The sequence below is a fragment of the Lepidochelys kempii genome, chromosome 1 (assembly GCF_965140285.1).
Source record: "Lepidochelys kempii isolate rLepKem1 chromosome 1, rLepKem1.hap1, whole genome shotgun sequence".
Classification (NCBI taxonomy): Eukaryota; Metazoa; Chordata; order Testudines; family Cheloniidae; genus Lepidochelys; species Lepidochelys kempii.
Window position 1 is genome coordinate 229,594,472 of NC_136380.1, and position 144,179 is coordinate 229,738,650.

The window sequence follows — 144,179 nt, forward strand, 5'->3', positions numbered from 1 at the left end:
CCACCCAGAATCCTTCTTTTTGTAGTCTTGGTAGGAAGGTCTCTGTGGGTTAGTATGTTGTTCAGAGGTGTGTTGGAAATATTCCTTGAGTCGGAGACATCGAAAATAGGATTCTAGGTCACCACAGAACTGTATCATGTTCGTGGGGGTGGAGGGGCAGAAGGAGAGGCCCCGAGATAGGACAGATTCTTCTGCTGAGCTAAGAGTATAGTTGGATAGATTAACAATATTGCTGGGTGGGTTAAGGGAACCACTGTTGTGGCCCCTGGTGGCATGTAGTAGTTTAGATAGTTTAGTGTCCTTTTTCTTTTGTAGAGAAGCAAAGTGTGTGTTGTAAATGGCTTGTCTAGTTTTTGTAAAGTCCATCCATGAGGAAGTTTGTGTGGAAGGTTGATTTTTTATGAGAATATCCAGTTTTGAGAGCTCATTCTTAATCTTTCTCTGTTTGCTGTAGAGGATGTTGATCCCTGGTCTCTCTGAAGAGGTTATAAAATCTAGTTTACATCAGTTCATTCATTTTCACTCTGCCTCTGTGAGGTACATAGTATCCCCATATTAGAGACGGACAAATCAAGGCAAAGACATGCAGTGATGTGCTCATGGCACAGTAGTACCAGAACTGTACCAGAGCCCGACTTAGAACTTGTGAATACCTTGTTCTTAACCCTGCCTTAATTCTACTAGACCAACGGTTCTCAAACTTTAGCAACCCTAGGACCCCCATTTGGTTTTAAATTTTTTGCGGACCCCCAGCTCCCCCACTCAGCCCCAGGCCCTCCCCCCACTCCAATCCTTCCCCCAAGACCCCACTCCTGCCCCACCTCTTCCCTGCCTCTCCACCCCCTCCCCTAAGCGTCCCCCATCCCCGCTCCCTCCTGTTCCCCAGCATGCAGGAGGCACTGGGAGGGAGGGGGAGGCCTTAATGCTGACTCCGTGGGTGCTGTGGGTGCTGTGGGTGCTCCAGACCCAGAGCATCCACGGGGAAAAATTGGTGGGTGCTCTGCACCCACCGGCAGCTCCCCGCCCCATCCCCCCACCCCAGCTCACCTCCGCTCCGCCTCCCCTGCTGAGCACACCGCATCCCCACTTCTCCCCCTAGCTCCCAGCACTTCCCGCTACGAAACAGCTGATTCGCAGTGGCAAGCGCTGGGAGGGAGCGGGATGAGTGGGAACACGGCACACTCCGGGAAGAGACGGGGCCGGGGCAGGGATTTGGGGAAGGAGTACAATAGGGGCAGAGAGGGGGCGGAATTGGGACAGGGACTTTGGGGAAGAGGTTGGAATGGGGACGAGGCAGGGTGCAGTTGGAGCAGGGCCAGGGGCGGGGGCAGGCACCCACCGGTGCCAGGAAAAATTGGCTCCTATGTGGGGAGGAGTTGACCAGTGGGGCTAATGGCCCCAGACATGAATCCGCCCCCTTCCCTGAGCGCACCCCATCCCTGCTCCTCCTCCTCCTTCTCAGTGTCTCCTGCATGCTGGGAACAGTGGCGTGCAAGAGGTGCTGGGAGGGAGAGGAATTGATCAGCAGGGCCGGCGGACTCCCTGAAGTACCCTCACAGATCCCCAGGGGTCAGCGGACCCCCAGTTTGAGAAATGCTGTACGGGACCACAGTGGTTTTCAAACTGCAAATACTTCTGAAAACAGTTACCAAAAGCTGCTCATTCGTATGATCTCACCAAGAGTGTGACACATGACTGTTCTGAATTTTTTGAGGGCATTTAATAACAAGCTAAACAGAACAGAAGATCATATTGTCTCACTGATGTTCACAAGATGGGTTGACAGATAGTATCAGATGGTAATGAAACCACAGCTGATGACACATGGTCACATGTATCAGGTCCCATCTACATGAGGGCTGTTGAAGACTGGTTGAATGGTTAGGGCACTCACCTAGGACTTGGGAGACCTGGGTTCAGTTTCATGCTCTACCACAGGATACTCCTGTGACCTCTCTGAGGTCCAGATCATTAAAGTGATTTAGGTGCCTAAGTTCCAGTTTTAGGCACCACTACAATTCAGATAACCCCCACTGAGCTGCTGCCTAACTCTGTAAACTCATACACTTACTTTGCAAGTTAATTTTTGCTATAAAAGTCCCATAGAGGTGTAAGTTCCTGCCTCCAGGCATACACACTGCTGCCTCACTGTAGGTGTCCAGACATGCCCAAGTCCCAGCAGGATGCACAAACCACGTGAAAATAGCCACTGCTCTGTATGTCCTGCCTCAAGGGTTGCCAGTTTCGCTTGGATGTATTCCTGGAGTTATCACATGACATAATCATTAATTAAAGATTAATTTTTAATCCCTGGAAACTTGGCTACTTGCCTGCAGTGCCCAGACAGCTAACTCCACACAAAATGGGGCTTGAGCCCTTCCTTATAATCTATAACCCATAATCACCCAGGACATGGGAGACCCAGGTTCAATTCCCCTGAGCAGGAGAAGGGATTTAAACCAGTTCCTACCTCTCAGGAAAGTGCCCTAACCACTGAGCTATGGGATATTCTGATGTAGGGCTCCCTCAGTCTATCCCCTTGAAGCTGTTCCACTTTAAATGTTAATTGGGTCACTCTCCAATCCAGTTCCAAGGCCACTCACCTGACAGGCAGGAAACCCTGAGGCAAGTCCCTTCTCAAGAGGCAAATGAAGCAATTTAAGTTGGGTCTCTCACATCCCAGGCGAGTGCTCTAACCACTTGGCTAAACATCATTCCAGAGGACACCTTTTCCCTCAGCCATTTTGTGTGGAGTTAGGCAAATGCCTAAAATGTTCTCACAAGAAACAGCTTAGCACCTAAGCTGCTTCACTTTAGGTGAGAGGCTCCCTGCTGTGGATCGCTAGCAGAGACAGGTGCCTCTCTGCAGCCCAGACCTAGGAACCTAAGTCTGTGAGAGGGGCAGGGCTTAGCACACACCCCTTTTGTCAGCATCTCTCATTGCCTAGCTTAGGCATCTGCTCCCCCAGAGGGCTAGTGTCTGTTGATGCCATTCTTAGGCACCTAAGACCTAGATCGGGGTGGGCAAACTTTTTGGCCTGAGGGCCACATCTGGGTACGGAAATTGTATGGTGGGCCATGAATGCTCATAAAATTAGGGGTTAGGCTAAGGGGGGGTGAGGTTAGGCTAAGGTGGGGCTGGGGATGAGGGGTTGGGGGTTCAGGAGGGTGCTCCAGGCTGGGACCAAGTGGTTTGGAGGGTGGGAGCGGGATCAGGGCCGGGCAGGAGGTTGGGGCATGGGACGGGGTCAGGGATGCAGGTTCTGCGCAGCTCCCAGAAGCAAAGGCATGTCTCACTTCCGGCTCCGACATGGAGGTGCAGCCAGGCAGCTCTGAGCACTGTCTGCACGGCCAATGGGAGCTGCAGGGGTAGCGCTTGGGGAGGGGGCAGCATGCAGATCCCCCTCGCTGCCCCTACGCATAGGAGCTGGAGCGGGGACATGCCGCTGCTTCCGGGAGCCACACAGAGTGAGGCAAGGCCCAGACCCCGCTTCCTGACTGGAGCAGGGCAAGCCCCAGACCCCACTCATCGGCGGAAGCTTGGGGGCCAGATTAAAACATCTGGGGGGCCAGATGCAGATCTAGATCCACAAAAGTATTTAGGCTCCTATGTTCCATTGCTTTCAGAGGAAAGGATTAATCTAAATACCTTTGTGGATCTGTGCCTAGATGCTTAACTCAGGCTTTGTGGAGCCCACTGTTGTTCCAGTGATTTTCTAGGTAGCTAAAAGATGAGCGTCACAATGCCCGAGTCCCTTTGCGGATCGGAGCCTCAGATCCCCATCTGCAAAAATGGGGATAATAGCACTTCCCTACTTCACAGGATTTATCGGAGGATAAATGCACTAAAGATTGTGAGGCAATCAGATACTATGGTAATGGGGACCATATATAACTACCCGAGATAAAGATTTGCTCATTGTATTTCCTGGTTTTGAGATACTGACAAACCATCTCACACGGTTGAACTCTAGGAGGGAAACATCTCTAAAAGTGAAATTTAGGATGGGTTAATATTAAAATGAGCACGAATGCTTGCAGGCAAAATATAAAGTGATGCAATATCAGGGTGATTCATAGAGGCAGGCGCATAATATAGAATGACTTATTCATGGCTGTGATGTTTACACAGTATGGACAGGCGTTGAAGTCCTAGATGACAGGATAAGTGTGTCAGAATGTGATACATATCTTGAGAATTCCCTGCACTGTTGCTGTCACCTCCCACACAAGTTTGTAATTTTTTAAAGGACTTAAATAATTAGGCATCAACCCAGTATGGTATTTAGGCATGTTTTTAACTTTAAGCATGTGACTAGCCCCATTCACTTCAATGGGACTACTCACATGAGTGAGGTTAAGCCCATGCTTAAGTGCCTGGATCTTAAGACCCAAGTTCGAATTTTGCAGTTAATGTTTAGATCATATTTCTGTTTGACTCAGCTCTCACTACCTGAGTTGATTGCTGGTATTTTGGAGGCAGAAGGCATTAGTTACCAAGTCGCAGAGTCCTACCACAAGCCCTTGTGTGGAATGTAATACCCTACTTCCCTCTTCTAGTGCTGGTCGCTAACAAGTCAGTACTAGATTTACACTGTCCTCCAGACTAATCATCTGTCTAAGTGGCCAGCAGAAAAGGAAGAAACAACAGAACTTACTCCTGGCTCTTTTCTGCTTTGCTCCTAGTTTCTTTGGGGTTGGATGTTGGCTTTTTGAAGATGCAACCAGGCATCTCCCCCAGCAACATAGTAGCTGAATGTTATAACAGACGTATTTACAGCAATATTTTAGTGTTTCTCCATTTTAACTGCCCTAACTGTTCCCTGGCTCTTCATTCTTTCCATAAACTCAGGACCAGAGTCTGACATGAGATTTTACTAATGTAAATCTGGAGTAACTCAAATCAGTGGATTTACACTGGCATAACAAATGAGACTAGAGTCTGGTGCTGTTCTTAACAACTCAACCATCTCTTATGTCTATTCCAAACTGAAGTAATTCTTCATGAAAGATCTATGCCTCTATTTTTACCTCTTCTCTTGTTGTAATCAGACCTTCTCTCTCTATTATCTACTGTCTGCCTCCATCTTTTCTCCCCTAACTACTCTTCACTTCATCTCAGCACCAGCAGTCTGATTTCCCCTAACTCTCATTGTACCAAGAACATTCTCATTCCAGAAGGCTCCTGATTATAGCCTTCCCTCTCAGCTTCCCATCTAATTTTTAAGAGAACCAGAAACATTTTTTCCAGCAGAACAGCCAGTCGAGATAGTCTGGAATGATCTGTGCTTCATAAACCTGTGCAGTTTATTATTTATGGGGTCTAATTCAGATTTCACACACATTAGTTTCAATGGAATTTACAGAGCCAGGGATTACTCATCTTGGGTAAGGGTGGCAGAATTGGGCCCATACAAAAGCACAGTCCCTGATCTAAAGAGCTTACTGTTACACATAGCAATTATCTTTGATTGTCTTCATGCCTGCTTCCATTACCAGCATGTGGCCTTAGTCTTGATCAACAAAGTCATTCATAGAGCAGGTTTTAGCTACATCAGTGATTTCTCTCAAGTCACGACCTGCCAAGAAAGCTGCATTGTTCTGGGACAATACAGTTTATGAAGTACAGGAGAAAGCATGAGACCTGGAGATCAAGCACTTTCAGTCAAAGGAATTCAGCTGTGGAATGAATGAACTTCTAGAGGAGATTACATTCTGAATTAATCTAAGCACCTTTAGGACACAATGCAAGGTCTTCCTCTTTGATAAAGCTTTCCCACCATAATCAGAAAGATTTTTTAAATATCTCTCCCCCACCACAGAGTCTGGGATGGGAGAAGAGCAGAAAATCCATGAAATCCTCTAAACCCTTGCTATGACAATCTAATTTGCTTAAGAAGTGAGGTTTAGCTACTGTGGTAATAAGTGCTATAAAAAAACCCTTAGATAGACACAGATATACCTCTTCCTATAGTATAATTTGCTTTCTTTTCCGTGACTTCATCTTTCCCCTCTCCTGCACACCCCTTTGTTTGTCCAGTCAAATTGTTGCATCTGCCATAATCTAGATTGTAAATTCTTTGAGGCAGTGACTTTCTTTTTACTGTCGGTCAGTATAATGAGTGGCACAAGGGGACCCTTGACTTGTGCCATTAGCTGCTATTGCAGAACAAATTCATCTGTGCAATCCCATTGTCTGCGTATGCTCTTATTTACAACTGGGCAATACCATTATCATCAACGAGGCCACTCTGGCATAGCTACTTAACTTCAGAGTTGTAGCACAGGTATCACTCAAGGTGAAATTTGGAATTGTAGCTTGTTATTTATCCACAGTGCAGCAGCTTTAGCAGGAGATATGGAGGGAGTCCCACGGAATATCGCCTAGCTCAGTGGTCAGAGTACGCTGCTGACAAGTGAGACATCCCTGTTCAAATCCTTTCTCCCCCTCTGGAAGAGAAGGGGAATTCAACCTGGGATCCATGCTCTAGCATTGGACTCAAAATTATAAGGTGGCCTCCTCTGGCCATTTTGTATGGAGTGAGGCCAGCACCTAACTCATTCCGGCAAGCAGCTTAGGCAGCTGGTTCACATTCGTGGATCTCTACCAGAGGTAGGCACTTATCTGAAGTCTGGACTTAGGCACTGAGTTTACTAGTGGCATCACCTAGTGATTAGGTCAATGGGCCTCTGTGATCTTAGGCACCCCTGTAGTCACATCCTACTGCAATCATATGTACAAAATATGCCTTGTGAGGTATCATCTGAAAACCACCACCACACTGGTTATTGATCATTGTAAAATCCATGAGTTAACATTATATGTGAAGTTATGGATTCCTTCTGTAGGGTGGTATTAAAATGTATTTGAACCTGACAAGTCTTGGGAGTGGGTAAACACTTTTTTTTCAGACAAAGGCAAAGCCAATATCTCCATCCAGATGCACTCAGAGACAATTGGCAATCACATGGTTGGTAGGGGAGCCTGGGCCGTCCTACCCAACCAGGCTCCAACCCAGAACCCTGTGAGAGGCAACAGTGTCAAGCACCCTGGAGTGCCTCAAGGCTGCCTCCCTGGCCATTTGCTATCATTTACCTCCCTGTCAAAGTCCTAAATAAGATAGCAAAAAGAGAATAACTAAACTTTCAGACCAGCAGGGCTCAGCCCCTTCCTGGCAGCAAAGACTTCTGTAGGCCCTTGTCCTGGCACTCTCAGGACAGAGCTAATCCTCCTTTTGACCTGTCTGGCTCCCTTTTAAGATTCCCTCCCACTGGAGCAGGCTCTGCAGGTGTGTGTGTGTGTGGGGGGGGGGGCGGGCAGAGTCAGCTGGGCCCAGAACTGTTCCTTAACCCCTTCAGTTCCAATCTGGGATTTATATATCCCATCACAGGCATCTATCTCTGAGAAATGGGTGAGGCTTACCACACACCCCTCTAGTCAGCATCTCCCATTGGCTATTTTAGGCAGCTCCCTGCCTAACATGCTGGGCTTTGTAGATCACATTCTAAGGTGCCCACCTTTCCCCATTCACTGTATAGAGAGTCTAGGCATCTAACTCAGCTTTGTGGATACTAGTGTTGTTTGTGTGGTTTCTTAGGTGCCTAAAAGTCAGGCACTTTATGATGCTCAGCATTGCAACACAACTCCTTTCATCGATCCCACCCCTAATCTCTCTGTGCCTCATTTTCCCATCTATAAAATGGGGATAATAGTGCTGCCCTCACAAGGGTGTTGCAATAATAAATACATTACAGATTGTGAGATGCTTAAACCCTACAATCAGAGGAGCTGTACAAGTTCCTAAGTACAGAATTATAATTATAAAACAATATAAGGTTACAGAGTAACAGCCGTGTTAGTCTGTATCCGCAAAAAGAAAAGGAGGACTTGTGGCACTTTAGCGACTAACCAATTTATTTGAGCATAAGCTTTCCTGAGCTACAGCTCACTTCATCGGATGCATGCACTGGAAAATACAGTAGGAGGATCATGTTAATGCTGTTGAATTAATGCAATCCACTCCAGTGTCTAATGATTGCAAAGTATCTAATAGATTATATTACTCATCTATCTGTGCAAAAGACTAACAATATTTACCATCCAATTTTCATACAGGTTTTTTTAGGGATTTACTTTTTTTAATAGAATAATTTACTGTTCTAGTAACTCCTGAACAGGCCCGTCCCTACCCATATGCAAAGTACGCAGCTGCGTAGGGCACCACGAAATTTGGGGCATCACATTTCCTGGTGCCCTGCGCAGTTGCATGCTGCTCCAGCCCCTGCTCTGCCTCTTCCCCATGGCCCCCGACCCAGCCCCACCTCTTCCCGCCCCTGCTCCACCCCAGCCCTGCCCCTACTCCCATGAGGACTACTGCAGGGGTTGGGCCTGCACTCACCACATGGTAAGTGGAGCAACCCGGCCCCAGCCTGCTCTGCTCCCCTGGCTCCCAACCGCACTGCCAGTGAGTGCTGGGGGACAGTTCTCCCCTGCCCCCCAAGGCTAGAAGCCAGAGGAGTGGAGCGGGCTGGGGCCGGTTTCCCCTCTGCTGCCCAGCCCCCGTCCTGTGGAGTCCTGGGGCCAGCCCCCCACCCTCCCCAGAGGCCTGGGGCCCCACACGGTCCCCCCCCCATGGGGGGGGGCTGCATAGGGCACCAAAATGGCTAGGGACGACCCTGCTCCTGAAGTATGATTTCTCTTAGCTTTGATAAAACTGATAACCACCAAGTGCTATGTCTTCTAAAAGAAACATGACTCACAGCCCATAGATGGCTTAAGGACATTGCAGGCCGGGTAGAGTATATTACTACACTCTGAAGCTTTGAAAGACACCGGGGCTGGAAAAACAGGGTAATTTCTCAATATGTGTTTTGATGATGGCATACCTTATTTATCAACTGGTTATGACTCCTGTTAATCTTTTAGTAACTGTTGAGTTGTGTCATTGTTGTAACTAGAATGAGGGCCTGATCCTGTGGTCTTCATGCAGCCCAAGCCCCCATTAATGTCAATGGGTAGTTTGGCCCGATTAAGTTGGCAGCATGAAGCCCTTTGTGTGATTGTAGTGGTTCAGCGACCGGTTCCTTCCCCTCCAGGTCTGTGGGAGGCCAGTCTGCCTCACTACGTCTCTGGGCATCGCCTGTCGTGGGGAAATAGCAGTGCGACAAGAGTCAGTAGCTCAGGCCTGTGGGCAGGGGCCAAGCAACAAACACAATTAAGCAGTCAGGTAGCCCAGGCCCTCAATCAGGGCAGGGCAATGAGTCTATATCACAGGCCTGGGGTCAGGGCCAAGCAACAAACGTAGTCAGAGAGCCCAAGCAATCAGGCAGGGCAGGGTAATCAGTCTATAGCTTGGGCCTGCTTCAGGGCTGAGCAGCAAACACGGTTAGATGGCCCAGGCCCTCAGGCAGGGCAGGACAGTGAGTCTATAGCTCAGGCCTGTTGTCAGGGCTGAGCAGCAAACCCAGTTAAGGAGCACCGGCCCTCAGTCAGGGCGGTGCAATAGGAGTCGAGGGCTCGGGCCTGTGGTCAGGGCTGAGCAGCAAAGGGTTTGGGCATCCTACCTCTGGCAGATGGCTGACAAACACTGGCTCCTTGGCCTAGAGAGGGGGTGTCAAGGTTCCTTTCCCACTCTGAACTCTAGGGTACAGATGTGGGGACCTGCATGAAAGACCCCCTAAGCTTATTCTTACCAGCTTAGGTTAAAACTTCCTCAAGGCACAAACTTTGCCTTGTCCTTGAACCCTATGCTGCCACCACCAAGCATGTTAAACAAAGAACAGGGAAAGAGCCCACTTGGAGATGTCTTCCCTCCAAAATATCTGCCCAAGCTCTACACCCCCTTTCCTGGGGAAGGCTTGATAAAAATCCTCACCAATTTGTATAGGTGAACACAGATCCAAACCATTGGATCTTAAGAACAATGAAAAAGCAATCAGGTTCTTAAAAGAAGACTTTTAATTAAAGAAAAAGTAAAAGAATCACCTCTGTAAAAATCAGAATGGTAAATACCTTACAGGGTAATCAGATTCAAAACATAGAGAATCCCTCTAGGCAAAACCTTAAGTTACAAAAAGACACAAAAACCGGGATATACATTCCATTTAGCACAGCTTATTTTATCAGCCATTAAACAAAAGGAAATCTAACGCATTTCTAGCTAGATTACTTACTAACTTAAGGAGTTATGTAGAGCATTCCTGATCTGTTCCCGGCAAAAGCATCACACAGACAGACAGACCCTTTGTTTCCCCTCCCCTCCAGCTTTGAAAGTATCTTGTCTCCTCATTAGTCATTTTGGTCAGGTGCCAGCGAGGTTATCTTAGTATCTTAACCCTTAACAGATGAAAGGGTTTTGCCTCTGGTCAGGAGGGATTTTATAGTTCTGTATACAGAAAGGTGGTTACCCTTCCCTTTATATTTATGACAGGGGGAGACTGGCTTGTGGAGGCAGGGGAGGCGCAGACCCTCCCACTTCCACTGCACCCCAGCCCAGGGCCCTAACAGTGGCAGCGAGATTTGCCACTGGGTCAGCGGGGATCCTGACCGCAACATGATCCTAACCCTAACCCTAAGCAGTACTGCAACCAGACTAAGGTCAGCTGCCCCTGGGCCACTTCCTAACTCCACCTAAGGTTGTACCTGGTCCTGTAGAGGGTTGTCCAGATTGTCCAGGTAAAAGGCCTGTGGTAATGCTGGCAGCTCCTCCACGGTTGGCTCAGTGGGCGGCTCTGGCCAGTCCCCAACTCCCCAGGGACCGCAGGGCTGTCCTTAGGATTTATGGGGCCCTACGCAGTATTACTAAACTGGTGCCCCTCTGCCGGACGGCAGCCCGGGCTCGCAGCCCAGGGGGGAGGGACAAGGCAGCAAAGGATACCGAGACACCTGGCTCGCCTCACGGCGGCAGAGTCACAGTTCCCTACAGAGACCCCAGTACCCTCTCTCTCATGGAGAATGCGCGAATACGGCCCCAGCCTAAGGAGACTGCAGTGCACACTGGGTGTGCGGGAGCCGACCTGCTCTTACCTGCTCTCATGGGCAGTGGGTGAAGTGCCTAGCACTTCAGCCTACCTGTGGTCCCGCCCATACTCCACCCGAGCTCTGCCCCAGACCCCGCCCCCACTCTGCCCTGGCCCCGTCCTCTCCCCACTGTCTCCCTCCTCTCTTCCCTCCCCCTCCCTGATCACCCCCTTCCAGCTAAATCCCTGAACTCAAATGAAGCAAATGACATTTGAAAAAACCACTCTTCTGCAATTTCTTTCTAAAGAAAATGGAACATGTTTTCTACTGCATGCCAGAAGGTGAAGACTGAACATGCAGAAGGTACCTAATTAAAAGCACTAAACTTGGGAATCAGTACCTTAGTAAGCACTAAATTAAAAGCACTGAATTTGGCAATAAAAAATGTCAGTCATGGGCTTTTTGATATCCCCGGAAGTTTGTCAGAGATTTATTTGCAAAAACTTTGTAGTAAGGACAAGTCAGCTGTCCTGCTGAATACAACATTAAATATTATGGAATACATGATGCAGCTCTTCTCTGTTTTACATTTTCTTAATCAGTATTTCTTAGCTGTTTTTATATTTTAAATGTACTCTTAAGACTTCATAAAGTAATCATTCCAGATTACTACATATTTAAGAAACAAGAAAAGGAGTACTTGTGGCACCTTAGAGACTAACCAATTTATTTGAGCATAAGCTTTCGTGAGCTCCAGCTCACTTCATCGGATGCATACTGTGAAAAATACAGATGTTTGTTTTTATACACACAAATCATGAAAAAATGGGTGTTTATCACTACAAAAGGTTTTCTCTCCCCCCACCCCACTCTCCTGCTGGTAATAGCTTATCTAAAGACAGGTTTCGGAGTAACAGCCGTGTTAGTCTGTATTCGCAAAAAGAAAAGGAGTACTTGTGGCACCTTAGAGACTAACCAATTTATTTGAGCATAAGCTTTCGTGAGCTACAGCTCACTTGAAGTGAGCTGTAGCTCACGAAAGCTTATGCTCAAATAAATTAGTTAGTCTCTAAGGTGCCACAAGTACTCCTTTTCTTTTAGCTTATCTAAAGTGATCACTCTCCTTACAATGTGTATGATAATCAAGTTGGGCCATTTCCAGCACAAATCCAGGTTTTCTTCCCCCCTGCCCCCCACACAGACCCACTCTTCTGCTGGTAATAGCTTATCTAAAGTGATCACTCTCCTTACAATGTGTATGATAATCAAAGTGGGCCATTTCCAGCACAAATCCAGGGTTTAACAAGAACGTGGGGGGGGGGGGTAGGAAAAAACAAGGGGAAATAGGTTACCTTGCATAATGACTTAGACACTCCCAGTCTCTATTCAAGCCTAAGTTAATTGTATCCAATTTGCAAATGAATTCCAATTAACAATCTCTCCCTGGAGTCTGTTTTTGAAGTTTTTTTGTTGTAATATCACAACTTTCATGTCTGTAATCGCGTGACCAGAAAGATTGAAGTGTTCTCCAACTGGTTTATGAATGTTATAATTCTTGACATCTGATTTGTGTCCATTTATTCTTTTACGTAGAGACTGTCCAGTTTGACCAACGTACATGGCAGAGGGGCATTGCTGGCACATGATGGCATATATCACATTGGTGGATGTGCAGGTGAACGAGCCTCTGATAGTGTGGCTGATGTGATTAGGCCCTATAAGGTGTCCCTTGAATAGATATGTGGACACAGTTGGCAACAGGCTTTGTTGCAAGGATAGGTTCCTGGGTTAGTGGTTGTGTTGTGTGGTATGTGGTTGCTGGTGAGTATTTGCTTCAGGTTGGGGGGCTGTCTGTAGGCAAGGACTGGCCTGTCTCCCAAGATTTGTGAGAGCGTTGGGTCATCCTTCAGGATACGTTGTAAATCCTTGATAATGCGTTGGAGGGGTTTTAGTTGGGGGCTGAAGGTGATGGCTAGTGTTGTTCTGTTATTTATTTTGTTAGGCCTGTCCTGTAGTAGGTGACTTCTGGGAACTCTTCTGGCTCTATCAATCTGTTTCTTCACTTCCGCAGGTGGGTATTGTAGTTGTAAGAATGCTTGATAGAGATCTTGTAGGTGTTTGTTTCTGTCTGAGGGGTTGGAGCAAATGCGGTTGTATCGCAGAGCTTGGCTGTAGACAATGGATCGTGTGGTGTGGTCAGGGTGAAAGCTGGAGGCATGTAGGTAGGAATAGCGGTCAGTAGGTTTCCGGTATAGGGTGGTGTTTATGTGACCATCATTTATTAGCACTGCAGTGTCCAGGAAGTGGATCTCTTGTGTGGACTGGACCAGGCTGAGGTTGATGGTGGGATGGAAATTGTTGAAATCATGGTGGAATTCCTCAAGAGCTTCTTTTCCATAGGTCCAGATGATGAAGGTGTCATCAATATAGCGCAAGTAGAGTAGGGGCATTAGGGGACGAGAGCCAAGGAAGCGTTGTTCTAAGTCAGCCCTAAAAATGTTGGCATACTGTGGGGCCATGCGGGTACCCATAGCAGTGCTGCTGATTTGAAGGTATACATTGTCCCCAAATGTAAAACAGTTATGGGTAAGGACAAAGCCACAAAGTTCAGCCAGCAGGTCAGCCGTGATATTATCGGGGATAGTGTTCTTGATGGCTTGTAGTCCATCTTTGTGAGGAATGTTGGTGTAGAGGGGTTCCATAGTGGCCAAGATGATGTTGTCAGGAAGATCACCGATGGATTGTAGTTTCCTCAGAAAGTCAGTGGTGTCTCGAAAGTAGCTGGGAGTGCTGGTAGCGTAGGGCCTGAGGAGGAAGTCTACATAGCCAGACAATCCTGCTGTCAGGGTGCCAATGCCTGAGATGATGGGGCGTCCAGGATTTCCAGGTTTATGGATCTTGGGTAGTAGATAGAATATCCCAAGTCGGGGTTCCAGGGGTGTGTCTGTGCGGATTTGATCTTGTGCTTTTTCAGGGAGTTTCTTGAGAAAATGCTGTAGTTTCTTTTGGTAACTCTCAGTGGGATCAGAGGGTAATGGCTTGTAGAAAGTGGTGTTGGAGGGCTGCCGAGCAGCCTCTTGTTCATATTCCGACCTATTCATGATGACAACAGCACCTCCTTTGTCAGCCTTTTTGATTATGATGTCAGAGTTGTTTCTGAGGCTGTGGATGGCATTGTGTTCTGCATGGCTGAGGTTGTGGGGCAAGTGATGCTGCTTTTCCACAATTTCAGCCCATGCACGTTGGCGGAAGCACTCTATGTAGAAGTCCACTCTGCTGTCTCGACCTTCAGGAGGAGTCCACCTAGAATCCTTCTTTTTGTAGTGTTGATAGGGAGGTCTCTGTGGATTAGTATGTTATTCAGAGATGTGTTGGAAATATTCCTTGAGTCGGAGACGTCGAAAATAGGATTCTAGGTCACCACAGAACTGTATCATGTTCGTGGGGGTGGAGAGGCAGAAGGAGAGGCCCCGAGATAGGACAGCTGCTTCTACTGGGCTAAGAGTATAGTTGGATAGATTAACAATATTGCAGGGTGGGTTAAGGGAACCATTGCTGTGGCCCCTTGTGGCATGTAGTAGTTTAGAAAGTTTAGTGTCCTTTTCCTTTTGTAGAGAAGCAAAGCGTGTGTTGTAAATGGCTTGTCTAGTTTTAGTAAAGTTCAGCCACGAGGAAGTTTGTGTGGAAGATTGTTTTTTATGAGAGTATTTAAGTTACTGAAACAGAGACATTATTTTAAATTAATCAGTTACAGAGGTTTAGTGTGTTCATAACAATGTTCATTGCTTTTAGAAAAAGGGAACACTAATTTACTTTGTGTGATCTCCATAACAATAGACATGTTTATGAAATTTGACCAACTTTAAAATATATGTTTCCAAAGATTTTAGGCATAACAAAGGATTTTATATCTTACTAAGGTACTGATTTTGCTAGAGGGTTCTCTTAAAACTAGTTCATCAAATAGTCAGAAGTAAAGAAAGGGAAACTCGTTTGTCCAGCTATATGGCAGGAAAGGGGTGTTGTCCCTTTAAGGACTGTCTTCAACACGGGGGTGAAGGAAGAAAGGGATGGACAGAAAAGATAGGAAGACTTTGGAAGCAAGTTTTTTGTACTATAGTAATTAAAATTAAAATGTGTATTTTAGATAAGGCTGGTCCTTTGATCAATTTATTTAAAAAATATGATATGTCTGAAGATCCAAGCATTTAGGGTTAAAGGTGATTGTGCATCTAAAAGTCTATGCAAGGATTTTTTAGAGATGTGATTTTATCATCTTCAGCAACACACTAAGGAAATAACTTTAAAGCAAATTTTAAACTAAGGTCCTGTAGACTTAACATGTTCTGAAAAAAGAAAAGGAGTACTTGTGGCACCTTAGAGACTAACCAATTTATTTGAGCATGAGCTTTCGTGAGCTACAGCTCACTTCATCGGATGCATACCGCAGACTTTATATATACACAGAGAATATGAAACAATACCTCCTCCCACCCCACTGTCCTGCTGGTAACAGCTTATCTAAAGTGATCATCAGGTGGGCCATTTCCAGCACAAATCCAGGTTTTCTCACCCTCCACCCCCCCACACAAATTCACTCTCCTGCTGGTGATAGCCCATCCAAAGTGACAACTCTTTATCACTTTAGATAAGCTATTACCAGCAGGACAGTGGGGTGGGAGGAGGTATTGTTTCATATTCTCTGTGTATATATAAAGTCTGCTGCAGTTTCCACGGTATGCATCCGATGAAGTGAGCTGTAGCTCACGAAAGCTCATGCTCAAATAAATTGGTTAGTCTCTAAGGTGCCACAAGTCCTCCTTTTCTTTTTGCGAATACAGACTAACACGGCTGTTACTCTGAAACATGTTCTGAGTAAATATTACAGTAATGCACAACTGTTTTTGTCAGTAAATTCAGAAACTGACAGTATATACCTGAGGGTTGGCAAATGCCTGTTAAATGGCTTCATTACCACTTGAATGGCTCTTTAACAGTTTCAATGTTGTGCTAATAGGTCTGGCAGGCTTTTTCACTTTTAAGTTAATAGATCCCCTCTGGAGTAGGAGTCACTAGGCTGCAGCAGCTAGCTGTGGGAGCCTGCAGGAAGGGTCAGAACAGGAATAGGAAGATGGTGGACACTAAGACCCAGGTGTGCCCCAAATTTGCCAGTGCCCTATGCAGCCGTGTATGCTGTGTATGCCTAAGGACAGCCGTGAGGGACTGGCAGCAATCTCCCAACTCGGGAGCAAGCAGGAGATGTCTGGTTCCTCTGACAGCCCCAGCCCAACTGACCTTCCAGCCCTGCCTTTATACTTCCTGTCCTGCCTACTGACTTCTGGTGGGAGGGGTGAACATGGCCTGGCTCCGCCCACCAGGGCTCAGTGAGGGGTTCCTCCCCCTCTCGGTCTGTGGGAGGCCACTCAGCCTCACTACAGTGATAGACTAGAAAAATCATACAGCAGAACCTCAATGTTAAGAACACTAATCTTATGAGTTATATAACCCAGTTTTCCAGCAGGAAAAAAGTTGATGCAGAACAAGCTGACATCCCTTCCCATTCCGATGGCTTCAGTGCACTGGAACTAGCTTTTCAGTAGTTTAAAGGACAAGAAGAAAGTGATGCAGTGCACCAGACTGCAAAGTATTCACTGGGTCTACTGTAATTTTGACTTGTTCCATTTTATGAACTTTTCAATTTTACGAACTCCTCAATCTCCCATTAGTTTGTCAAATAGAGGTTCTGCTGTAAAGCCGTGAATAAATATATTAGCTTGTAGCCCATCCTAAGGCAGACACAATCACTACCTGTTTGTTCCTTTCTTTCTTCCTCTCTTTGCTGCTGCTACCTTATGAGTTAATACTGGATGGTGGGATACACACAGCAGAGGGAACCCTCCTTGCACCCTCTTCTTCCCTTCCCTCTCTTGCCCAATGGGATTGTGATTTGAGACTTACCTGTAATTCCCTCCTCTAGGAACTCTGTGGCACAGCATTGGTAAGGGGAAGAACATATGGAGTCAAAGAGTATGTCTGTATTTGAGCTGGGAGGTGTGATTCCCCACTCACAAAGATGTCCTCGTGCTAGCTCTGCTCAAGGAAGCATGCTAAAAATAGCAGTGTAGCAGGGGTAGCCTGGGTGGTGGCTCAGGTCAGCCACCCAAGTATGTACCCTGGGGGTTCAGGTGGGTACATACTTGGGCAGCTAGACCATGTCACTGCCCATGCTAGCCTGGCTATACTGCTCTATTTAACATTGTGGCACTTGCTCGGGGAGCCCAGGACCATTGTTAGCACCTGCCCCTAATGAGAAGGAACTGTTCTTGTGGTAGCTGAATGTCATCTCCCTGACACTGCCAGTCCTTCAATCACTCAAGCTCTATGTTTATGTCAGCCCTAAATTCAACTTGTGGGTTAACATTAAGTGAACCTCTGCCACTTCAGCTCCTCTGAAGCATCACCCTGCAGTATCCAGCCCCTGTCACTGGACATTCAGAGAAATGAATAGGTAAGCTGTTCCCAAAGGAACAATGAACAAACGGCTTGGCTGTTTGAATGAAACAATCATAAGTTTATTATCAAAAGTTATGATTTAAGAGATACTGAGTCAGGATAATAGGAAACAGAAATGGTTACATATAAAACAAAAAGTATAACATGCTTCTTAGAGTCTAAACTTAACTTTAACAGGCCAAAATCCTTGTCTAAAGCAGTTGCTCACCTAAAGCAACCTGCCAGCATCACTAGCCCACATGGCCAGGTTCCAACTTTCAAGAATGCAAAAAGCTGTGTCCTTTTTGTATCCTCAGTGAAGGATAAAATTGTGTCCTTTTTGCCTTCTGCTTATACCCTGAAGTCCATTGATTTTGTCCCCTAAATCAGGATGACCCTGTGGTTTCTTTCCTGAGGAGGCGGGGGGCAGGCTCCCAGCTGTCTTTCCCATACTCCTGTTTGTTCTGTACGCAAATGGACTTCCATAGTGTTGACTAGCAGTGTTTAATTTGCATGTGACAGAAAGAGACACATCTTGTCTCCAATCTGGAAGAAAACTGTTTGTCAGCTCTGCCTGCAACATAGGCTTTAACATGTAAGTTTAATACATATACACAACTTCTTAATATCATCCATATATACGTCTCTCAATAATTAAGACAATCAGTATGATATAAACTTTCATTAGACACCTTAATGACCCTTTCTGGATAAATTCTGTGAAAGCGTGTTGGGTGTAATAAGTTTTCAGGCCTGATAGGAGTTGCTGTTACAGAACAGTGAATCCTTTACCAGAGGGGTCCTTTAGATCACAAGCACATTAGTTTCAGCAAAGCTAGTGCAGAAACATCTACATTAGCTAGGAATCACACCCCCAGCTCAAATGTACATGTACCCAAAGAGTTAGAGTTCCAGAAGGGACCACCAGATCATTAAGTTTGATCTCCCGTATATCACAAGCCACTGTCAACACCCAGCAACTGCGCACTAAACCCAACAACCAAAATTAGATCAAAATATTACAGCACTTAGGAGACTCAACTATTGAGAGCCTTCAAGTAGCTGTGCATGAGGAAATTGCACAAGGTAAGAGGGGGTTACATTGGGCACTCTCCACCCACTTACCTCACCTGTTCAGATTCCCACCAGGTGGACAGACAGATACCCTCCCCCCCAACAATCCAAGCTCCACAACGCCTCCAGATCACCATTGCTATTTGCATGCTTGTAGAGTGATGAGGGAATTAGAGTGATGTCTGCCTGTTTCCTGATTTTTCCCTCTTATCTCTTGCTCCAGCAGGCACATCTGCTCATCAGCCAGCTATCCAGGGACAGAATGTGGATGTTTAAGGCTTCCCTCCATGACATCTGCCTCCAAGTTGACTGCTCTTCCCACACCCACATTGGAGCCCAGAGATGCTGTTCCACGAGGAAGCCATTCACAAAACACCTCCATCCCATATGTGGGCCCTTGCTTTCTGTCAGCTCATCTATGGCCAGCACTAAGTTTCTGCATAACAGGTTTCCCTTTGCACCATCCCTGTCTAGATGTAGCAGAGGATGGAGCAGAAGAAGAAGATAGAGAAAATAGGGCAAGACCTTAACTTCCCTTTTCATCACAACCAGTCAGAGGAAAGTGGGGATGATGTTGAGGGCTCCTGGAGGAGAGAAGACAGTGTCTAGTTGGAGGGCCTGTCTCTTTTGCAGATGTTGAGAGACATGATAGCTAATAGCCAAGATAGCTATTCAGGTTCATAACCCGAACCATTCAGATAGTCTCCTGAGTATGGCTAGAAGCATCTTGACACAAAACGTGTTCCAGCAAGCAACTTCTAGGTTTGTCAATGGGCTTCAGCACTGCAGCCGACACTTCCCTCACTTCCACTTAGAGTCCTTGTCATAATATAATCACTATTATGATAACTGGTCCTAATTGTGAGCTCAATGGTAAAAAGTAAGTGAAAGTTTATAAATGTCACATTAACCTTGGACAACAAATGTTGGTGGGAAAAAGGAAGACAGAAAGACTGAATTAGTCCAAACAAAAAAGCTACTGATATAACTCAAGGACTGTATTAAATAATGCCTGGTAAATAAAAAAAGTATGGGACTGGAAATCAGTGGACCAAAACTGGTGTGTCAGAAATTAGGCCTAACCAGTGGACAAAATAATGAAGCATGGGCTATTCTATCCGTCTCCCCCTTTGAGGGGTTCTTAAAAAGAAAATACTTTTTTGGGGGAAAATACAGATGACTAGAGGTGAAGCGAGTACAAGTGAAAGGAGGATCTAACTTCCCCATCATCGCTGTCACCCCATTATCTCCTAGGATCCACAGGCAGGGCCAGTTCTAGGTTTTTTGCTGCCTCACGGAAAAAATTTGCCACCCCAAGCTCTGAGAGCGCAACTGTCAATAGGGACTCAACCTCAGTTAGAGCTTTAGGTATAATATTAATGATTTGACCACAATTAGGACAGTCTTTGTGGTCTCCAAAACAACAGTATTATTCCCTGTCAAAAGAGTAGTTCTGAAAGAAAAACCATGAGAATTATTAAGTTTGTGTTTATTTTATACATCAGCCAAAGGGAAGAGCATGTGTTACAGAAAAATTTTAAACACAGCAAAGATATCAAAGCTTTTAATATGCAGTTGCTACTGTGCTTTTCAACTGCACCTGATTAGAAGGACTGTCCTTCATTGTTTGACTCAAATTTATTTCTAACCCACATGCATCCGACAAAGTGGGTATTCACCCACAAAAGCTTATGCTCCAATACGTCTGTTAGTCTATAAGGTGCCACAGGACTCTTTGCCGTTTATACATCATAATAATGTCAGCAACAATACAATTAACTAAGCTGATGTTATCACTTCATTATAGTGAATTGCTGACTTTATAAATTCTCAGTTATAAACATGTGGCTGTAGATAAACATATACATTCTCAAGAAATTAATCCCACTCAATTTTAAGCTTCCTCCTCTAAATTTCTATATTCTGGGTCTCTCTTATAGTTGTGTGTGTATTGGTAGAAGGAGAAATATATGTCATTAGCATTGTGAAAGGATAGCCATCTCAAGTCTCTTTTATAGGCTTCTCTCCTTCCTCAGGCTTCTAGACATTTTGCTGCTTAGACCTTTATTCTGTACCTGGCCTTTTGAAGAATTACATGTAGCTATGAGGCTTTTTTGGGAGTCTAATTATAACACCATCTTGCTGTCTTCAGCCCCATTAACACTTTTAGCCTTCACCTCTCAAGAATGAGCCACACACTCTAATTTTGTTAATCTGTATTTTTGGTTTTTGGCGATGCTGGGGCATCCAAGCAGGTGTTATCACTACAGATGTCTCCAGTTTAGACAAGACCTCAGGGAGGTTGCCTTTGGATGCCTCCAGCATTCCAACAATGGGCCTGTTAGCTGGAGTTTTGGCTGTCACCCGTCCATGAGTTGCTCGGGTAGGTTCAGTTTTGATGGGCTAGATCAGGGGTTGGCAACTTATGGCACACGTGCCAAAGACGGCACGTGAGCCAATTTTTAATGGCAGGCTACTGCCTGCCAGGGACAGCAGCATGCCATTAAAAATCGTGCCCGGCCCAGCCTGCTCTTCCCCGCCTCCCGTTCACCGCTCTCTCCTTGCAGGGCAGGCAAGCTTCCCCCTCCCCCTGCCTCTTCCCTCAGCGTGCTGGGTTTCTGCCCCTCCTTCTCTCCCTCCCTGCTGCCAATCAGCTGACAGCCCTTGCTATGGAGGGAGAGAGGGAAAGCGGAGCTGCAGCACGCTCTCTCCTCCGGGGACCTTGAGGAAGGGGGTGGAATCGGCATATCCCCTCCAGCCCCCTGCCGTGAGCCGCTCAGGGCAGGGGGCTGGGAGCACCCCCACGACCCCAGCCCACACCCCCAGCCCTCTGCCCTGACCCCTGCACCCCCCTCAAACACCCTAGCCCTCTGCCCTGACCCCTGAACCTGCCTCACACACACCCAGCCCTCTGCCCTGACCCCTGCACCCCCCACATACCCAGCCCCCCCACACCCCATGCCCTGACTCTTGCACCCCCCATATTCCCACCCCCACCCTGAGCACCAAACGGGAGCTCCTGCACAGACACACCCCCACATTCCCACCTGCACGCCTCGCACCAAATGGGAGCTTCCCAGGTAAGTGCTCCACACCCAAACTTCCTGCCCCAACCCTGAGCCCCCTCCCTCATTCTAGCTCCTGGCCAGATCCTGCACCCCAACCCCCAGCCTGCTCCTTCACCCCCAGTGAAGTGGCGCACTCCCACCCTCATCTCAGTGCAGAGAGAGGACGAGAATGGCTAGAACCAGGGAGAAGGTAGGTACCTACTCTATGTGGAAAGGGCCAGGACTCCAGACCGGCAGCGGGGCCGGCAGCTGGGACCCTGGCTGGCAGGAGCCGGTGGATGGACCCCCAGACCTGCAGCTGGCCCCGCTCAGCCCACTGCCAGTCTGGAGTTCTGGCTGCCGGCCCCTTGCCAGCCGGGGTCCCAGCCGCAGGCCCCGCTCAGCCCGCTGCCAGCCTAGGTGAACGGAACCCCAGGCTGGCAGCGGGCTGAGCGGGCCGGCGGCGTAAGATCAGCATTTTAATTTAATTTTAAATGAAGCTTCTTAAACATTTTGAAAACCTTGTTTACAAACGACAATAGTTTAGTTCTATAATACATAGACTTACAGCGAGAGACCTTCTAAAAAACGTTCAAATGAATTATTGGCACACGAAACCTTACATGAGAGGGAATAAATGAAGACGGGGCACACCACTTCTGAAAGGTGGCCGACCCCTGGGCTAGCTCCTCCCTCCCACAAGCATTGTCTGCCGAGTGGCACCACCCCTGAAGCAACGTTTGTGGCCTGAGAGATATTATAGGGGTCACTGCTGCTGCCTGATAAGTAATTGCTGACTCTGGGCCCTCACTTCATCGCACTCCTTTGCCAAGAGGAGCCCTAGCCATGCTGCGAAGGACCCATTTAGCTCATCCCACAACCCCGCAGAGGTGGCCCCCAATGCCTCGGCGGGTCGCTGGGGAAGCAGCATGAGGGGCTGATTGTGAAGACACCAGGCAACCCCCTCCAACCCCCACCCAAATGATATCTGGGGGTCACCCTCCATTGAAGGGGCTGCTCAGCGGACTTCTCCATGGGGTCGTGTGTAACTGGAGGGGTTGCCGGTGCCCCCTGCTACCCCTGGGCTGAGGTGGGGACCGGAGTGGGGAAGGCAAATCAAACCACGAACCCCTTCTTCCATCCCCCGACTTCCCTTGCAACTCGGGCCCCATGCCGCCCGCCCGTCCGTCCGTCCGTCGGGCCCAGCCCATGGCCCCACCTCCCTGCTGTGGGGCGGGGGAGAGCATGGCTCCACGCGGGAGCGGCGCGGGTTAAGCAGCAGTGGCGAGGAGGTTACCACCGCCGCCGCTCGGAGCCGAGCTGCGGCATCCTCCCGCCGGCCCCGCGCTGCATGACATCACCAGCGCCAGAGCCCATTCGCTGCGGGTCGGACTCCTCTCCCCAGCCCGCCTTGCCCGCGCAGCCAGCCTGCTCCTCCCCCCGCTCCCCCTGCCCCCGCAGCCCACCGCACCCCGGCCGGCACCCGCCGCCTCCTGCTCCGGGGCGTGTGGCCGCGTGGGGGCTGCTGCTGAGCCTGCGTCTCCTCTCTCCAGGCTGAGCCCTCGCCGGGGCCCTTGCCCACCTGGCCCGCCCCTGGCAGGAAGGAGGATGGCGGAGAGTGAAGCCGAGACCCCCAGCACCCCCGGGGAGTTTGAGAGCAAATACTTTGAATACAATGGAGTGCGGCTCCCTCCCTTCTGCCGGGGGAAGATGGAGGAGATCGCCAATTTCCCGGTGAGGGGCAGTGATGTCTGGATTGTCACCTATCCCAAATCAGGTACAGATTCATTCTCTCCGAGCCGGGGGGCCGCGGCCTTTTCCTCCCCGCCCAGGCACCGGCTGCCCCTGGGGTTTGCCTCTTTCCCAGCTGAGCCCCGGGGCTTGGGTTTTGAACAAGTTCCGGGCTCTGTCTCCCTCCCCATGGCTGCTTTCCCTCGGTAACATACGGGGGATAGCGCCGCCGGAGCGGCTGGGCTGAGTGCTGCTGGGCTTGTGTCTGTACAGTCGCAGTCTATGTGGCAATGTCTGCACAGCACTCTGGAAAGCGTACAGAGCAACAGCCGTGCTATTTTATGTCGGGGTCGCCTCTCCTTAGCCGGGTCTGGATCGCAGGACCTAGGCACACATACACATATGGCTTGTATTGAATTTTACATTGTCAAAGTGTTGCCCAAACTTATGCAACAAAACCGAAATGAGATACATGGCCTTATAAACCCAATTGTTTTAACGGTGGCAATGGGGTTCAGTCTCCCTAGTAGATACAAGAATTTGCTTCAGGATAGGACCTTTTGTACTCCGGGATCTGAAAGAGCTTTGGAAAGCAATACATTAGATATGGGGATGATGCATTGCCCTCCATTCAAACGTTCATTGACATCCATCAAAACCCATTGAAGTTAAGGGGGAGTTCTGGGGCCAGGGCACTTTACTACGGGGTTGGGCTGGGTGCGTGGGGAATATAGATCCCTTTCTTAGGGATTTTCGACTGCATAAAAAATAAAGGGCCAGTTGCTGCTGCTGCTACCCTTGTTTTGGAGCACCTTTCTCCCTTGACTCCATCTGGACTGCTGAAGGAGGAAGGTACTAGTCCGTGAGAGTAACTTTGTCATAATCTGGCCCAAGATAAATATATAAAGGCAGGATAGATATATGTTGAAGCAGGTGTAGTGACAGCACTCCACCCCCCCGCCCCCATTACCGTCTCTAAGGAAAAGGAAAGCCAGAGTGTTCAGTGAGGACATGTGCTTGGAACAGTTAAATAGAATAAGAAGAAATGCCCCTATTAATATAAGTATGTGTTTCTGCAGTAAACAGTTTGAGCTGATTAGTGTAGTATCTATGCTTTTAACACCATATTATTTTATTTATTATTCTCTCCATTTTCAAACAAGTGCTTAGACTGAATTAATATGGATACAGTGCTGCCGCCAAAGAGGCAGACAATATGGTAGCTTCATAACCCACCTGATAAAACTGGAAACAAACAGAGATGTATGGACTCTTTCTTTTTAAACACATTGTTGAATGACTTTCCCCCTGGTAATAAGATGATCTCTTTTTGGAAAATTCAAAGTCCATTGTACTGAGATAACAGATGTTAGCTCTCTCAGTACAATGGCAAAATCGAGTTGTTTGACATCATGGGTAAAAAGATTACTTACTGACTCCTTTCATTTGACTGTATATTTTATCAAAGTGTTATATGCTTCTCCAGTTTCTCTTGATGTACCAGTGTGAAAGTGCACAGTCTTCCATGATGAAAGATCCTGTTATTGTCCACTGGAGTTTTAAATACTTATTGCAGCTGCTGTTTCTTTATACTTAACTAATAATGATGATGTTAATGATTCTGGTCAGTGTTTGGCAGTTGTCTGCAGTGTAGATGGACCAGTGGACCAAAAATGCTAGGATTAGAACCTGATAGCTATTGCTTTTTTCAGCTGTCTCTCTAAAAATCTATGACATGCAGAAAGCAGTAAAAGTTCTATTTTATTATTTCAGTGTACTGAGGTTTCAGTTGTGTATTGTGTTACTGTTCTTCAATATAAAGCAGTTTGTTAGAGAACCCCATATTGGTTTATATTGGTGAGCCATAAAATATTCCTTACTACCCTGTGTGTCCTCCATATTGCACATCAGAACAATATGTGTCAAGATGCAACTGCTTAGTTCCCATAACTTTACAACCATTGAATCATAAGTACTTATGAATAGTTACCCAACTCACAATTATCGTTATTGTTGTAGTAGTAGTAACATTATAAATGCACAGAGGCCACAGTGAAATCGGGGCCCCATTTTGTTAAGTACTATATATATACACACATTGTAATAATGGTGCCCTCGTTCTTAGGCAGTGCGTTTCACCTTCAGATCTCAAAGCACTTTACAAAGGAGATCAGTATCATTATCCTCATTTTACAGATTGGGAAGCTGAGGCACGGAGCGGTGAAGGAATTGGAATTGCTCATTTATGAGTATAAATTCGATTTCGTTGATATAACTGAAACCTGGTGGGATGATTCCCATGATTGGAATGTTAAAATCAATGGTTATAACCTATTTAGGAAGCACTTAGTGGGCAAAAGGGGAGGGGGAATGGCATTCTTTGTCAACAGGGCATTACCTGTTTCCGAGTAACCAATAATTCAGAAGAAAATGATCTTGAATGCTTATTGATCAATGTCCTAACAGATAAAGCATAAGAGTATTAACTGGTGTCTGCTACAGACCTCCAAATCACACTAGGGAATACGATGACTGTCTCCTAATGTACCTATCTATAAGATTTAGGGGAAAAAGCTACATGATCGTGGGGGCCTTCCATTTGAATGACATAAACTGGAGATCTCATGCTGCCAGTACTAAAACATCCTTGGAATTTCTAAATATTATAAATGGCAATTTTCTAACTCAAAAAGTGTTTTGTCCAATACAGGGAAATTCTGTATTAGATCTCATCTTGATAGATAAAGAGGAACAGATCACAGAACTAAAAATTAATGATAACTTAGGTACAAGTGATCATGATTTGATCACATTTAAAATGTACAGGCAGAGTAAAGTCCAAACCAGAAATATATATATAGTTGTGGCTTTAACATGGTGAATTTCACAAAGCTGAAAACAATTATGAGCCAAATCAGCTGTGGAGAAGAAATAATCAGAAAAATGTGAATGGTAATTGGAAGTTGTTTAAGAACACTTTATTAGGTGTCCAAAAAGCCACAAACCCACAACTGAGGAAGAAGGCTGTACAGGTTAAAAAATTCACCTGGTTTTGCAAGGGAAGTGAAGGTAGCTAGAAAAAATGATAAACTTTCCCTTTCTTCCATTTGTTGTTGTGTGTGTGTGTGTGTGTGTGTGTATATATATATATAGTAGAAAATTGGTAAGGGATGCAAAGGGACACAGAGAAATTCATGGCCAGCACTGTTAAGGACAATAGGAAGGAGCTTTTAAAGTATATTAGGAACAAAAAGAATCCTAGCTGTGGTATTGGTCCATTACTAGATGGAAACAGTAAAATTTGAGTTATAATGCAGAAAAGGCAGAAGTGTTCAAGAAATATTTCTGTTCTGTATTTGGAAAAAACAGATAATGTAATCATATTGTATGATGAGTACATTCTTTTCATTCTACTGGTATCTCAGGAGCACATTATGCAGCAGCTTCTACAGTTAGGCATTTTTAAATTAGCAGTTCTGGATAACTTGCATCCAAGAGTTTTATAAGAGGTGGCTGAGGAGCTCTTGGCCAAAAGGGCTAATGAAATCCTTGGATGCATAAACAGGGCAATTTTGAGTAGGAGTTGTGAGGTTGTTTTACCTCCTGTAACCACTACAGGAATACTGCGTCTAGTTCTGGTGTCCACAATTCAAGAAGGAAGCAGAAAAATTGGAGAGGGTTCAGAGAAGAGCCACAAGAATGATTAAAGAAATAGAAAACATGCATTATAGTGATAAATGCAAGGAGCTCAATCTATTTAGCTTAACAAAGAGAAGGTTAAAGGGTGACTTGATTAAAGTCTGTAAGAACCTGCATGGGGAACAAATATTTAATTATTGGCTCTTCAGTCTAGCAGAGAAAGGTATAACACAATCCAATGGCTGTACAAATTCAGACTAGAAATAAGGCATACATTTTTAACAGTGAGAGTAATTAATTATATGCTCAATTTACCAAGGGTCATGGTGGATTCTCCATCACTGACAATTTTAAACTGAAGATTGGATGTTTTTCTAAAATATCTGCCTTAGGAATTATTTTGGGGGAAGTTCTCTGGCTTGTGTAATGCAGGAGGTCGGACTAGATGATCACAGTGATCCCTTCTGGCATTGGAATCTATGCATCCATGAAAAAGTGACTTGCTCAAACTTACCCAGAAGCAGAAATGGGGCTAGAACCCAGCTCTTCTGAGTTCCAGTCCACAATATTACCTTCCCTCTTGCAATAAAAAAACATTGATAAGGACCTCACTGGTAACTACAGCTAGTCAGACTTTTTAAGTAAAAAATGTAGCCTTTAAAAATAAAGCAATTTCACACAAAATATTAGTGTCAAAATTTTTCATGAAAAATGTCATTTTCAGTCTTTTTTTCAAAATCTTATTTATTTATCCATTTATTTATTGTGAAAATAGGTTTTTATTGTTTGACCAGGTCTAGTGGTAATCACTCAAAAGAGAAAATAAACAACAACTGAATTAGTCAAGTGACAGAGGTCAGTGCTTCTAGCAGTTATACTTCCACAGTCCCATGCTGCAGTCAAATGACAGAAGGATCTATCCTAGTTATTCCTCGGATGGCTGTTGATTTGGCCAAGAAAAGATACAAATGGCTACAAATCCATATTTCCTATGAGGGCGGTGCTGTGTGACTATGCATAATGGTAGACCAAAAAATTATTTAACTTGTACAGAGACAATTTCACCTCACACAGGCTGGCTAATACAATACTACTGAACCTGTGTTGGTGAGAGTGTTTGGTAGTGGGTACATATATTGGGGGTGACCCAAGATAAAGGATGCTGTAACATAGTGGAAAATTTAATATGTCATTGGTCCTGCTGGGAGTAATGAAATAAACTTAAGAGAAAAAGATCCTACTTTAATGTGATTGCTACTGATAGCAGCCTAAATAAATATACTCATTATATCCCTAATTAATCCTAACATCTGCCTCCAATAAATGACTTAACAAAGTTTGGGAATTCCTGATCTTGGAAAAACTCATGCATGCAACCCAAAAGACATATGCTTCATGTAATTACAAGGAAACTATATGTTATGTCTGCAACGTTAATGCTCGTCAGGCATCTTGCAGTCTGTCTTTCTACCTTTATTAAAGAAACTTCTTCCCTGGTGTAACTCCATTGACTTCAGTGGAGGTACATCAGGGAGGAATGTGACCCATTACCATTATGTTTTGCACTGGTTGTGAATGTAAAATGGAATACCATTCTGTATATGATTAAATAATTGGAACCTGCACAGCAGATTGCTTTACAGATGAGATAAGGTATGTAATACTCTGCAGGAAGGCTATTGTTATACTACAGCCTGTCAAAACTCGTTGTGGTATACTCACTCATACAGCTTACTCTTATGTGCCCATCTAAAAAAAAATAAAATTCCTATATATAAATTTAATAAACTTTATTACAAAATTAGTAATGGGATTCTTGTAAGATACTTCTCCAGGCACTATGCCTAGGGCCACATACATCCCTGTTTAAACTCCATGGACTTCAATGGAGTTAAACCAGGGATGCAACTGGTCCCTGAAGTATGGTGTAGCTCACCGGTTTAGTCATCAAGATGCTATGCCCCTATGATGCTAGTCCGCTATACACCCTAACTATATTAAATCTATATATTTGCCTCACTTTCAAGCTGATATACAATGCCCTTCTTGATGGTTATCGTTACTGCACCTGTTCCGAATGAATGTGTATTTTACAATTTCTTGGGTTAAAGCCTACAAATTAATGCCCTTTATTTTCTTCACTTCGAAAAATTGGTAGCTTGAGAAAGCAGAGTTATTCAAGTGAATAATGAAGCTGTCTTTCCACCTTGGCTATTCTGCCAAATAATTAGCTAGAATTCTATCTGGGAAAATGTCAGCATTGGGCAAATATCAGCATCAAGTTACTGCCCAAATGGTCCATGCAAACTCCTACTTGTCTGCATTGGTATGCTGTGTCAAATGCCAGTGGCAGCTGCTGTCACTATCAGATACTTCCTGCATCATCTTTTACTAGCTGGAGCTGTATTATTACCAAATCTTGAGCTTTTTTAATCCGGCGCTGGAATCCCATAGCCACACAATTAAGTTTATTCCCCAGAAACATGAAGGTTGGCCCTAGGCCCTCTTTTTAAATAAGCACCAACAGGACAGCACGCTTACACATAGCAAAGCCTTCTTGAACTGACCTGTAAGTTCACTATGTTCTCCTCCTTCAAATCCTTTCTCATTGTCTCTGGCATGGTATCTTTAAAAAGAAATCAGCCAGTGAAGGGACAGATGGCTTAGTTACCACTTAGTTTATTTACAAATATAAAAAACCAAAACCCTACAAATGTATACTCGAGGGTCCAAGACTTTGTTGCTTCTCTGGAATGAGCACATCACACAGACCAGGGACTTTTTGGATTTCTCCATTCTTCCCCATAACCTCCAGGTGCTACCCTACCATCACCCTCTATTTCAGGGACTCCCTGCAACCTCCCCACTCCCTCCTCCATACCAAGGACTCTCTGTGTCCCCCATTTCTGCCTCTGCCACATGCCAGGCGCTCTGTGTGCCACCTCATTCCTCCATCTCTCCCTGCCCCTTCCCTACCATGCATGGGCTCTGTGTACCCTCCATTCCCATCTCTGAAATTCTGGGGTTTATCGGATGCAGTATTCAAAAGTGACCGTGTTACAGACAAACACAGAAATGCCATCGAGTTCATTGTAAGACCTTGCTTCACTTGGCCAATAAAAATTGTACGTTTGTGTGTACCCTTCTTCCCCATGTTTCGTGTGTCTTCTCGGATTGTAAGCTCTTTGGGGTAGAGACCAGGTATTCCTGTAGCACTTAATACAATGGCTGTTTCTGTGTGGGGCCTCTGGGTGCTATTATATAAATATTAAATAATAATGATATAACTGCACATGTAACAGTGCACAGTTGCATAGGACCAATCTTCCCGAGGTTCTGTGGTCTATACACATCCTGACTCACCAGCTAAAACACCACCTGGAATTACTCAACTACAGTTTTGTCTGATTAATTGGTTAATGTTTGTGCCGATTTAAAAGGTATTACGTATTATTACTCCAGTATGAGTGGATCATGGTATAGATTCTATTTCTTATGTGCTCATACACATGCTCTTGGTTGCTGCTTGGTAATGCCAGCAGCCTTTGCATGACATGACTGATTGATAAGCATGAACGCAATGGGATGATTCTTTTTTCATGTACATCAGCTTTACACTGGTATAACTCCTACTGACAGCCTTGATTTGCACAGACATAAATGAGAGGAGTCAGGCTGAAAGGCTGCTGAGGCTGCTGGGCAGCATACACAAAGCTGGCTGGTTTGCATGCCAGGAGCAGTGTCAGACAAACAAAGTGGGATGAATCAGCTGAAGGCTGCAGTGGACTGCAGTGTTTGTTCCTGGTGGTGGCAGTAGCGGGCCAAGGTCTGACCACAAATCAGACATGCTGTCAGAAAGACAGACGTGGTGTCCAACTGTCTCACCTGTCTGTTTCCTTTCGACCCTCTTCCTGACTTCCCATTGTCTCTGCAGTGGTGAGAGTGACAGTCGCCTGGTTTTTTTTTTTTCTAACAACTATCTCTTGTGCTGCTCTGGACTCCATTGCCAGATAATTAGCCCATTTTTGCCATGATCTGACTTTTGTAATTCCCCATTCTCTTCTCCAGGAACTTCTATGAAAATAATAAATGTAGGGTTATTTTTATTTGCTTTCTGTTTTTTTGAGGCTTTAGGGTTCATGTTTTTAGGTTTTCCTTCACAAGCACAAGGGCTAGAACTTCAATTTATGGCCCTGCACAGGAACACAGGTTGAGAGACAATCTAGCCCTATTATAGGCAGGGCTGGTAGCACTGCTATTATTAAGGTTCCTTGACACTTCCCATTATAAGACCCTGTTTTGAATTGCTTAATACTTTGCCAGACTTTAACCACCTGAAATTTTCCAAGCTGGGTGTCTGCTTCTGCAGGCTGATTAAATCAATAAATAATAATTTATTATTTATAATAACTAAATCAAAAAATAATTTCAGCCAAAATAATTCAGGTGTTTCTGAGAAGGAAGCTAGGGAAAAATACATTATTTTTTTAATGTTAAAAAAAATCTGGTGACCTTTCCTTTGGAATGCTCCAATCCTCCCAGGTTTTGGAGCTGGGTCTTAAAAATTCAGTTAGGGGCTGGCCTTTATGTTAGAGTTTTTGCTGTTCCATGAAAATATGCCCAGACTTGGCCAAGTCATAAGCCTCTGAAAATGGCATTCCTCATATGCTCAGTGGAGACTTGCTAAAGCAGGGGTTCTCAACCTTTTTCTTTCGGAGGCCCCCCCCAGCATGCTATAAAAACTCCACGGCCCACCTGTGACACAATAACTGGTTTTCTGCATATAAAAGCCAGGGCTGGCGTTAGGGGGGTAGCAAGCAGGGCAGTTGCCTGGGGCCCCAGTGAAGCAACATTGCTCAGGCTTCAGCTTCAGCCCTGGGTGGTGGGACTCAGGGCCCCGGGCTTCAGTCCCATGCGATGGGGCTTCGGCTTTCTGCCCTGGGCCCCAGCAAGTCTCACACTGGCCCTGCTTGGCGGCCCTCCTGAAACCTGCTTGCAGCCCCCCACGCAGCCCCGGACCCCTGGTTGAGAACCACTGTGCTAGAACTTAGCAGCTAAAATCTCCAACAATTGTCCTCACTGAGCTCACTGGAACCTTTCACAGCTCTTGGTGCTGAGCAGCCTGCAATTGCACCATCCCCATGGAGGAACTGAGCATGCTGCATCCCCTCACAGCTCCTACCTTTGCCTGGACTGTGCATGTACCAGTCTCCCATGGAGCCACTGAGCATGCTCCAGCCCAGGGCTACAAGAATGAAACCAGGCTTTCCCTATAGTGGCTGTTTGCATGATGGGCTTGCAGCTAAAAGCTGTTTAGAGCAGGGACCATCTTTTTGGTTTGTTCTAGCACAGTAGGGTCCTGGTGTATGACTGGGGCTCCTAGGCACTACCACAATACCAATAAATAATAAAAACTAATTATAGACATTGGGAATTTTGCCCTTGATTTCCATGGGAGCAGGATCAGACCCTAAGTGGGTTGAGCAGGAAGCATTGCCACCTAGATTAAATGAAGAAGCAATGAACTTGGTCTCAGTGTAGCAGTACCTCTCTTCAGCGCATCTCATCAAAGGAGCAAAGAGATGTGACAAGAGCGGGAGAGAGCAGATAGTCCAAAAGGAGGAAAGACCTACTACTATCTGGAGGTTTCACGTGGGTAACCCAGGAACTATAGAATAATGACTTTCCTATTAAGAAAGATGTAGAGAAAATCCAAGTGATTTATTTTTTGTAAACAGGCTCAGGCAAAATGTTTCCCTCATTAAAAAGGTCATAAGGATTTTTATGGACATCCTGTACAGTACTTGTACAACATTTGGTATTGACCAAACTGAAATGACTCTGAAGACTAAAGAATTTAAAAAAAATGTATTAAGTCTTAAACCAGTCCTAAACCAGTTGCTGATCACTGCTATCTCATTTTGTTGCTCATCTGCCTCATAAAAGATATAAATTAAAGGAGTTCAAGTGCTTTAAAGATGAGCTAAAAGGAATCAAGTAGCCACAACTCAGTATTCTCATTATGCAGTTCTCTGATAAAATGCTCTGTCTCATGGTAATTAATTCAGTACTGCCTCACAGACATGATACATGGAGCAAAACACTACCTCCAGTGTTGTCCCATATAAGTTGCCTCAGAAGTGCTGTCAAACTCGACACTTCAAAGAATAGTTCTGCATATGCAAGAGGAAGATTGGTCTTGTAGTGAAAGCACTGGACTGGGACACAGTAGACATGAGTTTCCTTCCCAGCTAGGCAATATAGACCTCCAGTGTGACCTTGGCCAGGTCATTTAATCGCTCTATGCCTCACTTCTCCATCGGTAAAATGAAGATAATTATACTTTCTTCCACCTATGCGTTGTCTTGTCTATGTAGATGATAAACTCTTTGGGCTAGGGACTGTCTTGTACACTGTTACGTACAGCCTCTAGCAGAATACGGCCCTTCACTTGAGAGGGAGTCTAGGCATTAATTCAAGTAATACAAATACTAATAGTTAAACAAAGTGTTCTCTTACGCTGGGTGGGAACAACAAGCAAAAAAAATTAAAATGCAAACTTCTGATGTTCTCCGTCACTTTAATTTGAATTTTCTATGCCATTTCAGAACAGTCACAGAGGTTGGGTATTAGAGTTGATGCCACTGTGTGAAGATGCTGAATAAATGAAGGTATCCAAGGCTTCCTTAGTATGCAAGAGTCCTTTACAGCCTCGTACATTGACAGGCAAATAAAATCAAATAGTTTAGATAGAAACACTACTAATTTTATAGACAATTGTGGAGTCAATGACTGCTAAGTGTTTCACTGGCTAGTGTGTGTATGTGTATACGCTAGTGAGTAAGGCTGGGGAAGCACACCAGTCTTGTCGATATGTCAGTCTTGAAGGATTATGGGCCGAGGCAATCCACTAGCCCCACACACTTTTTATGAGGGGAGTGATGGTAGCATTGGGAAGTGTCAGGAAGGAAGCAAGTCTGTGAGATGAAGGTGTGAGGAAGAGGAGTTAACTAGGAAGGAGTGGGGCAGTGACTGAGAGGGGGTGAAAGGTAAAGAGAGGGGGTGAAAGGAGCTGGGAGGAAGGTAATTGGGTAGCTAACTGATTAGAGGTTTCACCAGTCACACCCAAATCTACCTATTATTTAGAAAGTGGGAGCTAATTCCAGACCCTGTAGCCATCCCCATTCCCAGTGGGAGAGAGGGGCAGCAAATGTGATGTCAGAACTCATCATTTAAAAGGCCGAAGGTTCTGGATAATATATAATGAAATTAGATTAATAGACAATAGTCCTGATTCAGCTCTTAGCTACACTGGTGTAAATGAGTAGTAAATCCATTTAAGCCAATGAAATGATACCAGTTTGAAACAGGTAAGATCAGAATCAAGCTCAATATATACATATTAGCTATATATGCAGTGATCCAGATTCACCAGCATGCTCTGGCTGTTTTGCAGTGTACTGGTGACGCGGAGCAGCTATAAACCCAGGCTAGCCAGCCAATTAAAAACCATGTTTACTGCTGCTTTGTGTTGCCAGAGAGGCAAGAAGCAGGTGTGGTGTACCATTGAAATTGGCTCATTCTGTGTATATATTGCTCAAACTTACCTTAATGATGTTCCCTTCAAAGTCTATTGAATTAGTATTGCCTTCTAATTATAAGGAATATAGAACTCTGAGCAAAAGATTGCGTTGCAGAAATCACACACATAGACGTAACCATGCAGATCAGCTTGCTATGCATTCTGTGCTCATTTTATTAAATTAGGGCTACATTCTCTCCTAATTTAGAACAATGATAAAAACATTGCTGCCTGCCTCAAGCTGTGATTTTACATTTATGAAAAAGAATGAAAACATTTTTGATGTGAATAGTGGCGCAGGTATCTTGCAAACATTGATATCACAAGGGCAACTCTTGTGGCATATGATCATAACTCTTTCTGAAAAAAAACCCAGTTTGATACAAAAATGTTTTACCATTTTGTCTGTGTATGATTAATACAGTAGCATCCTTATTGCTAGATGATTGTGAAGTAATGCCATGCCTGGAGGGGGAGCAACATTTCTTAAAATGTTTAAAACACTGAGGTGCTTATTTCTTATTTTTTGCACATATGGCTCTTGCCTGCAGCGCATTTACATGGCACTGTGGGTGGACTGGCTTCTTGATATTCATCTTCAAAAATATATGCAAATGCACACCAGTGTGGGTAGGTTTTTGCTGATGACTTTCCTGAAGCAGATTTCAAACTGGGCCATGGAAATTCCCTTCTGACTACAAAAGAAAGCTGTATGAGTTTGAATGAGAAGGGAGCACTTTCAGAACTGACAAGCATGCTTCTAGCAGTGACTAGCACATGGGAAATGACTGGTTTCATAGAAAAGGCTGGATGCAGTAACATCTCCTGCCTTCTCATCCCCTGCTTGTCAGTTCCAGCACACATTGTGAGGCCACAGATTAAGGGGCCACATTAAGGGTCTCTATATGCCAGGATAAAGACAATGGTTTCAGCCCCCTGAAACCAATGGTGCTGAAGATAACTAAATGGTACTAACTGATTTAAAGCAAATGGCATCCTAAACAGGGATTGTGAAAAAATTGGCATTAGGACAAGATTCTTTTCTGCATCATTGCCCTCTACAGAACATTATGTCACCTTTCTGAAAATGCAGGGGAGTTAAACAGTGTGGGAGGAGTCAGAACTGCAGCCCAAGCATGGTTTAGGTGCTGCTAAGGTAACGCACCAGGATACAGTTCTGGCATCTTTTTAGAATAGGCTCTAGAATGAGAATGGGACTGAAACTGCCAGAGGCAGCTGGATATAGGACACAGTTGATGACAGTTGTATAAGAGCCCTCACCTCACTAACAGTGCTGTAGAGGAGTTGAGATTTGAGGCTCTATAGATCCTGCCGTGGGTGTAAACACTAACTGGGATTATTACTGTTATTTTATATGCCTAGAATATTCCAGGTGTTTTTCAAATACATAGGAAGGCAGACCCTGCCCTGAATAGTGTATAAAGAACATGTTTCCCCCCCAAAGCTTCTTACTGTCCAGTTGATCTTCCTCTCATTGTGACTGCAGGTCTCCTGCATTCTCAACACTGGTTCCTGTTCCAGGTTCTAATATTAGGTAGTACCTCTGAATCACTCAGAGTCACAGAGGTAATCTTCACCAAAGGGAAGCCCTGGAGGGAAGGCTGGAAAAGCAAGTAATAGGACTGGATTATCTGTGGATATGGTCATGTACCTGGTTTATATTGTTCTTTTTCTTTACAGAGCCCTTTTACTATTTTTTTGCTTGTTATTCTGACATCATAGGTCTTGTGTATATCTATGCCATGGTAGAGTGTTACATTTAGATAGCCGAGATTTAAGGGGATAAGCACACTGCCATACTCTGTTCCTCTTTGAGTCCCAGTTAACTACACAACTGAACACCTGAGTGACTGTTGATATTAAAATGCCTAGAAGAAGTAATCATGGTGCTGTTCATACTTCCTTCTCACTTGACTGCATCTTTGGGTCCCTTTACACTGGAATTCTACCCATGTAAAGAAACGGTTTGAAAATGGTTTCTTCAAACATGGGTTAATGTGGCTTTCCCATTCAGGGTGGACCAGGTAAAGCTGTATAAAACCAGTAGTAGGCAACTATTTTCAAGACTGATTAATCTGGATGGAGTGATTAGTTTAGAAAATGATTTTCTATCCTATTTTTGGCAGTGATGTTACCTGGGCCACACTGACCAAGCAAACTGTTTACTCTGTGGTATTTTCTTCTCTTCATCCAATTTCTAAAATACTATTCACCTTGGTATCGAATTACTGTACAGTATTAAAGAGTGTGGTCCCAGGGGCAGATTCTCTCCCCTGCTCTGGGGTCCAGCAGCAAAAAAGTAGTGAAAATCACCCACATCTCTCCAGTGGGGGATTTTCTGTTATTAGTGAAGTCCACAGTTGGGGCTCATAATTTTATCACAAGTCGTGTGATAGATGGCATTTATTGTTAAAGCTCTGGGTCTCAGGGAACTATGGGTGAATCTCTTCTTTCGTTTTCAGAAAGTAATTTTCTGGCCCTTAGGGTTGTGGTGAAAAACTTGAAAATATGATCCCCAGAGGCTCATAATTCAGGAGGCAAATTAAAAGAAACCAAAATGTGTTGTTTTTTAAATCTCACAATTTTTAAGCAATCTTATGTTTTGGGGGGACTGGGTTATGTTTTTGAATGCATGGGGTCGGCAAGACTGCTTCTGCCCCACTTCCCAAAATGCCTAGGGCCGAGAGCGTAATGAGGCTGGGAAGGGACATGCAAGAGGTGTGGCTGAAACACACTGTGCTTCAGCTATCCTCAACCAGAGGACTGAAGTGTGTGGACTGTTGCCTACTGATGCAGGTTAGAGCAGCTGCTGCTTTAACCTGCATCAGGGCTGGGGACAGATAATTAGGGAATAAATCAGGGAATAATGCCCCCCACTGTGCAGAGTTTAAAATCAGCAGACCAGAAGATCTGGCCGTTAGTGTTCCTAACATGCACAAAACGCACGTGTGGATGGGTCCTCTTTTCTGAGCTTCCACTGTTCCTCCATGTTGTACTACTCAGCACTACCTCTGCATTGCTGTATGAAACTGGGAAAGCCTTTTCAGCCAGCCTCTTATCTGAGATGCATTTTGGCTTAGTGCTATGCCTCTCCATTCTCTCCTATGGAAATTGCATGCAGAAACAAAGGAGAATAAAGATTGAGACCATTGTAACATTAAAGATTTGTAAAAGTAGTTTAATACATTAGTTAAAAATGTCATTGGTGTTATAACCAGTTTATTGAAGTATTTCTTTAGGATATGATATTATAAGAGACTAATAATAATTATATGAATAATACTTGTATGTAAATAGCTCTGTACAGTAACAGTTTTGTGTCAATGAGGAAACATCACTGGCCTAAAGGGATTCCAGTCTGTGGTTTTGATAGATTGCTGTTTGCAGCTTATGGGGAAACAATTAAAAGGCAGCCCAACAAGACATACCAGGACTGATTCTCTCAGGGCTTGTTTACACGGAGTTTTAGTGAATGACAAGCTGGGGTGCACATCTAGAGCACATTAGCCTGCGGTACACTAGCTGGCCATCTGAACCCGGCTACTGCACACTAACACTTCTGTAGTGCACTTTGATCTATTCAAACAGCAGTACATTAAAGCGCACTGCAGAACTTTAGTGCGCAGTAGCAGGATCCACATGGTGGCTTAGTGTGTAGCAAGCTAGTGTGATGTACATTCACACCCTCACGTGCACTAAGGGTATGCCTTCACTAGTCTAGACACGATAAATCGACCCCCGAGCGCTCTCCCGTTGACTCCTGTACTCCAGCGCCGCAAGAGGCACAGGCAGAGTCGACCGGGGAGCAGCAGCAAACTCACTGCGGTGGAGACACCACTGTAAGTCAATCAAAGTACGTCGACTTCAGCTACGTTATTCACGTAGCTGAAGTTGCGTAACTTAGATAGATCCCTCCCCCCACAGTGTAGACCAGGGTTAAGTCTCCAGGGACACAAGCCCTCAGTTACACTGATGTAACTCTGGAGTATCTCCATTGGAAAACAGAATGTGGCTCATTGGCTTTCTTTTTAAAATGGAAGTAAAATAACTGAAATCAGTTTACATGGATCATTTAAAACTGCCTTCACCAAACAAGGACACTACACCAGTGAAGCAGATCGCATTATGAAAGGGCCACTGAGAGAACCTGCTTCAGTACAGAAAAAAACCCCACACCACCGACCGCACACTCCTAGTTGTCACCTGCCACCCCACGCTGGAACCCACATGGGGTGTCATTAAACCAGCAGTGCTCAAACTGTGGGTTGGGACCCCAAAGTGGGTCGTGACTCCATTTTAATGGGGTCGCCAGGTCTGGCTTAGACTTGCTGGGGATCGGGGTGAAGCCTGAGCCCCACCGCCCAGGGCCAAAGCTGAAGCCTGGGGGATTCAGCCGTGCGTGGCTGGGCTCTGCTTACAGACCCCCTGGTTGGGGCTGAAGCCCTGGGGCTTCAACTTTGATCCCTTCTCCGCCCAAGGCAGTGGAGCTCGGGGTTTGGCTCCCCAACCCAGGGCAGTGGGAATCAGGCGGAATCAGGCTTCAGTCCCTCCTCCTGGGGTCATGTAGTAATTTTTGTTGTCAGAAGGGAGTCGCAGTGCAATGAAGTTTGAGAACACTTGCAATAAACAGTTACAACCCATACTCAATGGGGACCTCATCCTGAAAGAAATCTTTCCCAAACCCCCTCTTTTGGCCTTCAAACAACCCCCCAATCTCGCCAAGGTCATCAGAAGCAAGCTCCCCACAGACCAGGACACACCAACTCAAAGTGGCACCAGACCCTGCTATAACAACAGATGCAAAACCTGCAGACATATCTCCACTTCTACGATGATCAATATTCCCCACAATACACCTGTCAAGATCTATGGGTCCTACACAGGCTTATCACAACATGTGGTGTACCTCATCCAGTGCACTAAATGTCCCAGTAACAACTTTGTCGGTGAAATGAGACTATCACTACACACACTAATGAATGCACACAGAAAAACAATAAAAGACAAAAACTCCGTATCACCTGTGGGTGAACACTTTTCACAAAATGATCACTCCATATCTGACCTCTCTGTCCTCATCCTAAAGGAAACCTGCACAACACCTTCAAAAGATGAGTCTGGGAGCATAAGTTCGTAACTTTGCTAGACGCTAAAAATCAAGACACTGGATTTTACGGCTCATTACACAGGCTGTAACCCACTAACTCTCCTTTGTCTGACAACTGAAGAGGTGTTAACTCTTCATTTCACCTTGAATGGTCTCTTGCAACATGTGTTAATCCCTCATGTTTAACAATTTGTTCTACCTTGTATTAGCTGTGACACTCTTGAGTGTCTTTCCCAGACTTGAAGAACAGGTCTGTGGAAGCTTGAAATCCTGTCTCTGTCACCAGCAGATATTCTCTTACCAACCTTGGATCTGTAAATGAAGCATTTATCTTATGCCTTAAAGTTGGTCTGATGGTTAAGACACTAGACTTGGCTGCAGGAGATGTAGTTTCTATGGAGGAGTGCCCAAGTTATGTCACTTTAAATGAGCCTTGTTTTCAGACGGTGAGTGCTCAGCACTTGTTTCAAATCAGGCCCTCTAATGTGTCTGATGGTGGGCACCCAAAAATGGAGGTAAAATCACTAATTGCTTTGAAAAATGTAGGCCTTAGTTCTTACTCAGGAAAACTCCCATTCAAATCAAAATGTGAATCGTGGGTCCTAAGTAGGTGATTCATAGCAGAAGAACTAGGGAAATATGGCATCCAGTACAGCTTTATTTTATTGTTAGGCCAAATTATTAAACACACAGTACCAGATCCTTAAGTCCTTATGCAGTGTTACCTCTGTCCTTCTCAGGCAAATTCCTATTGATTGAGCATTTGAAGGGAAAGGGAAAATCACCTTGCAAGCAATTAACCGAACTAGGTAGAGAATTTGTTGACAGCATTTGCTCAGTCAGTCTATCGTAGTTTTAGCATCCCTCATTTTAATAAGCACTTGCATTTACTGAAGCTATAAAAGAAATATGAGTCTTAATGGTACCATTGTATTGTATTAGCTGAAATTTGACCAAGCACTGATGGATCAATAGAGGCGAGACTAACGGGCTGCACTGGAAAACTGCTAGTGTTAACATGAATACCTAGAAAAAATATGCCTACCTTTATTATATTTTTCCATAACACTTTCAAAAATAGGGGGTTAAGAAAGGAATATATGAAAGGGCTCAGGTCAGCTTTGTCCCCTGTTATGTGACTTGGAGAAAAACACAGTTCTGGACAAGTTACAGTTGACCACATGGGGAGGAAAGAAGATATCATAGGATGTTTCTTACTTTACAGCTGCCATTTTTCCCTTCCACAGAAAATGTATGTAGCCAGATGGCCATATGGGAAAAGGGGAGATTGGCTAGAGAACAGTGGGAGGAGCCAGAGAACAGCTGCTTTAAAATATATTTTCACCCTCTTACACAGATTAAATTCTATCTTTTTTTAAAAAAATGAAGTAGCATTGAGCATTCTTGAAGCATCATTAACTACTCTTTAGTGTTCTGTGACTTCCTCTGGAGTAGTTCACAGAGTGCACACTGTTAATTGGCAGCATGGCTATAAACTAGTTTGTACTACTATTTCTGGGGTGTTGGCCCTAGGAGGATCATGGCTAGGTGAGTTCCTTCTCATGCTTGCCTTGGGAAGCCACGGCTAGGGTCTCTTGTACATTTCTGGTCTCTGGTCGGCTGGCCTGGTTCTAGGGTGTGACCCGCCCGTGGTCACTCTATTCCCCCTCCCTCCGTTGCTCGCTCTTCCCCACCCTCACTCACTTTCATCGAGCTGGGGCAGGGGATTGGGGTGGGGTGGGGTGGTGGGTATGGGCTCTGGGCTGGGGGTGCAGGCTCTGGGGTGGAGCCAGAAAAGAGGGGTTCAGGGTGCAGGAGAGGGCTCTGGGCTGGGGCAGGGGGTTGGTATGTGGGGGGGTGAGGACTCTGGCTGGGGGTGCAGATTCTGGGGTGGGGCCAGGGATGAAGAGTTTGGGGTGGACGAGGGGGCTCAGGCTGGGACCAAGGGGTTCGGAGTGTGGGAAAGTGTGTGGGCTCTGGGATGGGGCTGGTGATGAGCAGTTTGAGGTGCAGGAGGAGGCTCCAGGATGGGGCAGGGGTTGGGGTGCAGGGGGGTGAGGGCTCCTGCTGGGGGTGTGGGGCTGGGGATGAGGGGTTTGGGATGCAGGAGGGGACTGGGGCAGAGGGTTGGTGTGTTCAGGGGGGTGCAAGCTCCAGGAGGGAGTTTTGTTGTGGGAGGGGACACTGGGCTGGGGCAGGGGGCTGGGGTGCAGGGGGGGTGAGGGCTCCCACTGGGGGTGTGGGCTCTGGGGTGGGGCCAGGGATGAGGGGTTTGGGATGCAGGAGGGGACTGGGGCAGGGGGTTGGGGTGTTGAGGGGGGTGCAAGCTCCAGGAGGGAGTTTGGTTGTGGGAGGGGGCTCTGGGCTGGGGCAGGAGGTTGGGGTGTGGGAGAGGGTTCAGAGTGCGGGGTCCCAGCAGTACTTACCGCGGCTCCTGGGAATTGGCTGCCAAGACCCTGTAGCCCCTAGATGCATAGACAGCCAGGGAGGCTCCATGCGCTGCCCTCGCGCCCATAGGCGCCGCTCCCACAGCTCGCATTGGTCGTGTTTCCCAGCGAATGGGAGCTGCGGAGCCGGCCCTGGGGCCCCCACTGTGCCGCTGACCAGATTTTTAACGGCCGACCAGAGCTGCCAGGGTCTCTTTTTAATTGCAACTCTACCCAGGTTAGCTGACTCAGGTGCACAGGGCTCGGGCTGCAGGGCTAAAAATTGCAGTGTAGATGTTCAGGCTTAGGCTGGAGCACAGGCTCTGAAACCCTGTAACCCACAGACAGCAACCAGAAGGGAGAATACAGCCCAACTGCCAAACTTTAAAACTGCTGTGATTGTGGATTATTTTGTACCTCTTACTGTGTGGTTATGCAGGAGGAGAACATAGGTTCCAATATAATTTGTATGAGCCTCCCAGAAAATCACAGTTCCCGGCTGTGGCATCTTTTCCCTTGGAATGTACATTGACACTAAAGAAAGATGGTCAGTGGGAGCTATTTAAAGAACACAGTGTGCTTCAATACCCCAGATGCTGGCTGACTCTGTTAGCTTTGATTTAATTGGTGTTGAATAAATATAAATGCAGTGTGAGTCCATTGTGGCATATGATCTTGCAGCTGAGAGGGCTGACAGTCTTTGCTGGATGGGGGAAGGATGGATGGAGCGGGTACTAATGTTTGGTGCATCTAGTGTTTCATTCCCAAAGGTTAAGAGCCTAATCCCTTCTGTCACTGAGTATTTTCTTTCTGTGCAACACCATGAGTGAAACACAAAAAAATGTTACAGGGAAGCATTTTGCATAGAAGATGTTGTATAACCCAAAAGATGCACGAGGTCCTTCCAGTTGCACCTAAGTAAAGCTCTGTTGTGCGTGCACGTTAGCTTTGCAACTGCCTCTGTCCTTCAGTTGCACCGATGGAAGGATGTGAGTAATACTCAAGTTGCTCTAATTTATGGCAGAGGATTGGCCCTCCATGCAGCAGGGGCTCAGGACTACATAGTGCAAAGGTGAGCTTTGTATCATCTTTGTAATTGCTTTCCCCCCCTCCAGCTCACCTCCTCCTCCCTAAAAAAATCTCATTGGATGCTCCTTGCCCATAGCCAAAGATCTGGCCCCTCTACCAAAAGATCCAGCTGAGTTTTCTTATAGACTGGGATTGTCAAAGGAAACTGAAATTCAATGGGACCCATTTACCTAATTCCCTTAGTCTCCTTTGAAAATCCCAGGTTCCACTGTTACTTTCTGGAACTCCAGCAGATTATTACTCTAACTCCTCCTAGATCAGATGATTCTCCTCATACATCTGCACACACAGCTGATTAAACCCTAAATTCTATACTAAAAGTATATTAAAACCTCAGAGTTACAAACTGACCAGTCAACCACACACCTCATTTGGAACCAGAAATACACAATCAGGCAGCAGAAGAGACCAAAAAAAAAAAAAAAATGGGGGGGGGGGCGGGAATACAGTACACTACTGTATTAAATGTAAACTACTAAAATAATAAAGGGAAAGCAGCATTTTTCTTCTTCATAGTAAAGTTTCAAAGCTGTATTAAGTCAGTGTTCAGTTGTAAACTTTTGAAAGAACGGCCATAATGTTTTGTTCAGAGTTACAAACATTTCAGAAAGAAAAGGAGTACTTGTGGCACCTTAGAGACTAACCAATTTATTTGAGCATGAGCTTTCGTGAGCTCTAACACGGCTGTTACTCTGAAACCAAACATTTCAGAATTAGAAACAGCCTCCATTCCCAAAGTGTTCGTAACTCTGAGGTTCTATTGTATTTAAAGGTGCGCTGTCGACTTTGTTTAAATCCATCATTTTAGGTTTTGTTTAACAATAAATTATAAAAATGTACGGATGTTTTTGTTTTTAAATAAATATTTTTATTGAGGTAATTGCCCTTAATATTTTTTTTAACCCCACAGACAACCACACCAAACATAGAATAAAGCATGTATAAATGCATGAGGGTTTTGGGTGTGAGGAGAGGTAGTGCTGGATTAGGGCCAAGGAAGAGGAAGACCTCAGAGTTAGCAGCAAGTTTTCCCTTAAATAAAAGGGACCTAATTCTCATTAACCCTGAGGTCCTGAAAGACGAGAGCAGTGTAAATGAGTGTTGGTGTGAATGAGACTCAAGCCCAGCACCTGGAAAGGTAAGATGAAAAACAGCAGAATGTTCATGACAGGAAGAAGCATGGTTCAATGTCCTGAATGTAAGCCTGGGGGCCAGGGACTTCTGAGTTCTATGCTTAGCTGGAGGCAAACTACTTGACCTCTCTGTCTCTATTTTTTCATCTGTAAGACAGGGATAGGTATGTCATGAGGACAGCTGGTGTGTGAAGGGTGGTGTGAAGTTGTATAGCACTGCAGAAGTGCTGATTATTATTATTGAAATTCACCAATTTGATCCACCCTCTCACTTTTATGTGCAAGCCTAAGCACTGTTGAGTGTCTGCACTGCACACAATCACCAGACTTCCCTCCCTGTGGTATCCAGAATAATCTTTCTAAACAGCTAACTACTTCCGATACATTTCTTGCAGATGCCTAGCAGACAATTTGAGGACATGTGAGTTGCTAAGAGCATATTTTCTCCTATGTGGGGGGAAAAAACCCATATAATATATGGGGCAGAAAACACTGATTTTTTTAAAATTCAGATTTCCCTTTTCATTGTTCCATGGGAGAGTGTGGCTTGCTGACCCACCCCATCAGGGAAGAGGCAGGAAGCATAACCTCCCACACCAGTGGATGGTGCAAGATCTATGTAGAACTTGAGAGTGCCATGGTGGCAGAGTGGCTTGCTGGTCATCTTCTCCCCTAGCAGTCTGGCTCCTTCAGGAGTGGCTCTTCACCAGCAGCCACAGAGGGTACCATATGGGAGTTATCTCTCCTTAGTTATCTGATTGGCTAACCACAAGGTCAACAGGGAGCCTGCAGCAGAGTTCAAGCTTCCATCCGTCCCTGCCACTAACGCCACCAATCCAAACACACCTGAGTACTATGAATGTGACTTCTTGTTTGTATGTAGAGCAGCTGAGCTGGAGATGACAGTCGTATACAAAGCTCCAGTGCTAATGTTGATCCCTGAACAGGTATACATTTTCTCCTTATGGACTGAGGTTGCTGTAACAGCATCTTTCTTTGCAAGTGGAATTTAGAAAGCAGAAATAAATTACAGAAGATCAGGATGTCTTGTGTCCGAAATGTTTAATGAGGAAAAGTGAGGTGCTCACGGAGTAACAAGGACTAATAACGAAGTGCCGTATGTACATTAATTTTAATGTATAAAAATACCTGCTGCACTTTAGAATGCGGAGCGGAGTGAAGAGTTTGAAGGGATGTTGTAAATGGAGCACAAGTCGGGTCACTGACAGAGGTGTTATAATATAAAGGAACTTCTTCCGAGTCATTCTAATTACCCTGTACTCAGCTGGCAGGTAAATCGGTGAAATGGGTCTCATCAGTCTTAACATTTACAGGGCTCACTCTGGAAAGCAACTCCCAGAAATGTGCCTCCCAGGCTGTGATTTCATACCAGCTGCACTCACGCATTTACTGAACAACCTCTTAAAGTGCAGCAGTGGTGGGGTTGAGATTTTTTTTTCACCTCATTTGGGATTAAGAAATCCTAATTGAGAATTCACTAAGTTTCCTGATATGTTGAAAATGACCTGTTCCATTCCATTTGATAGAACATTGCACTGATTGCCAACCAGAAGATAAGGTTTAAGGGCGTCCAATTTTGCACCTTTCCAGCCACCATTTCAGTTCTAACGTCAGAGAGAGTCTTCTCTGCAAGAGGAAGGGCCAATGCTTTCAACCCTTGTCTAGATTAGAGTTTTTGGTCCTATTGTACTCAAATTAATTGACGAGGGTGAACCACCACCAGCAACAAACCTTTCTGTCCAGGAACAAGTTGTTCCTGTATAGTTAATATGAGTTAACTGAGAATCAGTAAATTCTCAAGTTACAACAAGATCAAAAACTCTACTCTACATAAGACCGCAGTGTGCATACAAAGTGGTAGTGTTACCTAATATTTAGAACTGGAAAGGGTGTCTGTTCCCATTACTGATGTGTGACCCTGGACAATCTCTGTGTACCTCAATTCTTCATCTCTAAAATGGATATAATATTTACCTACCTCACATTTATGCTGTGAATTTTCACTAATGTGGGTAAAATGTTATGAGATTAAAGATGCTGGGAAACTCTATTTATATTTAAATATTTACATTTAAACTACTCAAGGAAATAACTTGGACATTTTACAGGGAAGAAGATCTTATGTTTAAAACACAGCTGGAGGGATAGATCCAATATCATTAGCACTTACAGTAGCTCTAGATATTAGTTTTCAGAAAACTTTCAAGGACATAGTTATTATTATTTGTATGTTTAGGTCTTTGCTTTCAGGTGTTTCTGTTTAAATAAGGATTATAATACAATATCTTCTCTTTTGTTGTTTGGTTTATCTTTGGAGGCACAGGCTTGCTACAGGAAGTGGTATATCTAGTGAGTCAGGGAGCTGACCCTGATGAGATTGGATTAATGAATATAGATGAACAGCTTCCAGTGCTAGAGTATCCTCAGCCTGGTCTGGACATCATCAAGGTACAGTTGACTTCACTGAAAGTCTTTCCACATTCAGGTGCTTTTTCTTATCCCCATATTTATTACCATTCCCTCCCATCCCATTTTTTTGTCCTTTTTGTCACTTGACCTGCTCAATTTATTTTAATGATTCAGAATTTTATTGGTTTATTATTTTTAAAAATATTTTATTGTAATGTTTTACTGTACTTCGTTATGTTTTTAAATATGTTACTTGGTGACGTAAATGCCTTTGATGCGGGTGCCCTGAATATAAAAGGCCCAGTTCTTCCCTTTGCTTATGTAAGTAAAGGGGACTCAAATCAGGTAGCTCTGGTTTGTTCCCTAGCTTCTCCTTCCCCTTGCTGGATCTGCATAAAAGTTTCTGCCAGGAGTGGGTGAGAGACAAACACCTGGATGTCTCTACGGTGGTTTGGGGAGTACAGAATATTTTGAACGAAATGCCATCTGCACCTTTGAGAAGTGGTTATGAGGACTAGTGACTTGGGGTTGGTCTGTTAGACAAAGGAAATGCAGTAGACCTAACATACCTGGATTTCAGTAAGGAATTTGATACAGTTCCACATGGAAATTATTAGTTAGATTGGAGAAGATGGGAATTAATTTGGGAATTGAAAGGTAGATAAGGAACTGGTTAAAGAGAAGACTACAACAGGTCATACTGAAAGATGAACTATCAGGCTGGGGTAGGTTACTAGTTCCTCAGAGATCAGTCTTGGGACCAATCTTATTTAACGTTTTTATTGATGACCTTGGCGCAAAAAGTGGGAATGTGCTAATAGAATTTGCGGATGTTGGGCAATACGAAGCTGGGAGATATTGCCAATACAGAGGAGGCCAGGAATATCATAAAAGAAGATTTGTACTACCTTGAAAACTGGAGTAATAGAAATAGGATGAAACTTAATAGTGCAAAGTGCAAGGTCATGCACTTAGTGACTAACAAAAAGAATTTTTGTTGTAAACTGGGGACTTCTCACTTGGAAGCAGCAGAGAAGGAGAAAGACCTGAGTGTATTGGTTGATTGCAGGATAACTATGAGCTGCCAATGTGATTTGGCCGTGAAAAAGGTTAATGCAGTTCTAGGATGCATCAGGTGAGATATTTCCAGTAGAGATAGGGAAGTGTTATTGCCAATATGTTCAGACTCATCTGGAATACTGACTGAAATTCTGGTCTCCCATGTTTAAGAAAGATTAATTCAAACTGGAACAGGTGCAGAGAAGGATGATCAGAGAAATGGAAAATATACCTTATGAGAGGAGAATCAAAGAGCTTGGCTTGTTTAGCCTAACCAAAAGAAGGTTGGGGGGAGATACAATTGCTCTCTATAAATACATCAGAGGGATAAATACCAGGGAGGGAGAGGAGTTATTTAAGTTAAGTGCCAATGTGGACACAAGAACAAATGGATATAAACTGGCCATCAGCAAGTTTAGACTTGAAATTAGATTAAGGTTTCTCACTATCAAAGGAGTAAAGTTCTGGAACAGCTTTCCAAGGGAAACAAAAAGCCTAACTGGCTTCAAGACTGAGCATGATAAATTTTATGGAAGGGATGGTATGATGGGACTGTCTACAACAGCATGTAGCCAATCTGCAACTATCTCCAACCGTTGGTGATGGGACAGAAGCTGGTGAGGGCTCTGAGTTACTACAGGGGATTCTTTCCCAGGTGTCTGGCTAATGGGGCTTGCCCAAATGCTCATGATCTAACTGATCACCATATTTGAGGTTGGGAAGGATTTTTCCCCCAGCTCAGATTAGCAGAGTCTCTCGCCAGGGAGAGGGGGGTGTTCACATTCCTCTGCAGCGTGGGGCACGGGTCTCTTGCAGGTTTAAACTAGTGTAAATGGCAGATTCTCTGTAACTTGAAGTCTTTAAATCGTGATTTGAGGACTTCAGTAACTCAGTCAGAGCTTATGGGTCTATTGCAGGAGTGGGTAGGCAAGGTTCTGTGGCCTGTAATGTGCAGAAGGTCAGACTACACAATCATGATGGTCCCTTCTGACCTTAAAGTCTAGGGGTCTACGCTTAAAACTTAGGTTAACATAGTTGTGGTGCTCAAGGGTGTGAAAAATTCAATCCACTCAATGCAGTAGCTATGCTGATCTAACCCTCAGTGTAGATGCAGCTAGGTCAATGGAAGAATGCTTCTGTCAACCTAGCTACCATCACTCAGGGAGGTGGAGTTCCTACACCATTAGGGAAACCCCCTTCTATCACTGTAGTCTCAGTCTGCACTGTGGGGTTACAGTGGCATAGCTGGTGCTGTAGCTACACCATTAGCACCTGTGGTGTAGATGTGGCCTTAGAATGTAAGCTCTTTAGGGCAGGGACCATCTTTTTGTTATGTTTGTACAGCACCTAGCAAAATGGGGTCTTGGTCCATGAACAGGGTTCCTAGGAGCTACCACAATACAAATAATAATAGTGAATGAGCTTAGTGTTAGATTGCATACAGAGAGCTACATTGCAGGTAACACCTCTATAAATATAAATCCCTATGATTTTAACTGCCAGTAGCTTATTCAAGTAACAATACAGTAACTGTCTCAAAGTTTAAAAAGTTCTGTTTTTAAAATATTGACCCAACACTGATAAATCATTTGATTGAGTGCTTTGCCTGGGCCTAATTCTGAATGTACTTTAAAGTGCATGAGTGAAATAAAGAAAAATGTTGGTGAAGAAATTTAGGGTGGGATTTGCAAAAGTGCTCCATGTCCAGCTAACTCTGCTCTCATTGATATTAACTTAAATGGCAGCAGAATTAGCCAGACCCAAAATGCTTCAGAAAATCCCACTCCTCATCGTGAAAAATCCGTTGGTAAAAAGAAGGTAAGAGATTTGGAAATGACCAATTGCTGCAAAGTCTCATTATCTTAACTTTTGACGTTTGGAAACAAATGGAAAACCATAATCAAATTCTTCGCCCCGAATCCTCGTTAGTTTGAGCAGTGAGTTTGTCAATGTAAAGCAGTGCAGTAAGGATACTTTACATTTGACAATTTAGAAAGAAATGCCAGCCAACTTATCTGCAGTGAGAAATGTTTTCTGCTTCCATTTTCTTTTAGGAGCTCACATCTCCTCGCCTCATAAAAAGCCACCTACCATATCGGTTTTTGCCTTCAGACCTCCATAATGGTGATTCCAAGGTAAAAATGAATTGGTGTTTGATTAGCTGTACCACCCACTGGTGCTTGCATGGTTTGTGAAGTGAAGGAAATATGCTTTTAATAACATGAATTGTTTTCACTTTCGTAGGTAATATACATGGCTCGCAACCCCAAAGACCTGGTAGTGTCCTATTACCAGTTTCACCGCTCCCTAAGAACCATGAGCTACAGAGGAACATTTCAAGAATTCTGTCGAAGGTTTATGAATGACAAGTGTAAGGAACTTTTCTCTGTGCATGATGCAATCTATTATCCATTTATTTTTACCTCTGCATTCTATATATTATTATTATAATACTGGTATATGATTATATTTCTGGTGATATTTTAGTTGTTTCATGGGCACTGCCAACTGATTTTTAATGGATGGATTCAGACTGTAGAATTTCTCCATGTAGATGCAAACTGTCATCATGTTATCTAAACAATTGCACAGACTGCAGTATTGGGCACTATGGATTCAGTCTTGCAGCAGCTTACTCAGGCAAAACTCTCAGTGAGGTCAATCAAGGCCTAATCCTGCAATGTGCCAGGTGCCTTGTGGGAATTACCAAGCATCCTCAGCTCCTGATGATTTCAGTGGATGTTGATGGCACTCATCACCTCTTGGGAGTCACTCTGCTCCTCACAGGATTGGACCAAGCTAAGGGTGAAAGTTTTTGTCATAGTCAAGAAGAAGGGATCAGGCACTATGTGGGAATACCCTTCAGCCTATCTGCAGTGGAGCACACCGTAGCTACATTGTGCTATCGTAAAATTAAGGGTATTATGGAGGTTTTATGCCTTCCTCTGAAATATCTGGTTCTGGCCACTGTAGGAAACAATATACCCAGACAAGATGGACTATTGGCTTGTTTCACAATGGCAGTTTCTATGGGCTTGTCTATACTGCATTGTTAGCTCAAAGTATGACTTGAGTATTGCCCCAAACCTGACTCCCATCCACACACAAAAATCTCTAGCTCCAGGCAGTTAGGGCTAGTCTACACTGGCATCGCTAAAGTGCTGCCACAGTGGCACTTTAACGTGGCTTGTGTGGTCATGCCAGAGTGCTGGGAGAGAGCTCTCCCAGCGCTCTAAAAAAACCACCTCCATGAGGTGCGCAGCTCCCAGCGCTGGGGCACTGTCTACACTGGCGCTTTTCAGCGCTGAAACTTGCTGCGCTCAGGGGGGATGTTTTTTCACACCCCATAATGAGAAAGTTGCAGCGCTGTAAATTGCCAGTGTAGACAAGCCCTGAGTGCTTTAAACTCAAGCTAGTTCAGTTATCTTGCCCCAGGTATGTGATTTAACCCAACATCACAGAGTCAGTAAAACATTATAACACTTTCTATGTTCCTATAACTGTGCAAATGGGGCCTTTTATAGTGTAATACATTTAACTAAGGACCATGTCATGCCCTCAGTTTTTTCCCCTGGAAGGGAATGAAAGGAGAAGAAAACCTGCTCCTTTGGCCAAAGTTTTTCTGGAGGAAGAGGACTGAGCCAACATGACATCATTCTCCCTCCATCCCTCTCCCATCCTGGCCCTGTAGAAACCCCTCCGCACACCTTCTCTTCATGGTGGCTCTTTAGTTTCAGGGCATGGGGATGAAGTCAGAGAACCGCCTCATTCTGTAGCATCATCCCCTGAAGATTTGAGAGGCTTTCCTCATATAAGATAATGGTAACCTGTCAACACTGTCTTAAATGCTTGCTGCTCTGTACCATCAAATCCACCCGGCTTGGGTTAGGAGCAGCCGGTATTGAGCTATCCTGTGTGACATTTTTTGCTTCACCAATTTGTAGACCTAATATAAACACATATTTAGAGGCGTGTGAAATAGTCATAACAACAGAAAGAGCTCAAATTTTTCACATACTGTTATATACATTGAAAATGGGTGTGTTTTGCTGGAAAATGACCTGTGTTTTGTGAATTTTCACATGAAAACAGGCCCCTTTGTGAAGTAAAAATGAGCCCATTATTAAATTAAAAATGCGAAGTTCAGAAGTGGAATATTTTCTTATTTTGTATAGCTACTTTGTTGAATTCATGGAAAAACATAATTTGAAAAGAAAATTGCGCATAGTCAGATGACAAGACGTTTTGTGCAAAAAGTGGAAAAATGTTCACCTGTTTTACACAAATCCTACTTCTTGATGATTTGAAATACTCATTAGAAATTATGATAGATGACAAACAGATAAATTAACAAATTTTCAGAATGTATTTTTGTCTGGATGGTGTACCCAAATATATTTTCTTCTGATAAAATTTGCAGCAAAAGACATTTTTTTCTCAGATTGTAGGGACCAGTGTCTGATCTTTATTACATTGGTGTACATTGACTGAAGTCAATGGATGTATTCTGGATTTACACCAGTGTAAGTGAGATAAAGTTCTGGGCCTAAGTACTGATATTCTTTTGGATGAGCAGAAGTGCTCCTAGACAATTTAAAAGCAACAGAAACAAGACAGTAAATTTAGATTTTGGGGCACTGGGGAGGGGAAAGATTTAACTGTATGTAGAATTTCCTGGTTATAGATTTTTATTTTTGATTTTCACTTTTGTTTCCAGAACAACATTTGGATGTATAGGGCCATTTCCTCACTACTTTCTTAAGTAAGAAAGAAAATGTTGACCCTAGAAATTGCATTGCACATAGGAATGCAGTGAGGAGGAATCTTTTATCAAATGTGGATAATGGTTTCTAAGACCATCTACACTACTCTCCCTCGAAGCTATGTTCTGCAGAGTGTAGCCAAGCGAAAGGAAAGTGGACTGCAGTGTGACATGTAAACTGCAGGAATGTCCTCTCATTCCCATTCAGTAATATGCATAGTGATTGGGAATCTGCAGGCACATTTTTTCTGCTGGCTCCCTTTCTACTCATGAGCAATGCATCAGTATTCTTGATCTCAAAAGAGTGCTCATCATGCAACACGGTGGCCTTTTGCATTGAATGCAGAGCCATAATAACATGCCTTTAGGGCAAATCAGCTCTCTGTGAAGGTGTTAAGATCTCATCAACACTGATGGAGACTATGCTCTATTTCAGTGATGTTCCTTATTAGGAATAGAAACAGTGCAGAAACAAACAAAATTCCCTTGGAAGTATAAAGTGCTTCAGCCATTCAAAGGTACTTATTTTCCTCAGTTCCTGTTCAAGAGGGACTCATAAGAATATTGATCATATTCCTCGTCAGTTATAATGTTCTCTGTCTCTGCAGTAGGATATGGTTCATGGTTTGAGCATGTGCAAGAATTCTGGGAACATCACACGGACTCCAATGTTCTTTTCCTCAAGTATGAAGATATGCACAAGGTAAACCAGATATTATAAAGAATTTTCTATTGCCTGATATTGATCGTGACTTAGATTCATCAAATTGGGAGTCTAAAGTCAGACTCCTGAGTCCATACTTGAACTCCCAAACGTGTGGCCTAATTTTTCAAACCATTGATCACCAGCAGCGTCCACCGACTTTCATGTAAGCTGTGAAGTTTCTCAGCACTTTTTGAAAATCAGGTAATTTATTTAAGAGCCTTAATAAGGATTTAAGGCCAGATCCACAAAGCTACTTATGCGCTTAAATACCAGATGTAGATATCTAAGTCACGGGTTTAGGCACCAAAGTCTCAGTTTGGGCTCCATTTCGATCCACAAAACTCACACCAGGCCTTGCAGGCACCTCAGGTTTCCTAGGCATCTATGTTTCTTCCCCTGGCATTTGCTGGTTTTCCAACATTTGAGTCTGGGGGATTCAACTTTCACACTCAGGAAGGGCAAACAAGCCGCACAGGATGCTATTTTGCGGTTGCAGCCTTAACTCCACTTCAACACATTTTTTGCATTCGTATATTTAATCTTGAAGTCTATTGACTTTTACTTGTTTTTAAATACTTTCTTACAGGACCTTGCAACAATGGTTGAGCAGTTGGTGAGATTCTTGGGAGTTTCTTATGACAAAGCACAGCTGGAATCCATGGTGGAACATTGCCACCAACTCATTGATCAGTGCTGTAATGCAGAAGCCCTTCCAGTTGGCAGGGGTATGTGTCATATACACAGCAACTTCTTCAAGTGGGTGTCGCAAAAGGATAAGTGATGGATTGATAACGTACAGGATGTGTTAGCAAATTATTGTCTTAAATTCAATCTACACTAAAATGTTATTGAAACATCAGAGGGAAAATTATCATTAGTCTGATAGGAACTTTGACTGTTTAGTATTGGGACAAAGAAGGAGTGAATGTGATTTAAAAGAAAATAAAAACATCCAGGATGAACATTGCATATTTACAAATATTTTAACGGTATTGGGCCAACTTCAGCATTGGTGCAAGTGGGTGCAACACCACTGACTTTAAATGTGTTGTCTCTGCTTATATAAGTGATAAATTTGGCCCTAAAAGAGGTATTTGATTGAAAAAAAACCCAACAACCAAAACAACCTGGTTGTAAGAAGAAGATGAATATCTAGCATCAGCAAAGATAACCACTACATTTTAAGGCCAGAAGGGACCATTAGATTAGATCATCTAGTCTGACCTCTGGTATAACACAGGCCATAGAATTTCACTCAGTTACTGCTGCATTGAGCCCAATAACTAGTGTTTGACTAAAGCAGGGGTCGGCAACCTTTCAGAAGTGGTGTGCTGGGTCTTCAATTATTCACTCTAATTTAAGGTTTTGCATGCCAGTAATACATTTTAACGTTTTTAGAAGGTCTCTTTCTATAAGTCTATAATATATAACTAAACTATTGTTGTATGTAAAGTAAATAAGTTTTTTAAAATGTTTAAGAAGCTTCATTTAAAATAAAATTAAAATGCAGAGCCCCCCAGACCGGTGGCCAGGACCCGGGCAGTGTGAGTGCCACTGAAAATCAGCTTGCGTGCCACCTTTGGCACGCGTGCCATGGGTTGCCTACCCTTGGACTCTTGAATTTGCCAGGCTTCAGCTTCCAACCCTCGGTTCTTGTTATAACTTTATCTGCTAGATCAGTGGTCACCAACCGGTTGATGGCGATCGACTGGTCGATCCTAGAGGGTCTCCCAGTCGATCGTGATCTCCGGTGGCACAGTGTGGCTGCCGCTAAGGCAGACTCCCTGCCTACCCCAGCTTCATGCCACTCCCGGAAGCAGCCAGTGCAGTCCTGCAGCCCCCGGGGGAGGGCAGGGCTCTCCCTCCATGTGCTGCTCCTGCCTGCAGGCACCACGCCCGCAGCTCCCATTGGCCAGGAGAGCTGCGGGAGCGGTGCTCGCAGGGAGAGGTAGTGTGTGGAGCCACATGCCTCCCCCAGGGGCTGCAGGGGTGCATTGGCCCCTTCCTGGAGCAGTGTGGGGCTGCCTTAGCCTCGCTGCACCCGCCATCGACCGGGAGCTGCCAGAGGTAAGTGCTGCCCAGTGTGAGGCCGCACCCCAGCCCCCTCCCAAAGCCAGCACCCCATACCTCCTCCTGCAGCCTGAACCCCCTCCCGCACCCCAAGCCCCACCCTGCGCCCCTTTCCAGAGCCAGGACCCCAAGCCCCCTCCTGCACTCCAACTCCCAGGCCTGAGCCCCCTCCCAGAGCCAGCACCCCATACCTCCTTCTGCACCCTGAATCTCCTCCTGCACCCCAAGGCCCAGCCCTGACTCCCCTCCCAGAGCAAGCACCCTATACCCCCTCCTGAACCCCAACACTCTGCCCCAGCCCAGAGCCCCCTCCCAGAGCCAGCACCCCATACCTGCTGCTGACAGAGTGAGCAGGGTGGGGCTTTGGGGAAGGGGCAGGGTAAATCCTCGATTGCCCTTAGATTCAAAAAGTGATCTTGAGCATAAAAAGGTTGGAGACCACTGTGCTAGATTAAACTGCTCTGTAGTACCTGGTGTTTTCTCCCTGTGACAGTTCTTACACACACAAATCAATTTACCTTTCAATCTTCTTTTTGAGAAGCTAAAGAGATTGAGTTCTTTAAATCTCTGTAAGTATTTTCTCCAGCCCTCAAACCACTTTTGTGGCGCTTTCTTCACCCTTTACAATCTTTCAACATCCTTGTAAAAACATGGACACCAGAACTGTAAACAGGATCCCAATATTGGTCTCACCTTCTTACTCCTACTCACCACTCCCCTGTTTATACATCCAAGGATAGCATTAGCCCTTTTTGCCACAACAGCACACGGGGAACTCACGGTATTTATCCATTATGACTCCTAAATACTTTTCAGAGTTGCTGCTTCCCAGGATACCGATCTCCATTCTGTAGGTACGGCCTGCATTCCTTGTTCCTGGATGTTTGATCTTGCATTTTGTTTGAATGGGCCCAGGTTACCAAGTGATACAGATTACTCTGTACAATTATCTGTCCTCATCATTATTTACCACTCTGCAATCTTTGTATCAGCCACAATTTTTATAAGCAGTGATTATATTTTTACTTCCCAATCATTGATAAAAATACTGAACAGCATTGGGCTTAGTATGATCCCTGCAGAATCTCACTAGAAGCATCCCTATTCAATAATGGTTTGCCATTGACAATGACTTTTTGAGCTCTGTCAGTTAGCCTGTTCTTAGTCCATTTCTTGTACGCTCTCCGGATAGTGCATAGTGCTATTTTTTTTACCAGAATGTTGTGTCATACTAAGTCAAATGCCTTACAAAAGTGTAAGTATATTACATCTACATGGTTACCTTTATCAACCAAACATGTAGTCTCATCATAGAATGAAAACAGGCTTGTCTGACAGGATCTGTTTTCCATAAATTCATGCTGACTGGCATTAATTCCCCTCCTTTAGTTCTGTATTGACTGAATCCTGTATCAGCTTTTTCCATGATTTTGCTCAGGACTGACATCAGGCTAACTACAATCACCTAGATCATCCCACTGGCCTTTTTTGAATATTAGCATGACATTAGCACGTGATCAATCTTCATAAGGCAGCTCCTTATTTTCATCTGAAAAATCTGTTACTCTGCAAGCCTGGCATGGAAAGACACCCTATATACTTTAGAGAGGCAGTGCAGTTATTTGAGTAGCAGACTGGGAATCAGAGTTCCTGAGATCCATTCCCTACTTTGTATTTAACTTGCTCAGTGAGTTTGAGCCTTTGTGTGCCTCCGTTCACCTATCTGAAAACAGGTATAATAATAATTTTCACTAACCTCATAGACTGTGTGTTCACTGGCAAAAAAGGGGCATTCTTAGCTCAAGTTAAGTAACAAGGTAAAATCCTAGTGAAAACAAAGCAGTTCGTAGTTTTCACATGAGTTAGCAGGTCGAGTTAAAGGACTCCCCCCACCCCCTCACTCCCAGTTTCTGTCTTTGTCTCACTGCAAAAAATACACAGGGCTAGATCCACGAAAGAGACTTCGGCTTAGCATTGCTATGCCTTACTTTAGTCACCCTGCCACCTAATGCAATCCTTATCCCTGACATAGGCACACAGGCTCCCTATACAGTGCATGGGGACTGTTAGGTGCCTAAGAATGGGAGTCACAAAAGCCAGCGTATTGTGAGGAGCCACCTAAACTAGCCAATAGGAAATGGCAAAAGAAGGGTGTGGTCTAAACCCTGCTCCTCAAAGGGAGTTAGGAGCCTAACTTCCGCTTGGGATTTACAGCTGTGACCTCTCTCCTGGAGGGAAAACACAGCGGAGGTACCATCAATTCCTCTGCCAGTTCCTGTACTGTCTTTTAGTACAATAGGATAGTTAAGTTAGAATTTGGCCTGGCCATTCAGTTTTCCCGGGGGGGAGGGGAGAGAGAGACAAAGGCAGCTGTACCTTCCTTTTAATCCCAATCGATGGCTCAACTGCTCAGCAGGGGCAAGGGATGGGTCCATGGCATTGGTGCTGCTGCTTCTTCACTCCCTGACTAGCTCTTATGGAGAGTGATTTTGCTGGCCTTTTGAATGGCAGTTGTGAGGAAAGAGAGACGGGCTGTGGTGAGAACACCACGACCTGGCACTCCTCAGTTGGAAGGCACAGTAGCTTCTCTGTAAACCAGCCTGTCTGCATGGCATCCAGAACAGGTGTAGGGTGATGGTCTGTCTTTTGTGTTCCTACTCTGTTGCTGTTATTATTATCTATTGCTTTACATTACAGCCTAGAAGCCCCAGTCAGGGATCAGTACCCATTTATGCTAGGTACTGTACATAAGTTCTTATTTTGTGGTAGAGGAGGGAGCTACAGTAGTCAACTAAATACCTGTTCATTTATTTGCTGTCTGCTTTTTATTGAAATTCCTTATTTTGAATTCATTTTGATTGCTGTTTTTGGCTTTTGTAATGTTTTGTTCCTTCAAAATGCAACTTCATTAATGGCAGTTTTGTCCTCTGTTCATTTATGTGATCTAGCATGGTAGCAATAACATCACATGCTCCTGGGGGAATTCTGCACCAAAAAATAAAAATTCTGTGCACAATATTTTAAAATTCTGCAAATTTTATTTGTCAAAATAACACTGCATAATCATGCCAGTTTCTATTATTTTGGTAATTTATTTCAAAATACCTGCCAGTAAGTATGTCTGTAACAATACAGACACACACAAAAATTCCCCCAGGAATAGAGTTAAAGAAACCCCTATGATAACCCAGTACCTGTTTCTCTGCACCCCGCCCCAGCTCAGCCCAACCCCCTGCCCCCTTAGAGACCAGCTGTGGCCCCCCCCAGCCAATAAACCTGAACCCCCTACCCCCCAGAGCCCAGCCACAGGGTACTACAGCCCAGATAACCGCACCCCCTCCCTGCCAGAGCCCAGATACCCGCACTTCCTCCCCCACTGAGCCCAGCTTTGGGGCACCCCCTTGCCCAGAGGCTTTCCCCCCCTCCAGCCCAGACACCTACCCTCCTACCCTTCAGAGCCCAGGGATCCAGAAGGAGAAACAGCCTGATTCTCGGTCCCAGGCTTGTGTGAAGTTTCCTGCGCGCCGCTGTCTCCTTCCCTCAAGGCGTGCTGGAAACTGCATCTGCCAGGAACCCTCTAGACACGCCTGTCCTCCTCCTCCCCCTCCTCTGCCCCCCCCCCCGCCAGGAGAGTAACCACATCAGGTCTCCTGTGTGTGTTGCAGAATTCCCCCAGGAGTAACCACGGTTTACTGTAATTTGTTCCAAATATTTTTAATTTATCAACTATGTTTACCTTATTATTTTGCTTTATTTTGGTTCTTTAATTTCTTTTCTTTTAGCACATTGATCTTTACTCTGAAGAAGCCCTGAGCTGCTGTGAAAGCAGAGCATTTTGATTAGCTATATTACTTATTTTTGCTTCATATCACATCATAAATTACACAGTTGCATGATTCAAATGATAAACCAGGTGGGTAACTTTTTGACAAGCTATCAGTCTATATGGTTGAGAAACAGATGCTAGTAAAACACACTATAGTACATTCCATTTATAAAACTTGTAATTTGTACCTAAGGTATCATTAGAGAGATTCAGGAATAACAAGGTTCTTCAATTTTCTTTTTGAGACAAAGGAAGAATCCTTTTTTATTACCTAAAGGATAATGTATGATTTTATGTTGCACAGTGTACTGTATTTGTCCCATATCTGTTGCTACAGCACAACTGAAATCAATACCTGACTTTTGTGGCTGCAAGAATTTTTTTATTAATAGTACTCACTACCCTGTTTGACACAGGAAAGCCAGTACCAGGATTTATTTGTCAAAAACTGTCAGATTAAGCATTTTCAGTCAATTTCAAAGCCTTCATCTTTGGGGATTTTTAAAAAAACCCTCTAGTAGTTAATTATATCTTCCGGGGTACTGGGAAAATTATTATTTCGCAGAATGACACTTGTCATGTGTAATAACTAATTTAACTTCAAGTCACTGTGCAGTTGGTGGGACACACATTGCAAACTTTTTGACAGCACTCACATATAATTATGTTCTTGGACCCAATTATGTAGCTACCATATATGAGCAACTTTCATTACATTAACCAGGAGTTTCTCATATGCATCAAATGCATAATCTGGTCTCCTGTGTGTTATTTTTGGTCTTGTTAATGTGATTAAGTTCTGTGATAGCATAGTCCTGACTCTCCTCCCTGTTACAGCAGTGTAACGCCCTTGATTTTAATAGAGCTAATCTTTACTTAAAACTCTGTAAGTGAGAGGAGAATTAATCTAAGGCCCAACGCAGTGGATTAATTATATAATACATATAATTATATAATTAATATTTCAACATGGTGTTCCTCCAGTTGATTTTGACTCAGTTAAAGTGGCATAAAACCAGAAGGACACAGTGGTGAATGAGGCCCAGAGTGTTTTACTGGCAACTTTGACGTTGTTTTCGGGTCATTTTATTAGTTGGTTTCAGTAGGAAAGGAAAAATATTTTATACAAGGAGCCAAATTTTCAAACATGGATGGCTAAATTGTACCCACAGAAAATGTGCATATACTCATTATGCATGTACGATTCATGTTTATATGCACAAACTGAGTACCTGAATGCACCTTTTTGTAGGCATAATTTAGGTATTCACTCATCTTTGAGAAATTGCCTCATTATATTTGTACAATCATAAACACCTTTTATACATCTCCTGAACATAAAATAAAGGCATTCAGTGATCTTTAGTGTTATTTTATTCTCTTTTGGGTGTATCCTTCCACCAATGCGTGATGAAGTTTCAACAACCATGTAAATACATCCCTGATTCAAAAGGGGATAATTAAACTACCATCGTTTGCAGTGAGATCTGAAATCCACAAAATTAAGTTACAGTAGAACCTCTATTTTATGAACACCAATCTTATGAACTACCGATTATAAGAACCATTTTTCCTGACAGGGAAAAAAAAATCACGTAATAAAAGTGGTGTTGATGAAAAACAGTGAACATCCTTTCACATTTCACTGTCTTCAGTGCATTGGAAATCCCTTTGTAGTGGTTTAAAGGACAAAGAGAAAGTGAGGCCGTGAACATTACTGCGATGTGTGCACCGGACCTACTGTAATTTTGAGATGTTCAATTATGAACTCTTCAATCTCCAATTAGTTCTTAAAATTGGGGTTCTAATGTAATAATATTCAAAACAAATGTGGTACCTATTATTATTATTTAAAGATATAGGGCCAACTCCTTCAAGGGGATGAATGCTTCTGGAATGAAATTCATCCCTGTGCAGATGACCAGCAAAAGGAATGTGGCACCTATTTTGAGGGCTTCAAAGGGATTTATTGGGGTGTATAAATGAATCACACCTCCTGCAGAGGCTAAGCACCCCAAGTCTCATTGAAGTAAAAGTGAGTAGAGGTTGATCTGCAGTTGACAGGAGGTGCCTGGTACCCCATCTGATCAGACACATAATTTTAGAAAAGTCAGTGTTCTGTCATGTCACCAGTCTGACTTGTGCTCTTTCTCTGTATTTCAGGACGAGTTGGGCTATGGAAAGACATCTTCACTGTGTCAATGAATGAGAAATTTGATTTAGTTTATAAACAGAAGATGGGAAAGTGTGACCTCACATTTGACTTTTATTTATAAAAAAAATGCATGCATACAATATCCAAATATTAGCTAGAAGTGCTTTATGCATTCGTTTATTACCTGCTGGACAAACTGCTGTAGTTATTATGTGTAACATGACTTAAAAACAAACAAAATCTAAGTAAACCATAGGAAACACTATTATTCTTGATCCTAAACAGCTGTTTATCCTTCAACATTTTAATCTTTTGTCAACATGCAAGAATTTCATAGATAATACAAGAATACTCAGCTGTTATGGAATGTATTATATAAGTATAAGGTATGTATCATATATGCAACTAGAATGTACACTTTTTCAGCCCCACATTGATTATTTAATGTATTTTATAGAAGCTTTTCACTGGAAACCTAAATAAAATTCAGTAAACCAAATAAAAAATTATTTCAGAAGGAAATCAGTAAAAAGCCAAACCAAACTGTATGCTAGAATGATCTCAGGGGTTAGCTGTCACATTTATTTTTATAGTTGGAATGTCAAGAACAAAACAATCGTATCCCAAATTAATAAGGATAAAGATGGGGGTTTCCTTTAATTTCCGCACTTCCATTATTTGTATAATTTCTGAGTGGATACCGTTCGCTGGCATACTTTGCAAGACAAACATAACTGTGGTTGTCACTCCGCGCACACATGCTCTTATGTCTGATAAGAAGTGGCTGTATTCAGAGTGAATGAAATTCATCCCTGTGAAGAGGACGGGCTATCACAAGGGCCTGTTCACTCACTTAAGTCTCAGTCAAGCCCTCAGCATAGGGTGTAAGTGAGTTGTAAGTGGTGCACAGGGGTTGTGCTGGGCCTATGGTTAGGAGTCAGTTTCTCCCAAGGTTTCTGTGATACGAGCTGGTCTTCCGCACAGGTCTGAGTTTCACCCATTGAGAATGATCCTCTTTGTTAACGAGCGCTTTCTGTTGGATTGTGAGCACCCTCAAGTTTCACTGAAATCACGGGATGTTGAGGGAACTTAGTATTTTTGGCACTTTTACAGCCGTTCAGACATAAGCTGAAGATGGATGTACATGCTGGTACAAATACATAAATGAACTAGCAGGTCTTGAAGAAGAGATTTTAAGGATGCTCCAGCAGATGGGAGTATTACACAAGCGATGGTATTTATGCAGAATACAGTTGCAGTAATTGACTGTCAGCCATTAATAGTCTGATTTATAAGCAGGATTCGAGTTTATTTTTTCTAAGTCTTTTTATTTTCCTGATTTGCCTGTGGGTAGTTACATACTTAACCTGGTGCAGGCTACCATAACAATGAGATTCTACAGAATTATTGTACCTTTGATCCTTCAGTTAATTACATCTATATTTTTAGGTTCTCAGCTGCAGGAGGCCTGTTTTGCTAGCCCTATAGTATATCTCACCAAAAGCTGTGAGGAAGGACTAGCAGATTTTAGTATTTTGCTTCTGTCGGAAAATAACCTGTCAATGCAGGAATTGGCAAGTGGTGTGGCATGATGTGGCTTGACAGCACCTTTCCTTGTATATTTGTGAGTGAAACAGCTTTCAGTGAAATTTTATTTCTATTTTTATATTTTTAGTACTGTATGACTATTAAGCACTACACATTATACTTCTGTGCTTGCTTGCCTATTTAATAAAGACATGTTCCATGCATGGAGGTTTGGTCATTTGTTTCATTAACATATGCAGGCTGAAAAGTGTCTTCTTTTTGAGTTCATTTTGTCCTTGTCAAGTATCAAAAGGCCAGATGCGCACACAAAATAGCTCCTGCATGTTATAGTTTTGCCTTCAGGACTGGGAACAAGGTGAGTCACTCATGACTACACCTACTCTTGCCTACATCATGACCCTTTCTCCCCTTATTGGTTGAAATTCTTCCTTGTGCAGAGAGCTAGTTCAAGGCTCATGCCCACCTAAGTCTCACCTAAGCTCTGGTTTAAGGAATTGGGGCTAAATCCACAAAGGGACTTAGGCATTACATTGCTCAATGTTGCAATGCCTAACAGTAAGGCACCTTGCCACATAGTGGAATTCACAGCCCTGAGTTAGGTGTACAATTCATGTGATGAAACATGCACCTGAGAATGGGAAACACAAAAGCCAGCAAGCTGTGCCGGAACTAGCCAATAGCGAATACTGAGAGGGGTGGGGGCTAAACTTCACCCTTCTCAGGGATGTAGGCATCTAAGTTTGGGCTGGATGGAGGCACCTGTCACCATTTGGGATTCTCAGCCACAAACCCTCTCCTGGAGTTAGGCACCTAAAGCATTTCTTGCAAGAAATGCAGCAGCACATGCCTAATGGCTAAGGTTAAGATTTTGTCATGGAGATGATGGATTCAGTGACTTTCCAAGACCTCCATCACATTTTCAGCTTCAACCCCATGCCCTGGGGTGGCGGGGCTGGAGTTGTCAGCCACTGGGGGCTGTGGGGCCCTGGAGCTCCGAGCCACTGGTCCCTGAGCTCTGAACCACCACAGACAGCAGGGGCTGGAGCTGTCAGCTCTCTGGCCCGATGCATATTTAATTATTGATATCCATGGAACAGCTTCAGCATGACAGTTAGAGACAGATTCACCCCAGAGTCCTTCTGTGGGTCAGACCTGATCCAAATGGGTACATTACATAGGCCTTGTGGTGGCCCTCTGAATTTTTCCCCATAGAGAATGCCTTACTGAGATGACTATAATAAAATCACTGAAAACAGAACAGAGAGAAGGAAGGAGGAGGGGACATTAGAAAATTCATATGAAATGTTCTTGACAATCACTAAATAATTAAAATTTTATCTTTTTCTGTTGAAATAACATTTTACTAGCATGGAATAGCAATTGGAACTCAGTTTTGATGAGTTTTGTTGTAGCTAATTACTCAGCTCAGATGCCATTTAATGCCAGGATTCTGCAGAATACAAGAGGAAGAGCTGGATGGCACACACTGTTAATTGCAATGAAATTAAAAATGGGCTGTTAACACACACAGAGGCTACTGTGCTTGTGACCCATGCCCTATGAGGTGCTGAACACAATGAGAACTGAAGGCACTCCACATTTCATAGAACCAGTCCCTTGATGTGCAGACATGCATTAGGTATTACTCCCACAGGCCTTGATTCATCCAGATATAGTTCTCAAAGAGAGAAGGCTCAAGTAGAAGAGAAAGCACGACAAGCATGGATTCATGGTTAGGGGTGAAGGCTCTGGGTTCCATTCCCAGCTGTCGCAGGGGGCCATGACAAACGGATGGAACTTGGAGCCACCCTGAGGCAGCTTTAACTTCTGGCAGGGATTGAGGCAGCCCCCAGAGAGCCGCCAGGGGCTGTGCTGCTCCAGCACACCTGAGGATCCAGCCCTCTTCATCTAACCCTGCTCACAACAGGTTTAATCAATAGGGTGTTTAAACTGCCAGCAGCCTGCCTAAACTAGAGCGCCCAACAGTGCTAACATCCTGGATCCGAGAGCATATTAGCACTGGTGAGAAATTTGGCAAAATGTTCCTTGTGTAGGAAAGGCTTACAGGGCCAGGGAGTGCACTTTGTTCAGTAGTAGGAAGACAGAAAAGGAAGCTAGTGAGAAATCACTAAATATTCTTAACTCTAATGATCCGCAGCCTTTTTTGTGGGCTAATAATATGCGCGAGGTTACGGGAGCTCAATAGTTCAGACTATAATGATAAAGATTTATATGCTTGGCTCATTATTATCATCAACCACTCAGATGCTTCCCTCATCCGCACCAATGTTAAAAATAGCTCCACTTAGTAGCCATAAGTAAAGATTTTGGAGGAAGGCTTTAAATAATAGCCCTACCCTCTCTGCTGAAAGGGGAAAGGCTAAAAAAAGACACATCAGCGTTTCAAACAAAAAACCCAACAGTGACCATTAATGTAAAAGGAAGTGCTCAGATATCATGAGACGTCCGCTGTTGCTGGGGGACACAGAGCAGAGATGTTATAAATAGTAGTACTGCACTCTTCACTCTTGTACTTTCTCCTACTCAATAATCCACCCAATTGCTTTAATGTAGACTGCATAGACTGGTGACCTCTAGTGGTCAAATCACAAGTGTACACAGATGTAAGGTACTGTTCACTTGATGCAACGTAGATGATGCAAAGCAAAAGGCACACAACTAACTTCACATACTGGAAGAAAGGACATCTGGATATGCTGGTGGTATATTAGCGGACAAGGAAGAGGGAGTTTATGAAAGGAGGCTCTTTCATTTAAGAATGAGAGAATCTCTATATCACAGCGTGCCTGGCCCCTGTAAATGAAGCAGATCCAGTGCCACTGTACCAGACCAAGGGCTCTCATTCAGCCAACTAAGAGGGCAGGGCGTCTGAGAGGGAGAGAGACCTGGTAAATCATCTGCATGAGTCAGCGTTGAAAAGGGAGGGGGCAGGTGCATGGGTGACTGACCATTACCAGAGCCAGGAGATAGTATCTGATTAATGGGGGAAGGGGGAAGACAGGAGAACAGCAAGAGGAATTTAGTGTCAGGTATCCCTAAGCCAGAGTGCCAGGCCTGGACAGGGGGAGTTGCCTGCTGATTTTTAAGCCAGAGCCCAGGGCTGGAGATGGCTGAAGGCAGGGGAGCAGTGGAGGGGTTTATCTTCTGACTTCTCCACACCGGCAAACTAGAACCAGGGGAACACTGAGGGGGCCAGGAGGAGAGAGGGATGCGCCCCTAGTGAGGATGATCTCTTAGCAGAGAGGCTGGGAAGAAAGGTGCTGCACTCCAGCTGGAAGGGCTGGGGTAGCTATCCTGGCAGAAGACGGACAAAAAGTCTGCGTGTGGCAGAAGGTGCCAGTGTGTGATTTGTGGGGTGTTGAGGGATGAAATATCTTGCAATTTTAATGACTACTTATGTTGAGAGTGACAAATGGACTATGTGCTGGGACTTACATTTTGAACCACTTGTGGAATGTTTCTGTAATAAAACAGCCCCAAGGCGGCATACTGTGGAGGCGAGAGTCTGACGTAGAGACCTTGGGTTACCTCAGTGGGAAAACTGAGGCAGGTGCACCTGGTGTATCATAGCTGGCTGCAGGAAGGTGCTCTGGGTGGGCCCACAGGATGACACTCCTGCAGAATTGTGTCCTCAGGTGTGCAAGGTTTGGCCACATTTAAAGTGAGGAGTATGTGATGGGTCCCCCCAGGGGTGCCATCTGTAACTGGGGTACAGCTGAGCCCTCTGTCTTACCAATCTGGGTTCCCTCTCACAGTGTGACATTGTGAAAAGCTGCAAAGCCCTCCAAGCTTGCACTCATACCAACATCCACAGGCAGGGACCCACCCAGCTGTGTTCATGAATGTTCTGCCAGCCACTGCATGAACCAACAATAAAGAGGCTCCAGCCAAAATACCCCCAGCCTAACACCCCAGAGCTGTACCGTCCTGCCCCAGTCAAAAGCTCTATTAGTATGAATTTATTACCCAGTTATTGCCCTTCCCTCAATGTGGAGAGGAATATGCACAAAGCCTTTGTTAACTGAACTGAGATTTTCCCCCCAACACTTCACTCAAAACACACTGTTTTAGGAAAAAATATAAAATAGATTTATTAACTACAGAAAGTTAGATTTGAAGTGATTAGAAGTGATAGCAAATAGATCACAGTAGATTACCTAGCAAATAAACAAAACACAATACAAGCCTAATATAGTACACAGGATTTGAATCAAACAGTGTCTCGCCCTGTTAGATGGTACAAGCAGTTTGTAGATGTTTTATACACAGGCAAGAATCCTCTTTTCCAGCCTGGAACCAGCACTTCCTAAGGTGGTGAGTTGTAGAGGGAGTGAGGCCCCTTGGTAATGTCACTTTCCCCTATTATAGGTTCTTCCATATGGCAGGAACCCCTTTGTTTCAAGCCAAGCTCCCAGCCCAGTTTATGGAAAAATGGAGTTCAGTATCATGTAGTCTCGTCACATGCCCCCGCAGCATGCTTGATGAGTCATGATAGCCATTATCCATAGGCTGTCTGAAGCTTCCCCAGGTGAGGACAAGCCTTTTCCATGGCCCACTGTCTTTGCTGATGGTCCATTCAACTTGCATAGGCCATTCATGATGTGCTGGCTAGCCTGAATGCAAACGAATTTTTGGGTGTTACCCAGGAGTAAACAAATTTGAAATGCAGGTACATAGTCAATATTCATAACTCTAGATACAAAAATTATACATTCATACAAATAGGATAATCATATTCAGAAAACCATAACTTTTCCATAAGTACCTCACATGACATGTCTAGTACAAGATGCAACATAATTATATCCTAATCATACCATAATCATATTTACTATGGTGAATATGGGGTGCAGAGGGTCACAGGGTAATGTTCATTTTACCAACAGTGAGAAGGGGCTGTCAGGATACTCACCTAATCTATTTTCCAATAGGGGAAGACACAGCAATCCTGATTCTCCAGTCTGTCTATGCTTAGAGCTTTGCGTGGATACAGAATTTGTATCTGCATCTGATCCGCAATCCGCAAAAATGATCCACGGATATAAAGCAGATATCCGTAGATTTGCAGGGCTCTATCTATGCTATCTTCAAAGTCTTTTTTTTAAACTGTTAATGTACTAAGATAAGTTCTGCATTCAAACTGAAAAACATCTTCTGCTTACTTATAAAAGTACCCTTTCCCCCAAACAAGGCCTAGGACGACAATAATTTATGTGGGAAAAGATACTTATTGTAAAAATTGCTCTATGCCCGTAAGCCAAAACCTCCTCTGTGAAACCATGTGATGACATAAGAACACAAGAATGGCCATACTGGGTCAGACCAAAGGTCCATCCAGTCCAGTATCCTGTCTACTGACAGTGGCCAATGCCAGGAGCCCCAGAGGGAGTGAACCTAACAGGTAATGTTCTAGTGATCTCTCTCCTGCCATCCATCTCCACCCTCTGACAAATAGAGGCTAGGGACACCATTCCTTACTCATCCTGGCTAATAGCCATTAATGAAGCTTACAAGAAGTAGAAGGTTGGACATATGACCAGGGAAGAGTATAAAAATATTGCTCGGGCATGTAGGAATGAAATCAGGAGGGCCAAATTGCACCTGGGGCTGCAGCTAGCGAGAGATGTTAAGAGTAACAAGAAGGGTTTCTTCAGGTATGTTGGCAACAAGAAGAAAGCCAAGGAAAGTGTGGGCCCCTTAATGAATGAGGGAGGCAACCTAGTGACAGAGGATGTGGAAAAAGCTAATGTACTCAATGCTTTTTTTGCCTCTGTCTTCACTAACAAGGTCAGCTCCCAGACTGCTGCGCTGGGCATCACAACATGGGGAATAGATGGCCAGCCCTCTGTGGAGAAAGAGGTGGTTAGGGACTATTTAGAAAAGCTGGATGTGCACAAGTCCATGGGGCCGGACAAGTTGCATCCGAGAGTGCTAAAGGAATTGGCGGCTGTGATTGCAGAGCCATTGGCCATTATCTTTGAAAACTTGTGGCGAACAGGGGAAGTCCCGGATGACTGGAAAAAGGCTAATGTAGTGCCAATCTTTAAAAAAGGGAAGAAGGAGGATCCTGGGAACTACAGGCCAGTCAGTCTCACCTCAGTCCCTGGAAAAATCATGGAGCAGGTCCTCAAAGAATCAATCCTGAAGCACTTACATGAGAGGAAAGTGATCAGGAACAGTCAGCATGGATTCACCAAGGGAAGGTCATGCCTGACTAATCTAATCGCCTTCTATGATGAGATTACTGGTTCTGTGGATGAAGGGAAAGCAGTGGATGTATTGTTTCTTGACTTTAGCAAAGCTTTTGACACGGTCTCCCACAGTATTCTTGTCAGCAAGTTAAGGAAGTATGGGCTGGATGAATGCACTAATAAGGTGGGTAGAAAGTTGGCTAGATTGTCAGGCTCAACGGGTAGTGATCAATGGCTCCATGTCTAGTTGGCAGCCGGTGTCAAGTGGAGTGCCCCAGGGGTCGGTTCTGGGGCCGGTTTTGTTCAATATCTTCATAAATGATCTGGAGGATGGTGTGGATTGCACTCTCAGCAAATTTGCGGATGATACTAAACTGGGAGGAGTGGTAGATATGCTGGAAGGCAGGGATAGGATACAGAGGGACCTAGACAAATTGGAGGATTGGGCCAAAAGAAATCTGATGAGGTTCAATAAGGATAAGTGCAGGGTCCTGCACTTAGGATGGAAGAACCCAATGCACAGCTACAGACTAGGGACCGAATGGCTAGGCAGCAGTTCTGCGGAAAAGGACCTGGGGTGACAGTGGACGAGAAGCTGGATATGAGTCAGCAGTGTGCCCTTGTTGCCAAGAAGGCCAATGGCATTTTGGGATGTATAAGTAGGGGCATAGCGAGCAGATCGAGGGACGTGATCGTCCCCCTCTATTCGATATTGGTGAGGCCTCATCTGGAGTACTGTGTCCAGTTTTGGGCCCCACACTACAAGAAGGATGTGGATAAATTGGAAAGAGTCCAGCGAAGGGCTGGAGAGATGTAACACCACTAGTTACATCTCTCCATTCTGAAAATTTACCATTTATTCCTACCTATTCCCTGTCTTTTAACCAGTTCTCCATCCATGAAAGGATCTTCCCTCTTAGCCCATGACAACTTAATTTACGTAAGAGCCTTTGGTTAGGGACCTTGTCAAAGGCTTTCTGGAAATCTAAGTACACTATGTCCACTGGATCCCCCTTGTCCACATGTTTGTTGACCCCCTCAAAAAACTCTAATAGATTAGTAAGATATAATCTCCCTTTACAGAAACCATGTTGACTTTTGCCCATCAATTTATGTTCTTCTATGTGTCTGACAATTTTATTCTTTACTATTGTTTCAACTAATTTGCCCAGCACTGACGTTAGACTTACCGGTCTGTAATTGTTAGGATCACCTCTAGAGCCCTTCTTAAATATTGGCATTACATTAGTTATCTTCCAGTCATTGGGTACAGTAGCTGATTTAAAGGACAGGCTACAAACCATAGTTAATAGTTCCGCAATTTCACATTTGAGTTCTTTCAGAACTCTTGAGTGAATGCCATCTGGTCCCAGTGACATGTTACTGTTAAGTTTCTCAATTAATTCCAAAACCTCCTCTAGTGACACTTCAATCTGTGACAATTCCTCAGATTTGTCACCTACAAAGGACAGCTCAGGTTTGGGAATCTCCCTAACATCCTCAGCCGTGAAGACTGAAGCAAAGAATTCATTTAGTTTCTCTACGATGACTTTATCATCTTTAAGTGCCCCTTTTGTATCTCGATGTCCAGGGGCCCCACTGGTTGTTTAGCAGGCTTCCTGCTCCTGATGTACTTAAAAACATTTTGTTATTACCTTTTGAGTTTATGGCTAGCTGTTCTTCAAACTACTTTTTGGCTTTTCTTATTACATTTTTACACTTAATTTGGCAGTGTTTATGCTCCTTTCTATTTACCTCACTAGGATTTGACTTCCACTTTTTGAAAGATGCCTTTTCATCTCTCACTGCTTCTTTTACATGGTTGTTAAGTCACAGTGGCTCTTTTTTAGTTCTTTTACTGTGTTTTTAAATTTGGGGTATACATTGAAGTTGAGCCTCTATTATGGTGTCTTTGAAAAGTGTCCATGAAGCTTGCAGGGATTTCTCTCGAGTCACTGTACCTTTTAATTTGTTTAACTAACCTCCTCATTTTTGCATAGTTCCCCTTTCTGAAATTAAATGCCACAGTGTTGGGCTGCTGAGGTGTTCTCCCCACCACAGGAATGTTATTATATTATGGTCACTATTTCCAAGCGGTGCTGTTATAGTTACCTCTTGGACCAGATCCTGCACTCCACTCCAGACTAGATCGAGAGTTGCCTCTCCCCTTGTGGGTTCCTGTACCAGCTGCTCCAAGAAGCAGTCATTTAAAGTATCAAGAAATTTCGTCTCTGCATTTCGTCCTGAGGTGACATGTGCCCAGTCAATATAGGGATAATTGAAATCCCCCACTATTATTGAGTTCTTTATTTTGATAGCCTTTCTAATCTCCCTTAGCATTTCATCGTCACTATCACTGTCCTGGTCAGGTGGTCGATAATAGATCCGTACTGTTATATTCTTATTAGAGCATGGAATTACTATCCATAGAGATTCTATGGAACATATGGATTCATTTAAGATTTTTATTTCATTTGATTCTACATTTTCTTTCACATATAGTGCCACTCAACCCTCACCCACCCCCCGCCCCTGCATGACCTGTTCTGTCCTTCTGATATATTTTGTACCCCGGAATGATTGTGTCCCATTGATTGTCCTCAGTCCACCAGGTTTCTGTGATGCCTATTATATCAATATCCTCCTTTAACATGAGGCACTCTAGTTCACCCATCTTATTATTTAGACTTCTAGCATTTGTGTACAAGCACTTTAAAAACTTGTCACTGTTTATTTGTCTGCCCTTTTCTGATGTGCCAGATTCTTTATGTGAATGTTTCTCATCTGATCTGGCTCATACTTTATCCTCTTCCATCCCCTCCTCCTGACTAAAACCTAGAGAATCTCTATCAATAGACTCTCCTCTAAGAGAAGTCTCTGTCCAATCCACGTGCGCCTCTGCAGCAATTGGCTTTCCCCCATCTCTTAGTTTAAAAACTGCTCTGCAACCTTTTTAATGTTAAGTGCCAGCAGTCTGGACCCACTTTGGTTTAGGTGGAGCCCATCCTTCCTGTATCGCCTCTCCCTATCCCAAAAGTTTCCCCAGTTCCTAATAAAACTAAACCCCTCCTCTCTACACCATCATCTCATCCATGCATTGAGACTCTGAAGCTCTGCCTGCCTACCTGGCCCTGCGCGTGGAACTGGAAGCATTTCTGAGAATGCCACCATAGCAGTCCTGGATTTCAGTCTCTTTCCTAGCAGCCTAAATTTGGCCTCCAGGACGTCTCTCCTACCCTCCCCTATGTCAGTGGTACCTAGATGTACCATGATCACTGGCTCCTCCCCAGCACTACACATAAATCTATCTAGATGCCTCAAGAGATCCGCAACCTTCACACCAGGCAGGCAAGTCACCATATGGTTCTCCTGGTCATCACAAACCCAGCTATCTATAAAAAGAAAAGGAGGATTTGTGGCTCCTTAGAGACTAACAAATTTATTTGAGCATAAGCTTTCGTGAGCTACAGCATCCAATGAAGTGAGCTGTAGCTCACGAAAGCTTATGCTCAAATAAATTTGTTAGTCTCTAAGGTGCCACAAGTCCTCCTCTTCTGTTTGCAGATACCGGCTGCTACTCTGAAACCAGCTACCTATGTTTCTAATGATCGAATCTCCCATTACTAACACCTGTCTTTTCCTAATGACTGGAGTTCCCTCCCCCAGAGAGGTAACCTCAGTGCGAGAGGATACCCCATCATCATCTGGAAGGAGGGTCCCAACTATGGGAAGGTTTCCCTACGTTCCCGTTGACTGCTCTCCTTCTCTGGGCCTTTCATCCTCCCTAACAGCGCGGGGGCTGTCTGACCGGAGATGGGACAAATCTACAGTATCCCGGAAAGCCTCATCAACATACCTCTCTGCCTCCCTTAGCTCCTCCAGTTCTGCCACCCTGGCCTCCAAAGCCCATACACGGTCTCTGAGGGCCAGGGGCTCCTTGAACCGAATGCACACATATGCCACCCGCCCACAGGGCAGGTAATCATACATGCTACACTGAGTGCGATAAACAGGATAGCCACTACTCTGCTGCTGGGCTTCTGCCTGCATTTTCTTCCACAGCTACCTAAGTTAATGATAGGGTTTTTGTTTAAATTAAGAAGTTTTTATTATAGTTTAGTTTAAATGTTTTAAAGAATGGCAAGTGTACCTCGCCTCCTTCCCACTCCAACTCCCTCTCGAAACTCCCTGTTAGCGGCCCCTGTTCACAAAGGTCCCTGGTCGCTTGCTCACTGCTTTAGAAAGTCCTGGCCTTCTTGATAGCCCCAACCTCTGACTAAGATGATGTACCATCTTAAAGCATAAAAGTGAAACTGCAAAAAATGGGCTCTGGTTTCAGGAAAGAAGAATCAAAGGAAAGCCAAAATACTTCATGTTCTGTCCTGGAAAAATAACTTAGAAACCTATAAAAAACCAAAACAAACTCTGATGATAGAAATCCCTATCACCCCCCTGTGGCCATTTATAATCACTTCCATGGACACCTAAGATCTACAGCACCCATCTGGAACTAGTTAGGGGGTGTGGTCTTCATCTAAGAATGCAAGAGGTTAAAAAAAAACCCCACTGTAATTGTCCAGATTCTGTGACCCTGAAGTACAGATACCACCACTGTCTAGCACTGCACAGCTCCTAATCTGCCCCAGAAATAGTACTTGCTTTGGCTAGAACCACGCATTCAAGACCTAATCTCAGTGTAAGGTACCACAACTTTTGTTTTTCTCCTGCCCGTGTAGCGTGGTATATATTACTTCTCACAGCTTGCTTTTGGAGTAGAATTACCCTCCCCCCACCTTTTGTAGTAAAAAGGGAGCATATGGCTCTGGCTCCCCTTGACAGGTGAAATTCATGCTGGTGCAGAGAGCTGTGTACCACCCTGAGTCCCGCTTCAACCCTCGCCACTCCACAGAGTGCAGTAACATTGGAGCTGTGCTGCCTGGACTTCACTCCTAAGTAGCTGCAGCCAGTCCCCCCAGGAAGGAGGATTTCACTGGGTGGAGACGGCCTGGGGACGGGTTATATTATTTTGTAAAAAGTTACTGTTTTGGCTGGGTGTGTGGGTGTGTTTTGAGGCAAGGACAGCTAACCACTAAAGGTACGGTGTGCAGCTCCTCCCAGCTGGGCAGGACCTAATCTCGGGAAGTAACTGTAATGAAGTTGCGATGTGTGCGATCTGCCTTGGGGGAGACAGTGAAAGTGTTTGTGCCAACAACACAGCAGCAAGAGGAGAGCTGCCCCTGTACCTGCTGCCAATGCAATCAATCGGTACGGCTCTGCTGTTAAACTGAGCTTGTTGTTATCATGGGGGTTCTAGCAGGTGGTGCTAACCCACCAAGCGGGAGACCTTGATGGTATGCAGCAACAGCTTTTTGGTGGAGCCTGAGACTGGCAGAAGTTGCTCTGCGGAAAACGCCCAACCAAGAGTTGTGAGATCCACTTGTAGAGGAGGATGGTCAACGTGTATGGATACAGAGGAAATGAGGTCTTCTTGTCTAGGAGACCTTGGATAGTAGAGAGGATAGGGGGAGAGACAGGTTCATGTGCTGTAGGGAAGGGAATAGGGTAAAAACTGTCCTTGTAAAATGGGATTCGATCCCTGCTGTAGAAAGAAATTATTTGTGATAGCATGCAAGGTGCAGAAGCAATTGTAATGCAGTAGTGATAGGCAAGAATAGGGTTACTCAAGCTTTGTGACAATGAGGGCCAAAGTGGCTATAGCCAGGAGCCAAATGGCTGTATCTAATGGCATTGTCATATACTTAAAAAAAAATTAAATGCAGATGCATATAACGAGGCAGGCAAGCAAATTCCCTAGCAGCAGCACCTCCATCCCATTGGTCTGTCTGATGGAGGTGGTACTGAAGCATTTTCTGCAGACAGGCTGAATCCACAGTCACCATCTCTGTGACATACTGTGCCTTGCCAATTCTGAACATAATACCCACACTTGGATAATCATAACCCAGTTGGCATAACAGTGTGCTAAGACTGCAGGCCTCATGGTCCTTACAGCTGCTTCCTCATAATGGTGAAAAAGAGTCATCCATAATATATGTGAAAGCTAAGAACTCCCTGTGAGTGAACCAGCTGGGCTAAAATAAGAACCAACCAAAAGCTTTTAGTGTATGAGCTCTTACAGAGACAGACTTTATTTTATTTGTGTCTGCATAAGGCCAAACCCACTGGTACTTAACAAATACATGAAAATATATTAAATTATATAACAACAATGAACAACCTCTACCCAAAACTTGAACGGAAACAGAATTTAACTTTTTCCAGATCATTCTTTTAAAAAATATATTCTTGCATGACTACTAGTTCCTGGTTCTTTTTAGGTCTGTTGCTGCAAAACGATGAAAGGCTGTTCTACCTTTGTTGGAAATGGATGTATTAGAAATGTCATGAGAGACTTCCAGGACATCACCAGCCCAATTCTGCAAGCTTGCAAGTCTTCAGTTGGTTTAGCTAAACATTTATACCTACTCAAACCTTCACCCTTTGGGCTTGAGTGTGAGAGGTGTTCAGCAGGTACTGCACAGGCCTAAGATTAGACCCCTTTGAAACTCACCCTTCCCTAATAAGGACCTTACACATGGATGCAAGTTAGAATACACAAACCTCCTCAAAATGATGGGGAAAAAGATCCATTTTTAAAAACCCAGATAAAGGCCAATGAAAGTTCCAAATGTTATTCTGAAATGAATGAATCGAATACTTTTGCTAGTTCTTTAATCTTGCAAGGCGGTGCGGGGGTTTTGAGTATAGAGAGACAAGGTGGGTGAGATAATGTCTTTTATCGGACCAACTTCTGTTGGTGAGAGAGACAAGCTTTCGAGCTTACCCAGAGCTCTTTTTCAGGTCTGGAAAACTCACCAAGGGTTTGTCTACACTGGCACTTAGTCGGCAAAAGTTTTGTCATTCAGAGGTGTTAAAAAAACGCCCCCCCCCCCCGAACGACAAAAGCGCTGGTGTGAACAGCGCTTTGTCAGCAGGAGTGCTCTCCTGCTGACAAAGCCGCTGCCACTCCTGGGGGGTGGAAGTTTACAGCAGCTACACTGTGTGCCTTTTAGCAGCACGGCAGCTAAAAGCCTCGTAGCGTAGCCATAGCCCAAGAGTGTCAGAGCTAAATACAACATGGTACAGATTGCTTAGCATAAGTTGTGAACACATATTTCAAGGGCAGGGCCGTCCTTAGGCATACGCAGCATACGCGGCTGTGTAGGGCACCTGAAAATGTGGGGCACCACCAGGCTGTGTGGGTCCCCGGCCTGTTCCGCTTGTGCTGCGCTCTGACTCTGCTGTCCTGACCCATGAGCAGGCTGGCTGGGGCTGTGTGCAGTTTGCACCCGGCGTCTTCCTTGCTCCACATGTGCAGAGTGAATCAGGACAACCAATCAGCAGCTCGGATGGGAAATTTAAAAAAAAAAAGGGGGTCCTCTCCCCTGGCTTCTCCCCCTTGCCAGCTGCTCACTCCCTTCAGCCTGTCTGATGGCCGGCGGGCTTCTCTCCATCCCCTGGGAGACCAACAAGGTAGGAGCTGGCATGGGACTGTGGGTGCCAGAAGGGAGCCATGTGCACCGGAGAGCGGAATCTCCTCTCAAAGCTGGGTGCGTTGGGGGGGCCCTGGCCAGAGCTTCCATCATCCCCCCCAATGTAGATTAATACATAGGCCAACAGGGTACATGCCCAGAGGCCTGCCCCCCAGCCAATATGGGACCCCCAGAAAAATGGGCACCCAAGCATACAGCCCAAACTGCAGGGTGGAAGAAGCCCTGAGCTCGCCTGGGAGCCCCAGCAGAAGCTGGGCTGGGCAGGGCGTGGCGGAGGGAAGCCCTCAGCCCTGGCAGAAGCCACGTCCGGCAGGCAGTAGAAGGAAGGGCAGCCCGGGTGCTAGGTAGTTCTGGGGGTCCGCGGGGAGGGGTGGTGGCTGTGCCCCCTCAGTACACAGGGGTCAGTGCACCGGCTGGTGACCACCTTCAGTGGAGCACCCGCCTTCCCCTCCCCCGTCCCTCAATATCCCCCCTCAGGGAACTTGCGTAGGGCCCCATAAATCGTAGGGATGGCCCTGTTCAAGGAACCATTCGAGGTGAAGTGGCCCCTTCTGCGCCAGCTTTTGAGTATACCTAGTAATCTGAAGCCTTTGTTCATCTTCAGGCCATGTTTTTCAACTGTCTTTATTTTCGAAAGGATAACTGGGATGTTACATCCCTTTAAGGCCACCGTACGGCTGCAATCCTGCAAACATGGATATGAGTAATTCCACACATATGAGCAGTCCCATTGAACTTCAAGGGATTTCAAGTATATGTAAAGTTACTCGAGTATTTGCAGGATCAGGGCCTTAGGCTGTAACTGCAGCACTGCTGGAAGTTAGCTTCTAGACCATGAACTATTGGAATGTTGAGTAGATTGCTGGAATTCTGAAAATAAAGAACATTAACCCCTTAATTAGGTGTGCATGTGGCTAGATTTATTTCTGCAAGACACAATTGCTGCAATGCAACTGTCAAAAGATATGGTTCAATTTATATATATATATACAAAATCCAGGTTTGTGCAAGGTCACAGAAAATGGATTTCTATTATGTCAGTGTGGAGAAATTTATGTCCTCCTATTAGTCTGAACAGAAATGAAGTCTGGCTCAATAAATGGAGAAAAAAAATACCCCTCTGATGCTTCCTTTGTCTTATGTAGGTTTCCACAATGTGAAAACTGGACACTTCGTATTAGCCTTAGGATAGATTTAGGATTCTGTCTATCTTACAATTTGTACTCATGGCAAAAAGCTTGCTTGACATAAATAAAAGGGTATTCAAACAGTGGCTTGCAGGATCAGGCTCCAAAACTATATCCTATTAACAAAATATCATTTTAGTGATGAAACTGGGTATTGAAATATTTGTTTGCCTACCGCATTAATTTCATGCAGTGTTAGGTTTTAATAGAAACTGTTCTTTGCTTCTGCAGAAGTGCTGGTGACACACATTTTATCTTTTTGTATATACGAAAGGACCAGGTTGGTGGCTTGCTGACTTAAAACTGAATTTGTCTTTTAGGGCTCCATTGTGCAAAGCTTACTCTTGGGAGTAGTCTTTACTCACACCAATAGTCCCCCTGAAGCCAAAGGGACCATTCCCATCAGGGTAGCAGGACTGTATGTACCTACGTATGGAAAGTACCATACTATTTAGTAGTCTTCACTATTGTACTGTACTTACTTGCTCTTGTTAATAAGCTCTTGGGGGGAGAAGGGGGGGAGATTTCTATTTAAAACAAACACTGCTGCCTTCATTCTTCCTTAGTAAAAAGGGATTTTAATTATCAGCTCCTACTACATACTTCCCAACACATGTAGTCCATGGTCTGTGACTCACCGTTGTTTGCAATACATTAGAATGCAGAAATTAGAATTAATTTGTCAGAATTAAGTGGAATTCCAGATTATATGCGTGATCCAAGGTTCACTGAAGTTAACCGTCACTTCAATGAGCTTTAAATCAAGTCCTTACCAGAATATATTATGGTGAGCCCTATCCCTGTTCCCGAAGGCACCCACGTGTACCATAGAGTGATGTAGGGACTGAGCCTGCAGTCTGGTTAATAACAGTGCCATTAGGAAGAGCAGCTCAGCCCTGAGATGTCTGCCAGGATATTTTAGCATGGTAGTGGGTGTGTAAAAAGCCAAGCAGTGGCCATATCCTGAGCCCTGCTGTGACTCCTATATGTTGTTCTGCAGGAGCTACATAAGTGAGAGTAGCTGGGGACTGCTCTAATTTATACTAGCCCATCCCAGGGCTTGTGAGCGGGGCAGTGCAGGGCCGCTTACAGTGGCCCTAAACTGTGCCAGTGCTGGGGAAATTCGCCTCTAACCATCCTCTGTGGATTAGCAGCCTTTATATGCCATCAGAGCAGTGCACAGGGGCTAAGGTGGGGGACAGAACCCATTTGTAAAAGCCCTTTTTTCCCGTTTGTTGTTGGATTCAAAAGACGTTTATATTTCCCATCTATTAGAAACAGCATTTTGTAAACATAAAGTGCAAGAGCCTCTATCTACTCTGTCCAGGCTGTTATATTGCCCCATCACCATTGCACCTGAACCCCCAAACTAGCTAGGGGGTTGTTTTTATGACAACAATTACTGGTGGTGGGCAAAATACACACCTCTCAGTAGTGAGCGTATATTATGGACATGTTAACAATGACTGCTATAATTTTTGCAAGAGAGCCCAGAACACAGGACCGGGGTGCTGGAGCAATTTGTATAGGGGGGGGGGTGCGGAAAGTCATTGAACCAAACTGTAAACCCTGCATACGGAAACCACTTCAAGCCGGGGGTATTGCAGCACCCCCAGTTCCCGCACCTATGCACAGTCCGACTGACTGAAATCAGGCTCGATGAATGACAAAGCCCACACGTGCCACGCCTCTCTAGAGTCCCTCAGTCAGGCTGGATTCATTTTGAAGCGCGTCCCCGCCGCTCTCTCATTTGCACAAACTTTTTTTTTTTTTTCCCCTTTCTTGCATTTCACTGCAACACCTCGTGCATCGGGCCGGAGGGCGGCAGGCAGGTCGGCCCGGCCCCCTTCCACTGCAAGAGGCACTGAGAGCCGGAACCACGGGAACCCCGGGTAGCCAACGCTCCTCCAGCGCCCGCCCGCCCCATTCACGCGCGGGCGACTTTCCAGCCACGCGCGTTCGAACCGCGCGGCGCGGTCCCGCCCCAGGTGTGCAACCCCCGCCCCCGCCTGCCTCGCGTGCGCCGCGCCGTCCGCCAACATCCAATAGGCGCCTGGCTTACTGTTGCCATGAAGCCCCGGCCTCCCGGCCAATCAGAAGCGAAACCCGTTGCTATAGCAACAGCGTCTTAGAAACAGGCGAGAGCAGGAGAGAAGTTTGGGGGAAGCGGAACGTGCCTCCCCCCCCCCCCACACGCACTCCCGGGGCCCAGCCTGTCCCCAGCCCACAGCGGGGCGAGCGGCGCAGGCCGAGCAGGTAACTCACGCCTGGGAGAGCGTCTTCCCCTCGCACCCCTGCAAGGGGGGGCCGGGGTGAGGGGAGAGACCCCAAGAGCTGCTGGCGCCTGGAGGTGGGTGGCTGATGACGGGGGCGGGGGGTGGTTCAGGAGCCACCGCCCTGAGCTGTTCCAGCGACGCTGCAAAAGCAGCCCCAGGGGAGTGGGGCTGGTCTGTGGTGAGACTGGAGCGTGGAGACAACGAGGGAGGTGAGCTGTTCTGCCAGTGCCCTGTGAAAACTTGCTGCTACCTGTCTTCATTTGCTACTAGTAGCAGTTACTGATATTAAACTGGTTTCAGAATAGCAGCCATGTTAGTCTGTAGCTGCAAAAAGAACAGGAGGACTTGTGGCACCTTAGAGACTAACACATTTATTTGAGCATAAACTTTCGTGAGCTACAGCTCACTTCATCAGATGCACAGCTGTAGCTCATGAAAGCTTATGCTCAAATAAATTGGTTAGTCTCTAAGGTGCCATAAGTCCTCCTTTTCTTTTTGTGAATACAGACTAACACGGCTGCTTCTCTGAAACCTGACATTTATTAGAGTGGAATAGAGCTACAGCCCACTTCATTGGATACACAGAATGGAACGTTTTGTAAGATGAGTTTTTTCATGAAGTTGATGGATTTCCATTCGATACGGCTCAATTCAGTTTCTTGCATAATGACAGGTTTCAGAGTAGCAGCCATGTTAGTCTGTATCCACAAAAAGAACAGGAGTACTGCTGTGGGACCTAACCTGCTCCTGGAACAGGGGTAGCAAATTGTAACCAGTAGTAGTTACTGACACAGAAGGTTGATCTTATTTGTAAAAAGAAAAGGAGTACTTGTGGCACCTTACAGAGTAGCAAATTTATTTGAGCATAAGCTTCACGAAAGCTTATGCTCAAATAAATTTGTTAGTCTCTAAGGTGCCACAAGTACTCCTTTTCTTTTTGCGAATACAGACTAACACGGCTGCTACTCTGAAACCGATCTTATTTGTGGATTTGTCCTAATTTGCTACCTCTTGCCTTTCCCATCTTCTGGTGCAAGGGTAGCAAATTGTAACCAGTTGCAGATACTGATACCTAAAGTTGTTCTGATTTGCTGACTTGTCCTAATTTCCGCAATGGCATGCAGAAAAACACTAAGGGCTGCATTGAGAGGCAAAATAACACTTGCAAAAAGCAATCGCCATTAGTGGATTGAATGAAAACAAAGTTTTGAGACCAGGCCAGAAATTCAGTCAGACTGGAAGTCAGCTGATCCAAGAGAATAAACTTCTGCTCTAAAAACAAGAAGAAAAAGTTAGAATTAAAAATTCCAAATTAGAAATCACAGTAAAAAACAGAGCAAGTGCAATAGTAGAAACACAGATGTCATTGCTAAAACTACTAGCAAGTACTTACTTATACATATTTTCAATGAGTATTTATTAAAATATAAATTAAATAGCACAATGACATGCATCTGCACAATAACAAAGGTACATGATGAAGTGCTAAGATCCAAGCAACAGATAAGACAGATTTGTGAACTGCTCTGAGACTTTATGCAGACAGATACACTGATAAGGGATTCTTTGTTTCTGAGGAGGTGTATGTAAAATACTTCACTGAATCAAGCCTCTGCAGCACCTAGGTAGGTTACATCAGACAGAGAGGAGCTGCGGTGACTAGGCATGGGGATGCTTGTGCCTTTAAGACAGGGATGGGGAACCTACAGCCAGAATCCGTAGGTTCCCACTGGATCTGGCCTGCTTTTTAATTTCATCTGGCCGCAGGCTGGAAGCCCCGAGCCTCGGCGCCCCCGCCCATGGGGCTGGAGCCGCAAGCGCTGGCTTGCTGGGTTGCCAGAAGCCTGGTCAGCTCTGCGCAGCTCCTGGCATGTCTCTGCAGCCCCTAGGAACAGGGGTGATCAGGGAAGCTCCACGCACTGTCCCCAGTGCTGGCTCTGCAGCTCCCATTGGCCGGGCACTACGGTCAATGGGAGCTGTGGGGGTGGTACCTGTGGGCATGGGCAGCATGCACCGCGGAGACCCCTGAGCCCCTCCGCCGAGGACTGGACATGGCGGCTGTTTCTGGGAACAGTGTGGAGCCCCGGCAGGCACATAGCCTGCCTTAGCCCTGCTGTGCCACCAACTGGGAACCACCTGAAGTAAGCGCCACCTGGCTGGAGCCTGCACCCCAAACCCCCTGCCCCAGGTCGGAACCCTCTCCCACACCTTAACTCCCGCCCAGACCCTGCACCCTGACCTGCATCCCAACTCCCTGCCCCAGCCCTGAGCCCCATCCTGCACTCCAAACCACTCATCCCCAGCCCCACACCAGACCCCAGCTGGAGCCCTCACCTCCTTCTGCACCCTAACCCTCTGCCCCAGTCTGGAGCCCCCTCCCATACCCTGAACCCCACATTTCTGGCACCATCCTGGAGCCACAAGCGCTGGCTCGCCCTGCTGTGGGAGGACGCCCTGAGCCCTCCCCGACAGGGCTGTGTCAGGCCCACAACTATTTTTTCCTGTGGGTCAGTGGTCCCTGATAGAAAAAGTTTCCCCATCCCTGCTTTAAGGGAAGGCACTGGGATGCCTGTGCCTTTAAGAACCCAGCCCTGGGAAGTCCATGCTGAGACATACTGTCTTGTGAGAGGGGAAATAAAAAAGCCGCTCTGCCCATCCCACCCTATTTTTGCAAATATTGGTGTCTCAGTCCACGGGGGTAACTATTACCCCTCTACCCCTGCCTGTGCCAGGGTTTTGCCTTCTGGCAGCACCTCACCCCTGGGCTTAACCTTGGCTCCTATTCCCCCCATCCCTGATTTTGCCCTTCAGCCCCTATCCTAACCCTGCCTCCAGCTCCTTGACCCCCCCAGCCAGTCAATTTCTGCCCCTGCTCAGACCCTGGTCACCCCCCGCCGTCTGATTTGCCCCATTTTAACCCCTGTAAAAAGCTGGGGGCATCATTCTTGGGACTTTCCACTGTTTTCTCATGGAGGAATGATAAGCAAGGAGTGCTGGATTGGGGATGTTTTTGGAAAGGAAAGCAGCTTTTAGTAGGTTAAAGTGGATTGTGGTTATATAATTATATCAGCGATTTTTTGCACTTTTGTTCTTTAATTATAACAAGAAAAGAGACATCTGGCATGGACTTCAGGCCTCTTATTTAGGTGCCTAATGCTCTAATTCTGCAAACACTTTCTATGCACAACATATAATTGCCTGTGCAATTCATTTTCACTAGATATCATTAAGGCCCAGGGCCAGATCCTCAGTTGTGCTGAGTTTAAACTCAATACAATTTACGCTTGAGGGAATTCTGTACCACTGTGCACAGGCAGAATTTATGTCACTCACAGATTTTCCCCCCCCCTCAGAAAATAGATTCTGCGAGTTGGTGCTGAAATCATACCTTTTGCCCACCAGGGGCTGCTGTGGCAGCAGAAGAGAGGTCAGCCAGTTCACTGGTGGGGGCAGCAGGCTGTGGAGAGGGAGGGGGCAGTGGTTGCCTTCCTCATAGCACCTTGCCTGCGGGGCCAAGTGAGGAGGTATGGGATATGGGGTGGTGGGACATGGACAGTGCAAGGCATACAGGGCTGCTGGGAGGGTTGAGAAGGGCCAGTGGATTGAGGGGACAGAGTGTGCCAGGCGCACAGGAGCTAGTGACAGCACTGGGATGACAGCACTGAGCCAGGGGCTGAATGGGAGTGGGAGTGCTTTGCCACATAGAGACGGGGCGGGGGTGCAATGACACATGGGGACAGGGTGGAAGGGTGGCTGAGTGGGGGTGCAGGGACACATGGGGATAAGGGGGAGGGAAGAGTGCAGGGACTCACGGAGACAGGGGCAGATGTGCCTGACTGAATGGGAGAGACTAGGGGTCAGCCAAGATCTGCATGGGGAAGGCTCCCTAGCAAACCCCTCCCCCCCCAACCTGTTTTATTCTTCTCCCGTCCACACCCAACAACCCTCCAGGTTTACTCACAGCAATTACTTCCCTTTCCCTTAGCTCCTCCATTACCTCTGACTATCCCAAGCCTTTGCACTGCTTCTGAGGGGTGTGGAAAATACATTTCTGTTTTGTGTTTAAATGAATTATTACTCAACGTTCTGTATTAATAAGCCTACTAAGGAATATGTCAAAAAAACATTTCCTGAATCTTTTTTGTTGTCTATATTGTAACAAACATACTTGCTGACAGGTATTTTGAAATAAATTGCCAAAATAAGTGAAACTGGCGTGATCTATATTTTGTTATTTTGACAAATAAAATATGCACAATTTTGCAGAATTTTAAAATATTGTGTACTGAATTTTTTGTGCAGAATGTTTCTTTTTTTTGGTGCAGATTCCCCTCAGGAGTAACAGTTAAGCAAAGTAGGAAAGAAAGGTAGCTTTTAGCTGTCTGCTCCCCAACCACTGGAGCTGAGGATCTGGCTCCAAGAGTTTAGCAGGACTGAAAAAAAAAGTAGACATTTATATGGCTAATGAGAGCATCCACAATTGCATTGGATAGGACTGAAAATTATTTTTTTACAAACGGATATAAACCCTCATACTTCAGGAAATAAAGCATCTTCTAGTTACCCTGGATTAGGAAGAAACTTTCCCTATGTGCAGGTTATTCCACAACTGTCCATTCTTTCCCTGGGAAGCTTTGTTGTATTATTTTAGCTGGAATATGTGGGCCCAAAGAGTAAAAGATGTTAACATCATCCAGTTACTGTTCAAAATTAAACAGTTTTAAACCAGGTTTGGGGTTTGGTATACAGAGACTTTAGTGTGCTTAGTATCATGGCAAACATACTTTAAAAAATCCTTTTAACCCTTTATTAAAGATAAAGGAAAAAACAGTTGAACTGTAAAATATTAAGTAAGGTTTTCATTTTAACATTATCCCCTGTTCCCTTTTTCTTTAGATTGTCAGACAAGGGACTTTTTTCCTTCTAAAAAATCTCTCAGTCTCAGATGATAACTAGTGTCCATTTGGGGAAAAGAGTAGAAGCTAGTTGAGATGGGTGGAGCTGTTATTGTTTGTTAAAGTCCAACCCCATTTATTAGAAGACAAAACAAAGCAAACATATACAAAGATGAATGAAAGGAACAGCAAAGACAGAAAAAAGTGTAGCTTCTGTTTCTGGTGTTGACTCTCACTTGGAACCTCACAGCGGGAGAAACACAGGCACAGCACATGGTCTTATAGGGCCCATTCCAAGACCTAACAAACGTACCACCATCAGGCTCTCTAGGGCATTGCTTTTTGCTGCCTCTTCCTGGTCACAGGCTTACACCAGTGTTGCAAAATGTATAGTCTTGGATAAATGTATCAGATGGAAGGAAAGAGGAGAGAGATAGGAAAGAGAAGAAATAAGGTGGGGAAGGGAAAGGAAACATAGCAGGTGGGGGGAACACATTATGTCTCACATCCCAGGTAATACCTGGGATTCAGCTGGAGCCAGTGGAGATGGCAGTTTTTATCTGGGTCCCTCTCTCTAGCCCAGTCTAGTCAGGATATCTGTTAGGATTAGGATAAAGAAGGTCTGGGGTCCTAGGAGACAGTGGGGGTGGCAGCCATGATGGTGAAGCTTGCTCCTTTCCCTTCTCTAATCTTTCAGTCAACCCAGCATCGTGGTAGCCTCAGTCTGTTCGTCCATCAATTTTCCTTTCAAAGCCTCTTTTTGAGGACCCCAAAAGGGAGCGATGGACAGTATAGCCCATCCTCTAGTTATTTTGTCCCTCAGTTAAGTCTAATTACAAGATTAACTGATTTCTGATCCCACTCTGTTCTTTGTCTTTGTTTTTTGGTGCAGCAGCCCCATCATGCGAGGCTATGATCGCCACTTTCTTGATTCATTTTAGCCAAGTGGTTTTTAAAAATATCCTTTCACTCAGTCTAGCATCCTGAAAGAAACACAGCCAGGATATATATATATATATATATTTTTGCACTATTCCATTTCTCTGACATTCTCACCAGTCCCTTTAGGGAAAAATCTTTGATTCCAAGCCAACTCAGTTGTTCATAAAGAAACTTTCTTTCCATAGAATATTGTCCACAATGGCATAGACATGATCAACAGCTTCTTTGGTTTGGAACACATTACACAGCCCATCTTTATGTCTTTTTAATAAGTTTAACTTATCATTTATGGTACAATGAACTGTTACACTCTGTAAATGACTACTTCACTTTTTCTCGCATGACTGTGGAGTATAGTATTATCTTTGATTTTTGAGCATACTTCATAAAACATTGGTTCTTTTGTTTCCTTGGTCCATAGTTCTTGCCATTCCTTTGCAAGCTCCGCTGTGACCGCACTTTAAAATTCTTGTCAAGTTAAGGGTATTTTTTTGAGCTTGTTGTGCTGCTTTGTCATCCATTTCCAGGTATGCCACTATGCACCAGAATTCATGCTACCTGTATTGTTACACAGATACCTGCTTGCATTATTTCTGTAGTTAGGAACATTATTTCACTGATTATGCTTTTGAAAGTCCCTGTTCTAATTATCATAATGCCAGACAAGGAATCAGATAAAATTACAACTGCAGCCAGATGTACATCTCACATCCAGGTTATTGCCAATATTATCCCCATTAATTCAGCCATCAGAACAGTCACATAATTCAATAGCCTTTTAGATTTCTGGATTCCTAGGAACATAGAATGCTGTTCCCATCTACCTGTGCTGTCATCTTTTGACCCATCTGTATAGACTTGACAAAGCTGTCCCCATTTTTCTAAATAAATTCAGATATTTCATTGGTCATAATTAGGGCTGTCAATTAATTGCAGTTAACTCACGTGATTAACTCAAAAATATTAATCATGATAAAAAAATTAATCACGATTAATCTCAGTTTTAATCGCACTGTTAAACAATAGAATAACAATTGAAATGTATTAAATATTTTGGATGTTTTTCTGCATTTTCATATATATTGTGTTCTGTGTTGTAATTGAAATCAAAGTGTATATTATTTTTGATGACAAATATTTGCACTGTAAAAATGATAAACAAAAACAGTATTTTTCAGTTCACCTCATACAAGTACTATAGTGCAGTCTCTTTGTTGTGAAATTGCAACTTACAAATATAGATTTTTTTGTGACAGATCTGCACTCAAAAAACAATATAAAACTTCAGAGCCTACAAGTCCACTCAGTCCTACTTCTTGTTCAGCCAATTGCTAAGACAAACAAGTTTGTTTATATTTACAGGAGATAATGCTGCCCTCTTCTTATTTACAATGTCACCAGAAAGCGAGAACAGACATTTGCATGGCACTTTTGTAGCCGGCATTGCAAGGTATTTATGTGCCAGGTATGCTAAACATTTGTATGCCCCTTCATGCTTTGGCCACCATTCCAGAAGACATGCTTCCATGCTGATGACACTTGTTAAAAAAATAATGTGTTAGTTAAATTTGTGACTGAACTTCTTGGGGGAGAATTGTATGTCTCCTGCTGTTTTACCAGCATTCTGCCGTATATTTCATGTTATAACAGTCTCGGATGATGACCCAATGTATGTTGTTCATTTTAAGAACACTTTCACTGCAGATCTGACAAAATGCAAAGAAGGTACCAATGTGAGATTTCTAAAGATAGCTACAGCACTCAACCTAAGGTGCCTTCCAAAATCTGAGAGGGACGAGGTGTGGAGCATGCTTTCAGAAGTCTTAAAAGAGCAACGGTCCGATGGGGAAACTACAGAACCTGAACCACCAAAAAAGAAAATCAACCTTCTGCTGGTGGCATCTGACTCAGATAATGAAAATGAACATGTGTTGGCCTACACTGCTTTGGATTGTTATTGTGCGGATCCCGTCATCAGCATGGACACATGTCCCCTGGAATGGTGGTTGAAGCATGAAGGGACATATAAATCTTCAGCACATCTGGCACATAAATATCTTGCGATGCTGGCTACAACAGTGCCATGAGAATGCCTGTTCTCACTTTCAGGTGACATTGTAAACAAGAAGCAGGCAGCATTATCTCCTGCAAATATAAACAAACTTGTTTGTCTGAGGAATTTGCTGAACAAGAAGCAGGACTGAGTGAACTTGCAGGTTCTAAAATTTCACATTGTTTTATTTTTGAATGCAGGTTTTTTGTACAGAATTCTATATGTGTAAGTTCAACTTTCATGATAAAGAGATTGCACTACAGTACTTGTATGAGGTGAATTGAAAAATACCATTTCTTTTGGTTTTTTTACAGTGCAAATATTTGTAATCAAAAATAAATATAAAGTGAGCACTGTACACTTTGTATGCTGTTTGTAATTGAAATCAATATATTTGAAAATGTAGAAAACATCCAAAATATTTATATAAATGATACTGTATTCTATTATTGACAGAATTTAAATCCCCACTCATTTCCCCACTTGGAAATTTTCTACAGTGCCTCATTTCTCTTTTCCATGACTACTTTAAGTCTTTTGTGCTTAGTCCATATAGCACAATCATCTGTGAAAAGGGAAATACCTCTTCCTATCTGTACACTTTCTGGGAGGTCATTTATCATAATGGAAAACAAAGTAGAGCTGATAAAACTCCCTTGTGGAGTTCCATTTGTAAGCTTGTAGGTATTTGATACATTTATTCCCACTTTGACCTGTATAGCTCTTTCACTTAAAAAGTCCCCTATCCACCAGAAAATTCTCCCTTTTATTCCAATTTTGGCTAGTTTGTATAGGAGTCCTTCCCTCCACAGCATATCCGACGCTCTTTCAATTTTCCGGAAGACTGTTATCATGAAGATTTTAGTCCTTATGCTTATTTGTATCTCCATTTCTAGTCTTACTCCATGGTCAACTGTGCACCTTCCTTTTCTGAAACCACTTTGTACCTCAGTTATAATATTATTTTTCTCCAAATATTCCACTACCTTGCTTGGTTTCCTAATTGGTATCATCAATGTTTGTTTCTATTCTATTCGTAGCAGTCCTTTCTCCCATATACCATTATATAACCTCAATAGAATCTTTGGACTCCCTTCTGACAAGTGTTGAAGCATTTCATTACATATATTATCTTTGCCTGGAGCTGTAATTTTTCATTTTTCTAATGACTGCAATAAGCTCCTGCATACTAAATTTTTTGTTTCACACATCATCAGTATATTCTCTCCAGCCATTTATTAGTTCATAGTTTTCCTCAATAAACCTTCTTTTTTCTCACGAAACTCATTGTTTTGATTTGTATCATTACTGACCTTTTGGAATTCTTTTGCTAAAATGTCTGCCTTCCTTTCCTAAGCTTGAGACCTCAATTTAATTGTTTACAATGGGACCAGGTATACATTTACTTTTACTTCAAATTCCATTCATTTTTTTGAATTTACTTACAGATTTTTGAAAGCTTTAAATCTATGTTGAATTTCACACAGAAATTTCTCCAACTTTCTTTTTTTTCATTTTTGACAATCCTTTGTGCCACTGCCTTACAATTTATTTATAATTTGTTAAGTCTTTACTATTCATTGTGTTGTGCTTGCTTGTATGCCTTATTTTTTTCCTTAATTGCTAATTTGCAAACTTCATTCCACCAGGGAACTGGATTTCTAAGTCAGGGGCAATTTGATGCTTTGTAGATGGCCAGATCAGCTTCTGCTGTAATTCCGTTTATTACATAGTTGTAGAATTCTCCTAGGTTGTCACTTGTACAGTTACTACATAAATATTCATCACATTCAATCTTGAAAAGGCCCCAGCTTTTTGAAAGTCAGCTTTTTGAAAATTCCATCTAGGAACTCCTTATGTGTTTTCAACATTTCCTCTTCCTTGGTACTCAATCCGCATAGGGAAGTTATCACTTCCCATTCTGTCGTCTTTATGAATTTCCAGTTGCATTTACTGGCTATATTAATTTGTTGCAATTAACCATTCCAAAACAGAAAAGGATCCATCCACTGAATTAAATCTAGTAGGTGCTCCTGTATTCAATATCACCAAGTTATGCAAACCAATACATTGTTTTGCGCATTTACCATTTAGGTCAGTTTTCTTACTTCTCCATAGCTCATTATGACTAATAAAGTCTCTTCAAATTATGAATGGTTTTTGACATTATTAACTAGTTTTTCTAATTCCAAAATAACTAATTTTTACATGGATTATAAACATTATAAATCTGTATTTCAGAGTTTTTGTTCTGCATGGGAATCTCAATAGCATTATATTCAAAATTTAGTTTATGCACATTCATTTCTATGTAATGGAGTCCCTCATTTGTAAATATAAAGAACACCCCCCCCCCTTCTCTGGTAGCTTCTTGATCCCTCTGGAGATCAGATCCTTGTAGATAGACTCAAATTTACTTATTAGCCATGTTTCTTGCATACATACATATCAGGCTTTTTTCCCATTTCAATGCTGGTTTCTTAAATTCCTGTCCCTGCAATATTAATCTATGCATATTCCAGCTAAGGATAGTTAAGACCATGTTATTTAAGCTGTATTATTGCCTTCATGTAAAATCACATGAATGCAGTCTATCAAGAAGTTCAAGTATTAAGAGGTTGTCTATTTTTAGATATTTTTCTGCTGCTTTTGCTATGATTTTAATCCTTTCATTTTTTTCCCCATCTGCAAACTGCAGTCAATTATTTCTGTAATGAACACTATAAATTTCTCTTTACCTACAAGTAATCCTCTCATATTCTCCTCCCTGACCGGAGATATGTTCTGCTGCCCCCGTACATCTTGAATATTTTTCTATTTTCTGCAGTGGATACCATTTGATAGCCTCCATGTCTGATGCTTTTTAAATTATTTTAATCTTTTGTATTTCTGTAACTCGTTCTGCTGCTGCACGTCATTTATATGTTGCCTGTGTTTTCCCCCACAATTGCTGCATTTAGGTGCTGTTCCTTCTACACAGTTCTCATGTGAGTGATTTCCTCCACATTTACTGCACCTCATTATTCCCTTACAAATGACTGCCATGTGTCCAAACCTTTGACAATTATAGCACTCACAGGAGGGTGGCAGAGCAGGGAATATATGTTTTAACCCAGAAAGAATTGATACCCTATTTGGATTCTATCCAGAAGTGTCCCACTTTTAAGTGATATGCCTACCACCATAGATGGCTAGTTTTCGCCCTCTCTTCTATAAGTAGCTGTTTAACAAACAATACTTTATCTTCATCAATATTCTTCTTACTGTCATCCATAGAGAATCTTATTGGCACTCCATATATAGCCTCTCTGGCTTCTATCAGGAATAGAGGCAGTTCACAAGTAACTTCCATTTTCCCTAAGGATATAGTTTTAAGAAGTTTTTCAGCTTGCTCCTTATGTGTACATTCTATCAATAGATTTGCACCATCACTTTACTTTCGCCGTTCCACCATTTCCAGAGGGTTAATATTTCCTGTGTTCACATCTTCTGGCACTGATTCAACAATTATGAAATGCTGACTTTTGTCGTGTTTTTGTTTCTCATTTCTATGCATTCCTTCTTCAAATCCTGATATAGCTGGTCTTCCCCCCGACCCCTGCTTTTTCCTGACCTGAGACCATTCCTGATCCCCTGCTGCTTCTCCTTCATGCTCCAAGATAACTTTCTCTTTCCTCACTTGCTTCCATTGTCAGTTTCAGTGTTCAGTCACCTTTCAGCTGGGGCGGGACAGGGCTTGCCACAGTCCTCCATCCAGCCTGCTCCTGCACCCCAGCCTCACTACCATCAGCCAGACACCAGCACTAAGCCTGACTCCACCCCAGCCAGCCCCTCTCCAAACTCAGGCCACAGCCAGTCTGCCCCTCACACTGTTCTTGTTTACCAGGCATGACCTTAATACAGTTGTTGAATTATTGCAGTAAGCCTTTTTCTTTGGGGTGCTGTGTTCCCCTGCTAGGAGTAGGAAAGGTGCAGCTGCTGCATTATGCAAAGAGCCGAAGCTACTATTTTGCCTGGCTTTTACAGTACCTCACAATGTTGGGAAGATGGTTCTTAAACTCTCACTTCAGTTCACCCAGCATAAGGATAAAGCAAAATCCAGCTTTAAATATGCAAGCTTTCAAGAATCAACCTCTCCCCATCAAGTCATGGAAAGAGAACGAGGTGGGGTAACAGACATAGAGTAGCAGTATGTTAATTCAAGGCTTCATGATTAAATTCAGAGATGCAGATAAGCAAAGAAAGATTGTGAAAACCTCAGTTATGAGATGTAGTTTGTGTCCTTACTTGTTCTTTGTCGATTACAGCGACAAAAGGCTCTATCAAGCAAGCAAGAGGGAGGATAAAACAATGGGTAAATAAGTATACAGGACTCTGATCCCCTTCCTTTGAATTAGATATTATAAAAGGACTTGGATTTTTAAAAACATAGAAAACGCCTTTGCTGCATTTTCTCTATCTCACCATACACACTATATTAAGTACAAAAAAGATAGTGTGAAGAAGTATCAGCAGTACAACAACCTAAAAAGCCAGGAAATCAGTTTGTATTTGGGAGAAAAGAAAAAGACTGCCACATATCAAGCTGTTTCTGCAATCTGCCACCAAACCAGAAATGGAATACAAAATGGAACGATTGTGTAAAACCCATCTGTCCCATAACCACTGTGAAAAGTACCCATTACACAGAAACTGATGTATGGACTTAGGGAACACATTCATAAACATTGTCATGCCAATAAATATATTTAAATTGGAACAAATAGAGGGCAAGATCCTCAGTTGATGCAAATTGCTGTAGCTCCACTGAAGTCATCAAAGTCAATGGATCTATGCTGATCTATACCACCTGAGGATCTGGCCTGGCGATTATTGATAGTGTATTTAAAAAATCCTCAGTTGAGTCTAATCATATGCACCAGTATAGACCAGGAAGAACTCCATTAAATCAGGAATAGCTCCAAGGAGTTATTCCATTGAACTCAGTTGAATTAATCCTGATTTATTCACTGGAGTTATTCAGATATAAAACTGGTGAAAGTGAGAAGTGAATCAGGACCTCAGATTAAGAGGTTCTTTGTTTTTGTTTTCTGCTGGACTAACACAGGGCTCGATCCTGGTCTACTGAAGTCAAAGGAAGTTTTGCCATTGACTTAGCTGGGAACAGAATTGTGCCAATAGTTACCACTTCTTTGTCTTAACCTAGATAGTAGCACATGCAGTTATTTATGCCACAGTTGCTTGAACAGTCCATTTGCTAGCAAATTGATTGATATATATCTTTGGCAACAAGGCAAAAGGGCAGAGCAGTGTTGCTGGGTCCACAAATTTCCCTCTGTCTTGGGCAGATTACAAATAGCTGTCATACTCTTTTTATCATCACATCCCACATGCCAGAGGTAGGTCTTGATGGTGGCTGAGACAGAAATATGAGTGGGTTAGGGTTGCCAACCATCCAGGATTATCCTGGAGTCTCCAGGAATTAAAGAGTAACCTTTAATTAAAGAGTAAAGATTCTGTCATGTGATGAAATCTCCAGGAATTCATCCAACTCAAGTTGGCAGTCCTAAAGTGGGTTCACATTTGTTTGTTCCAAGTACTTTCATTGCCTGCTAGTATTTGTGGCAAAATAGATCTTGCAATTTAGGGATGTGTGTATTGAGCTCCATGACCTCCTGGGAACCAGACCCTACTTATCTACAGTTTAAAGGAGTGGAGATTTCATGGCAGCTGCTGGAAGTGTGTCAGACATTTGGTTGCTCAGGTGGTGATGTTAGGTCTTGGAGCAAATGGAGAAGAAAGATATTTTCCACCTGAAGGGTGAAGAAAGAAGCAACATTTTGCTTGGAGCTAATTTTTCTTTTGTTGATGGCTATAGAGGCAGGATACTAGCCAAAAACTGCTTCTGTACAGTTTGGACAATTAGTTTGCTGTCTGGGAAATGGTGGGGATGGTCTGCTCAGGAAAAGATGTGTTTAATTCCTGCTCTGAAACATGGAAATAAATTCACCTAATTATCAAATTATCTTTTCTTTGAATAATCCTAGCCTGTAGGCCATTCAAGCCTCAACCCTTTTGTGTTACTTCCAATTCCCCTATCTATTTAGTGAAATGATGTACAGTACTTTTTTTTTCCCTATAGGAGTAACATCTTGTGCTTGTTCTGTCACTTCTGCTTGGTTGTGCATAAGGATGGCTTAGCCTAGATTTAGGAATATGCCCACAGTTATTTTTTCTAAATGGGCCACATTTTCAAAAAGACAGCCTCCTTTACTGTGAATGCTATTTGCATTTCCAAAATTTGTACCTTCATTTTGCACCTGTAATTGAAATTCAGGGGCCATTTGCAATTCCTTTGCAGACACAACAAGGAGTATTTTTGCCTCTAAATAGCTGATCATGGGCAGAGATCAGGAAGCTAGAGGCACGAGTGTTCTAACTTGTTCCTGTCATTCATTTGAGTAGAGTGCAAACTTTCTGGGTGCAAACTACTCCTGAACAAAAAAAAAAAAAAAAAAAAAGGGAGACAGGGTCTTTGAAAATGTAACCTGGGGTCAAGTTCATCCTTGGTGTAACTTCACTGATACCAATAGAATTCCACTAAAGATAAATGTGATCCAATGTCTATGGGAAAAATAGCTGAAGTTTTATAAATAATGATCAAGGAACAGTGCTGAAAGGGTTGAACAGTGGTGTTGTTTTAGAATCTTTGATTCTATTGGCACTGAAAACATACAGCTATTTCAGATGGATGGAGCCAAATGTCCCAGTATGCTTTAGAGAAATACATATAATATGTCACATTATACCATCACAGTTTGAGCACTGTCTAGGAGACAAAAGCACCATTTTTTTTTCAGAAGTCCACCTTGCTGTTTTTGCTTGTTGTGTAATTTGCCTCAAGTTTCCTCACCAGAAAATCTAACACTTGTAAATAAAGCAGTCATTAATGTACTGTATAATGCACAGTTTTTGCATTCTCCTTTAGCAATAATATATATCAAACCCCCAAGAACTGTAATTATTTAAAACTGTTCATCTTGAAGTATATTATTGCTTGTAGAAAAAAGCTAAAAAGAAGCAAGCAAATGTTTTTATTTTTAGTCTTTTAATAAACATAACCTTCAAGATAACTTAATGCCATTTAAAAAATTCAGATAGCTAATTATTTATTATTTGAGACATGATTTAGTCTATTTATATTTTCTGCTCTGAAACACAAATTTGAAAGTGCCCACATAGGACAAACTTTAATTAACTTCCAATGCACAATTTAAAAGAGTCCCACATCTGCTTGGTCAGATTTGATTCTCTGTCAGTCAGAATCTTGAACAGCAACTTGGGCCTCTTTTCATTAAGTCAACTTTTATGCTTCTTGATACTGCCACCAGTCAAATTGTTTCCTTTTGTGTCCTAGGTTCTAAAGTAGTGTCATAATTGTGTTTTTAAATTCCCAAGGGACCATGGCCAGAGTGGTGAGTGCAGAAGACTTCAGTGGCTTACGCCCCTACTCTCATGGAATCAGATTTACTGCAAGACCACAGTCTACACCAGGCAGAGCATCATCATGCAGAAGCAGGCAAAGCGCAATGAAATCGGCCTCATGTACGTAGAGATTGTCGAGTTCTAGTTTTTATAAGCAACAGGATTTTAAACTGAAATCCCCGTATTGTCCACAAGACAAATGCAGCCTGAATCTGGCATTGCCTTCTTGGCCACCTCAGTTGTGTTATTCACTTAGGCCTAGACTGTGCTGTTTGACACAGTCCAGAGCAAGCTGCACTGCTCCAAGATGCACAGTGCCTCAGAGGGTTGTCTGATGCACAATGTCTCCAGTGTTCCCCTCTTACACTCTTAGGGGAGTAATTTGCTACAGCCTTTTACAGGGTGCATCGTACTCTCCCTACCCATTCCCTATACTCACACAGACACACACACAGGATGCATCTATCCAGCTGTACTGGGTGATGCATAGGAGGGATGGAACCATGGCCCTTTCTTGTCCAATCCCCTCCCTACCCACTTACGTGTAGAGAGGGAAAGGGGTATTAGGAGCACAGCTCCTGCTTTCTTCCCCATCCCTGCACCCAGAGCTGCAGTCCAGGCAGGTTTATTGCAGTTGCACAGGCACTTGGGGAACAGGGTCTTTTTCCCCACTACTCTGGGCAACCATCTAGCCCTTGATCTTAAAGCTGCTAGGTATGTACTATTGACAATGTCAGAGATTTCATGTATATCCTGTTATGCCATAATTATTATATGCTTACCCCTGAAAGAGCATATGCATATTTTATACTGGTAAGATTTATGAATCACTAAATGAAATAAAAATTGATAATACAGCTGTGAATATCTCATTTGCAAGAATGAAACATTGAGCGTTACTGGTGTTTAAGGCTTCCTGATTCACAGTTCATGCCTTTTTTCCTTCTTCCTTGCCATGAAGTTTTAATTTAAGGGGTAAATTCACTCTTGGCATAAATTGACACAGCTCCACTGATTTCAGTGGAGTCGCACTGTGAATTTGTATGCTCAACTTTCCTTTGTCAGAACTGATTACTGTTAATGATATGTGCAAGAAACCCCTTAATCAGGCCCTCTCCTGGGGAACTAATTGGATTTACAGTGACCAGAGTGCTGATTCAGCTGCTGGTTCTCAGCACTCTGTCACACCTTTCCCCCTTGATTGGTGGAAAAGTTTTTCCTTCCATGGGCTCTCCCTCCTTTACTGGAGGTGCTACTCTCCTGGAGTCTTTCACCCCCAGGGTGTTCCTCTCGGGTCCCTTTATGGAGTCCAGCCATTCTCTACCTGAAAAATCACATTTCTTGGGTGGGAGATGCCCCCATAATTCTGTCTCAGCCCATAGGTCTTCACATCAGGGGCAACCTTGTGGAATACTCTCCCCACTCTTGCCCCCCTTGTTTTGTGGCAGGACCCATTGGCACCCCTCACCCTTCCGGTTACCCAGAGTCTCTAATTCTCCAACACCTCCGAATGGCTCCTGGGGTCCCTCCTCCTGACGTTCGGGTGAGGGGGATTCCAATAACTACCCAACCCCTGTCAGTAAGTTCGGGTTCTCCTAACTGCACAAGGCTAATTCTGTGTTTTCTTCTTTCTCCCCCTCTTTCTTTAGGAGGCCTCCCTTTTCTTTGCTGTCCCCATGGTTTGTGTTCCCTTGTCTAGTGTTTTCCAACCCCTCTAAGTCTAGCTTCTCCTTTTGCTTCCCCAAATGTTTTATTCTTTCTCCTCCCTAGTGGGAGGAGCTGCAGTCCGTGGCTCCTATGTTGGGGTGGGACAGCATGTGCACTACCCCAGCCCGTTTCCATCTAAGCTTTCCCTGCACCTCCAGGGGTCCATCAGCCGGAAGGCAAAGTGTCGTATCACCATGGACGCATTCAAGCCACAGCCTTGCTCCCAGGAGCATCCAGTGGGGCTTCACCAATTCCTGTTTTACCAGTGAACAGTCTGAGGCAGTGTCCACTTTGGACCCCTTTGACACCTTCTCCCCACCTTTACAGAAACCATAGATAGTTTCTTTTTCCTTCCATGTCCAAGAGTCCCTGTCCAACTGCAGAACTCTGAAAACCCCCATTGTGTATCAGGGCAGTCTCTTTTTATGTGTCCTTGGTGTCCACACAGATAACAGACAATACCCCAAGTCCCAGCTGGAGTCCCCCTAGGTTCTTCCCTCTTCTTCTCTGTGACCTTTCCAGATTGGGTTTCTCCAACCCTCCTCCCCGGATCTGGTCCCTTAAACTGCCAACCCTCTTTCCTGGGAATGTCCACCTTCATGTACTCTTCCATGAGCTTGACCACAAAATCTAGAGTGATCAGCAGATGCCTCCTGACCCATAATCAGGTGATCTTAGGGATTCTCTTCAGGGGTTACAGTGGTTCAACAAGGACAAGTGCAGAGTCCTGCACTTAGGACGGAAGAATCCCATGCACCGCTACAGACTAGGGACCGAATGGCTAGGCAGCAGTTCTGTAGAAAAGGTTACAGTGGACGAGAAGCCGGATATGAGTCAACAGTGTGCCCTTGTTCCCCAGAAGGCTAATGGCATTTTGCACTGTATAAGTAAGAGCACTGACAGCAGATTGAGGGATGTGATCATTCCCCTCTATTTGACATTGGTGAGGTCTCATCTGGAATACTGTGTCCAGTTTTGGGCCCCACACTACAAGAAGGATGTGGAAAAATTGGAAAGCGTCCAGCAGAGGGCAACAAAAATGATTAGGGGACTGGAACATATGACTTATGAGGAGAGGTTGAGGGAACTGGGATTGTTTAGTCTGCAGAAGAGAAGAATGAGGGTGGATTTGATAGCTGTTTTCAACTACCTGAAAGGGGGTTCCAAAGAGGATGGATCTAGACTGTTCTCAGGGGTAGCAGATGACAGAACAAGGAGTAATGGTCTCAAGTTGCAGTGGGGGAGGTTTAGGTTGGATATTAAGAAAAACTTTTTCACTAGGAGGGTGGTGAAGCACTGGAATGGGTTACCTAGGGAGGTGGTGGAATCTCCTTCCTTTGAGGTTTTTAAGGTCAGGCTTGACAAAGCCCTGGCTGGGATGATTTAGTTGAGGATTGGTCCTGCTTTGAGCAGGGGGTTGGACTAGATGACCTCCTGAGGTCCCTTCCAACCCTGATATTCTATGATTCTGTGATTTCTAACTGTTTTAGAATTACTGCATCCATGATGTCACCTGCAATCTGAATGTCTGGCCTTGACCAGCTGGTAGCCAGTCTGTCAGTTTCTGGGGAAATGCCTAGGCTTGTAACCTCCCCCAGGTCCATCTAGTGCAGGGATTCTCAAACTGGGGGTCAGGACCCCTCAGGGGATTGCAAGGGTATTATATTGGGGGTCGTGAGCTGTCAGCCTTCACCCCAACCCCACTTTGCCTCCAGCATTTATAATGGTGGTAAATATATAAAAATGTGTTTTTAATTTTTAAGGGGGATCACACTCAAAGGCTTGCTATGTGAAAAGGGTTGCCAGTACAAATGTTTGAGAACCACTGATCTAGTGGCCCAAAACTTTTGCAGGGAACTTTTTTGTGGATAAGTCCACCTGATCTAGGATGACTGCCTTAATCACATCATAGTCCCATGCTTGCTCATTACTTAGGGCAGGTCTACACTTAAAACACTGCATCGACGCAGCTGCACTGATGGGCCACTATAGTATTTAAGTGAAGATGCTGCTACCCCCATGAGAGAACTTCTCCCATCAGCATAGTTAATCCACCTCCCCAAGAGGCAGGAGCTATGTTGACAGGAGAAGCTGTCCTACAGACATAGAGCTGGCTACATGAGGCGTTAGGTTGGTATAACTCTGTTGCTCAGGGGAGTGGATTTTTCATACCCCTGAGTGAGGTAGTTATACTGATATAGGTCTGTAGTGTAGACCTGGCCTTACAGCCATATAGGTTGTCTGAACTTGACCAAGAATGCATCAGGATCATTTGCAGGGCCCATCTTACAGACACCTATCACCTGTGTCTGGTTACTGTTCCCCGCTACAGGACTCACAACATTATCTGCTGCTGCTGCGCATGGGCTTGGTCTCGAATAAAGTTCTGTAGGCTTTTCTGTTGCTCAGCTTGCCAGGCAAGCAAGCATGCACTGTTTCTCCAGGTGATGGAGGGTCTTCTCTATAGGGTCTTCTGTATCTCCTTCTGCTGTTCTACGAGCCATTGCAATGTCTCTTCCATTGCCTGGACTGCTGAACCTTTGCACTGGCTCCCCCATCAGGTTCTCTCTCAGTACAGATAAGGCAGCTCCAGGACAAGTCCCCACTTGAGACAGGGCACAGCCCTCAGTTCTTGTCTTCTCATATAAATGGCTCTCACACCCCTGGTCTGTAACCCCTGCTGTGTACTTTATTTGTGTTTTATTAACCACCATCCTCTTACAGTCCAGTGCAGAAATTCTTATTTACAGTATTTTACAAACATGAGAGGGGGAAAAGATCTCCCCATGCAGAGATCTCCCTTTACTCTGGCCTGGTTGGTTAGCTAGCTTTTCTTTCTCTCTCTCTCATCTTTTCCCTTGCATGGCTTTCCTGTGCTTCTTTTCTACTCTTTCAGTTAATGGGCAAATTAGCTCCTTAGGTCTTTCCCAATCCAGGCTGATCTGGTAATTAGCCATCCCTTCCCTCAATCAGGCCCTCTTCAGGGGAACTAATTAGATTTATAGTGACCAGAGTGCTAGTTCAGCTGCTGGTTCTCAGCACTCTGTCACAGAGGAGATGTGTGGAGGAGAAACTGCAGTAAAGTGTAAATAATATAAAGGGCCATATTCTGCCATTGAAGACAACTGAAATATTGTGTACAAATTGATGGCAGGACTTGCCTCAAAAATACGGAAAAATGTAAATGCACAACTAACTTCAATGTTTAGATTAGGGTGCTCAGCTCCTATTGTCTTCAAAGGAAGTATTACATTAGTATCGATGCCTGAATTTGGCCCTATAAATGCAGGAGAAATATCAGACCAAATCTTGTGGTCCTTATTCTGTTCTTACTCAGTCAAAGCTCTAATTGAAGTCAAGGGGAATTTGCTTGAGTAGGGATTACACGATTTGTCACCATGCTGTCCAGTTCTCCAGCCCTCCTTTTCCATGGGTGTTTTTACAGCAAGCTGGCTGTTGTATGGTAACATGCTTATCTGCAAAGGAGTCTGCACACAAACAATTGGTGCTGACACATCATTGGCAGATGACTTCACTAAGGAGTTTGATAACTGAATAAAGCATTTAAATGATACAAAGCAAAGACATTCAAGGTCTTTTTGTTCCTGCTGTAGTCTGAAGGGAGAGTGCTAGTGAGGATGGGATGGACAAATATATTGTGAGTTACTTTACATATGTTTTACTTTGTAACTTTACCAGCTCTTTTAGAGTATCTTCCAAGTTAACCTGTGTCTTGGCTATAATGTTATAAAGAAAGAGTTGGGAATTTTCTTAATACTACTTAGCACTTTTATATTGCTTTTGATCCTCAAAGTGCTGCACAAATGTTAATTAATTTACAGTGATATCTCTGAAGATGGATTGATTTATGTTGAATTCTCAGCAAAAAAACCTCACATTTGATTTTGCCAGGTTTAAGAGTGTATGGTAACTGTCTGATATGTTTTACAGCTACGTCTGTGCGCTCTGTCCCAGATCCCACACTGTCCTCCTCAGACATTGAGCAGATTTTACTTAAAAGGACAGCTGAAAAAGAAGGTGAACTTAAAAAAGCATTTCAGACAATTGACATTGATCACACCCTAACAGTCACAAAAGGCGAATTCAGGAGAGTGATTGAAATCTTTCTTTTTCCTCTGACACAAGCACAGTTTGATTCTGTGCTGGCACAGGTATGCTATGTTATAGATGTGTATAATCACTTGGGGGCTGTTTTTATCCACGTCAATGGCAGAATTTCCTCTCGATTTCAGTGGGAGCAGGAGCAGGTCTTGTTTTATCAAAATGATGATAGATGGGGCCAAATCCTTCTTGCCTTATTTGAGTAGTTCTAGTGAAGACAGTAGAATTACTTATGTGAGTAAAATGAACTAGATTTGGCCGTTAGTATTTCTTTTAAAGGATTCTGTCTGCATTATTGCTCCCAGTGTCTGAAGAAGTTACAATGCATAAGTAGCTTTTGTGATAATTAATCAAATTATGCAGTCTTATTCCTGGAGAAAGATCAGATTGAAAACCCTTTGAGTCGTGGTGGAACATGTTCTCATTTATATTGTAAGGAGCTTAGCACACTTTTGAGCACTGTAAAATAATGAATAATTGGGAGGAAGGATTGTTGTCTGTTCACCACCTTTAAGCCATAGCTAGGGTGGAATATATTCTTTAAAGACCACTAGCTGTATACACTGGTTGAGATTTTCAAAACCCACCAGGGGATAGCTATACAATGTCCATTAACTTCAAATGGAATTGTGTGGCTAACTCCTCTAGGCAACTTTGAAAATCTTAACTTCTTTGTCCATGGGGTCTGCTTTCTGGTATCAGCTCTGTAAAGTTCTCATTTTTTCAGTTTAGTAACTTAACTGTGGTACAACAACATTTAAAAATGAAGGGGAACTGCAAAGAGTTATACCACACACCTCCAAGCCATTGTTTCTAGTTGCTTTCAACATACTTACCCTTCTCCCCCACTGTTTATTATGCTAATGAGTAAGAGAAGACAGATTTTTGGCCCTCTGGAGTTCCAGTTCTGGCCCCTGCGGCCGTGACTTTCTGTCCAAAGGTTTCACAGATTTTAGGTTTTATATCCTTTCCAACATGCTTGATGTTTGATTTTCATGTATGTTGTGCTGTTACAAGGTGTTATCTTCACATTTTAAAAATATTGGTCTCTGGTATAATCAAGGACCCGAATTACTTACATTTTAACTGAAAACAGTGCTGAATTTTCAAATAAGAAATATGTGGATCCACAAGCAATATGTGCATCAATATGTGGAAATACCTTACATATGAATGTGGTACACAGGGAAAGATTGTCTCACAGGTTAGATTAGATGAGATATATTTTTACACATGGACACAGAAGATCATAGGGTTAGGGATCCTTGTCACTTGTAAGTGTAGGATATAGCCTCTTGCTGGAGGATTTATCAGATATACATTGATACTATACTCGAGCCTAAACAAAGGTGAGAAGAAATGACATGCAGTACATGCAACAAAAGAGAGGTTATCAGAGGAGATTATTTTTGTGTTTTAATAAAGTAATTAACTAATAATGGAAGTGAATGGTTTTTTTTAGTCCCATGAGATTTCATTACAGGATTTATCTAGAAATCCATTTATCTAACACTCTTTTTATTGAAATATAGATTCCGATGACTAGCAAAGTTACTGTACCATATCTTGACTTCCTGGCAAAGTTCACTAGGGTTGCCAAAAGTACCAATATGCAAAGAAGGTAAGAGCTTCTTATTACATAATCCCATTGTTCCCAACTGTACTAATGGATCACTTGCTAGCAGTCTGCAGAGAGCAGGCTGGTTAAGTGGTTCTAGCTCCCTTTGTTTCCAGCTGTTACATTGTGTTACAAACGGCTCCAGATACATTAAGTACTTTTCCAATGTCGCTTTTCCATATAAACAATTGGTGTAGTTGCCATTGGATCTTATATGATCACTGAAGGGAAAGGAGTACTTGTGGCACCTTAGAGACTAACAAATTTATTTGAGCATTGGCTTTAGTAAGCTACAGCTCACTTCATTGGATGCATTCAGTGGAAAATACAGTGCGGAGATTTATATACACAGAGAACATGAAGCAATGGGTGTTACCATACACAATGTAATGAGGGTGATCACTTAAGATGAGCTAATACCAGCAGGAGAGGGGGGGACGGAACCTTTTGTAGTGGTAATCAAGGTGGGCCATTTCCAGCAGTTGACAAGAACGTCTGAGGAACAGTGTGGGGTGGGAATAAACATGGGGAAATAGTTTTACTTTGTGCGATGACCCATCCACTCCCAGTCTCTATTCAAGCCTAAGTTTTAATTGTATCCAATTTGCAAATTAATTCCAATTCAGCAGTCTCTCATTGGAGTCTGTTTTTGAAGTCTTTTTGTTGTAATAGTGCGACTTTTAGGTCTGTAATTGAGTGACCAGAGAGATTGAAGTGTTCTCCGACTGGTTTATGAATGTTATAATTCTTGACATCTGACTTGTGTCCATTTATTCTTTTACGTAGAGACTGTCCAGTTTGACCAATGTACATGGCAGAAGGGAATTGCTGGCACATGATGGCATATATCACATTGGTAGATGTGCAGGTGAACGAGCCTCTGATAGTGTGGCTGATGTGATTACGCCCTATGATGGTGTCCCCTGAATAGATATGTGGACACACTTGGCAACGGGCTTTGTAGCAAGGATAGGTTCCCGGGTTAGTGGTTCTGTTGTGTGGTATGTGGTTGCTGGTGAGTATTTGCTACAGGTTGAAGGGCTGTCTGTAAGCAAGGACTGGCCTGTCTCCCAAGATCTGTGAGAGTGATGGGTCATCCTTCAGGATAGGTTGTAGATCCTTGATGGTGCGTTGGAGAGGTTTTAGTTGGGGGCTGAAGGTGATGGCTAGTGGCGTTCTGTTATTTTCTTTGTTGGGCCTGTCCTGTAGTAGGTAACCTCTGGGTACTCTTCTGGCTCTGTCAGTCTGTTTCTTCACTTCAGCAGATGGGTACTGTAGTTGTAAGAATGCTTGATAGAGATCTTGTAGGTGTTTGTCTCTGGGGAGGTGTCTGTCAGGCCATTGATCTTGTAATGTAAACATATAGAGCTTCAAGCCTAATTGGTATATTCTGTGAACTAGTAGTAAGTGTAAGTGAGTATATGAGAAGTTAGATGTGAGCGGAGGCTCACATTTTTTAGGGATACTCAAAACATATCACTCAACTTGCAGGATGCCGTGTCTTACAAAGACACAATCTGAGGGACTCACAAACATTATTCCGGCAGGAAAGTTAAAATGCTGTGGGATTCATTCCTTCAATGTAAATAACGTTCTTCTTTGAGAGATGTAGCTGTGGGTCCTTCACTCCAGGTGAAGATGCATCCCTGCGTCTTTGTTTGGAGAGTTTTGCAGCAGTGCCTGTATGGGTCACGCATGCGTGGTGCCTGCCTCACATGCCATTGGCATCTCAATAGCTCGTGAATGACCCAGACACCTCAGTTCCTTCTCTACTGTCCCCGGCCTGAGATGGAGCTCAGCAGTCCTGTTGAAAACCTTCATTTTCCAATTAGACAGATTATATAAATTAATAAATTGGGTTAGTTTTAGGTTAGTTTAGTCAGATAAGTTTCAGTTGTTAGACTTACAGCCCCTGTAAACAAAGAAATTATTTTACATCCCATAGTGCAGTTAGTAGTAGTTAGAAAATGCCTGGTGCACCGGGTTTTAAAAGATGCACAAAGAGGCGATGCCTATCTCAGATGGACACTCTCAATGTGTCTGTTGCCTGGGGGAATCCCACATTCCCCAGAAATGTGCCCATTGTAATAAACTGAAGGCTAGGGCACGAAAAGATGGGGACCTGAGGCTTAAACTCATCCTCATGGAAAAGGCCCTCAGACCAGCCTCCAACCCTGGGCAGGAACCCTTTTCTCGGCAGAGGTCACCAGTCTCCTCAACACCATTGTTCCCTAGGGACAAAAAAATGGCAAAATAGCAGCCAGCTTCCTAGCCTCATAGAGAGGACATCACCTCAAAATGGTCATCGACCAAATCGGTGCCGACTGCTCCACAGCTCAGCACCTATAATGCTCCAGGCACCTCCGGCACGGTCCATGCAGCGGCCGCCGTCAGTACCCCCTGCTCCAGTGCCGAGGCTAATAGCTTTAAGCTGCCTGCCTCCACCATGGCACCGTCAATAGCGCCAAAGGAGATGGTACTGACAACCGCTCCTATTCCTGTGCTGCAGACTAATGTGCTCAGTGTGAAGGTGCTGGCACAAGTTACTTGAGTACTGGTACAATTGGCACCCTGCCCCTTGGCACCGATGCTCTCGGCACAGTGGCTTTTCATGCATCAGAAAGATCTGTTGGTCTCCCCAACTCCAGAATCTCCTTTATTGGGCACCGAATGTCTCACTGGGACCGTCAGTACTGCATCGTCAGCTGTCTCTGATACCATCACAGTTTTCCAGACATGAAGATGTTGAGATTGAAGAGGCATTCTCCCAACACCATTCTTCCCTGATTAAGACACTTATTGCTACCGGACTATTAAGATCACGGTCCTCATATTCTTATGATGTACCACCTTGGTATGGCCACCCATGGATGGGACCACCATGCCCTTCCCAGGTCATTGGCCATACTGGAGTCCCTGGAAGTCTTATAGAAGACACCATAGCAGCTGCCCCAGTCCACGTAGGGATGACACCAGATCTCCACCTCCACCTTCATGGTCTGTAGCATTGGAAACATGAGAGGAGCCCATGGTACAACAGATAGAGGGCACTGCTCGTGACACCTCGCCAACCAATAACAACTCATCTTTCTCATGAGACGAGGCTATTTTGCCTCCACCACCAACCACAGCAGACTATTTTACCCACTTTCAGGACTTATTCAAAAGAGAGGCTAACGAGCTTAAGATCGCTCTGGTGGAAGTGCCGGAAACTCAGCATGAGTTAACTGATATCTTACAGACATCGGCCTCCTCCAAGATAGCATTACCAATCAATGGAGCTATCATGGAACCTGCCTAGACGGTGTGGTAAATTTCAGCCACAATACCCCCAATCTGCAAAAGGGCAGACCGAAAATATTACGTTCCCTCCAAGGGATCTGAATTTCTTTTCACACACCCAGCACCCAATTCGCTGGTAGTGGAAATGGCCAACCAAAGGAGTAAACAACATTTTCGGTCCACTCCCTCCAATAAGGAGAGTAAGAGATTGGACCTATTCAGCTGCAAAGTATACTCTTCATCTACGCCACAATTCAGAGTGGTGAATTATGCAGCATTACTTCCCAAGTATGACCACAAGAATTATGGTAAATTTATGGAATTTATTAATGACATTCATGAGGAAAAGAGATAACAATTCAAAGCTCTGGTCTCTGAAGGGCAGGTGATCTCACACATGGCTCTATAGTCCTCACTGGATACCGCTGACATGGCCGCCAGGTCCACCACTATAGACGTAGTCATGCGCTGAGCCTCCTGCTTCAGTTCTTCGTCATTCCCCCGGGAGCCACAAAATACTGTCAAAGATGTCCCTTTTGATGGAGAAAAATTGTTTTCAGCCAAAACAAATGAAGTGCTGCACACCATGAAGGATTCACAGGCCACCGTTCGGTCCCTTGGTGTCCATACACCTGCCACAAGAAGGAAACAATACACGTATCAACCGTATCAGTACCCTAGATAGCTGGCATACACACAGCAACATCAAAGGTTATACAATGAACAGCGGTAACAATGACAGAGACAGAGACCACAACGACAACGCCCTCCACTACCAGCAACGTCCCAACCACCTTCCTCAAATAAGCAAATCTGAAGTCTTGGTAGAGGGTCTAGAAGACCTTTCACCCATTCCAGAGCTTCCACCAACCATCCAGCTCTTTGGAGACCATTTGCTCCCCTTCGATGCCAATTGGGTGGCAAGCACCAAAAACAAATGGGCCCTAGAAGTCATCCGATTGGCTATACCATTCCTTTCTTGTCTATACTCCTTTCCCACCCCCTCCTTGTCCCTTTTCAGGGACCTCTCTCACGATAAATTGCTTCGCCAAGAGGTAGAAGAGGGGCAGTGGAGACTGTCCTGCTCAACACAGAGGGAAGGGGTTTTACTCCCACTGTTTTTTAACACAAAAGAAAAGTGGGGGGTGGTAACCCATCCTTGATCTCAGGCAATTGAACAAGTTCGTGAAAAAGCAAAGATTCAGGATGGTTACCTTAACAATAGTAATACCAGCACTGGAGCAGAGGGACTGGTTTTCAGCCCTCCACCTGCAGGATGCTTATTTTCATGTCACTGTACACCCTGCCCACAGACATTTTCTGAGGTTTACTTTGGGCACAGACCACTACCAGTACAAGGTTGTACCTTTCGGCCTGTCAACAGAGCCTCATGTTTTCTCAAAGATTCTCATGGTAGTAATGGCGCACTTGAGAAAACAAGAAATAATAATTTTTCCTTACCTGGACGACTGTCTCCTAAAGTCACGCACCCCATCGGACACCATTCAATTAACTCAAACGACCACACACTGTTTCCAGAGTCTTGGCCTACAAATAAACATAAACAAATCTACAATAAAACCAACTCAACAACTGGAGTTCATTGGCACTCACTTTGATTCGAGGGTGGCAATGGCATCACTTCCACAAGAGAGATTCAACACTATAAAGACACTCCGATCCACAGTTCGGAACAGTCCACAGATCACTGACCACAAATGCCTACAACTACTGGGCCACGTGGCGGCATTCATGTTTGTAGCGCTGCCTACATGCCCTGTCTACAAGGCTGGCTAGCAACCATTTACAGACCAACCAAACACAGGTTAACATACGATTAAGTATGCCCCCAAGGTCAAGGATTCACTAACCTGGTGGACTCCATCACACAATCTGTTCTTGGGTATCCCATTCACACAAGATTCTCCATCGCTTATGATCACAATGGCTGCATCCCTTATCAGATGGGGAGCACACATCCAACATCACACAGTTCAGGGACTATGGTCCACAACAGAGACAAGGCTACACATAAACCTGCCAGAACTTCGCAATGCCTGCCTCCACTTCCTGCCACTCATAAGAAACCCAAACATCAGAGTAATGAGTGGCAACATCGCCTGTATGTTTTACATTAACAGACAAGGGGGAGCCTGATTGCATTCACTATGTGCTGAGGCTATGAGACTCTGGAATTGGTGCATCCAGCACAATATCCCTATCTCAGCTTCCTACCTACCTGGATGCCATAACACCATGGCAGATGAACCCAGCAGATGTTTTCTCCTCAATCACGAATGGGAGTTAAACAATGCCATCTTGGAAGACATATTCCGAACTTGGGGTTACCCACAAATGGACCTATTCACGACAGCACACAACATGAAATGCCCCAAATTCAGCTCCAGGTCCAGTCTGAGGAATTGATGGGGGAATGCGTTCATGATCAATTGGAACTCAGACCTTCTATACACGTTCCCACCGATACCATTACTAACCAGAGTGGTGCTGAAGAGAAGGATCAAGAGGGCCACGGTAATCTTAATAGCCCCCACATAGCCGAGACAAGCGTGGTATCTGTACGTAACACAGATGTCTGGACATACCCCAATCACACTCCCTCTACAGATAGACGTATTAACCCATGCTACATCTCAAGGCATGGTTCTCTAATGATGAGTTAAATTGCTCTGAGTAGGTCCAGAGAGTGCTGCTACAAAGTAGCAAACATACTAGACATAGCATCTATCTCCACAAATGAAGGAAATTTACGACATGGTGTTCCACCAGACAAACCATTGCAACATTTGCACCTCTTCCAATGATATTGGACTACCTCCTGGAACTGAAACAATCTGGTGTTTCCCTCAGCTCAGTAAAGGTGCATCTTACAGCTATCGCTACCTTCCACCAAAAAATTGGTGACACTACAATCTTTGCTCACCCTATCACAAAGCAATTCTTTAAGGGTATCCAAACTCTCTGTCTGGACGTGAGACCACCCAAGCAACCATGGGACTTAAGCTTGGTCCTAACAAAAAGCTTGGTCCTGATGCATAAACCGTTCAAACCTTTAGTAACCTACTCCCTACTACACCTGTCCATGAAAGTGGCATTTCTGATAGCAATCACATCATCTAGACGTGTGGGAGAAATCAGGGTACTGATGGCAGACCTACCATATACTATCTTTTTTAAAGATAGAGTCACTTTGCCAACCCATCCCAAATTCCTTCCCAAAGTACATTCATCCTTCACATCAATCAACCAGTCAACTACCAACTTTCTTTCCTAAACCACACGCCAACACTTTTGAAGCCAAAATGCACACATTGATGTTCGGAGAGTATTGTCTTTTTACCTCGATAGGACCAAGCCATTTAGAGTCTCACAGAAACCTTTTATCTCTATTGCAGAATGCTCTAAGGGTAACTCTATATCCACTCAAAGAACATCTAAATGGATATCTGGCTGCATTCAACTATGTCATCAATTAAGAGGCACACAACCTCCAATGGGAATCAAGATGCACTCTTCCATATCAATATTGACATCAGTGGCATTTCTAAGCAATGTTCCTCTTATAGACATTTGCAAAGCTGCCACCTGGGCCTCTGAACACATCTTTGCTAAACATTATGCTGTTATGCAAGGTCCTCAGGTGGATACTCAACTTGGCTGAGCTGTACTATCAACAGCTATTTTACCAACTCCGAAGCCACTACCATCCTAGGTGGGCACTGCTCTTCAGTCACCTAGAGTGGAGCACCTACAGGGACATCTCTCTCTCTTGAAGAGACAGTTACTCACCTTGTACAGTAACTGAGGTTCTTCTAGATGAGTGTCCCTGTGGGTGCTCCACTGCCCACCCTCCTCTCCTCTACTTTGGAGTTTGGAGTAGGCTCCGTGGTAGAGAAGGAACTGAGGAGTCTGGGTCATGCGTGCACTATTGAGGCGCCAACGGCATGCAAAATAGGCACCATGTGTGCACGACCTATATGGACATGCTGCAAAACTCTCCGAGCAAAGGCACAGGGACATACCTTCACCTGGCGTGGAGCATTCACAGGGACAACTCTTGAAGAACCTCAGTTACTGCACAAGGTGAGTAACTTTCTCCTCTCTGGAGCTTCACTTTTAAATCCTTCTTTACTTCTGATGTAAATCACTTTCAGCAATAAAAGTGTGGAGGTACCAATTTTGTGTGGTAGGTAGGTAACTTTGGGATTAAAATGGGTGCCTTCCCGTCACATGAGGGACATCTGAGAGGTACTATATAATGCAAAGCATTCTCTGAGTACCATACTGTACATTATACTGTAAAACGAATCCTACATTTACCTAGTAGCTTTGCTCCAAAAGCATGATATAATTTAACCTCCTCCCTTTCCCCCCTAATTCCCCCTCCCTTTTGGGATGACAGGGTAAGGTCTCTGCAATGGGATCCTCATGGAGATTTCCTTTCATAGATTCCCTCTCCTGCAGGTTTGACTGTGGGAGCAGATGATCCAGGCTCTGACAGACAGTTGCCTTAGAAATTATTCTACAGATTCTGACCCAGCTCTTTTACCGTCAAGTGTAAAGTTAACTAACCTCCCAGAGAATGAAGGGGAAACAACAGTGGGAGTAGTCCACTGAAAGGAAGCAGGAGGAAGGGAGAGGAGGAGAGGAAGGGAGGCAGAAAATGGGAGGAGGGAATTTAAGGCTGCTTTCTTCCAGAGAAACAAGGGATTGTGATTAATTAGCAAAAACTAATTAAATAGAGAATGAAGGCTCATGCTCAAAATGAAAGATTAATCCCTTTTTATATCATGGAAAAAATAATGAATAGGTTAAACATGTGGGGCCTGATTTTCCTCTCACTTCCGCATGGAATCCGAATGAGTTTAGTTCATAAACTCTTGGTTTATACTGGTGAAAGGGAACAGAATCAAACCTATAATTAGAAAATGCTGCATTTTGACCGGCCAAATACTTGTAGACTTGTATTAAAACTACATGCAATGTAAATCAGAAAATGTTGTGAAGAAAACTAAATGTGGGATAGCTGTAGCTTCACTTACAGGAGTTTTCCACAGGAGGGCACTGCAGGTGCTGTTTTTCCAGAGAAAATTTTGTAAGAGGGAGCTTAGGGCTGGTTTCTGCCTTGATTTAAAGCCCACACAATCTCAATGAACCCAGTAGGCTGTAAGTCAGGGCAGAATTTGGTCTTTAGCACTTGATCCTGCAAATACACACCTGAGTACTTTCTTGCATAAGTATTTGCAGGGTCAAGCCCTTAGTTAGGGGAAGAGCCTGGGAAAACAGGAATTTAGAATCTGTTGGATCCATTGAGAAAAATAAAATTTGTTAATTGTTAATTGTGAAAATGACTTGGTCTGTGATTTTGATGTAAGTAAATGGGTGAAAGTTTGGCCATTCTTTTTCTAAAAGACCTCACATGTTAAAAGATCATTGACAATGATTATATAAATGCAAAGGGCTAGATCCTCATTTATGGCTGAGGAGCACTCAATGCAGCTGGGCATTGAGGTACAGAGATGTCCTTTGTGCTCACCTGATTCTAGGACTCCTGTGTGTGTCAGTCTTGTTCCCTGCCCCAGCCACATATCAGTATCAGCTGCCAATGGTCCCAATGGGCTGTTATAACAGCTGGGGATTGCTTAGGCACTGGGAAGCTATGCTATTGTCCTCCAGCCTCTTCCTCCACATTGTCAGGTGCAAGGTGTAGGAGCTACAATGTCTCTACATTGCTCAAGAATCCACTTGCACGGGGAGATCATCTGGGAGCTTGATCCACCAGATTCAGGACTACTTTGTGCCAGTGGAGCAGTGCAATGCAGCCAGGCCCAGAGCCCTGTGCAGGATCAGTGTGGAGGCCCATTCCTGCAGTCTTTACTCATTCCATACTTAGGTAAAACTCTCACTGATATCAATAATTGGGCCATTGTTGGTCTACAACAGTAATGTAATGCATTTGCCTTATGTCTAATCCTTTTGCTAATATTGTTTATTTTTAGATGGAATGATAGCCAAGACAGCCAAACCATGACATTAAGTCAGCTGGAGTCCCTCTTAAAGGAAAAGGTACCGTAGGGGTGGATAGTACCAGAAACTGATTGCTAAAATGGTTATTTACTTTATAAGTTAAGTTCTGGCATTACATAAATGGTACTGGTACTCTCAGTTCTAGATGTTGCTGGCTTGAATAACGGGGCTGGATTCATTTAAGGGGCCTGATTCTTCACTTTAGTGCATCTTGGGTAATCAGTAAAATTTGTGCAGAGTTGTAAAAAAAAAAAAGATACCAAGTCAGAAAAACAGCATTTTAGGCCATTCACTTTGCATGAAAGTAAACAGCGACACAAGGGGACAGGCTGTGAACTATCCAGCCTAAGATCTCTGGACTCCATGTTGTGTGGAAAAAACTCTAGTACCTTCTTCTGATAATTCAGGTAATAGTGGAATGGCTATGTGTAAGATAGATTTTTCTCTGATGGAGTAAAAAATATCCAACATCAATGTAGTAATCTTTTATTATACTTGGACATCAGTTAAGCCAACCAGAGATACCGTATCATAGAAAATATTTGCCATGGCACAGAGCTCACCAGAAGAATGTTCTATGCCCTCTGGAGCATTATGTATCATGTCCCACCTCACCCCAAGATTTTCATGTAAGCAAAAAAGCATCCTAGGACATAACCTTGTGCAAATCCTGCTCCCTACACTGATTGGCACAGGCTTGGCACATATATTGGGAGGAGACAATAAAATCCTTCCTATTTTACAGCTTCTGTTGCAACCTCAAGGCTGCAGTAACATCCTCAGCCCATGTACCCCTCTTATATGGTGGACATCTGAATATATCTTTTTCTCTAGTCTGAGTAAAATATTAACATATCGCAGAGCTGTTAGGACAGATTGTACCCAAGACAATCTTTCCTCACTGCAGAAAAGCCTATCAATCATAGCTGAATATAGTTTATTATTAATGTCATAGCTTTTATTCATTTGGCTATATGCAACTAACTGGAGAGTAACATTTACATTTTCATGTTGAGTATGTCATATCACAAAAGAATCAGCTTAGATATCTTCTTATTATGGAATTTATTAATTGAAAATATCCCCCAAAGTCCTAATTAGGGTTCTGGTACACTTAATTTCCCAGGTTCTGTGTTATTTTTTTAAGGAATTCTGAAACAGAGGTGATATGTATATTCAAGTATATTAATAGAAACTGCTATCAATTTAAAAGTAAGGTTACTGCTACATATATATTCCAGGAAAATTTTAATTAAAACCACCAAGCATTTCAATGTATGGAAATTAACCAGCGAAATAAATAAATGTTCAGATACACTTAGTATTCATACAATCTCTTAAATAAATATTCACCTATAAAATGGCACATTGATTATTCCCAAACCAAACTTTACTCTGCTCCTCCATATATGCCCTTCATCCATTTAACAGGGACATGTTTGTATCAATTACTGTGATTGTGTGGGAATTTGTGCACACACATTTCTAAAAATTGGGTCTTAATGCCATTTTTTCTTTAACTGTAAAAGAGAGGATAATAATTCTCACCTCACAAGGGTTGAACTCATTCATGCTTGTAAAACAGTTTGAGATATTCAGATGGAAGGTTCTATAGAAGTGAACAGTGTTGTTATAATGAAATACATGCAGCTACAGTACAAGAGGATGGACTACATGACCCACTTGATGTCCCGTCTAGTCCAAGTGATTTTGTGACATAACAATCACCACTTTTATTTTCCATAAGTAAGCCTAGCCACCTTCATAATAATTCTTAAATATTTAGAAATGCAAAGAAAAGCTAGGAAAAGATTTGGAATATTTCAAATGCATGATCAAAGCTATGAAGCTAGATCTGAACATGGGATTATTTTCTTTCTAGCCACTTGCAATAACAGTTTTGCAGTAGACCACTATCAGAAGAGCTGGTGAAAACATGGGAGGGAAGTAATACTGTATGGGGAGAATGGCCATTACATTCTGGATTTTTTGTGGCACATCCTAAATACAGCACTCAGTGCAAGAAGCTGGCCAGATGCTAAGCAGATGTATATAAAGATGAACAAAATGAATCATCTCCGTCTATTTAGCGAGTGGCTTAAGAGCCAATCTGAAGAAGTTAAGACAGCCCAATGGCTGGAGCAGCCTGTGTAGTCCTTTCTGTACTCCCCTCACTATGGGAAGGGGAAGACTAGAGGGTGCACTGCCTGCATGCTACTGCACTGAGTGCTCCAGCAGAGCAGGGCTCTGTGCCCCACAGGGGTGCTCATCCCTTGTACCCAAATCCTGAGAATACAGAGGGTCAAAGCACTGCTCAAAGGGAAAGTGGTCCCTTTGCACAATGAAAGTTCAGTGGGTTTGCTGCTAAGAGAGCCTCCGTAGTCTCGGAGTCAGGGGCAGGATTTTCTCCTTGATTACTTTATACAAAAGCACAAAAAAGCAAGGAAGGAAATATTGATTCAAACAGTGAAGTGTCTCCAAACATTAAAAAAAAAGTTAGATTCAGGTAAGACTGGTCACCTGAAACAGCTTTTAACAAAAGCAGCAAAAATACTCACCTGAGGAGTGTGGTGTTTAGATGTTGCTTATAATTATTAGATTTGGGAGCACTGGTTGTTGGGAGTCTGAAAGGACAAGAAACAGGAAGGAGCGGGGAGGAGTCGAGAGGCTGGGAGAAAGCTACAGAGGGTGCAGCAGCAGCTTGGTAAAGAGGTTTCCACTTTGAAAATAAAGTCCTGTTGAAGCTTGTTAGTACCTTGCCTGGTTGATACAACATTTTGGCAATGAGGATGGATCTTCTGCCTCTGAACCCACCTGCACCCTTTCTGCAAAGCCCAGGTGAGCCTCCAATTGCTTTTACTACCTGGATCCATATGTCTGAGACTTATCTGCTTGCAATCAGTGCTACAGAGATTTCTGAAGTAAGAAAGCGTGCTCTGCTAATCCACTGCTTTGGAGCAGAAGGGCAGCGTATATTTTACACTTTTCCCCTTGCAGATGATAAATATGAGACTGCATTAAAGAATTTTTTTGTGCCAAAAGTGAATGTAGTAGCTAATCACTTCAGATTTTGCAGTGTGAGCAGAAACCAGGGGAAACTTTAATGCAGCATATTGCTTCACTGAGGAGTCTGATTGTAATTTGTGACTTTGGGAATGTGGCAGATGAGATGATTAGAGACCAGCTCACTGAGAAAACAACCATGCTTCATGTAAGAGAACGCTTACTTTTAGAACCACAACTTACACTAGAAAAAACAATAACCATTGCTACTCAGATTGAGTCAGCTACAGCTGAAGCCAAAATAAGGAGCATAGATACAGGAGGCACAGTCCAGACTGTGACTGCTTTGCAGAAAAGTTCACTACCACTGCAGACACACAATGGCAAGAGGAAAACTAATGAAAAACCACCGAATCAGCAAATTCAAAATACAGTAAAAGCATGTTTTCGCTGTGGATCCCCACAACACCTTGTAAGCTATACAGGATGTCCGGCAAAAGTAGCTCAGTGCAATCATTGTAAAAAGATTGGACATTTTGCTAAAGTATGTCGCAGTAGCCCGTTTAATCAACAGGTGCATGCAGTTACAATACCAGATGTTACTGTGCTGAGCGTGGACAAAGTCACTACTGCACATATTCCAGAACAGATAAAGTACACTGTAAACGTTTCTGCCATACCCTCAGGCAAACCACACTCTATTCAGCTAATGTTGGACACTGGCTCAGCAGTATCTATACTACCTGATTCCATCTATCTGCATTACTTTAAAGATGTGCCTCTTACTGAACCCAAACTTCACTTGGTGTGCTATTTGAAAAACCATATTCCAGTACATGGCTCCCTGCCAGTAAGAATTACTTTTGGCGATTGCTGTGTAACTGCAGAGTTCTACATTGTCCACAAAGGCACTCCTATCTTTGGCAGAGATTTATTGGCTGCTTTAAATCTCAGGGTAGTTAATGGACGAGTTGATCTTCCTCAGCAAAGCACTCTTGTGGTACACTCACCAGTTTCAGCTGGGACCCAACACCAGGTTGAGGAGAAACTCGGCTGTGCTTATGGGATTTTGCATAAAGTTAAAATGCAGAATAATGTGATGCCTGTATGACAGAAGTTACGGTGCTTACCATTTTCAGTCAGGGAAGCTGTTTCAGAGGAACTTAGCAAACTTTATTGAAAGGACATTATTGAAGAGATCAACTTCTCGGAATGAGTTTCACCTATAGTAGTGACGCAGAAGAAGGGTGGAGGCATTCGCCTTTGTGTGGACTTAAGGGAGCCAAATAAAGCAATTGTGATTGACAGTCATCCTCTTCCTCACATAGAAGAAATGTTTGCAGAACTCCGTGGAGCAAAGATGTTTTCCACTCTTGATTTGCAGAGCGCATACCACCAGGTTATGTTGCATGAAGATAGCAGAGACTTCACAGCATTTATTACACATGAGGGACTATTTTGTTTTAAATATGTTCCATACTGTCTCGCATCTGCCCCAAGTGCCTTTTAAAAAATGATGTCATTGATTCTGAAGAATCAACATGGAGTTCAGTGCTATCTGGATGATATTATCATGTTTGGAAATACTTCTGAGGAGCATGACAATAACCTGCAGCCTGTACTAAACTGCATCAGCATACCAGGCATCCAGCGCAATAGGTCCAATTCTGGTCCAATAGGTGAAATTCTGGGGCATACAATTTCACAGGCTGGACTAAAACCTGATCCAGATCATATCCTGGCAATTTCAAATGCTCCTCCTCCAACAGATTTGCAAACCTTGCGTTCCTTCTTGGGTCTTATCTCCTGGTATGCAAAATTCATTCCCAATTATGCTTCTGTCATTGAACTGTTACGGGAATTACTATGGAGAAGTTCAACCTTAGTGTGGACAACGGATGCACCAGAAAGACTTATTGTACATAGTGCAATACTTGCACTATTCAGTCCTGCATTGCCCACAATTGTAACTACTAATGCTTCTGATTATGGACTTGGGGCTGTTCTCCCACAACTGCATGAGGACAACACAGAGAGGACTGTTGCATTTGCTTCAAGGACACTAAGTAATGCTGAGAGAAAATATTCTACAGTCGAAAAAGAAGCACTTGCTTGTGTCTGGGCTACTGGAAAATGGGGAACTTACCTGTTGGGCCACACGTTCAAGTTGCGCACAGACCACAGCCCTTTGACGACGTTGCTCCCCATGAAAGGACTGGGAAGAGCAGGATATCATATTGCTCGATGGTCTGCAAGACTACTCTCTTTCAATTATGAACTGGAATGTAAGCCTGGAAACCAAAATATGGTCGCTGATTGCCTTTCTCGCCTGCCTTTGCCTTCACCAGATGGTCCACCGGAGGATGAGGATGTAGTGGTTGCACTTATTACAAGCACTCTCACTGCAGTTACAAGAGAACAATTTCAAGCTGCTTGTTCAGCGTGTCCAATTCAACAAAAACTATGGGAATTTTTGACAAAGAAACGACCCAGTCACCCTAAAAACCTTGACCCAGTTTTGCTGCCTTATTTTAGAGTTTGGGGTGAACTTTCTTTGTTTGATGGCCGTTTTGCGACGAGGTACACACCCGCTCCTTGTGCCAGAAGAATTACAGTCAAAACTCATAACCTGGCACACGATACTCATCAAGGAATTGTCCGAACCAAACAATGACTACGGGATCTGTATTGGTGGTCAGGGATGGACTCTCAAACTGAAGTACTCATAAAATCCTGTGTCACTTGCCAAATGCATGATAAGACAGCAGTGACATGTACCCCTCCATTACAGCCTGTTTCTCTTCCTGAATCTGCATGGGAAAAAGTGGTGATTGACATTGTAGGATCCTTTGATACTGCTCCAATTGACTGCCGTTATGCCATCACTTTAATAGACTATTTCAGTAAATGGCCTGAGGTAGCATTTACATCGCAAATCTCTTCTGCTACAGTAATTAAGCTCCTCTCTTCAGTTTTTAGCAAGGAAGGTAACCCCAAAGAACTGGTTTCAGATAATGGTAGTCAATTTAGTTCCCTGGAAATTGAAACTTTTCGAGCACAGAGGAACATTTTACACAGAAGGTCATCCCAATATTACCCTCAAGCCAATGGGGAAATTGAATGGTTCAACAGAAGTTTGAAAGAGTTTGCAAATGGCTAAACTGGAAGGGCGATTGTGGATACCCTTCACTACTGATTTCTTGCAAGCATACCAGGCTACACAACATGTCACAATGCAAAGATCACCCACAGAGTTACTGCATGGGAAACAGATGAATACTAAACTGAACATTGCTGGATTGTTAAAGGCAGAGGATGATGTGAGAAAAACAGTTGAACAGAACCAAGCAAAGTCTAAGGCTTTCACAGACAAGCGGCGGGGTGCTAAGGAACCAAAGTTTGAGTGTGGTTCCTTTGTTAGAATATGAAAACCTGGAATTTTACGCAAAGGGGACCATAAATTCACAGCTCCTCTTAAAATCATAGAGAAGAAGGGATCTTACACCTATCGACTTTCTGATGGGCGGGTATGGAATGCTTCTTATCTTGTACCTGCATATGCACCAAGAGGAGATTATGCCAACACCCAGTCTGCATTGGATGTACCAACACAACAAGACATTGCACTGGAACTGGGGCTTGAGAGATGGCCTGTCAAACCCAGATGACCACCTGTGTGGACTAGAGACTATGTTATGTAGTACCTACAGTGTTTTCAGTGTAATATTTCTGCCAACAGTATAGTGTCTTGTTTCATATTTGTTCCTGTGGTTAGAACAATAATGTTTATTTTAATTGGGAGAGTTTCTTAAGAGAGGAGGGAATGTGGTGTTTAGATGTTTCTTGTAATTATTAGAATTGGGAGCACTGGCTGTTGGGAGTCTGAAAGGACAGGAAACAGGAAGGAGGGGGGAAGAGTTGAGAGGCTGGGAGAAAGCTACAGAGGGTGCAGCAGCAGCTTGGTAAAGAGGTTTCCACTTTGAAAATAAAGTCCTGTTGAAGCTTGTTAGTACCTTGCCTGGTTGATCCAACAAGGAGTTATCGGCTATGGGGTTGAAACCACCTCGGAAAAGCAGAAAAAGAAGAGAATCAACCACTAGGAAAAGCAAATTTGTAAGAAGGGTTGTGAGGATACAATGATGGCTCCATAATGCACTTATGCATCAGGGTTTACATTTCGGCATTTCACTTCTAGCTGTTGTATGGAGATGTTTGTGCATAAGTATTCATACAAACTAATCCTTAGTTCTGGACCTAAACTGCTAGTGTCTCTTTAAAGGTAAGCAACATACTGAGCCTGTTTCTCATTTACACTAAGCCGCCTTTACACTCCCGTAAAATGTGGTGGTGTAAAAAGGCCTTAAAGTGCGCATAAATATATTACACCAATTTTAAGGGCCCTCTAAATAGCTAGAATGTATAAAGGGCCTTAGTGTAAAATGAGAATTAGGCCCAGTATCTCGTCCTCACTCCCCACTTTCCTACTTCCCTTCCCCCACAAATTTTTGATTTTATGTTTATGAGGCTCTGAAAATAGTCTAATTCTTTTCTATCTGATTTGGCCTATCTCTACCAGCTGGTAAATAGGAAATGTTCACCATAGGAAGCCAATACTCTGCAGAGTGTAAACAGATGGAATCAATATAAAGTGACAAGTTAGACTGTGCTACTGAGAATACAGAGCCAAAACTAAGAGCATAACAGTCACGATACTTATTTTGTTCCAATTCATTTGGTACTGAATAGCACTTCATATATGCACAGCTGTGTCCTTCTGTTTTTTACTTTCTTTCTTCTGGTTTGATGATGACAATTTCAAAGAAAAACTTTAATTAAAGATTTTACACAAAATGGCCCAAAGTAGAATATATGGAAAATGAGCATTGATGTGTTTATTGCACAAGGAATATTTTTTCATGCATTTATTTTTCCTTTTTCTTTAAACAAAGCAAAAAAAAAAGTATGCATGAAATGTGCTGGATTGACGGCCTTGCAGGCTGAAGTTTTCTGTTTGTCTGCAGTACAGGCACCAGATTGAGCTCTGGCTGTGAAAGCTTGCTCACCCTGCCTTTCCTGTATACCTGGTACCCTGCTCTGGAGAAGCCATCCGTTAGGGATGAGAAGGTGGTTCATTCTCCAAGCCCATTCCAGGGTAGAATGTGAGAATTTCTGCCTGTGTGTGCAGGCTGAGGGAAAGAGGATGCCAGGAGCCAGGATTGCTTCAGTCCAGCAATGGTAGCTTCCCCAGAAGGGCTGTGGAAATGGATGGGTTATGGCCTTTCTCCCTTTCTTGCCCTGTACAGACCAGCAGACTTTGCCTTTTGTGAAGGAAAGCACATCTTGCACCCTGTAAACGTATAATGCACAAGCTGTGCTTCTCTGGTGACTGCTGCAGAGGCAGTGTACTTCCAAGCTATTCCCTGCTGCAGGCCGTGCCTTAAAGGCACAAGTGACTTCTCATTCTTTTACCCCCAGGAATGACAACGTGGCGGTGGGATGTTTGACACGTTTTCACTAAAATGAGAGAGGTGGAATGTTCTGCTGGTTTGAACAGTGGGCTGGCAGTCAGGAGACTTGGATTTAAATCCCAGTCCTGCCATTGCCTCATTCCTCAGCATAGAGTTCTGTAGAATGAACAGTTGCGACCCTTAAATTTTTGCCATTTTTACTTCAAATAAATATTTCAGTACTTGCTGTACTCCCTACATTACTAGGGTGTTTGCTCTAAAGAGGAGCAGCAACTGTTAGTTTGCACTTGCAGAATTTCCTTCAGATTCTCTTACAAGCAGGGAGCAGCTTTTGCTACCTGCAGAAGCCATGGGTTTCAGACTCTTCCCTCCCTATATCCCCCAAGCTATGCAAGGGAATCTCAGCAAATCTGCACAGAGGTCTCTTGCCTCCTCACTCCAGCACTTTGCCTCCCTTGAACAACATGATCTCTCTATGAATTGTGCTACAAGGGGCTCACTTGTCCTGTGGAATCCCCTGAAACCCCTTTAAGGGTTGTTCTACACCACACAGGGGGGAAGACTGTGTAAGTTAGTATAGACAGAATCGGAGGGTTTGGGGTGGGGAGAATGCAGTGATGCAGTGCAAACCAGTGAACCCTCTCCACCTTCCTCTGCTTGCCCTGTCAAACATTCAGAAGTGAAACTGTGTTCTCCATGCAGAGAGGATTCCACAGAATAAGGGAGCAGGAAGGAGAATATTATGCAGGTGGTACCCCACAAGTTCAGATCCATGGGTGCAGGCTCTCTTTGGAATGCATATGTTGAAGGAAGTATGGGGATCATTAATAATTATGTTGCTAGCAAAATACTGTTAGGTGGGTAGCCTTGTATTTGGAGGTAGAGTACTTCAGTCTTTGCAGGATAATCTGTGGTCTGCATAAAAACTGTATTTAGAACTCCCTGTGTCTGGTGCTGGATGTGATTTGCACTGAATTTTCTTTACACATCAAAGTGTAAGAAAATACTTTAAACACCTAGTACTCCTGTCAAGGTTCCTCCCCCACTCTGAACTCTAGGGTACAGATGTGGGGACCTGCATGAAAACCTCCTAAGCTTACTTTTACCATCTTAGGTTAAAACTTCCCCAAGGTACAAATTAATTTTATCCTTTGTCCTTGGAATATCCACTGCCACCACCAAACTCTAACTGGGTTTACTGGGAAACGTAGTTTGGACACGTCTTACCCCGCAAAATCCTCCCAACCCTTGCACCCCACTTCCTGGGAAAGGTTTGGTAAAAATCCTCACCAATTTGCATAGGTGACCACAGACCCAAACCCTTGGATCTGAGAACAATGAAAAAGCATTCAGTTTTCTTACAAGAAGACTTTTAATAGAAATAGAAGTAAATAGAAGTAAAGGAATCACCCCTGTAAAATCAGGATGGTAGATACCTTACAGGGTAATTAGATTCAAAACATAGAGAATCCCTCTAGGCACAACCTTAAGTTACAAAAAAGACACACAGACAGAAATAGTTATTCTATTCAGCACAGTTCTTTTCTCAGCCATTTAAAGAAATCATAATCTAACGCATACCTAGCTAGATTACTTACTAAAAGTTCTAAGACTCCATTCCTGTTCTATCCCCGGCAAAAGCAGCATATAGACAGACACAGACCCTTTGTTTCTCTCCCTCCTCCCAGCTTTTGAAAGTATCTTGTCTCCTCATTGGTCATTTTGGTCAGGTGCCAGCGAGGTTACCTTTAGCTTCTTAACCCTTTACAGGTGAGAGGATTTTTCCTCTGGCCAGGAGGGTTTTTAAAGGCGTTTACCCTTCCCTTTATATTTATGACAACTCCAATAACTGCCTTTTGACCCTGAGGGATCCACCAGTGCTACACAAACTACCTTCTTGTAACACTGCTGAAATGCAGTTACTTCTGGGGTGGAACGTAGTAGCCAACTGACACGCAACAGTAGTAAGAGAGGACAATATGGCCAGGCACCAAGACAAGGTCCTACTGTAATGTAAAGTGTGATTGGCTCATTAATGTCTATTGAGAACAAACAGGACTAACGTTTCTAATGTTGAAAGAAGCTGATCATGTTCAATGATCAGCTGAAATATCTTTATGTAGTTGTGACAGGATCCCTGGGGTACTGGGGAACTGTTATGCTCTTATCTCTCCAGCCCAGGCTCTTTCTCGAGCACAGGCTCTCTCTCGCAATGCTTTGCTAGTGACAAGCAGCAAACCCCCCAGGTGCTGTTATCACTCAGTACAACAGCCCCACATCCAGCTAAATTGCATGAATGCTCCCTGAGCCACTCACGAATCACACAGAGAAAGGCACCAGCAAATCTCCCAAGCCCCCAGCCTTGCAGCCCAGAACAGTAACTGTCTTGCCCTAGTCAGAAGCCTGACTTGTACATGTTCATTACCCAATCTGCCCCTCCCTCGATGTGGAGAGGATACACGCTAGCCTTTGTAACCTGAGCTGAGATTTCCCAAGCACTTCAGCCAAAACGCTCTGGTTTAGATAAAATATAAAACAGGTTTATTAACTACAGAAAGATCAATTTTAAGTGATTATAAGTGGTAGGCACAAGAAGTCAGAGATAGTTACCAAAGAAAATAAAAGGTAAGCATGCAGTCTAAATCCTAGACTTTATTAGGCGGAACAATATTTGTATCAAGCAGTTTTTCTCACCCTACTGGATGTTGCAGGTAGGTTACAGTCCTTAATACACAGGCTTTCCCTTTAAGCCTGGGACCAGTCTCCTCAGTTCAGGTCTTTGTTTTCCCAGCATTCTTTTGCTTTCAGTGTAGGTGGGGAGGAGAAAGGTGCCCTCATGATGCCACTGACCCTTATTTTATACTCTTAATCCATGTCCCTGGAAAGAAACTAACCCAGGCATGCCTGGTTGGGCTTCCTGAGTCACAGGGTTGCGCAATTCCCATTGTGTGGTGTTTCTCTTACAGAATTGTAAATTCCTTGTTTACAACTCACCTGCTGATTAATGGTGGTTTGATGGCAGCCTGGGTGTGGATCACCAGCTTTGTTGTCACTGGAGAACTAACAATGTATGACTCCCAAATTTACAACATATTTCAATAACAACCATACAGCAAAATCTCATCACTTCATAAACCCTAATGATATACATATTTTGACAGAACAGGTTTCAGCAGATCATGACCTTTAAAATGATACCTCACAAGGCATACACTGTACAAAACAGATCATGATTATATGACAGTGGTGGATATGGCGGTTCTAGGGTGCTGCTTGGAGGTACAGAGTGCCACAGTAGTAAACTGCATGGCACTCAATTTGACTTATAAGAATGTAGGGTTAAGTTCAAACTTCTGGGAAATGAATCTCTGATTCTGGGGGGATTGAAGTATTTAAAGCTTGATTCTTTGACCATACAGTGACCCTCTTTAACAAAATCTGATTACCAAAAGATATCAAATGTTAATAAACAGCCTTTCTCATGAAAACCTTGTGGTTGTGTGGGACTAGATGTGTGGAAATGTTTTCCCAGTCCAGTGAAACTGGGAAATTTCTGGATTTTTGCCAATCCTGTTTATATTATAACTTTATTGTGTTGTCTTAACTGTTCATAGTAGCAAAAGGCAATTTTTATGAATAAAACCAGCTTTCCCTCCTCCTTGTCTCCATCCAAAACAAAAAATTGCCCCCTTCCATCATCCTGGCCTGTGCACACCTGCCAAGGACCAGTGATAACCTGACTGTTTGCCTCAATTCTGCTTACTTTGGATTAGATTGTGGGCCCATTACTTACATTGGTGGGCAGGTATAACCATAGATTGTGCCATTGCAGTCAAAGAAAGTACTCATGGGATTAACTGCTCAGCAGTGGGAATAAGGAGTTCACAATGGCAAAGCTCCTATTGACTTCAGTGGGAGCAGGATTTCACCCAAGGTTTTGCTACTTTATACTCCTGCTAGCAGTGCATAGCCTATAGGATTCTATTCTGGCTCATGTACCATCATCAGAACAAGCAACTTAGTTCCAGTTGTAGAATCTATATTGTTGCTCCTGTTGTGTGAACCAGAAAGTACACAACTTGACTTTCATTTCCCAGCTTGAATTTTTAGGAACAGTAGTTAAAAAAAGCAGTATTTTTAAGAAAACTTTCTTACTTGTAAACTGAGCAAAATTCGACATAGAAGTAATTGAAAAACAGTAAGCTTGGCACCCCACAATGTCATGTTTTAATATATGACTACATTTTCAGGTTCAGAATTTGCACAGATTTTCAGCAGGGACAGAGGAAAGGGCTGCAGTTGCAAATGTCACCACCTTCACTAGCAAAACCCCATGTTTTCTTTTTTCACCCTCAAACATACCCCCTTATTTTTGGTAAATATTTGAAGTGAATAAAAAAGAGATTCACTCCACTTTATGAAGAACACTAATCATTTGTTGATTTCTAATAAACATAAATACTAGTGTCAAGCAGATCTGCCACAATCATGCAGTATTTGGTTTCTGGCAAATCTCTAGGTTTCAGTCATTGGAGGAAGATGTCTTTTATCTACTGCTTAAAAGGAATGAGTTGTATTTGAAACTCATTACTTTGCCTAAAAGTTTTTTAACTTTACCAACACCATTTACTGAGGAAATTGCCTTTAAAACATTCAATAACTGCACAGTGTTCATGTCTTCTAGTCATTTTGTAACACTGTGCTCAAAAAGTTGTTTTTTTTGCATTGTTGGAAAAGGTATAAAATGTCATTTTTTATATTAGCAAAGCTGTCCAGTGCCTGTGTTTCAGGTTGCATCAGTGTTTGTTTCTTGTTAATTTGATCATTTGTCATTTATAGATTTCAAAGAATTTGAAAAGCATCCTCAAGACCTGTAGACTTTTTGACTATAACCGAACAGGACAAATACAGCGGCATGAGCTAAGACGGATTCTTGAGATCAGTTGTTTCAAGATGAAGGATGCAGAGTATGAAAAGTAAGTAAGGAAATAGTCAAAGATTTCTGTATGTTTCTTGAAATTAATAAGTTAAGGGGCCTATGTGGCCTTCTGAACTGCACAGGCTGTCAGATTCTGGAGAGTGGCTTGGCAATAGGCTGACTTATTAGGATAAAAGCTGGCTGGCTGCCAAGAGCCTTGCTCCATATTATGGACCTATCCCTTTAATCACCCAGATGCACACTGCAGCCTCTGAAACTTCCTATACTCTGAGGGAGGTAGTAATTCCATTGTCTGGTTCCTAAAGGAATGGGTCATAGCATCTGAACTCCTCCTAGCTTCAAGCAGCTTGATTGTTATGGGTGGGAATGGGGGTCTCATCCACACAGTCTCAAAGAGATTGGTTTCAGAGTCGCAGCTGTGTTAGTCTGTATCTGCAAAAAGAAAGGGAGTACTTGTGGCATCTTAGAGACTAACAAATGTATTTGAGCATAAGCTTTTGTGAGCTACAGCTCACTTCATCAGATGCATGCAGTGGAAAATACAGTGGGGAGATTTTATAGACACAGAGAACATGAAACAATGGGAGTTACCATACACACTGTAACGAGAGTGATCAGGTAAGGTGAGCTATTACCAGCAGGAGAGAAAAAAAAATCAAACACTTTTTGTAATGATAATCAAGGTGGGCCATTTCCAGCAGTTGACAAGAACGTGTGAGGAACAGTGCAGGGTTGGAGGGAATAAACAAGGGGAAATAGTTTTACTTTGTGTAATGACACATCCACTCCCAGTCTTTATTCAAGCCTAATGTAATGGTGTCCAGTTTGCACATTTAATTCCAATTCAGCAGTCTCTCACTGGAGTCTGTTTTTGAAGTTCTTTTGTTGAAGAATTGCAACTTTTGGGTCTGTAATCGAGTGACCAGAGAGACTGAAGTATTGTCCGACTGGTTTTTGAATGTTATAGTTCCTGACGTCTGATTTGTGTCCATTTATTCTTTTACGTAGAGACTGTTCGGTTTGGCCAATGTACATGGCAGAGGGACATTGCTGGCACATGCTGGCATATATCACACAGGTGGATGTGCAGGTGAACGAGCCTCTGATAGTGTGGCTGATGTGATTACGCCCTATGATGGTGTCCCCTGAATAGATATGTAGACACAGTTGGCAATCTCTCTGGTCACTTGATTACAGACCCAAAAGTTGCAATTCTTCAACAAAAAAACTTCAAAAACAGACTCCAACGAGAGACTGCTGAATTGGAATTAAATGTGCAAACTGGACACCATTACATTAGGCTTGTCTAAAGACTGGGAGTGGATGTGTCATTACACAAAATAAAACTATTTCCCCATGTTTATTTTCCCCCCGCTACTGTTCCTCACATGTTCTTGTCAACTGCTGGAAATGGCCCACCTTGATGATCACTACAAAAGGTTTTGTTTTTTTTCCCCCTTTCCTGCTGGTAATAGTGCACCTTACCTGATCACTCTCGTTACAGTGTGTATGGTAACTCCCATTGTTTCATGTTCTCTGTGTCTATAAAATCTCCCCACTGTATTTTCCACTGTATGCATCCGATGAAGTGAGCTGTAGCTCATGAAAGCTTATGCTCAAATAAATTGGTTAGTCGCTAAAGTGCCACAAGTACTCCTTTTCTTTTTGCGGATACAGACTAACATGGCTGCTACTCTGAAACCTGTCATTGTGCAAGGCACTGAATTTAGCCGTATGGAGCGGAAATCCATCAACTTCATGAAAAAACTCGTACAGATACAGACAGACATCATCTTCCTTTCCAAATGCAAACAGATGGACATCATACCAAAAGGACTGAAGGTAAAAAATCCATTACAATCTACATACCACACAGACTATGCTGACAGATTGTGCCACACACTCTCAAAGAAACTGCAGTACCACCTGATCAACATCCTATACAGCAAACGGGGAAAGATTAAGAATGAGCTCTCAAAACTGGATACTCTCATAAAAAGCCAACCCTCCACACAAACTTCCTCATGGCTGGCCTTTACAAAAACTAGACAAGCCATTTACAACACACACTTTGCTTCTCTACAAAAGAAAAAGGACACTAAACTATCTAAACTACTACATGCCACAAGGGGCCACAACAGTGGTTCCCTTAATCCACCCAGCAATATTGTTAATCTATCCAGACATACTCTTAGCCCCGCAGAAGAATCTGTCCTATCTCGGGACCTCTCCTTCTGCCCCTTCACCCCCATGAACATGATACAGTTCTGTGGTGACCTAGAATCCTATTTTCGACGTCTCCGACTCAAGGAGTATTTCCAACACACCTCTGAACAGCATTGATGACATCTTAATGATATGGACCCATGGAAAAGAAGCCCTTGAGGAATTCCACCATGATTTCAACAATTTCCATCCCACCATCAACCTCAGCCTGGACCAGTCCACACAAGAGATCCACTTCCTGGACACTACGGCGCTAATAAGTGATGGCCACATAAACGCCACCCTATACCGGAAACCTACTGACCGCTATACTTACCTACATGCCTCCAGCTTTCATCCAGACAACACCACACGATCCATTGTCTATAGCCAATCTCTATGATACAACCGCATTTGCTCCAACCCTCAGACAGAGACAAACACCTACAAGATCTCTATCAAATGTTTTTACAACTACAATAGCCACCTGCTGAAGTGAAGAAACAGATTGACAGAGCCAGAAGAATACCCAGAAGTTACCTACAGGACAGGCCCAACAAAGAAAATAACAGAACGCCACTAGCCATCACCTTCAGCCCCCCACTAAAACCTCTCCAATGCATCATCAAGAATCTACAACCTATCCTGAAGGACAACTCATCAGATCTTGGGAGACAGGCCAGTCCTTGCTTACAGACAGCCCCCCAACCTGAAGCAAATTCTCACCAGCAGCCACACACCACACAACAAAACCACTAACCCAGCAACCTATCCTTGCAACAAAGCCTGTTGCCAACTGTGTCCACATATCTATTCAGGAGACACCATTATAGGGCCTAATCACATCAGCCACACTATCAGAGGCTCATTCACCTGCACATCTACCAATGTGATATATGCCATCACGTGCCAGCAATACCCCTCTGCCATGTACATTGGCCAAACCGAACAGTCTCTACGTAAAAGAATAAATGGACACAAATCAGACGTCAGGCATTATAACATTCAAAAACCAGTCAGAGAACACTTCAATCTCTCTGGTCACTTGATTACAGACCTAAAAGTTGCAATTCTTCAACAAAAAAGCTTCAAAAACAGACTCCAGTGAGAGACTGCTGAATTGGAATTAAATGTGCAAACTGGACACCATTACATTAGGCTTGAATAAAGACTGGGAGTGGATGTGTCATTACACAAAGTAAAACTATTTCCCCTTGTTTATTCCCCCTCCCCCAACTGTTCCTCACATGTTCTTGTCAACTGCTAGAAATGGCCTACCTTGATTATCACTACAAAAGGTTTTTTTTTGTTTGTTTGTTTTTCCTCTCCTGCAGGTAATAGCTCACCTTACCTGATCACTCTTGTTATAGTGTGTATGGTAACACCCATTGTTTCATGTTCTCTGTGCCTATAAAATCTCCCCACTGTATTTTTCACTGCATGCATCTGATGAAGTGAGCTGTAGCTCACGAAAGCTTATGCTCAAATAGATTTGTTAGTCTCTAAGGTGCCACAAGTATTCCTTTTTTTTTTTAGGGAGATTGGTGTTTTTGGGGTAGAACCTCTTTGTCTTGATCTCCAAAAGATTGTCTGATGAGACATTCCTTCCCCCCTTCACACCAGTTCCAGGAATGGTACTGCTGGTGCCTTCTCACCCCACCCTGATTACATGCTGAATGGTGATAACAGTGAGACCCATCTGAACCTGTTCTAGGGAGAGAAGAGATGAGCAATGGAGTGGCCTTCTTTGCTCCAGTCACTGGAGGTGAAAAAAACAATCTTTTGCTCAATCCTCTTGCTTTCCTTGGCTGAGTCCTGGGAGATATTTGAACTATGAGTCCTCTTCAGAAGGTTATTCAAGCAGGATAGAACATACTCTCCCCATTGGGATGTCAGGGAAAGCTTGGAGCTTTGATATCATGCCCTAAGCCTGATTGCCAAGCATGGTAATTAAGTGAGCTGGAAACACAGATTCTGTCTCTGGGAAGGGGGTAGTTAGAAAGGGAATATGAGTCAGCAGACAGAGCGTGGGTCTTTGATTCAGGAACACTGAGTAATCCCAGATCAGCACTGATTTGCTTGGTAACCTCAGGCAAATCACTTAACCTTTCTGTGCTTAGTTTCCCCGCCTGTATAAGGGGATAATTATACTTACCTCACTGGGGTGATATGAGGATTGATTAATTAATGATTGTACAGGAGTTTAAAATATAATACCCTCTGCCCTGTAAGTGCTAAGTATTAATTAAATGTCCACTTGATACTTTTGGCATTATGATTCCAGGGTCCCTGCCAGCTTTTACTGTCATAAACCCTAGCAGAGGTACCTCTGTCAGAGGGCAGGTGTGGAAGTGAAAAGTGGCCACTGCCTCTATTCTACTGGGGGTCTTCAAAAGGCAGTGCCTGCAGTCCTAAGGTGGGCTAAACTGCCCCAGGAGGATGGGCATCCAAGGCAACTGGAGGATACACTAATTCCGTGCATCTCTTTACCATTCTTTGCTTGTGGACTCCTGTGGAGCCCTGGCTGTGATTTAAAGCTGCTCCTCTTCGGTGGAAATTTTGAAAGAGGGCAGGTGAATTGCCCCTGGAATTCAGGAATGTCAGCTGGTGGAGGTAGGTATAATTAACACCACGAACAGAGGAGAATCTAGCTGTGTGTTTACCACATGGCAGTTTCCAATATATCCTCTTGGAATTTGGAACTGCTTTCACGGATGCATACGCCATAAGGTCCATGGAGCTTTTGTCAGCAGCAATCTTGGAGGCTGTTTTCTGTTGGATAAGGGCCTAAAGGAAAATTAAACAAATTAGGATGGGCCGTTCTTTTGTTGTTGGTCCCCCTGTCCCCACCACAAGCAACCTCCAAAATAATTTTTAGCCTGTCTTTGCTGGTTGGGCTTACTGTTTCAATTTTTATATCTTTTCTGGCTGGGACATTCTCCAGAATTACATCCCAACAAAACCAATTAAATAATTTTGTACATGCAATTATAGAACAGAAGCAATACTCTTCTAAAGCCAGCAATCAACAAACAAAACAATGCTTTATTTGACAATAAAGCTTGTGTTTGGCACTGAAATCTGAAAGGTAGTAAATCTATAAAAAATGTTACTAGATCTCCATAAGTACTGAATAATAAAAAAGATCACAGATTTTTATTTGGGTTTTTTTTTAAATGTTCAACAATGACGATGTTTCAGATAAAACTTCTGAAGCTTAACATATAAAATAATGATACAGATTCACCTTTATATTGGAGAACAGAAGATCAGAAATAATGAATTACTTCTTTTAAAAATTGCTTTCATCCTATCTTGCTTAGTAAAAATCACAAAACTACAGTTACGTTCTCTTAAAGAAACCTGTTAAACTTGAGAGATTTTATATGTAACCAAACTGTACCTGAATTCCTTATTAGGATGGACCATTAAGCATCTTGGAGTCTATTCTCCACTGAAAGTACATGGGTGACATCATTAATGATGATAGTGCATTGAGGGAAAGCTATTAGTGCCTTGTTCCAGGGATGAGAAAGCTTTAACTTTTTGAGGGCAATTAAAATCATGGGCCAGATTCACTGCTACACCAGCAGTTTTGCACTGCTCTAGTTAAGATGGGTTTATGGTTGTTTGCAGCACCAGGGCAGCACAAAGGAATAGACATGCCAGTAAATCTGGTTCTCTATCTCCACCACAATACTCCATCCTCATAAATCACCCTTCCCCTGACCCAGCATGTCTTAAGTGAATATTATCCAAGTGCATAAACTTAGTTCACTTATTAATGGGCTTTTGCGTATAACATCATAGGTAAATAGGAAAGGGCAACAAATAAAATGGCAAAGTCCAGGTGTTCTCATGTATCTCCTGAGTGCCTTAGTCATTTTCTGACTTCCCAGGAGTGATCAGCACAAGTGAAATGCCTCCACTTTCACATTCCAGAAATTTCAATGACTAGCTAGGCTGCTCCAAAAAAATAAAATAAAAAACTAAAAAGGTTTTTCCATGAGAGGTGATAACAGCTGAGAAACTAGAAAAGGCTAGCAGGAAACTGAGCAAATGTAACTCTTGTGGCAAGACACCAAAAGCTGCACTTCCTATATTTCTTTGCCTAACAGTCCAAGTCTCGGAGCAATTATCTGTGGAGGTCCCCACCAAAAATCCACAGCCACCCCCTAACTAAAGTCCATGGGCAACTTTCACTCTTCTTTAGCATTCCAGGGTCTGAGATCAGGTAGGCCGAGAGGTCTTCTTTTCTTTAAGAATATTATCATTCCTCCCTCTCTTCTTCCTGTTTTTTCATTCCTAATTTGTTAAAGCCAGAGCCTAGATGGAAGATCCTGCCTCACTAAAGAGCCTAAAAAGCCAGCTGCATTAAAAAGAAACCAGTATCCTCTGTACTGCTAGTCTAGTTTAAATTGGCTTCTGTTCCTGAGGTTCCCAGTGATGTTTCCTTAGATATTAGGAGCCTCACTTTCAGTGACATGAACCCATAGAGGAACTAAAACATTAGATTCTCAATTGGCTGCTACACTGTATCGCTTTAATAGCTCTGGGCAATATAGATTTAAATGGCATGGGTTTTTCAGATGAAGGCTGCATTTGTCAGAACAGACTAGTTCTGAAGTTTTGCTTTGGAGGACCTGAAACTTTTTCCAATACTCCCAGTTAACAGGCTCCTGGCTCTTACCATCCTTTTTGTCTCTGGAATTTGTTCTAAACTACAGCAGAGCCTAGTCAACCGGAGAGATAACTTCCAGACCAACTTAGAATGAAAAGACGGCTATACAGGTGTTTCTGTGTCTTCAGTGTTGTCCCTTCTACTGGAGTCTACTGCTACTTTGCCTTCTGGTGTTCTCCTTCAAGGTAGTTTCCTGTGTTCATGTCTACTCTGCGCTCAGAACTCTGCAGCTGTTTCTGATTCAAGCCCAAGCCCATTGAATATTTGGTTTGGAGTGATTGATAAATATTTCTGCCCAAGACAAATCTTCTCTTGTGGTGTTCTGGGACCGTGTTGAATCTCTCCCTTGACTTTAAGGGTCTTTGGATCAGGACTATAATTATAAAGAGGGCTTTCTCTGACCACAAATGTCAGTCTTTAGGGTGGGAGACACAAAAGGAGCTGTGTGCTTTTGGGAAAATGGTCATAGTCAATGATCAGGCTCCATATAAATGCATGAGATCCAAGAGCCGTGTGAAGGACACTATTTAGCCTCAGGAACTTTCTCTCAGATAGGCCAGACCTACTCTAGATAGACAAGTCAGTAGTTTGTAGTATAGTTGAAATGATACTAAGTACCTGTCAATGAGAGAAAAAGTCTGGCAGCTCTGAAGTCTTGTCCTCTCACAAAAAAAGGCAAACCAGCTCCCAGTTGATCTGTGCCGGCACAATCTTGCCTGGAAAGAATGGTCCCTAGCTTTCTCCCTCCCATCCATAGATCTTTATGCCTACCTGACAAATACCATTCTCCTGTACCCAGTACTTAGACCTTCAGGCTTTCACAGTTATACAGTCCAATGGTCCTAGTGGACTTTAAACTCATCCAAGCCTCTCATCAGTGCTGACACTTCCCTGTTTTGGAATGGCTATTTTAACAAAAAGCAATGGACCTTGACTCTCTCATTGGTATCCTGGATTTGTCTGAGAACAAGGCAATCTCTTCTCATATATTGTGGAAGGGGTGCTCAGATATTATAGGAAGGGTAGTGGGCAGATACAGTACCAATTCTTAAATACCACACATAGAAGATTTTTCTTAAGAGTCAGATGCTCGAGATGAAGTTGTCCCCTGGCACTTTTAGTGTACTCATCTGGCAGTTATGCAGCAAATAACTCAAGGTTATTTTCCTTGTCAGCATTTCAGAGCAAATCTTTATGTAAAAAGTGAAATGTTCTTAAACAATGGGCTGGAAAGAATAATGGGTACATTTGTTTTTTTTTTAATTATAATGACAAAATAGCATTCATATTTGTTAAAAATAGAAAGTAGAAAAATAACAAAATAATTCTAGTAATGACAACATTTTGATATTTAGAAAATCAGCACTGCCTTATGTCCACATTACATTTAATTTGAATCTTCTGTAACTGGCTAATTTTTTTAAAAGGGTAGGGAGTGATTGGGTGTTCTTTAAATAATGTGCTGAAATTTTAAAAAAATGCACACTTTAAAATGTGTACAAGGATATTTTTGCTCCCTTGTTCATGTTTGTGTAAAGGTCTTTTCAATAGTGGAAAAATAACTCCAGGCCAGACCCTTAGTAACCCTTAGGAACAGGCTTACCTTTAAGGAAGTCAGTAGTCCTGTTGATTTCAATGGGACTACTCATGGCTCTGATTCAGAAAAAGCATTCATATTCAGGAAGGATGCTTAAACACATGCTTAAATCCCATTACATCAATGATAGTATTAAAGTTATGCATGTGCATAAATGTTTAAGGGTCAGGGCCTTAGTGCTTTCCTGATTTGGGATTTATTTGCTCAAAATTAAGCACACGTGTGTTTGCAACATCAGGATTTAATTAGGGGTCTGATCCAAAGCCCATTTAAGACAATGACTTTCCATTGACTTTAACTGGCTTTGGATTACTGAGAATACAGGGGAAACAGTGAAAGTGACTACACATGGTGCTGTCAAATATACAAAGTAAACACACAAATAATACAGGTGTTTTATTTGTCAGCTGACATCTTTCAGTTGTAGTAACCTGAAATATTACTACATACAAGGCACAGCAAACAGATCCCTTTAAACAGTAGTTCTCAAACTTTTGTACTGTTGACCCCTTTCACATAGCAAACCTCTGAGTGCGACCCTCCTTATACATTAAAAACACTTTTTAGTATATTTAATACCATTATAAATGCTGGATGCAAAGCAGGGTTTAAGGTGGAGGCTGACAGCTCACGACCCCCCATGTAATAACCTCGCAACCCCCGAGGGGTCCCAACCCCCAGTTTGAGAACTCCTGCCTTTAAAGATGGCACTTTTTGTTTAAGTATGGGTTTGCCCTTGTGTCCTTGGAAAACATTTCTGAGTACAGTATGTTCATTGTGCTGTGCATCAGTGGATTGCCACCCTATTTTATCTATCCATTCTAATCTAATCTATTTTTTTCATTTCCAGCATCACCACCACTGCAGTTATGAGTAACTAGTATAACATAGTACCTTTAGGATCAAAGAAGTTATGTAAATAATTCTGAGTACTGTACTATAAATATCACAATACGGTAAACATCAGTGAGGCTATTTATTACTTTTCCACATGGAGACTGGAATAAAAAGGAATGCCACTTAGTGATTTCAATTTTAAAAGCAGTCTATCCATCAGGATGATTCTGCTCAAGAATTCTTGTTTTAAAGTCTATAAACATGGTTTCCCCCGACCCAGGAATGAATGTTTCATTATTTAATTCCTTCAGTAAATACAAGGATCAGTTCTACTTCCAGTGAAGCCAATGGCAAAAGTCCTGTTGATTTCAGTGGGAGCAGGATTTGCACCATTGTTTGTGGATGCTGTAAAGAAAAGCTCACTCTCTATTTACTATATCTTCAAGCTGCACCATGTCCTTTTCATAGTAACCTAAGGTAGTGATAAAGCATGCAGCATATGATTCTGATCCACACTTACGGCTTGGGTTTTTCGGTTCCCTTTTAATGGTTCAATGCTAAGAGCAGCTTGTAATGCATAATGATGTTCTGAACAAATAATTAGTGGTGTTGTTCCATTTTTGGGTTGACGGAATTGATTTTTTAACTTTGACATATGAAAATCCAGAAAAAGCCTTCTTGTTCAATCACCAGACACTGCCTGATATCAGTAACAATACAGCTTATGGGGGATGGAGCTTTTCAGGTGTTAGAAATTGGAGCATCCATGTGTTGATGAAAACTGTCACTTTTGTTTTTAGTGGTAGATAATGAGTGAAGTGTTCATTTTTGATAATTTGTGTATATCTGGGTTTAACAGTATTTGAATGTTACAAAAACTGAGCTCCAAAAAAGTATGAATTGCAAACAGATATATCATGAGTGACATGTCATTTATACCAAGATATAGCATTAACCTGATCTTTAACATGGCTTTTCTTGTCATGATTGGACTGTCAGTGTTCAAATAAGCCAGTCACACAATGTTTGTGAAGTATTTCCTTTATTTTGAATTTGTACAGGGAAGTTTGCTTCAAATTGGAAGATGGCCTATCCATGTTATTATTAATAAGTTTTTCTGTCATGCTTTACAGATTTTGAACCACTGTACAAATATTAACTAGTTATTCCTTTGGGTATGTAGGCACTATATCCCACCTTTATAGATGGGGAAACTGAGGTAAAAGGCGGTTAAGTGACTTGCCCAAGTTGCTTATCAAAAAGGAGATTGAGGGGTGACTTCATTTAGAGTCTCTCTCCACAGGGAGAGAATAGTACAGGCTCTTTAATTTAATGGAGAAGGGCATAAGAAGAACCAGTGACTGGAAGCTGAAGCCGGAGGAATTCAAATGAGAAATTAGGCACAAAGTTTTAACCATGAGTGTGATTAACCATGGGAACAAACTACCAAGCAAAGTGGTGGATTTGTCATTTTTTGTTGTCTTCAGATCAAGACTGGATGCCTTTTGGGAAGATATGCTTTAGTCTACCACAAGTTATTGGTTTCAATACAGGGACAACTGGCCTGTGATATACAGGAGGTCAGACTAGATGATCTAGTGGTATATTTAGGCCTTAAACTCTATGCATCTCTGAATTGTACTACAAAAATCTCCGCTTTCATTTAAAAAAATTACATATTTTTAGTGATTAGGAAGATAAACTTGGAAACATCAAGTATGTGTTGTCTCACACAAACCTTCAGCCAACCTGAAACCATAGTTCGAAAGGTGTGAACTACCCATTGATTTCAATGGGTTGACTTAAATCTAAAGAGGACAACCTAACTGTTCATTCTATTAACTATTTCACCATTGATTAGTACAAATATTTAGCAAATATGCTCATCCCAATCCCAAATTGTTTCTCAGACTGGAAAATTTAATATAAAAATAAATTACACCGGGGATATGGTTCTAATTGTAACATTCATTTCCACATTTAATTCAATAAAAAATTCAAAATTTTAATTCAAATAAAGCTGCTGCAGGCTTTGGATCTGACTGCTGCAAAACCCAGGCACATTGTAATAGAATTTAGGTTCCATTTGCCATAGATTACACTAGGCTTTGATTAAGAATTTCCATAGTTTTCTTATGTAATTGAACTAATTTCTGTGCACATCTATTAACATTTATATCAGGTATCTGGTCAGCCAAATCACATGGTAGTGTGGCATTGAGTAATAGTATGCAGATGACTCACACACCACATATATAAATTCTGGGGGGAAATAATACAATGTGTATATGCAAAAAATACCACCTTCCCTCTCTTAATTTTTACATAATATTCTGTAAAGATCATATATGTTTATTTTCCAATGTTTCACTACAGATTTGACAGAGAATAATGTTGTTCACTGAAAGGAGTTGCTTTTTTTTCCAGACTGTGGAATCATTCCTGTGTTGGTAAAACGAATACATTGGATTATAAAGAATTTCTGAAGAACCTTGGTATACATATGGGTACAATTAAGAAAAATGCAACAGAAAACCAATGCCTAGGTAGGTGCTCATAAGGAGAATGTATAGTGTAGGCTTTGGGAAAGCGAAGTTTTCACTTGGGGCCTGATTCTACTCCTGCTGAAATCAATGGGAGTTAGATCGGGCCCTTACATGGCAACTTTAGTCTGAAATTTTCAAAGAAGCCTAAGACAACTATGTGCCATTTAGGGGATGGTCTCTCTTAGAGTGGTTTGAAAAGCTCATCCACAGTGTATCAACACTGCTCATAGGGCCAAGGGTTCAAAAAGTGACACCCAAGTGCATGTGTAAAAAGTATAGTCACAGTTGAAGCTTATTTGTTGCAATTATGCCTTCAGATTTTAAGAGTTCATGTACAAATAGCTATTGGAGTACTGTGCTTACTGTAGTTGTATGTACAATCAAAGGGCTGCACATTCAGTCATGTTTTTTGTGCATCACCTTCTGGCCTTCATTTTTGAAAATATGTCCCATAATGTATATCAGAGTCTACGGACTTTTGAATGCATTTTAAGAAAAGGACACTGTCAGTATGTTTTTTTTTATAATTTAAAAATAATTATTATGTTTGCATTAAACCCTTAGAAGCTTGGAACTAAAATCTGTTTCTTTAAAAACCTATTTTTCTACATGATGTATGCAGCTGGGTTTGTTGTTGTAGGGTTACTTGCAAGTGCTGGTCTTTCTGCCAAGTGAGTTTTCATTTCTCTTTGTTTAAAAAAAATAGCATTTAAACATAATACCAGAGGAAAAAAAGCCAATAAAGAATTACACAGACTTTGCAACCTGAAGAAAAGACCGTAAGCTAAATTTTGAGCCTACCAACTTGAAACATTGCGCCTTTCATTTCTACTATTCAGACTTAATACTTCACAAAGAGTCACAAAAGAACAAATTAACCTTTCACAGTTGTCTAGAAAAGCCCAGCCAACAGTCATAGTACTGAACTGATCCACTGCCTGACAAAAAGTCTTCCATTGGGTAGTGGGACTTATTTTTAAACCAACATTAAATGGATAGCCTGATTTTCAAAGGTGCTGAGTACAGGCTGTTCCTATTGACTTCAGTGGATGCTCTGCACTTCTGAAAATCATACCATTAGAATCTTTTTTTATTTAATTGTATTTTCCCCCTCTTCATTCTGAAACAGGGTTGTGTGTACACAGAATGATGTAAAGTTTATGAAATATTACAAAATAAAATAGCTTAGAAAATAATTGGTAAAATAACCACAGCTGCTAAGCGCTTGGTTTTTTACATAGTGTGGCCAACTGACATCATAACCAAAGCTGGTGCTCCAAAGTCAAATCCCACTCTGCTTTGATCAACAAAGCAGTTGTAAAGGTGAACATTATCTTAGATAAACCCATTCACCTAGTAAACATAGGGCAGTATTTAGGGTAGAGATCAGAATGGGTAAACTAGAAAGATAAAAGGAGGAGAAGGGTGGATGTAGTGAGAGAAGAGACATTGAAGATGGTGCACTGGAGTGGTTAATTAAATTGGGCCTGGTGCTGAAAGTAGCTGAACACCCTCAACTCCCACTGACGTCAGTTGAGCATATCAAACACCTTGCAAGAGGCTCTCAGTAGAATCAGAATTATTATCACACGTGGTAATGTTATAATACGTATCTATGTCTGAAGCCTGAAAAATATGTAGTACTCTTAATAAGGCAGGTTTCAGAGTAGCAGCCGCATTAGTCTGTATTTGCAAAAAGAAAGGGAGTACTTGTGGCACCTTAGAGATTAACAAATTTATTTGAGCATAAGCTTTCGTGAGCTACAGCTCACTTCTTTGTTAGTCTCTAAGGTGTCACAAGTACTCCTTTTCTTAATAAGGCAGAAATTCCTCTGGTCTATTTAGCTCTATACTGATATAGGATTACAATTATGGCCAAATTGAAATTCTGATGGCCAGTGTCATCAGGCTGTTTGTTCCACAGCTCCTCCTATTATATAATGGTTTTATTCAGCAACGGGGAACTCGAATGGGCAAGCTCACAAAATCCTACTCTTATTAGGGAAGAAGATGGGTCAATGGATAAAGCACAAGTCTGTGAGTCAGGAGACCTGGATTTTCACCTCCCACTCTGTCATTCACAGACTTTAAGGGAGAAGAGACTATCATGATCATCTAGTCTGACCGCCTGCACACTGCAGGCCACAGAACCTCACCCACCCATTCCTGTAATAGGTCAGTCACCGCTGACTGAGTTAGTGAAGTTCTCAAATCTTGATTTAAAGACTTGAAGTTACAGAGAATGCACCATTTACTCTAGTTCAAATCAGCAAGTGATCCGTGCCCCATGCTGCAGAGGAAAGTGAACCCCCCCCACCAGCTAATCTGAGCTGGGGAAAAATTCCTTCCCAACCTCAAATGTGATCATTTAGACCCTGGGCATGTGGGCAAGATGCACCAACCGGACACCTGGGAAAGTTCTCTGTAGTAACTCCCCATCTAGCATCCCATCTTTGGCCAATGGAGATATTTGCTACTAACAGTCACAGATGGGCCATATCCCATTGTAGATAAACTCATCAAACCATCCCCTCCATAAACTTATCAAGCTCAGCCTTGAAACAGGTTGGGTTTTTGCCTCCCCTACTGTCCTTGGAAGGCTGTTCCAGGACTTCACTCCTCCAATCGTTAGAAACCTTTGTCTAACTTCAAGCCTAAATTTATTGATGGTCAGTTTGTATCCATTTGTTCTTGTGTCCAAATTGGCCTTAAGTTAAATAAGTCCTCTCCTTCCCTGGTGTTTCTCCTTCTGATGTCTTTATGGACAGCAATCATATCTCCCCTCAGTCTTTGTTTTGTTAGGCTAAACAAGTCAAGCTCCTTAAGTCTCCTCTCGTAAGGTAGCGTTTCCATTCCACTGATCTTCCTAGTAGCCCTCCTTTGCGCATGTTCCAGTTTGGATTCATCTTTCTTAAATATGGGAGATCAGAATTGCACACACTATTACAAATGAGGTCTCACCAGTGCCTCATACAATGATAATAACACTTCCCTGTCTCTACTGGAAATACCTCGCCTGATGCAGCCTCAGATTGCATTAATCTTTTTCACTGCTGCATCATGTTGGCAACTCATAGTCATTCTGTGATTGACCAATACATCCAAGCCTTTCTCCTCCTCTGTCTCTTCCAACCGATGCATCCCCAGCAGACAGCAAAAGTTCTTATTATTAGTTCCTAAGTGCATGACCTTGCGCTTTGCACTATTAAATTTCATCTGTTTCTGTTATTCCAGTTGTCATGGTCATCCAGATTTTCTTGTGTGATATTTTGGTCCTCCTCTATATTGAGAAAACCTCCCAACTTTGTGTCATCTTCAAATTTTATTAAAACACTCCCACTTATTGTGCCCAGGTAATTAAGGAAAATGTTAAATAAGATTGGTCCCAAGACAGATCCCTGAGGAACTCCACTAGTAACCTCCCTCCAGCCTAACAGTTCAACTTTCAGTATGACCTGTCATAGTCTCCCTTTTAACCTGTTCCTTAAACACCTTTTTACCACACTGACTCACTGGGTGATCTTTGACAAGGATCTTAACTTCTGTTTGTCAGGTTCCCCATCTATAACATGTGGATAAATATACTTACCCCCTTTGTAATGTGCTTTGAGGCTCAAGGTCTTGTCTACATACAAATGATGTAAAAACTGATTTGGCTAAACCAGTTTGAAAAGGTTTTAAAAAAAATTTAGTTAAGCCTTGTGGGCACTTCCACTGGTTCAAAACTGATTTATATCACCGACCTCACAAGAAAAACTGCTATAAACCTGTTTTAAATTGAATTAAGAGGGTCCACATAGCTTTTTGCACCAGTTTAATTAAATCGATTTAAAAACATGCCCTTGATCAATCAGGTGCGACTTTGTGAGTTGACCAGGCCTACCGATGAAAAGCATTACACGAGTATTAACAGTTGTCACTTTTATTTATTTATGGCCAGATTCTGATACTTTTTTTGCTGATGTTGAATAGCACCTTACTTCATGAGTTGTCCTATTGAAATGGAGTACTCCAGAAGTAAGATGCTACTCAGTGTGAGAAAGGGTGTCAAAATCTGGGTCCGGTCTAGCACAGTGATCACGCTTGGATTCTATACAATGATCAAATTATGCCAGACATATACCAGAGCTCTTGCCTTGAAGAATTTACATTCTAAAAGAACAGTGTGGATAATATAGAGCACAATATAGTTCAGAGAAAGCAGAAAGTGGGATGGTGATTATTCTAGCTTGAATGCTTCACAGGAAAGTTTTTTGATGGGGAGGGCACTTGGCATATATTAACTAAAGGCTCTTTCAAGGGCTGTGGGCAATATGAAAGAGCACAAATTTAGGAATATGTGAAAAACAAAGGGAGCAGTCAAGAGAAACCAGTGTCTTTCAAGGTTAGCTGTCCGAGATTGGTGGGTGGGTTGTCATACATATACTGAAAATGTGTTTTCAGGGGCCTAATTACTCTGTAACAATATTGGTAAAGAGATAAAACTATCAGAATACTCTGTGATATTACATGCTAATAAGAGTATTTGTTAAGATTGTAAGCTACATGAATTAATTCTCCTAAAGAAAAGTGAAGATAAAAAGCACTATTATAAATGCTAAGCTTTGTACCTATTATTCTTCCCTAGAAATCCAGTCTGAGAAATACAAATCAATTGTATTTTGGGCTTATTTTAATGTTTTCCATAAAGACTTCTCTCATGATTTAACAAGAAATGGTCTTCAAAAAGAAATCCAGTTACTTTTATTTCTTTGAAGGTGACAATAGCAGTGACTTTGCTAAAATGAAGTTTTCCTTACCAGTACCGAACTGGCAGGAGACACAAGAGAAGATGCCAAAACAGAATAAGCTGTCACTACAGACTTCACCAGCTGAGTGTAGTGTGATAGAATGCACACTAGATGACATTGAGATGGCTTTTAGGAAAAAGGTAAGGGAGTCCTTAATGTGTCTGAATGCTCTGAAATATGGAGAGGTTGAGCCAGGCATCACACAGAGAGGAGATTACACAGAAAGTTTTGGTGTTCAACATATAAATTAATAATATTTGTGCTGTTTTTTAAAAAGCCCTTAATAGAAATGACAGTTTGTTTTTCATTGCACTTTCTAAAGGTTTCATATCTTGTTTGCCAGGTTCATAGCTTTAAAAATATATATAAATACCTAGGAAAGCACCATTTTTCTAGACTAAAACAAAATAAAAATATTGAAACTCGATGGGTCAGGCAAATCATATGTGAATCTATCACTTCTCACTGTTAGATCACTTGACTGAATCCCAACCCAGCTCAGTAATGTTTAAAAGTTGTCATCATTTGGTAATTATTTCATGAGGCTCATGAAATAAGCTAGTGGCCTAAGTGCAGTCCCTTGTTCGATATGTGTGAAGCTCATAAATGGCACCCATGCTGGAAGTTTGAACAGAGGTTAAGGGCATGGAGAAGGGGCATGGAGAAGGAGTTAACTCCTTATGCCTTGAGGGGATCCTTCTAGAGCACGGTAGAGGGACAACATGGAGGATCTTGCACCGCCAATTCCATATGTATGTTCTACCTATTTTGTGGATAGAGGAATAGAATCCAAATCTCCTGACAGTCGGTTCTGTCCTTTAACCTCAAGAACCTCCCTCCTTTCTCAGAAGGCTATAGAGAAAGTAAGGGGACGGGACTATGGACCAGAGTTAGTGTTTTAGTACAAATCTAGCCGTACAATCCTATAACTGTACTTCCTCAGCCTTGAAGTGATTGGAGAGTTCTAGTAGGCTGGAGGTCAGCAGGCACTAAGGCTGCAGGGACATCACCTGACCTTCTTTCCCCTTTAGTTCTTGATTCTGAAGTCAGGGTAGGTCCTCCAGAGCCACACAGATTGAGGCCTGGGTTGGTGGCTGGGTACATCTCATCACCCTGTAAACCCTATCAGCCCATGATATTTGTTTTGGACTTCTTGAGGTCTCACCATACATTATCTCTGCCCTGTGATGTCTGCAGTTTTCATTTAGCAGTAAACAGGTTAGAAAAAGGTAGTGTAAAGCACCAAAAAGGGTGATGGAAAGCCCAAGGAATGTTTGTATTATTCAACAAACAGTACTGACTGAACTTTTGGTGAATGAAACCAATCTTCCTGCTGTTCTATTATCCTTACTGAAATTTGCAGTAAGTCCCATAAGCAAAACCGCACTCCCCTAGTTTCTTTGTAACAGCCCATGAACTAAAAGAATAACCAAAGAAATGGGCAATATGTTTATATAACAGGTATAATAACCATTCTGTTTCTTCTAACATTTTTTCTAGCATTCATTATGATCCATTTTAATAAAGAGGAGCTTGGTACTAAGTTATACTAGGGATGTCTTTAAAAGTATATTAAAACAGATGTCTCAAACAGGCAGATCCACCAATATTTTTAGCCCTGAATGTTGAGGTAGAGTTATTATCCCTGGGGGAGGGATAGCTCAGTGGTTTGAGCATTGGCTTGCTAAACCCAGGGTTGTGAGCTCAATCCTTGAGGGGACCATATGGGGCAAAAATTGGGGATAGGCCCTGCTTTGAGCAGGGGGTTGGACTAGATGACCTCCTGAGGGTCCCTTCCAACCCTGGTATTATATGTGCTATATTTCTGTGAGAAACTTGTCTGCCTTGTCACTTGAGTCTCTGTGATTGGGAAATA

At 43.3% G+C, this 144,179-nt stretch overlaps 2 protein-coding genes across 4 annotated transcripts in view; both read left to right on the top strand.

The window, feature by feature from the left end:
• Window positions 1-21,181: 21,181 nt before the first annotated feature.
• On the top strand, window positions 21,182-63,060 carry SULT4A1 (sulfotransferase family 4A member 1). Of its 3 annotated transcripts, none has more exons than XM_073316665.2 (8): window positions 21,182-21,606; window positions 23,127-23,350; window positions 46,640-46,770; window positions 49,845-49,925; window positions 50,035-50,161; window positions 53,161-53,255; window positions 53,845-53,983; window positions 61,318-63,060. In XM_073316665.2, exons 2-8 carry the CDS (start codon window positions 23,182-23,184, stop codon window positions 61,428-61,430), a joined length of 855 nt encoding a protein of 284 aa, XP_073172766.1. In that variant the 5' UTR covers window positions 21,182-21,606; window positions 23,127-23,181; the 3' UTR covers window positions 61,431-63,060. The 3 variants fall into 3 exon arrangements, 2 of the variants coding, with proteins under 2 accessions (XP_073172766.1, XP_073172776.1); XR_012155554.2 differs by lacking the exon at window positions 21,182-21,606 and adding an exon at window positions 59,111-59,241 and having other exon boundaries at window positions 22,808-23,350; window positions 61,318-61,404; XM_073316675.2 differs by lacking the exon at window positions 21,182-21,606 and having other exon boundaries at window positions 22,811-23,350; window positions 46,646-46,770.
• A 32,378-nt stretch (window positions 63,061-95,438) lies between these two features.
• Window positions 95,439-144,179, top strand: part of EFCAB6 (EF-hand calcium binding domain 6) — a 135,408-nt gene continuing 86,667 nt past the window's right edge. Inside the window, exons 1-7 of the mRNA XM_078851486.1 lie at window positions 95,439-95,580; window positions 101,119-101,339; window positions 102,822-102,910; window positions 112,210-112,276; window positions 125,548-125,684; window positions 137,395-137,513; window positions 142,271-142,443. Of these exons, the coding sequence (XP_078707612.1) occupies window positions 95,439-95,580; window positions 101,119-101,339; window positions 102,822-102,910; window positions 112,210-112,276; window positions 125,548-125,684; window positions 137,395-137,513; window positions 142,271-142,443 (948 nt within the window). The remainder of the gene's footprint in view (window positions 95,581-101,118; window positions 101,340-102,821; window positions 102,911-112,209; window positions 112,277-125,547; window positions 125,685-137,394; window positions 137,514-142,270; window positions 142,444-144,179) is intronic.

What these genes read in the sequence shown, in the direction of transcription:
- SULT4A1 (XM_073316665.2), top strand. Translation starts at nt 23,182, where the DNA reads ATGGCGGAGAGTGAAGCCGAGACCCCCAGCACCCCCGGGGAGTTTGAG. An exon ending in TCCATAATGGTGATTCCAAG is followed by an intron (nt 49,926 to 50,034) that starts GTAAAAATGAAT and finishes TCACTTTCGTAG; the next exon opens with GTAATATACATGGCTCGCAA. An exon ending in AAGGTTTATGAATGACAAGT is followed by an intron (nt 50,162 to 53,160) that starts GTAAGGAACTTT and finishes CTGTCTCTGCAG; the next exon opens with TAGGATATGGTTCATGGTTT.